This window comes from Lactuca saligna, chromosome 3 (assembly GCF_052625555.1).
Source record: "Lactuca saligna cultivar CGN05327 chromosome 3, ASM5262555v1, whole genome shotgun sequence".
Taxonomy (NCBI): Eukaryota; Viridiplantae; Streptophyta; class Magnoliopsida; order Asterales; family Asteraceae; genus Lactuca; species Lactuca saligna.
In genome coordinates this window covers 53,209,052-53,353,230 of record NC_136419.1, presented here as the reverse complement: position 1 = coordinate 53,353,230, position 144,179 = coordinate 53,209,052, and the positions used below count along the sequence as shown (strand labels likewise).

Below are 144,179 nucleotides of genomic sequence, written 5' to 3'. Positions count from 1 at the left end.
CTGGTGACCACAACGTGGTGACTGTTCAGTGGATTTTTTTTTTTTTTTTTTTTTTTGGGGCCAAGTTTTGGATTAGAATCATTACCGCAATTTTTTTGACTATTAAAAACTTGTTTTTGTTATAAGGTAATGATTTCCATCATCCAAAATTAAAAAGACAATTATCAAATTTTAAGATAATGTTTTGATTATATGATAATATGATTATTTGTATTATTTGATTAGAATTGTCTTGCAATAAAAGTTAAATTAGGTCAAATTGGTAAATGATAAGTTATATGATAATTGTATTAGTTTATATTTTGATCTAAGTGGTTCATGAAGAGATTCATAACTTGTCCTCAAGTTATGAAATATGAAAAGTCTCATTCATGAAACTTTAAACTCTTTAATTAAGTTATGGAATTGCAAATGTCTTGAAGAGTTCATAACTTGTCCTCAAGTTATGGAACTTGGAAAGTCTCATGTATGTAACATAAATTCTAAAACGCAAGAGGTTTTGAAGAGTTTCAAAACTTTCCCTCAGGTTTTGAAATTTAAAGAGTCATATATATATATATATATATATATATATATATATATATATATATATATATATATGTGTGTGTGTGTGTGTGTGTGTGTGTGTGTATAAGACAAATCCGTCTTACTGTTAGTAGGCCTCATTCACGAAGCCGGTCTATAAGATAGGTATAAGGATACTGCCTATAAAATGGTGGTTTAATGGGTGTCCACTCCCACCCCACCGCTTCCTTGACTGGTGGAGGGTCGTTAGCCGAACGGGTAGGATAGGATATTAATCTTCATTAATAAGTATAATGAAATTATAAAGTAACTAAATTTTTATAAATTGCCAATCATAGTTACTTTAGGAAAAATGTGAAATTGGTGCTATTCCATGAAATTTCACTTTGCACATTGCCAAGTCGTTAGTGTAGCGTGTGTGGTTAACCGACACACTAATTTGGGACTGACAAGGGTGGCAAAGGGTAGGTTGATGTTTGTCATAGATCAATGGGGCTTATGTGGTTAACGGGCACATTGATTAGGTGATAAGTGACATCAAGAGTACCAAGCAATTTGCATGGTTATTCACTCCTCGTTTGTAATCCTCGGTATCCTAGTCACAAACTTGAAGGGCATAATCAAGATTTAAACATGCCATTGAAAAGTTCAATGAATCTCAAAGAATCTAGGATTTTCAATTCATTTAAAGCTTAATAATCAATTTTTTTCATGGTGGAAATTGGTAAATCGTCATTTACCTACATTCAAATATTTTGTAATTGGATTACGACATCCTTCTTCCAAATTGTGAAATATTGTGTTAGGTCCTAGCCTTAATATTTCATTTGGGTTATATTAAGGATTCTTATCTAACCTAAACTTTGTTCTTTTTCCTTTCAGTTGTTTATCCCAAACAATGCTTCAGGCTCCAACCCTTCTAGCTCGTTCTCCCTTATGAACTTGGTTGGGAGAACTATCTTCGATGGGTCAAACTTTAACAATTGGATTCGAAACATTCATATGGCCCTTCGCTAAGAGGACAAAGAATATGTCCTCGATAAAGAGATGAAGGAGATTGATGAAAAAACTGCTACTCCCGAGTAAATCGAGGAATACAGGGTTCATGAGAGGGACGCGACAACGATGTCGTGGATTATGATTACTACCATAACTGCTGAGCTTCAAAAGTCCTATGAGGACTTCTGGCCCTTCGAGATGCACCAAGATTTGATGGAGAGATACCATCAAAGTGCTCGGTAGGAAAGGTATGAGATCATTTCCTCCATGATCACAACCAAAATGAAGGATGGAGAGTCCATCACGGCCCACTTGCAAAAGATGCAGAGGTTTGTGGACTGCTTGTTGAAGTTGAATGTGAACTTCGATGAAGAGTTGGCTATTGATATCATCCTACATTCTTTGCCTTTTTGTTATGATCAGTTTAGAATGACTTATCATATGAACAATGAGGAAGTGACTCTGAGCAAGCTTCAAGGCCTACTAAGAACTGCAAAAAGTAATTTGAAAGGCAAGTCTATTGTACCCACTCCTACCACTGCTGCCCCTGTCTTGGCAATTGGACATGGGAAGGGGAAGAAGAGGAAGGCTCCTTCTAAGTGCCACAAAGGAAATTCCCATGATAGATCCTCTTCTAGTGGAACCAAAGGTGGTCTTGCTAAACCCTCTTCCAATCCAAAGGAAGCAGGGTGCTTCCAATTAATGAAAAAGGGCACTGCAAACGAAGTTGCCCCCAAATACTTGTAGGAATTTAAGGATGGGAAGATAAAGCCCACCTTCACAGGCACTTACACTATTCTATCTAATAACTCATCACATGCTAATTCTTAGGTCCTCGATACAGGTTGTGGATTTCACATTTGTTTTGATTTGCAGGGACTAAAAGGAAGTAGGGATGTGGAGCACGGGAAGATAAACTTAATCATGGGGAATAGGAAAGTGTCTCTTGTCACCAAGATTGGAGTTTATTCTTTATTTCTTAATAGTGGGTTAGAATTAGAGTTGAATAATTGTTGTCAGATATGGCGAGAAACATTATTTATTTTCATGGTCTGTATAAACAAGGTTTTAGATTTTCATTTGATAATGAAATTGACTCTATTAATGCTTTCTATAATGGTGTATTTTATTTTAAAGCATAGCCTTGTAACGGTATATATGAAACTTTGATGGTTGTTAATAACTTAGGAAATAATGTGTTGAATATTGATTCGTCCAATGGTTTGGACAAGGCATGCTAGTGGCATTGTCGTCTTGGACATGTCAAAAAGAAGCGCATAGCCCAACTCCAAAAGGATGGAGTATCAGGCATTCTAGGTACTATGTTATCCTAGGGATTTGGTCATTATAACATCTAGGTATTATCCTTTTCTAGATTATCGGGCATCATAACTCTTAGGCATAATATCATAACTTACAACTAGGTATAGTATATATAGCTAAATTATCCTATGGTTTCAAGCTTTATAAAACAATTGATATTTATGGATATAAATATATTTTGATAAATCAATTTGATAAGAATGTATCCCCCCCCCCCCCCCCCATAAAACATTTAAAATAGTGAAATTAGGGTTGTGAACTCACTCTAGTAGCGTAATATGAAGCATCCAAGCTATTGCATCCGAAGCTTCGCGCCATTGGGAGTACTTCTGTAAAAGCTTGAGAGATAAAGAGAGAGTTTTGGGTGTGAGAAAATCAAAAAGTGAGAACCTCTATTTATAGTGGTTGTGGGAGCGGCGCACTTCAAGCATGACGTGCGCTCGCTTCATGGCTCCATCCAAAGTTTGCCACATGTCACACTTCTAGTGGTCCACGTCTCCCTAATCTCTACGAATATGGGTGTCAGACGTGCGCATCGAGCATGGCGCACACTTGGCATGCGCCTTTAAATATTTTATAAAAAATCAGATCTTCCTTATATGAATCTTGTTTTTACCGTCTTTATATATGTGTAGCTCTCTACTAGTACTACAACTTTCCTTAAGATTGTGTTGCCAAATTTTTATTTTTATTTTTAACCTGTATTTTATATTTTTCTAAAATCATATCTCCTTCATATGAACTCCGTTTTTGACATTTTTTCCTTTCAAAGTCCTTATTTCTTGGAGTACTATGATTTTCCTTTTAGTGACGTTAGACGAAACTCAACCGATTTCTTTGTGCCATTTTGACGTTAATAGCATCATTAACGCGATTGATTTTTATCTTTTATAAAATCATAACTCCTCCAACCGGAGTCAGATTTCTACAATGCTTATATCCTTGGGATCACTTTGTTGTGTACTTTCCAAATACACTGACCATTCTAAAAAAGTGATATAACTTTTTGGTCACTCATTTTGATCCTATTATTATTATTATTATTATCTAACCTATGATATTTTTCCTGAAATATGAAAAGCTCTATTATCATCATTTGTCGATGCTAATCTCTAGTGGTCGGTGACGGTAATTTCCCAATTGTCACAGTATTTACGAGATCTTCAACTCTCGTTTCGATTGTTTTTCTTAACAATCGACCGATTTCAATTTCAATTTCTGAGCCGCACTGCTAAGCTGAAACTTTGAAGAATCATAACTTCCTTTCACAAAGTTATATTTAGACGTTCTTTATATACTCTTTCTTGGTTTAATGACTACTATTACTTTCATTTAGATGATTTTCTCTAATAATCTTCTATTCATAATACATTTTTATTGTTGTGACAAATAAGTATCCTATTACTCTTTTATTGGTATCCTATTACTCTTTTATCGTCTAGCCCTATCTTGTGGGTGTTACATATGTACACTAAATATGTTAAGAAGTTTGCACATTATGATTCAGCATACATGATGACATGTAGGTGGGCCCCCTATAAACTTCTAACATGTGGCTTCTTTGAACAATCTTACTACCCAACATATCCATTAGATTAATACTTTACTATTTTTAATTTTATTTCATCAAGAAAACATACTATGAATTCCAGAAAACTTGTTAGCATAATTGCAAAACTTTCATTATATACTGAAAATTTAATGTTTCATCTTTAGATGCTATAATAAACGAATGAATGAAAATACGTTGCTATTTCTTTATGTTACAACAATGTACTTTCATATATTTATGCTGAAACATCCAAATAATACATAGTAAAAATTTCATTTTAAATAAGTCAAAACCGTTCATTCATTATCCCAAAAGACGATCAGAATAAAAGTATTTTCAAAACATCGGAGTAAAATCATAAACAATCAGTGCGGAATAAATCTCCAGGGGATGCGATGTGTTCAAGACGGACTCTTCCTTTTGAAACGGGAAGTACATGAAAATGTTTAAACAAAAAAAAATGTAAGCACAAAGCTTACTGAGTTCCCTAAAAGTACCCCACTCAACATAACATATACAAACATGCACATTGGGTCCACAATCATTAGACTGAATTACCCCTGAACCCACAACATAAGACTAGACTGCCCTCCCGGCCCTCATCTTATGACTGGATTGCTCCCGAGCTCACAATATAAGTATGGATTGCCCTCCCGACCCTCAGCTTATAACTGGATTACTCACGAGTTTGTTGGCTTACAACATAGAGCAGTACAACCTCAACACTACCACACTATGTCGACATACAGATAAACAATAACCAACAAGTACAAGTAATCATACAGATCTACAAATCTAATAGATCACTACAACATAGCAACATCCTATATACCATGATACATAATAAAACCTAGTGGGTTGGCATTGGTGCGTTCGACCCACGAGTAAAGTGAGGAAAACTCAATTGAGCTACTCAATAAAAGCCCAACAGCTAGATAAGGTGTCTAAGTCTGTAACTATATTTAGTATGTACTTGACCCGACCCGACATGGTCCATTTGGGTTACATTTCACTGAAACAAATTAATTATATGGATAATCTTATGATTTATTAATATATTATTAGTAATAGTATATTAATATGAAATCATATTATTTAATTAGTATTGATCAAGAATTAATTTAGAATTGATCAAAAGGAACTAATTAAATACGGATTTTGATATTTATTTTTTTTATTAACTCATATAGCATTTAGTGCATCAAGTTCAGAAGTTAAGTTGACAATCTGTCGCTGAACATAGTTATAGTTCTCACATTTGTTACTATATTCTTCTTGAAGTATTCTAAATCCTTGGTTTTGGCCTCTAATTGTTCTTTTAAGTGGTTTTGGGCCTTCCTAAGAGTATATCCTTCATACCTAAGGTCCTCATTGTCTCTACGTAATATATAAATTTGATCACAATAAAGTTTAATTTTAGCTTCACAGGACTGAGAACATGAAGTTTCATTAACCTCGGTGATTGAAGAACTCATTATTCACCAAAAAGAGTAATTTACCAAAAATAGAATTGATTGTGAAACCAAGAAAAAATTCTCTTTGACTTGAAACCTCGAAAGTCAAACTTGAAAGTCAAACCTAAAAGTCAAAATTGGAAGTCAAACCTAAAAGTCAAAATTGAAAGTCAAACCTAAAAGTCAAAATTGAAGGTCAAATGTGAAAACTTGAAAGTCAAAAGTCAAACTTGAAAGACAAAACTAATATTTGAAAGTCAAACTTTTTGTCCAAAAAAATGACCTTGACCGAAAACAAAAATTTCTAGATTGAAAATGAAATTTCAAGACCAAAAACGAGAGTATTCGACAAAAAAAAATGTGGCTTTTTAACCAAGTATGAGGCCTTAGAACCGAAAATGAAGTTATTTGATCGAAAACGAGACTTTTGGATCGAAAACTAAGTTTCTAGACTGAAAATTAGCCAAAATATTGAAAAATCTAAAATTTTAATCAAATTTGCGAGGCCTCATGACCGAGATGTAGAAGATCCGAGATTACCGCCAAGTTGCGAGGGGCTCCGAAATCTCTCAGACCGAATATGCTGGACCGAACCGAAATCGCAGGCCAAAAACACTGACCGAGAAGCGACACTGAAGTCTTCGGACCGGAAGCTGCGAGACCAAAAACAGATGGTGCACCGAGAACCTTCGCAACCCTAACCGAGATTGCTGCTAGCTGCCAAGATCCGCTGATGCCCTAACCGAGAGTGAGGCCGCTGCCGAGAAGACCGAGGGTATGACCGAGATCTCGCAAATTTTGAACAAAAACACTCAAAACTTGCCAAAAACACGATATTTTCAAATCTTTAATGCCAAACTCGATCAAAACTCCAAAAATATGAAGAACACGAAGAACAAACACCCAAAAATTCATAAATATAAATAAAAAACACCAAGAAACTCCAAGTAAAACCTTTTGCAATGACCCGAAAGATACCGATCGAAGCTCTGATACCAATTGTAAAACCCAAAATGCTACGATGTATCAATCGGATTCACTTGATGATGCAGAATCCCAATCAAGTGAATGAGACAAGACGAAATAAAGAATAAGAACACAATGGTTAATCTTCAATGCACACTATTATTGAATAGTCAGGACATAAGATTCACTATTACACTTGGTTCTCTCTTGATTCTCTCCAAATCATGTTCTTAGCATATGGCAGCCCCCAAAACGTCCCATTCTTTATAAGGCCTAAATAACACTATTTATACCTAGACCTAATAACAAAGCCCAACACCAAAACCCAAACAAAACAATATTAAGCCTAACCGAAATCACATGTGATTTCGCTCCAAACAACACCAAAACATGGTGTTTTCGGTCCTAGACCGAGAACTCTAATAGCTTATGAAAAGCAAAGTATAAACCATAATTTATGACCTAGCAGCCTTTTTATGCATGATCCTCGTGAACCACACATTCTTGCTCTTAAACGCATTCTGCGTTATCTATAGGGTGCCATTGACCACAATCTCTTTATTCGTCCAACCCATATTGATCGTTTGGTGTCTTATACTAATGTTGATTGGGTTGGCTGTCCTACGACTCGCCGGTCCACATATGGATTTTGTGTTTACCTTGGTGATAATCTTGTGTCATGGTCTTCAAAATTTCAAAAGTCATTTCTCAGTCTAGTCCTGAAGCTGAGTATAGGGGCGTAGCTAATGTTGTTGTTGAAGCTGTCTGGCTACGTAATCTGCTTCTTGAACTATTATGCTCTCTTTCTCGTATGGCTGTTATTTTTTGTGACAATGTGTGTGCTATGTACTTAGCATCAAACCTGGTTCAACACCAAAGAACCAAACATGTGGAAATAGATTTATGTTGTGTTAGGGAACGCGTTGCCAATGGTCAGGTTTGTGTGTTACATGTTCCGTATGCTCATTAGTTTGTTGATATCTTTACTAAAGGACTACCTGCACAATTGTTCATTGATTTTCGGAATAGTTTAAACGTTCGTGAACATCCCGCTGAAACTAAGGGGGAGTGTTAATTATTATACTAGGTGTGAGACCCATGTATTACATGAGTTAATAAAAAAATTAAATATCAAAATGTAAACAGTAAGTATTTTTTAAAATTAAATTTTAAAATAAGGAGGGAAAAAACATATTTATTGCAATTTTAAAATAAGGCAACTAGCCTTGCATTATTTCTGATGACTGCACCAGATTCATCTAGCTTGTTCTTGAAAACCCATCTTGTACCAATAATAGTATGGCCTGGTGGAATGGGAACAAGTTGTCATACTTTGTTTCTTTCAAATTCTTCAAGCTCTTCCTGCATCGCGGCTATCCAATCTGGTTCAAGCAATGCTTCTTTGATCGTTCTGGGCTCTACCGAGGACATAAATGTTGCATAGTGGCAGTGATCAGATAAATCCTTGGAAGATCGAGTCTAGTGTCCTGCGGATGGGTTGCCAATGATTTGGCCTGGTGGATTGTCTTTCATCCATACGAAGGCGTGGCAACAGATGATCAGCAGCTGCAGTAGAGGGGATATCTTGAATGTCAGAGGAATCTGCGGTTGGAGATGGTAGTTCCCCCTTGACATGAGAACATCCTGCTAGTCATCTTGAGTAGTTGGGAGAGGTTCCCCCAGGGATGCGGATGGAGGTTCCTCCTAAACTTGAGAAGGTTCCCCCTAGACTGCAGATGGGAGAGTGACAATCCTTGGATCGATTCTAGTGTCAATATTTTCTATGAGTTCATCATCCGAATCCGAAGATGCGTTTGATGGTAATGTTTATCTGTGGGCAGGAATTTGAGCAACCTCAAGTACTGGAACCTCAACGGTTGTGGATCGATTCGAAGTGGAGCTTTCTCCCACAACCGAAGAGGTGGAAGTATTGAGAGATACCACTTCTGATGGAGATGGTCCAGAGACATCGGCATGTTGTTGTAGAGCTACGGGTGACACCAGAACTTCGGATAGTTTCGCCGTTTCAGTGGGATCAAAAAGATCATCATAGTTGACTTCAACTAGAGTCAGAGGACCGGAAGAGGCTGGAATGTCACTTTCCATGATTGCAGTGGTTTTTGTGGATAAAGGGGCATTGCGGATGTGAGAATCATCAAATTTCACATCAAAGCTTTCAATGATCATCCTTGTACGTCTGATGAGCACACGATATGCAACCTTGTTAGTGGAATAACCAAGGAAGATATCTTCGTCAGATTTTGGTGCAAACTTATTGAGATGGTCTCTGTTGTTGATTACGAAGCATCTGCATCCGAAAATGTGAAAGAAGCGTACATTTGGTTTTCGGTTGTTCAACCTTCATAGGGTGTTTTATTGAGACGCTTGCACACTATGCTTCGATTTTGGACAAAGTAGGCGGTTGCTACAGCTTCAGCCCAGAACTATAGAGGAAGGTGGGCGAAGTTAAGCATGGATCTGGCTGCTTCAACGAGTGTGTGGTTCCTTCTTTCTACCACACCATTTTGTTGCGGTGTATAAGGTGCTGAGAAGTTGTGAGAAATGCCTTTGGACACTAGGAAATTGTTGAGAAGATGATTAGTGAATTCAGTTCCATTATCACTGTGGATGCGTCTGACTAGAAGCTTAATCTGAAGTTCGATTTCCTTGATGAAGTTGATGAAGATCTGCGGTGTCTCTGATTTGAGTCTAAGGAAGAAAACCCATGTGAAGTGTGTAAAGTCATTAACAATAACCAGTATATATTTTTTGTGGTGGAGACTGGCTACGGTTGAGGGACCGCAGAGATCAATGTGTAATAACTCCAGTGGTTCAGAAATAGAAGAATCTATTATCAGAGGGTGACTTGCTTTTGATTGTTTGCCGCATTCACAAGATGGACAGAGAGTATCGTTGCTGAATTTGAGAATAGGGAGGCCGCGGACGAGCTCTCCAGTGACTAGATTGTTGATGTATCGGAGGTTGAGATGAGCTAGCTTGCGGTGCCATAGCCAGCTAACTTCAGATACAGCTTTGGAGAGGAAACATAACTGCCGTCTACCAAAGATGAGAGAGATATCCAGAGGATACATGGTGCCTTCAGATCGAGATTTAATCAGACATGAGCTCCTATCACTTGTCATTACATAACATAACTGATCATCAAATTCAACATGATGTCCTGCTTTACATAGTTGGCCAACACTAAAGAGATTGTGTTTAAGGCCTTCTACATAAGCAACCTTCTAAATGGAAAAGTTCCCTGTTGTGAGAACGTTATAACCTCGGATTACACCGTTTGCATTGTTGCCAAACGTGACATTTCCACCATTGCATATGGGCCCGGTCATGTGCAAGGAGCAGGCACTGTCAATTAACCATTCTTCTTCTTGTTCCTCCTTGCACAAGGCCTGAGAACTACATGGTTAGTTTAGGCATCCAAACAATTTTGGAGCCAGGGACAATTGACGTGTTTTTAAATGATGCAAACTCTGAGGTTGCATGGACAGGTCTTTTGTCAGCTTTTAGACCGAGTCTTGGGTGTTTGTTCAGATTTGGATTGTTGTGAGTTTTTTGAAAAGTACAATGTTTCTAACTTCGATTTTACTTGACATGGGATAAAACCTTTTGAAAAATACACTGACATTAACAAAAGGAATTTTTGTCATTGAATCTGATACTTTGCTTGGTTAGCGGTTTATAGAAAGAATTGGACTTGGTACTGGTTCGAGGTGGGTGACTTCTGACATGCGTGCTTTTTGGTTTTTGAAAAGTTTGTTTTAAACGAGGTTTAGCACTTGTAAATCTTTGAGTCCTTTTTTAAAGATTTGGTAAGATACCCTTCCATTTGTTGAAAATTTGACGTGATTTTAAAAGTGTTGGAGTGGGTAAGATTCCTTTCCATTTAGGGTCATTTGATGAATAGACTTGAAAAATGTAGTTTCTAAAGGACTTGACACCTTTTTGAGTGGTGTCAAAAGTATTAGGAGTGACTTTTGAGGCTGGACTTTCCTCTTTGCTTGTAGTCATGAAAGAAGAGTTTTTTGAAGTATTGATTGAGAAAACACAATTTTCTTGACTCTTGGATTTTGAAATTCTGACATGTTTCTTATTTTTTGAAAAACTTTGTTGTTTTATGCTTCGAGATCTAATTTCTTCTTTGAAATCCCTTTTTGCCAAAGATTTTGGTGAACCGCAGTCATTGTTATTCAACTGCGGTCTCTTGGGGTTTTTTTGAAAGATTTTGAAAACGCGGACTTGAATCATCGGAACTTGATGATTCAGGGATTTGAGAGCATTGACCTACTTCAAAATTTTCTATAGGTAATTCATGAAGTATTGGCCGAAGTGTTGTGTTTCCTTGACCTGATGACTGCGGTAGAGATGACTTGACTACCGCAGAGTAGGTCTTCGATAGGACTTCGGTGGGATACTTATGGGACACTTGACTACAGTGTGGAACACTGTGGTCTGAGGACAAGGATGGAAAGTCCTTTGAGACTTCGGGGCCTTCAACAATAACTTCTTCATCAACTACGAATGAAGCTTGAGAATTTGAGTGAGTGGTGCCATAGAAGGGAGTTTGATCACATGTGTGACCAGAATCCTCGGACACAATTTCCTCAATCACACAACTATTGTTCAATTTGTGTAATCTACCGAAGTGAGTTTTGATATCTTCGGGAAAAGTCTTGTCATTGACAGGGAAATGAAATTCTCTATCAGGAGGGACATACACTTTGTCTTTGTTGAACCGGGGTGAGGAATCCATTGCGGTAGGATATCCATTTGACCAACCCCAATTATATGTATTGTCCATGGTATCATTGTTTACCAAATTTTTATAGCCTCACTTTCATTAAACAGTTTTTCAATTAAAAGATTTAAGCATACAATTTCTTTCTGAGCCAAATCTCTCTGATTCAAAGCTATTTCTAATTGGGTTTCGCTTAACATTCTAGGATCCTTTTCTAACTCTAGATCCCTCTCTAACATAGCCATCTTAAGTCTTTTCTTGTCCAGTCGTCCTCTTACGTGGAACATCTCTTGGGATGCAATGTTCTTCTCATCTAAGGCTTTGTTATAGTCTGTAAGGACGACAACACTAATGTCATTAAGTTCGTCTATGTAGGGTTGAAAATCATGCATACTGTAATTTAAATTTCGGATCATGAGTTTTACCTGTTCGACGATGCTTATGGTCCCATCTTTGGCCATGTAACAAAAGTTCTTTTTCAACATTGCTGATCCATCATCATCCGTAGTGGCCAGCATGCATATTTTCCTTTTTTTCTTTAACACTGCTGATGGTCTCTTCTTCATCTTCGGATGACCAAACTTGGTGGTCTCTTTTGACATGGGCCACATATGCCCTTGCTTTTTCTTTCTCTTCGAGCTCTTGAGCCATTCTAAGATAGAATGCTCTGTCTTTGACTATATTGGCCTTACAATCTTTTGTGTAGTGATTTTCTTTGTTGCATTTGTGACAAATAACAACATCAGTCTTGTCTTCTGATTGAGTACCGGAGTTAGTGATCTGAGGAGACTGCGGTACCTCCTTTGATTGATTGGTCTGAGATTGTGGTGGTGAATGAGAGCTTTTGGGATATTTGGGATGGTTGTTTTGAGAACCGAAGTTACGGTTGAATGGAGGTTTGTTGAGCTGTTGATTCTTTCGGAGGGAAGGAGGTGGTATACGATTGAACTTATGGCTAACCAGAGCAATAGCCTTCTGAAATTCTTCTTCATCATCATACTTAGAATCTACTTTGTATGACTGCAGTTGTGTGTCATACGATGAAGAGTAAGGTGACTGCGGTGGAGCTTGTGCTACAAGAGCCAGTGGTCCTCCAAAGTCAGCACAGTCTTTAAGTACGGTGGATTCTTGTGCTTGTAGCTCTCCATAGAGCTTGTAGAGTGACAAAGAGTGAATCTTCCTGTCGCCTTGAACTATCATCTTGGCAATCGTCCAATGTCTTCCTAAACCATTAAGAAACTATAGGTTGGTTTCATGGTTACTGCGGACGGTGCCCGCGTTGGATAACTTAGTGACTATCAGGTTGAATCTCTTGAAAGAGTCTTCCAAACTTTCACCAGTATGAGCTTTAAAGTTATTGAAGTCATTGAGTGTGGTAGTGAGCTTCTTGTCTTGTGCTTGTTCAGAGCCTTCATATAAGTTTTTGAGAACATCCAAGATCTCTTTTGCTGATTTGCAGTTTATGATAATATCGAACTTGTCAGGAGCAACTCCGCAGAAAATTTCATAAAAGGCAACAACATCATTTTCCATTTTATCGAGATAATCCTTGGTGGGACAGCTCATGACTAGTTGACCTCATCCTAGCCTGGTCGCAGTGCCGTCGGTTTGAATTGGTGTAAGAACTGGAACATGTGGTCCTTCTTCTACGGATCGCCATACATCTCTTCCCAGTCTTCTTAAGTACCTCTCCATTCTTTGTGACCAGTGATGATATTCATTTGCTACCAGTATTGGGGCTCGATTAGAACCACCAACACTGTTGGAAACATTCAGAGATAATGATTGTGCCATTTGATTTTTTTTTAAAAAAATGAGCTTTAGTGGTATAGAAAGCTTTTTGAACAAACAGAGTTCCGATCTCCAAAAAGCAACCACTTTGGCTCTGATACCAATTGTTGAGAGAAAAACTTGTAAACACACTTGAACAAAAGTTAGAACAAGTATATAGCGGAATAGTTAATCTCAAGGATCCAAAAGCTTAACAATAATATAGTTAGATAGTTAGAGAGTTAGTTGCGGAAAGTAAAGAAATAGAAATGACAACAATTGTTATATCAAGAATACACTTAAGCAGATTCGTAATAAGTAATGCATTCACTCCGAGTTAATAAGGTAGATCTAGCTTAGTGATTAAGTCTTAAAGACTTTCTCCGAAGAGAGGTTATAATCAGATATGTTTCAGTGATTATTGAGAGTGAGAAGAGTATAGAGAAATGAAGAAGATAACTTAGAGAAATATATTCAGAATATCTCACTAGTTATCAGTGAAAAGGAGTGATGAAAGATAAGAGTTGTATTTAACACTGAAGAAAAAGTCTCTATTTATAGAGACACTGAACTACATTAGATTACAACTCTATAAGTAGCCATGCAAGGCATACTGGATAATAGAGTGTATTACATAAAAGACAGGTAAAATAATCTAGTTAAGCTGACTGTGGTAGGAAAAGCTGATTGCGGTTGCAGATGAGGAATAGACTCCGGGTGCTGGAACGACTGCGGTTGCTGATCCGTTGTGGTAGGGAGATGGTTATGGTAGAAGAGTTCAAGAGGGTCACTTTCATGATTCAACAATACATATTTCTATATATCATAAAACTTAAGAAGATGTAGAACTAAACTCACAAGGTCGTGTTACCTGGTGCGATATAACCAAAGGTGCCTGCAATTGCGGTCCAGTTGGAAGAGTCTAGCTTTAAAAGCTTGGACGTGCCGAAATCAGAAATATGTGGCTCATAATCAGAGTCAAGAAGGATTTTGGCTATGGATATGTCTCTATGAATTATAGGCGGTGAGCAGTCATGATGCATATAAGCCAAACCATTACCTATACCCTTTACAATATTTACTGTTTTCAACCAATCCAAGTCTTTTGCTAAAACATCGCTTCTTAAGATTGATCCAAGGCTTCCATTTTCAAGGTATTCATAAATCAAAAATGAGTGGCGAACGTGGGAGCAATATCCATAGAGTTTCACTATGTTTCGATGCCTTATGTTGGTTAATGCCCATACCTCATTAAGGAATCCATTATTGAAGTTTCTTAACAGCTGCCACATTGTTCGGTTGTAGCTCCGCTTTGTACACAGTCCCATATCCTCCGGTTCCAATGTGGTATGTTTCATTGAAATCATTTGTTGCCTTCAAGATATCAGCATACACTACTTTTCCATCAAAACTTGTAATAGAAAAATAATCACCACTTTCTTCGTCTGATGCTTTTTGTGGAAACTTTTTATTTTGTTGTTGATAAGCAATGAGACCATACGTGAATACACCAAGTAAAACAGCCCCGATAAGAGGGAGCATAATTACAAGGATAGGCTTATGATGAAAGGGATCGTTTTTCTTCTTCATAATTTGATTTGGACAAAGTTTCACTCCCTTAACATTCCCACACAAATCTGGATTGCTTTCCAAAGACGCATTCACAAAGTTGGTATAAAAGGGGACTGGACCAGAGAGCTTATTGAAAGAAAGGTTGATATCAATCCCACGAGACAAATTCGCAAAAGCATCAGGAATAGAACCATATAGTCTATTGTGAGAAAAATCCAATTTTTGCAAACTATGCAAACTTTGAACTTCAGATGGTATCTCTTTTATGAGAAAATTCTATGATAAATCAAGTTCCATAAGATGAACTAATTTACCAATTTCCGATGGGATTTTCTCACTGAACTTGTTATTACTAGGATTCAAGTAGTGGATTTGTGCCCATTGACCAATACTTGTTGGAATCGACCCATTCAATCTATTTTTGGATAGATCGAGTACTTCAAGGAGTTCACAAAATCCAAGCTCTAGAGGTATAACACCTAAAAGTTGGTTGACAGCCAAGTACAGTTCCAACATACTTTTCATCTTCCCAAAGTCCTTTGGGATCTCTCCTACCAAATGATTTGAAGACAGTATAAGTCTTCGTAGTTGAGTTAAATTTCCAAACTCTGGAGGAATAAAACCACTAATTTGATTGTTGTTCACCTGAAAATCAGTGAGAGACTTCAACTTCCCAAATTCACTAGGAATGGGACCAACAAGTTTATTGTGAGACATATAAAGGAGATTTAAAGATGTCAAATCACCAAATGATGAAGGAATGAAACCACTAAGCTGTTTTCTGATCACCGAAAGATGAGTGAGAGACTTCAACTTCCCAAGTTCACTTGGAATGGGACCAGATAAATTATTAACACCGAGGATCAACCATTGTACATTGCTGAGGTTTGCTAGTGATGAAGGATTAGAACCACTAAGTTGATTGTTGCTCACCCCAAGATCAGTTAGAGACTTCAAATTCCCAAGTTCAACGGGAATGGACCAGAGAGTTGATTTTGGTACATATATATATATATATATATATATATATATATATATATATATATATGTTTAAATAATGAAGTTAAGCTATATTATTACGCTGTTAAATCCGACAATAACATATAATACCGCATGTTGTCTTTTTGTAATTATAATACAACCAAGTTTATTGTTCTAAAAAAGGATCAATGTGATGACATATAGATTTGTTTTCTGATAAATGCTAATAGAAGTTTCACTCAAACTATGTTTTATATCATAATCAGGTCTGTAACTAATTTGAAAACCATGTGAATTGGTCAAAAGAGATAGGGACATAAGGGCTCCTTAAAAGAATCTAAAAAACAAATGCACATGGTATGTTCATTGAAGGTGTGAATGAGGGAAAACGGAAACTAAAGAATATAAATATTAAGATAATTAAATAAAAACTAATGGTTTTTGTTGTTCGGTGTGTCTATTTCATCTGTTAAGTCCTTTTATCTCCTAAAGCATCTAACACGTCTCATACTTGCATAGACTTAAAAATGAAGATAATTAAATAAAAAGTAAAATACAATTGTATTATTGTTTGTTTCTCATATTTCCACAAATGATTAGTGTACACAAATCTTTAGAATTCGTCTGCACATCACATTAGGTGATCAATTCTTTCTCTTAGGATCCTTGTCTTCACATCTTAGTGACAGAATTCGCAACAAATTTTTTGATGGAACTAAAAGCCTAATATAACTTCCATTAATTGTTAGACATATTTATTTTTGTTTTCCAAGTAATTTTAACAAACTTTCATTCCAAAAGCAAACATACCTATCAAATTGATCACTTCTTCCAATCTTAACATGAAACACTTGTGGATAATAATTAATATCCATGGCACCAGCTATGAAACTTTGATAAACATCAAGATTTTACTCATCAAAATCACCAAATAAAAAGATTATGAGTTTTTTGTGATGAATTAAACTGATTATTGGCAGTAGAGACTTTGATAAACGCAGTAGAGACTACCCCACCCACAGAAAAAGATGGATAGAATTAAAACAAAAACAAAAAAAATAAAAAAGAAGATGAAGATGATGGAATTGGGAATTTTTGCAACGATGGAGATGTGTATCAGAATTGGCCTGCAGATATTGACAATGGCTCTGTTGAACTTTCTTGGTGGTCGGATGTTGTTGAGTCGATCAAAGCTTGTGGAAGTGAAGCTTTCATGGTAGTTTCTATATAAACTATTTCAAAAATGTTATGAGATATTTGGATCTCTGTTGGGAGGAAGAAGGAATGGATGATGGTATACTTAACACCAACATTTCTTTATTGTTTTTAAGGATTTAGTAATTTCCATTTACACAAATTTCTTATTTGTTAAAAATTTATAGACCGAAGTATTTATCTTGGAAAGAAAAAGGCACATATATTCACAAATAGTGTTGTAAGTTTCTCCCTACTCTTACATTCAAATTGATGAATATAGTGAAATTTCTTTCTTTATAATATAAGGGTAAAATGGTCATTTAGTAATATTCAATCGGTTTATTCGGTCTAGAAAAAACAAACCTTATATGCAGTGCGTTTTATCATAATTAACAGTTTAGCTACTTTACCTAATGAGAGAAAAAAAAGGAAACAACCCCTACAAAATATAAGGTCTATCTCAATTAATGACCCAAAATTCTTTTTTTACCCCTTAGGCTTGTAAGTTGAAAATAGGTGATGCAAAAGGAGCATTGTTGGACACAGAATTTGCTTTGTGTGATGGTGGAAACAATGCAAATGCTTGGTTTCGCCAAGGTCAGGTTGGTCATTTCATAAACTACATTTATCAAAACTAATTTCACTTGATAGAATGATCTTTAATTGTTGTTAAAACAAATAAACAATTAGGCACCACTCTTTTTTTTTTTTATATATATATTTCCATTATTTAGTCAAAATCTAATCTTTATAATATTTTATGATTAAACATGTATATCTAGGTGGAATAAGAAGGGAACTCAATGTTGCATTAAGGAAGTTTGTTTACTTTATATGCAATATTGATTATAAATATTGTTGGATTAGTGTCTAAGTCCATAACTATTTTGGTATGTACTTGACCCGATGGTGCGTTGTCCTTTTGGGTTGCCTTCACCAAAGCAACTTGATAGGATGAATTATGGAGAGAAAGGATTAAATATGATTTACTAATATATTATGGGAATAATATATTAAAGGAGAAATCATATTGTTTAAATAAATTCAGTCAAGAATTAATAAGAATTAAGTTTGTGACTAAAAGAGATTAATTAAACTTAAGGGACTGGAATTCTAATTATAAGATAATTGCAATTGGGCTATGGATTGCCTTATATTATAAGGTTGGACGAATTCTATGGGGAAAGCCATTAGAAATCATCCAAGGCCTTTAGGAAAGGAATCCATGGGCTGCTTAGGGCTTAAGCAATCAGATTAGGGTTTCCTAGTTTAAATCCCTAATAGCCTACATGTATAAATAGTACCCTTAAGCCCCAAAAACGTATGGAACTTTTTCTATAGGGTTTTGGACGGTTTTGGGCAGCCTCCTTCTCTTCTCCTCTTCATCCTCTTGCTCTTGGTGTTTGTGAACCATTAGAGGAGTGACATTTGTGACTCTAAGCTTTCTAAAGTCATTACAAGAAGGAATTATGATTGTTATTGCTACATAACAATTAAGGTAATATCTTAAACCCATTATTATGTTAATGTCGATTATCATATGCTAGAATTAGGGTTTATAGTCTTGGATAAATTGCATGTACAATAGAGAAACCTAGATCCAAGCATTAGGGTTTGTATGAGCACATAGGATGTTCTTATGATCAAAACCCATCAGTGGTATCATAGCCTAGATTGGTTTCTATTGTATTGATGCATTATGTAGCTGAAAATCGTTTTCTGGCCTTCTGTTTGACCTGACTCGGCGATTCAGTACCTGGACTCGGCGAGTCAGCCCTACTCGGCGAGTTCCAGAGTGTGACTCGGCGAGTCGGAGCGTCAGAAAGAGGGATTTTCGGATTTTGTTACTGTTTTGCTTAAGGATAATTACCATATTCGTTTTAAACCTATAAAATACGAATTTTATTGTTTATTAAAGAATATCATTGCAAAAACACAAGATAATTACCAATTGATTAGATAATAACTTCCTTATATGATAAAGATTAGATTATTTGTATTAATTGGGTAACTTATTTTGCAAGAAATTGAAATTAGGTCAAATATAGATAATTATGAAATTAGTTGTTTAATTTATATTATTTGATATTTGATCCTTGTGTTATCAAAAGTTTCAATTTTTCCCCTTTAGGTTTTATAATTTGAATTTGAACTCAAAAGTTTAGTTTTGAAATTTAAATAGTTGAAACCCTAATGTTTTGAAAAAGGTTTCAAAACTTTCCCTCAAGTTTTGGAATTTAAATTTTGATTAAAAGTTTAATTTTGATGTATATTTAAATTCTAAACCCCAAGTTTTGAAATGTTTCAAAACTTGTCCTCAAGTTTTGGAATTTAAATTTGGATTAAAAGTTTAATCTAGGAATGTTAAATTCTAAAACCCTAGTAGTGTTTTGAAAAGTTCATATCACACCCTTATGGTTTTATTAATTAATTAAGGTGTATAATTAAAAGAGGTTTAATAAATCCATAAAAGTTTTGGTTTATATTTGATTGAATTAAAAGTATAATCGTTAAATTTGACCACCTAGTATTTTAAAAGTGTAAAATACACCCTATACTATATATAACATTAAAAGTCTAACATTATATATATGTATAAGTAAAAGTCAGTCTTACCGTTAGTACGCCTCATTCACGAAGCTGGTCTATAAGGGGTGTTTAAGGAAATTCCCTATAAAATGGCGATTGAATGGGTATCCACTCTTACCCACCGCACTCTTGACTAGTGGACGGTCGTTAGCCGAACAGGTAGGATAGGACAAAAGCTTCCATTATAAGTATAATGAAGTACAAAAGTAACTAAATGTTTTACACATTCCCAATCTTAGTTACTTAGGAAAAAGTGAATTGATGCAATTCCATGAAATTACACTTTGTGCCCTTGCGAAGACGTTAGTGGAGCGTGTGTGGTTTACTGGCACACTAAATGGTTCTAAGCAAAGGTTGCAAAGGGTGACTCAATGTTTGTCATAGTTCGGTGGAGCGTGTGTGGTTTACCGGCACATCGAATAGGTGATCGTAACATGTGAGGGCACCATGTAAGTTTGCATGGTTATTCACACCCGCTTTGTGATCCTCGGCATCCCAGTCACAAACAAGAGGGGCATATCGAGATGTAAACATGCCATTGAAATGTTCAACGAATCTCAAAGGATCTAGGAGTTTTCATAGATTTAAAACTTAAATTTCTGTTTCGTTTTTCATGGTGGAAATTAGTGAATCGTCATTCACTTACCTTCAAATATTCTGCAACTAGATTACGACATCTCTTTTCTAGGTTGTAGCGTATTGTGTTGGGTCCTAGCCTTAGTATCTCATTTGGGTGATTTACTTAGGACTCAATCAATCAACTAACTTGAATTTGTTTTCTCCCGTTTTGTAGATGTCAAAGTTCGACAACTATGGTCTTCCCAAATCCCATGGAACAAGCATTCCACATGAAGATGATATTCCACGATTCGATCGAGGAACAAGAAATCATGCTTCACTTCCTCCTCCTCCTCCCGTTGTTCCCCCTAACCCACAAGATTGAAGAATTGAAAGGTTCAATGTCACTAAAGCCCTATTGGAAATGAAACATGAAGATGGTAAACCCGTATGTGCCCACGTTCTAGGAATGAAATCACACATTGATACGTTGAGGATGTTGGGTGTGTCATTCTCGGATAAGTTGGCTGTGAACTGTGTTCTGCAGTCACTTCCCGAATCATATAATGAGTTCAAAAGAAAGTATTATATGATGGATCATGACGAAAGCCTCATTGACCTAACTTACATGCTCATTGCTGCTGAATCAGAAATGATTTGGCAAAGCAATGGAGCGTATTTGTTGGGAAAGACAACCAACCATGCTTCTGAGGATGTTCTAGGAGAACCGACCTACGTTTTCTGCCAAGAGAAAGGGCGTTGGATACAAGTCTGCCCTATTTACCTAAGAGATCTAAGAGATGGGATAGTCAAAACGTATGGCTCTGCTTCAGGTAAAATCCACTATCTAAATCGATCGAGTTCCTATTCGTTGATTCTTAATACATAATGTGCTAAGATTGCATTTGAATGTTTTGTAGGATCAATGAAAAGAGAGGAAGCTTGATGAAATAGAAAGATGAATCTAATCACGAAGACATGGATTCGAAGATTAGATTTTGAGCTTAGATAGAGTTGTTAGGAATATTTATTACATAGTTTTTTAGTTGATTTTGCATTGTAAGGACAAATGTTTTCCGCTGCTTTTATAAATAAAATAAATTTTGTTTGACGTGTTTATTTATTTATTTATCTCCTTGCAATGAAATCGTTATGAAAAATTGATGTTCGTATATTTACAACAAATGGATGTGATTCTTAATTATGTTGTTGTGGAAATGTCGAGAATTTAGAAAATAGGGAATGTTTCTCATCGCCCAAGTTTCTATTGGATAGAGATTTGGAATCGTACAACAAGAATCATATGATGTATGAATAAACCTTCACATTTGGAAATTAGACTAATTTGTTGACAAAGTGTGAAGTGAAGGACTAGGAGATCGAGTACACAAATTTGTGTGTTGATCAAAGTCCACCATAAGAGTAACAATGATATTCGTCATGATTTACTAAAGGTTTAGTAAATATGATTATACTTATAAGATTAAGTGTAATCCTGAATTGATTGAAAAGGTTTAAATCAATAGCAGAACGAATAAGAAGAATAAAGTAGGAAGAAAGATAAAAGTTTCTCCATTCTAAGAAGAAGGGAGAGTACCTTTTACGCTTTATGATAGGTCTTAATGATTAAGAACCATATCTCAATTTATCCTCTAAGTAAGTCTTAGTACAATTGTATGTCTAAGAAGAGGAATCAAGAATTGAAGAAATGGTTAAATCAAGAAGTCAATCATACTTCGTGCCAAAACAAGTCTTAGAGTTAAGATTGTGACATTGAGTAATAAGAAGGTTTATAACATTCATCAAATGTGGAAAGTTGTGATGTCTTGGATAAGATAAAGACCAACTAGGACCAATTTATGAAGTTTTTTTTTTTTTGATAAAAACTACACTAACTCTTAAATATTTGTTTATCAAGAGATGTTTATTGACAAGAGAATCTTATATTTCAAGGAGTCAGTGGGAGTCTTAATGGTCTTGAAAGGTTTCAAGAACAAATCAAAATAGACCTTATTGATCATCACTAGCACACGACTTGAGGTTTACAACCTATCGTGTCGACATTATTTTGTTTCTGTGCCATTCCAATCGAGTTAATTATGCATGTGAGTACTATGAGTTCTCATTTGAATGAATAAAGGCAAGGACCTTGATCAATGAAAAGTACATTAATAGGAAAAGGTTAGCTGCTTAACTACTTAGAAGACATGGTGGGCAGCTGTGCTACCATAAGGCAAGAAATCAAGATTAAGAAAGTTCGGTCCATATGAGTTTGAATTTGTCGTAAACTTTGGTTTTGACAAATTCACATGGATAGGAACACATACACCATTAAAATCGAAGTGTCGTAAGATTTTTTCCTTCATGAAAATGACTGTGAGAAAAATGCTTTCACTAAGAGAGATTTTAAGAAGATAGCAATTGTAAAATTGCTTTCTCAAATTTGATTATGGTTACGGTATCCCTCTCCATGATTCGAATTGTGAGATTTGGCAATTAATCTTAATTGTTTAAGACACATATAAGCTATCTTGGATAAAGGTGTATGAGATTAAGAAGCCTTGATAAAAGATTATCAAAGCATTAAGTATTAGAAACATGAACTTAAGAAATTTAATAAGTATTGTTTTTTCTGGAAGTTAAGTTGTTTTCTGAATACATGTTAAAGCTAGTGGAAGCATAAGTGTTATATTTATAATAATCATTATGATAGTGGGAGCATAAATGTTATGATTGTATGATTATTAAGGCAAGTGTTGCAAGTTAGCAATATTAATTATAGAAAACAAGAGTCAAACTTTGCAAAGTTGTAAGAGTTGTATAGTTGTTTTGCTATAATTAAGGGAGAGAATATTATGCTTCATTTCAAATCTAAAGGTTTGGGTTGTGGAATGTTAATAATATAGTCAAGGATATATAGTGTATTCTCAAAATTTCGATTATGATTGTGGCATCCCTCTTCATAGTTCGAATTGTGAGAACGTAGCACGTTAAATATTATGGCAGAAGATTAATAAAGTATCAAATTTTCATGTAAGACATTATGCATCGTGTCCCATACGCTTCGGGTATAGGATCGATTGCAAATGCTATAATATTTGACCATTATAAAATTTTCCAAATGTCTAGCGCTTTTAGAGGGAAAAAGGACAAGGATTGGTTTTGACTAATATAATTAAACAACTATCAAAGGACAATCCAAAGTTTGCCGAGGATTGGTTGCTTGTGAGAAGTTGGAAGTATAGTATTAGATGGAGTATATCGACATTATTATGAATAGTTAAGATTCTATTAAGAATGAGTTGTCATATGGTAAGTATGGAAAGGTTTCCATATTGGGAGTTAGATATTGAGAATCTATATCTAGATTAGAAACTTTATGCAAAAGGATGTTCAAAGAAATGTACTTTGAGTGAGAGACATCACATCTATGGAATTGTCTTGTAACAATCTCCAATAGAGGACTTTGTAATTTCATTGGCAATAGTCATTGTGACTTTAGTACAGTGACATTACGAAAGGATCATTGCATAAAATATTAGAATCTAACATATTCTATAAGTGGCAAGAATTTGATATTCTATCACTTGTGGAAAGGATTAGGAGTTGTGAAATGAGTATGATTGGAAATGTGTTCATTTGATCTATTTCACAAAGTAAGAACCATAGGTAAACATTGTGTGCATGCTAAGAGCATGGGACAAGTGTAGTAATAATTCAAGTAAGGAGTTGATTACCCGAAACGAAAAATAATGAGTAATCGATATGGTGATAATTAAAAGGTGTTTTATTTATACTGAAGGGTTTGGGGCCATATAGGATTAGTATTATCCTTGTGTTTCACTTTGCATGTTTTGACTTCCTGAATAATTTAATTGGTTAAGAATAGTCAAATTATTCGAACGGGACACAGTCGTTCATATGTTGGAAGTAGGTATGAATGAAGACTATCGTGAATTGGTGTGTGGATTGTCTAAAAAGTATTAGACATAAGCAAATGGTTGCTGCAACGTTCATGAGTGCTTATGAATAAGATTTGAGCATTGGATTAAACCCACGCTCACTTGGATCACCTCATGGATTTTATCACGAGTGATTGGTGAGACGATAACATCTTATATTCTTGAATCCGAGATGTGTGAGTTGTATCTTGCGAGTCGGTTACATATTGATGATATGTAAACGCACCAGTAACTTGGTGTTATAAAACATATTGTTGTGTGTGATTCGGTGAGTGAGTGCAAGCGAACATTGAGTCAAAGTCTATCTGTTCCTTTTATCCAAAGTATGATAAAAAGCGATATCTTTGGGCCCCTCGATGATTTAGTGATGACAAACGTAAATGCTCGGCCGGGCTAGGGCTAATTTGATTTGTTCAATTAGTCAGTCGTCATAAATTGGAAATCGAGAAATAGTACAGAGAGAATGATTTGAAATCATGTCTTATACGATATCTAGAATGGAGGAATATATGATCCCTTATCTAAAGGACACGCGTATCTGATAGGATCAAAGTTGACAGCGGCTTTGGAAAGCTACGATTGTAGATTAGGATCTGAAGTCATACGCGGAATAGTTATTAGACTTATCCAAGTGGGAGACTGTTGGATTAGTGTCTAAGTCCATAACTATTTTGGTATGTACTTGACCCGATGGTGCATGGTCCTTTTGGGTTCCCTTCACCAAAGCAACATGATAGGATGAATTATGGAGAGAAAGGATTAAATATGATTTATTCATATATTATGGGAATAATATATTAAAGGAGAAATCATATTGTTTAATTAATATCAGTCAAGAATTAATAAGAATTAAGTTTGTGACTAAAAGAGATTAATTAAACTTAAGGGACTGGAATTCTAATTATAAGATAATTGCAATTGGGCTATGGATTGCCTTATATTATAAGGTTGGACGAATTCTATGGGGAAACCCATTAGAAATCATCCAAGGCCTTTAGGAAAGGAATCCATGGGCTGCTTAGGGCTTAAGCAATCAGATTAGGGTTTCCTAGTTTAAATCCCTAATAGCCTACATGTATAAATAGTACCCTTAAGCCCCAAAACGTATGGAACTTGTTCTATAGGGTTTTGGACGGTTTTGGGCAGCCTCCTTCTCTTCTCCTCTTCATCCTCTTGCTCTTGGTGTTTGTGAACCATTAGAGGAGTGACATTTGTGACTCTAAGCTTTCTAAAGTCATTACAAGAAGGAATTATGATTGTTATTGCTACATAACAATCAAGGTAATATCTTAAACCCATTATTATGTTAATGTCGATTATCATATGCTAGAATTTGGGTTTATAGTTTTGGATAAATTGCATATACAATAGAGAAACCTAGATCCAAGCATTAGGGTTTGTATGAGCACATAGGATGTTCTTATGATCAAAACCCATCAAATATTTCATTATTTATTAATTCTCATTACCATTTTACATATGTAGGAGGCTGATAGTAGGGACCATTTTGTATTTTACTCTAGATTACATTTCCTTTGAAAATAGAACAAATTTTCATGTGAAAATTTTCAATCTTCATATTTATTTTCGAAGTCAATTTCCAAAGTTAATACATGGGTAATGTAATAGTATTTCAAATTCATAACTTGGATAACTATATATTTTTGTATCTGGTATATTCTAGCGTAGATTCTTTAAAGTCATAAGGATTGAAGAGTGTTGCACATTGGTGAGGGAAACATAGACCGATAATTAGCCTCTGAGATTTAAAGCCTCTCATAACCATTATCATGAAGTAATTTATCAAGGTTTGACCTTTTCCCCTATTCTTATTTGTGATAAATTTACATTTCCATTTCAATGATTTATTTCAATTATTATAAACCAAAAGACATTTAGCCTAATGATATGGTTAGATGGTTGTTGTCTGTGTTTGTGTTTGTATGTGTATGAGTAACTGGTATTTATGTGTTTATCTGTGTTGAATGATTGTTGTGTTTGTTGAGCTGCAACCATATAAGTTTTTTATGTATATTTTATGGCTAATATTCATAAATAGCAAAGTAGTTTAAATTTATATCAAGGGATCTTGAGCTTCGGATTATTTAGGTTATGAGATTTTTATGTCTGAAATTAACCTTAATTTTTTTGAATATTCCTTCTAGCTAAAATTTTAGAAGGTTATGTCGCTATCATTTGGAATGTTTTGGAATAAAAGTTAGTTGTGCAATTGCTAAAATGAAGGGAACTGAAGCCGCATCAAAGTTACAGGGCATAAGCTTAGTAAAACAAATTTTCTTTAAAGAACATAGCCATTGACAATGTTAGATCATGCTTCAACGTATTTTTGAAAAGTAAATGTTAAAATAAAGTAAATTTCCTTTTTCATTATGCAAATGCATTCCATTGATACAATCAAACAAAAAAACAACACCCCTTCTAACCCATGCAAATCATGGGCATCTTCCCTAGTTAACATGAATTTATAGGAAAAAAAACAGAATACTAATAACTTAAATATTTTGGTAGAAAATGTTCAATAAAAAAGTGATGCCTACGATATGGTATCTATAAGTATTTGCTAAAGTTGAGAATTTAAAAACTTAATATCATCCCTTGGAGTAAGAATTTGAGAGTAACTTGCACTATTGGTTTCTACTTTCAAGAACTGTCAATCAAATTTAATTTCCAAACTACCATAAGCCCCCAATCAGACAAGAACAGACATAAGGTCAAATCAAACATTTTCAGGCTATAAGATCTTAGTTATGTATAACTGTGATGCATACACTAAACAACTACAGTAATGATGTTAATATCATATAAAGGAAACCCTAGGCTAGCAAGCATCATGTAATTAGACCAACTATAGGTCACTAAGCATAACCACATCCGATCTACCAGGATACCGATATAACATATCATACTAGCATACAACCATCCTATCTACCAGGATACTAAACTAACATATCACAACAGTAACAATCCAAACACAAATCAAAGGGCCGACCATGGTGCCTTGGACCCTTGAGTACAATGAGGATAACTCACCTCGCAATATAAGCTCAAACTCTTAGGTCACCGCCACAAACTCCACCACCTATATTCCATAGAACCGCACTCATAACTCTTCGATCTCCCAAAATGCCCCAGAAGTCAACTAGTCAACCCTTGGTCAAAGTCCAAGTCAATGGTCAAGGTCAACAATCCATGTTGACCTCAACTCGTCGATTACAACCATCCATTCATCGAGTTCTTTGTATAACTCGCCAACTCGTCGATTCACTTGAGTGACTCATCGAGTTCCTAATGTTTGCGGTCGTAAACTCCTTGGTCAACTCGTCGAGTTTCCCTTGCAACTCGCCAAGTTCATCCGTGCCAAAAAAAACCTGTAAAACCCTAACTGACTCGTCGAGCCCAAGACAATCTTCATCGGACTCGCCGAGTTGACCATGCAACTCGCCGAGTGTCACACGCCAAAACCGGAATGACATAAACATTTTAAGGCGGAGGACATCATGTACAGTATCACAACAATGCATAATAGTAAACAAACAACAACATTATCCATTGCATTAATAATGTAATTTTAATACAAGTGTGTTATGTGTATAGTTTATAAGACACCAAAAATGAATAATCAAAATAGAGACGAGTCTCGAAAGCTTCGTCTTCTCAAATACTGGTCATCGGTACCTGTCTACTGGTGACCTGAGAATACAAGTTATTTTAAAAGAGTAGATCAGCACTAAAGCTAGTGAGTTCATAAGTATTTTAGTGTCATTGTTTGTATGAAATTGTTTGTAAATGTTTGATATAAATGTTTGTAAGTGTTGGTAGTAAATGTTTGTACCTCCTAGAAAATCCTATATTTTCTATTAAAAATGTAACCTTCTACCAAGGCCCGCATGTTCTGTATGTTGTTTGTTTGTAAAAGTGTGTATATTTCCCAACTATGACTATCTTTACCAAAATATAGTTTACATTACCGTTTATGTGAGAAGATCATAATGTGAATGCAATGGGAAAATAAGGATGTACTCTAGTATTGTATGTAAGTAACTACCAATGTACTAACTACCTTAAACTAGTTTGTTAATTAAGGTAAAATGTGAAGAGGTTGTAACCATACTTGATTGACTAGTAAAACACGACGACCATAGACATCGAAATGGTACGATATTCGTCACCCGTAGACCTGCAGGTCCCACTGTAGCTAGCAGCAAGGTGTAGGACGGTCAATCCCGTATAGATCTATACACAAATTCACGTTCTCCCTCCAGGAGACTTTGGTTACAAAAAATGACACAGCAGTAGATTGCCATGCCATGAAGTAGTGGCTCACATTATTGTTATTGTATTCTAGTGTTTATATGATAGGTTCTAGTGTATTGTATGTTTTATTGTTCTAGTGTATAGCATGTTCTCTTTGTATAGTGTAGTGTGTGTTCTCTTAGTTTCTCATCATAGTATGTTCTTTCTGTTTCTCATAATAGTAAGTTTGTATTGACTCGTGAATGAACAGACTCTTGTATGTTTGATTGTACTAGAAATAGTAAGTAGTAAACCTCTAAACTATACCTATTATAGTTTACTAGTAATGTTGTTTGAATGACATAGTATGTTTGTACACCTTTGCTACCCAAAGGTGTTGAACTGATGTAAGAACTTTTATATCTATACATATATACATAATATATAACTAAGATTCAAACGACACTCAGACGAATAACCGAATACCCTAAGTCCACAACCAAACAAGGAGCAGGAAATAAAGTGAGTTATAAGTCTTAAGTCCTTTCAACCTTACTTATATAACTATATCTATATGGACATGATTTTGACAATATATAAGTTTAAAATAGTTAAATAAAGAATTAAGCATAAAAAGGGTTTTAACCATTTGAATGCTTATTGATGACTTGATGTCAATCTATAAAAATATTTCAAAATAGTTTGCTTGATAAAACAGTTTAAAGTATAAGAAATTCACTTGTTTGATATTTATTAATCACATGTGATTGATATAATATCTATAATGTTGTCAACTTGTATTCCCCCCCCCCCCCTAAAAGCATTTAAAATCATTTAAAAGGTAGATTAAGGGGTATGAACTCACCTTTAGTGAGTGATGTGAATGTAAAGTCGCTTCAGGATGCTAAGTGTCAAGTGAAACCTCGAGCACAAACAGATCCTAAGAAGCATATAATGATACATATATGAATATAATTAGTGTATTTACAACTAATCATGCTAGAGATTCACCTTAGGGACTAGGAAACACTTATATTGAAGTGTTACAATCACAAAGGATTGCATCTACGGGGTTTATGATGGGGTTTACGGCCATTGTGTTTACGGCCTAAGGGATTTTTTATGGGTTTTGAGAATTCTAACACTTCCTAAGTGTATATGCAACCCTAATAACCTTGAATCTATGTTTTCTCTATATACATGCAAATTTCTTTTTCAAGGTTATTTCCTAACTAGCATGGCATGGGGAATAAATAAAACATAAAAACTAGTAGAAATACATACCTTGTTGTTGCCTGGATTCCTTCAAGACTTTGTGAGCCTAGCACCCCAAATGTTGTGCCTCAAATGCTTCACACAACACCACAAAACTTGGAATAACTTGAGAGAATACTTCTTACACTCAAAAATCGGTTATGCCCTCTCTAGTAACACTAGGTGCCGATTTTGCTAGCCAAAAGGTCCCTTTTATAGTGGTGTCACAATTAGGGTTTCATCATGAAGACCAATAATTGTCATGACTCTTCATTTCTCATGACCCATGGGTTTGTAAATCCCATGGACTATCCATGGAGCTCCAAATGGTTACATCCATAAACCATAAACCATGGATCATTAATCCACCATAAAAGAATTGATGATTGTCATAATCAACCCTATATATTTAATTAGTCTCACTTTGATCACCAAATTAATACTAGATTAATACTTGATCAATACTAATTAAATAATACTATTATTAATATATTAGAACTTATAATATATTAGTAATTATAAGTTCCTTATTCTCTCATTTAGTCTATCCAAGTGTTGCAATGCCATGCAACCTAAATGGACCATGTCGGGTCGGGTCAAGTACATACCAAATAAAGTTATGGACTTAGACACTATATCCAATAGTTTTCGGCCAATGAGTGTAAGGTCATGGAGTTTATGGTCATACACTCATTGAAGAGCTTGCAAACGAGGTGTTTTATGGATCTAACAAGCATTCCCTAAGTGTTATTGGTCCTAGGTTTGGTCTTGAAGGAGTTTGAAGCTAAAACATACACCAACACAAGAGTTTACGACCATGGAAGGGTTTACGGTCGTAAGCTCTTGATGATCATGTATTTTGTGATGATCCAAGGCTAGAAATCAATTGTTTAACAAGTCTAACTAGGAGATAGAAGAGATACTCATGTTTTTGAAGCTTGGGAGGGGGTTCACGGTCCAAGAACTAGTAGGTGTTCTTGGTGAGAATGTTCAATACTTGAAGATCTACCCAAAAACATGATTTTCATGGATGAAATCAAAGGGTGATACAAGATCAAGAAGGATAACAACTAATAAATTGGAAGGATTGCTTACATTTTGGAAGATCAAGGTGAAAAATTGATGATAGTTGAGAGAAAATCTGAGTTCTTGAGTTGATAGTTGCAAAAAGTGGTGAAAAGTGAAGGAATATCATATTTAAGGAGGTGACTTCACGGCCAAGGAGGTGTTTACGGTCGTAAACTCCTTATGATGGAGTTTTTTGGCTTGTATGTTGCACACTAAACTCTATACGATACTTCTTAACACTTTATCCTTTAAGGCACTAGGCTTAGAAGACTCAAACAGACCTTAAACAATGCTAAAAGACAGCAGAAACGAGTATGAATTTGATTGAATAGAATGATTATACAAGATAGAAATTTCTGGTTGTCACACCAAGTCCCTTCAGTCCTTCATCCATACAGATATTTTTTTAAGCCATGCTATGGTTCCATATTGTAGATCCAGCTTCCCAAGGCATGTTTATCACGTAAAGTTGCAAACTTTATGTGCATGCAAAGCTCTAAAGTCTTAAAATGACAAAAACAAGCTTGTAAAGGAGTCTTACACTTGAGGGGAGGTTCATACTTGCCAAAGCTAACAACTTTATGGATTTAGATACCAAAGAGAGCTCATATTTGAAGTTGCAACTTCAGATCTTAGCTTAAACATAAGAAAAGCTTCCTAAAATCCACCCAAATAAGACCTAGAATGAAATGAGGTCAAGATAACGATTTGATACCTTCAAAAGGATGCCAACTGAGGTAGATTTCAGATCTCACATGTTCCTTGCTGCTTGACACTTTTTCACCAAGCTCTTCTCACCAAGAATCCTCTTCCAAAGCTTAAAAATACACCAATAGAGTATACTCACATGAACTAGGGTTTATGGACTATCAGAAGCTGCAAGGGGAGGTTGAGGATGCCAATGATCCTTTAAATAGGGTGCAAAACCCTGAAATTAGTTTTTCATCTTCCGGCTCCTACTCGTCGAGTCCCTCCTTGGACTCGGCGAGTAGGTCACTTAAACACGTGGACCAACCCGCTGCTACTCGACGAGTCAGGCAACCAACTCGTCGAGTAGACCTTAAAATCATGAGAATTTATATTCATAAATTAATACTCTAGAATCGAGGCATTACAATTTGTCACACCCCAAAACCGAGAACGGCGGAAACGTTCTGGGGCGGAGGACGTCATGTAATGTATCACAACAATGCAAAGTAGTAAACAAGCAACAACATCATCCATTGCTTTAATAGTATAGTTTTAATTACATTTGAGTTCTTTCATAGTATAATTCTACAAAATGAATATTCAAAAATAAAAGACGAGTCTTGATTGCTCCATCTTCACAGAACTTGGTAGTCGTACCTGTCTATCCGTATCCTGGGAATACAAGTTATTTTGAAAGCGAGTATCAGCAATAATGCTGGTGAATTCATAAGTATTTATGTGACTTTGATTTGTAAAGCTGTAATTGAAAGACCTGTAAATGTTTTCGAAGGAAAGTTTGTACCAATGAACATGTTTGTAAATATCTGTAAACGTTTGAAAAACTCTAGAAAATCCCATATTTTCTTCTAGTGTAAAATGTAGCCTTCTACCAAGACCCGACTGTTTTGAATGTTTGCTTCAGAAATCCAATATTTGTTTGTAAGTGAGTGGTAGTTTAAAAGTCCCAAAATGAACTACCATGATGTTTTTCATGTCATAAAATAGTAGATTTGTGTACAATTATAATCGCTAAGATATATGAAAACTCTGTAAATCAACGTGTTTTTAATACTCCATGTGAGTTTTATAATCATACTATTGACACTGATGGCCTGTAACAACATTCTTCAGGCGTTGGAATGTTATGACATTTGTCACCCCAGACCTGCCGGTCTAACTGTAGCTAACAGTTTAGGTGCGGGATTGTCAATCCCGTATAGATCTATACACAAGTATCACGCTCCCCCTCCAAAGGATTATGGTATATAATACAGGACTTAAAATGCATACATAAATGTACGTTGAAGTTTGAATATCTCACAACTTAGTATAAAACAGATTTACGTATGAAAATGTCCATTTGTTTTTATATGAAAATACCTTCTTGATATGGCACTTGTAGTATATAAAATGTTACGAATATCTAGTATACTATCTCATGAAATTGTATTCCTTGAAATGGTATGTCTCGAAGTTGTATGCTTTTGTAATTGTATGTCTTAAGATTGTATGTCTTTTAATTGTATATGATTGTATCTCTTCGCATAGTATGTAATGTATTTGTATAGACTCATGAATATATTGAATCTTGTATGAATCTTGGTACTTGGAATGGTAAATAGTATATCTTAACTATACCTATTATAGTTACTAGTAGTGTGTGTGTATCATCGAAATATGCCTTTGTTACCCAAAGGTACTCAACCAAATGAATAGAAATCTTTTATGTCTATATCTGTATACATGAGATATATATATATATATATATATATATATATATATATATATATATATATACATATATATAACCATGCATGTTTAGGTGTGCATTTGACAAATAAAATATAAAAGAAGTTTTGTATAACTTTTGAGAAGTTTAATAAATAATAAGAAGTGGTGACTTGATATCAGTTTATAAAACGATTTGAAAGTAGTTTGTTTGACAAGAATAATTTTAAGTATAAGAAGACCTTTGTTTGAAATACAATTCTAATGGTGTTTGAAAGGAAATAGAATGTATGTAAAATAGTTTGATAAAGAGTTTTTAACATGTAAAAATGTTTGTCGTAAACTATTATAGTTTTTCCAAAAGTTCGTTTCATTTGTATAGTAAACCTTAGTGTGATGCTCACTTGTATTGTAATGTGTAACTTTTTGTGATGACATAAATGAACACATGTACTCAAGGTACAAATAAACCGTTTGATTCTTATACGTATAACCACCTATTTAATTTCAACGGATAATATGATATCGTGTTATGTTTTCCGTACGAAGGATTTCATACATATGTTTTACTTGATAAAAATGAGTATTTAGTGAATCTTTGAATTACACACGATAATAATCGTGTGTTTACTTGTATTCCCCCCCCCCCCCCCCTTAAAAGTGTATATTAAAACAATAATGATAACACATTTAAAAATGTAGATTATAGGGGTATGAACTCACCGAAGAAAGTGCGTGATTTGAAGAAAACGACATTTTCCCGGGCGGCACCTCGACCAGAGAGTGACGAGATTCTCGGGAATCTCGGGGCTTCGGACTTTCTTCGGGGCTCGAGTGCGGAAATCGAGGTCTTCAAGACAGCTTCTAGTGCTTGGAAGTGTGTGAGAGTAATTGGAGATTTGAGAAAGTGTGTCTAAAACTCGAAGCTTATGCCATCTATTTATAGTGTTGGGGGCGTGAGTACGCGGGGCGTAATTTTGGAGTACGCGGGGCGTACTCACTTACGCAACGCGTACCTCGTTACGCTGGGCGTAAGAATGCGTCATGGCTTACGACTCCTGGCTAGCTAAGCGTAGAGTGGGCGGGCCGATGGGACTCGAATCTGGGTCTAGTACGCGGGGCGTACTCCCAGAGAACGCGGGGCGTAATCCGGCCCGTCCTCTTCTAAATTCCGTAACTTTCACGTACGAGCTCCGTTTTTGACGTTCTTTATATCCACGCGAAGGTGAGAAAATACTCCACAACTTTCATTTAGACTCCATCAGCTAATTTTGACTTTATTTTTAATTATATTTTAATTAATGGGTCGGGACACGATAACTTCGTTAAAAATCCATAACTTCTTTATCCGGAGTCCATTTTCATCAGACTTTTTATGGTTATACTCCTATTGTCGGGCTCTCCAACTTTCATTGAGGTTGTGTCGGCTAAAGATCGCTCGATCTCTGTTTCGAGTTTTTAGCTGTCTACTGCTAGGTTAGAAACTTCGGAAAATCATAACTTCGTCATACGAAGTCAGATTTGGGCGTTCTTTTTATGCATGATCACGGTTTAACGTAATCTACGATTTTTGTTTAGATACCTAAGGCTAAAAATTATTGTATCGAAACTTTGCATTTTACGTCTATCAGCGTTGCCGGCTTTCGGCGTGAATTTTAGATTGGTCATAACTTCTTCGTTATAACTCGGATTTTTGTGTTCTTTATATGTACGAAAACCTTGATACGAGTCCTACCACTTTATTTACCCCAAATATGTTTTTAGGAAAGTTAAATTTTGGCTTAAATTTGACTGGCGTTACATTTTATTGTCTCAAAATATCGGGTTGTCACATCATCCCCCTGTTAAAGGGAATTTCGTCCCGAAATTCGAGTTTTAAGTAGTATTAACAATGATGCTACCGGTAGGAGTTCTATTTGATACTCGTGTTCTTAAGCAAACATTCGTCTTCGCCTGGCATTCCAGTGAATCTTTCACTAATGGGATACGACTTTGCTTCTTTCGTTTGACTTCACTAGTATGATATCCTTTCCCTGTCGAAGTTGTGTTGTGTGTTTCCGTGTTCGGTGAGGGTATTACACCTTGTACCCTACAAGTAGTGTCTCCAGATCTTCAGAGTAATCAACGCTGCTCCTGAATCAAGGTCATGTGCTGAACAATCAAATTCTTGGGTCTTAAACTGTCTTGAGGTATAGGTAGTGATCTTTCCCCTTGCATAATAACACAACCAAGCCCTTGGTTAGATGTATCGCATTACACCATGCAATATTCTATCCCCTTTTTGGGAGGGATAATATTGGTGCGATGCATCAGACTTACTTTAGCGTTTGGAATTCTCTTTCTTGTTTACAGACGAATTCGGTGCTCTTCCAAGTGAGAAACTTGTCCTAAAGAATCCCCTTCTGAGGAGTTTGTTAAGCTCATAGGAAGTTCTTGCACCTCGGTTGGAGCTAGACAATAAGGTGATTTGGCTACTGGAACTAAGTTGATTCTGAGTTTGACTTGACGCCGTGTTGGTAGTCTCGGTTGTCCTCCCGGAAAGGTGTCGGGGAAAGCCGCGTACTTCTTGGATGTTCTGAATGTCCTTCATTTCTTGGCACGTCTTGGCGATGTGTGCAAGGAATACATGATATTCCTTTTGTAAGCATTTCTGAGTATGCATACACGAAAAGATGAGAGGGTTTGTACTGGGTTCGTGGCTGTAAATAACTAGGGCTTCGTTGTTTTGGGGAGGTTGGGACGAACTGCTTTATCAAAGCACCTGATGTTGGCTTGATGTAGACTGAATCAACTACTACTGATTATGATGTCAAAATTTGGGGGTGGATTAGCTGTCGTGAAAAAGAAGTATGACTACTCATGAATTAGGGGAAAAGGATTGGTATTTCTAAGTTTATTCTTACGGATGCACGATCACTTGCAGTCTTGGGCAGTCTCCGTTCTGAAGTTCATAGTAGAACTCATACCTGGTTCATCCATCACAGTCTCGAGTATACGAGTTGTTTATAATTAAGATTGAAAAGGTAGTCGAATAAATGATTCTTCTTTAAGCCCTCATCCCATCGAGGAAAAAAGAAGTTAAAGCGGAATTGTCAATTCCAAATTTGTAGAACCTTGATTATATATCACCCCTATGTATACGTTCATCAGTGAAGTTCAACCGTATGGACTCTTTGGATTTGAACTTGGCGTACTGTACAAGTGGTAATTCAGAGATTCCTTTGGAAAGGAAAAGAACTGTGAGGTATTCTATACATGGGTACTTTGGTGTTTCGGGATGATGGCTTCGCTAGAAAGACGTTTTAGGAGAAGGAGATGTACGTATGAAGCTGTTTTTGTGAGGATCAAATTGAATCAAGTCGTAAGATAATGTTGGAGTCATAAGAAAACTTAAAGACATTTGATTTGAATATGAAACGTTTACAGAAAAACACAACCGTGCAACCATCAACAGAGTCACAGTACTTTAGACTACTACAAGTCTATTGTCGTGAATAAGGTATACTATAAATGGCAAGTATACACAGTATGAGCATCCCTATACCGACGGGATCCCACAAAGGATAAGACTATGATTTGTGCTAGTTTTGGATGGTTTATAAGCCTGTTATAATGAAATGCCTAAATTACATTAACATGGGTTCGTAGTAGGTTCTCCTGCAGCTGTGACCCTGAGAATCCTACCTTCTGCGCCAGAGTTCTTTGTTATAGGAAAATCCTTCTTGAGATGTCCTATCTCCCCGTATTGGTGGCATTACTGGCTAGTACTTAGCCTTGGTGGCGAGAGTGAGGTGTTTAGCCAGAGTTATGTGGACACGAGTGCCTTCCTCATTACACCACCTTGGAAACTGCTTCCTAAAGCGTTCTGCATGAGTTGCCATTTGTTGTTGCGGCATGGCAAATCTTTCGGATCTCTTGCGCTCCTTTAGGGCTTTGACGATATCGCTTCTTCCTCTCGGTCTTACGGCTTCGCGAGTCTATGACTGTTGCCATTTGTTGTTTTCCCGTTTCGGTATTACCATCGGAACTCTCGACTTCTTTGTCGGTCTTGCTTATGTTGCCTGAGTTGATGTGTGTAAGGAAAGTTGTCACCACAGCTGCTACTACAGCTTGAAATGAAGCGGCGTCAATATGGAGGATAGGGTTTTCGTTACTCGGCGGATCGTTTCTGGATGATGACATGATTTTTATAATAGAAAAGATAAAGATTTTTGTGAGCGATTCTGGTTGACTCTAGATGTACTTCGATTGCTTTAAGTAAAGAGTACAAGTATGTTCTCGAAAGTTTGACCTACATCCCTATGATGCAGTCCTAGTACGGATTGGAAGTATGTTCATGACGGTTTGATCTACATCCCTATGATGCAATCATAGTATAGAGTAGAAGTATGTTTGTAAAATGGTCTTTCAAGATGTTTGTCGTTCCAGCTGAGGTATAGCTGGTTGGTGGATAACATGATCCAACTGCTAGAAGAGACATGGAAATGCCTCCGAAGTTAAATTAATATAGTCCAATGACTTGACTAAAACATATTAACGAAGGTATGATGAGGGTTTTTGAACCAAAGGTGACACGGGAGTTAGCCGACTATCAATATCATCGATGCTTTACGATGTAATAAGCTTAGGAAAAATTTGACTTTGAAGAAGGTCTTACATCATATCTAGAGTAGGAAGGTTTTAGCAGCATAAAGGCCCAACTAAAAGTACTTATAGTACAAGATAGTTTCATAGAAAATGTTGCATCGGGCATAGACAGAAAAATAGTCCATTTAAACAAGGTAGGTGTCACACCCCAAAACCACGAACGGCGGAAATGTTCTGGGGCGGAGGACGTCATGTATGCATCACAACAAATGTAAAGTAGTAAACAAGCAACAACATCATCCATTGCATCAATAGTATAATTTTAATTACAAGTGTTTTCTTTCATTGTACAAGATATGATAATAACTTATCAAAATAAAAGACGAGTCTTGAGTGCTCCATCTTCTCTAAACCTTGTATCGACACCTGTTTATTTGTAACCTGAGAATACAAGTTATTTTGAAAGAGTAGATCAGCATTTAAGCTGGTGAGTTCATAAGTATTTAATGTCATTACTTTGATTAGTTGATATGAAAGACTGGTAAATGAATGATGAAACATTTAGTATAAGTATGAAAAGCTCTAGAAAATCCCATATTTCCTACTAGTATAAAAGTAGTCTTCTACCAAGACTCGAATGTTTTGAAAGTAGTCTTTTACCTAGACCTGATTGTTTTGACAGTACGTATCTCTTGAAAATGTGATGGTTTTTCCTTGTTTAACTCTGATTAGTAGCCCCTTAAGTATACCTGAAATAGTATCAACCTAGAACATCCGTAGACTGCTCATTTACCTCTGTTGCTAACAGCCGGGTGTAGGAATAGTTAGTCCCTTATGTATACCCACGATGGTATCAACCTAGAACATTCGCAGATTGTTCATTTACCTCTGTAGCTAGCAGTGGTTGTCGGAATGGTTAGTCCCTCAAAGTATGATGTGGTACTAGGAGATAAAGTCCCAGTCTACCTCGTCGATGATGTGATTGAATCACAAGGTAAAGATAGAAAGGCGAACAATATAACCGTATCTAGACATATAACATGTAATATTAAATTGCCATATAATGTCTATGTAAAAGTATTCATGTATAAGTATTAAGGTAAGAGTATTCCTTCATATAACATGTAGTAGTGATTTGCCATATAATGTTTATGTAAAAGTATTCATGTATAAGTATTCAGGTAAGAGTATTCCTTCATATAACATGTAGTAGTAATTTGCCATATAATGTTTATGTAAAAGTATTCATGTATAAGTATTCATGTAAAAGTATTCCTTCATATAACATGTAGTCTGGACTCATGAATGAACTGACTCTGGTGTAATTTCTTGTAGTAGTGAAAATGTTTTGTTTACTCTAAACTATTCCTATAATAGTTTACTAGAATGTAATTGATGAGTGACCAAGTAGGTTTATACACCATTGATATCTATTTGTATCGGAACTAAATTACTGATGGAACATTTATGACCATATATGTATACATGATATATAACTAATATTTAAACGACTTTTGGACGAATACCCAATATCCCACCAGACCACATCTCAAGGCGCGAAAAGGAAATAGGGTGGATAGCCTTTCTAAGTCTTTTAAACATTTCTTATATAACTGTACATATAGAGGCATGCAATTTATAATATAAAAGCATAAAGAAGTTTTGTAAAACCGTTGAAAAGTCTAATAAAGATTTGTGACTTGATGTCAGTTTATAAAATGATTGAAAGTATTTTGTTTGATAAGACAGTTTAAGTACACGTAAAACCATTGTTTGAAAACACCTTTGTAACCGATTTTGAAAGGAAGCTTACAGTATGTAAGACAGTTTGATAACGAGCTTTAATCATGTAAAAACGTTTAAGAAAGTCATTTAAAGTAATATGTTTAGTGAAACTGTTGAACTTGTAGTGAATCTATTTGTATACTAGTTATAAATCACATATGATTGATTTATTAACAAGAAGTATCCCAAAATATTGATGTTTTTTGTACCAAAATAATCGTATGTTTGTAGTACTAAAATAATCGTATGTTTGTAGTACCAAAGGTGGACACATATACATACAGTATAAGCGGAGTGTTTGATTTATATATAAATAACAACACTTTTCAATTTCCGAAAGATATGATATTATCGTGATGCATTTTGCACACAAAAGTTTCTTTATAATGATTATAAATCACATATGATTCCGTTGATAAAAAGTATAAAACGAAACTTTATATAACATACGATAATCATCGTGTGTTTTACTTGTATTCCCCCCCCCCCCCCTTAAAAGCATATAAAAATATTCATAAAACATTTAAAAGTGTGGATTATAGGGGTATGAACTCACCTGATTGATTGAAGAATGCGTGATGAAAACCGAGCAGAACTTCTACTCGAGAAAGCGGATCTCTCGAGATTCTCGGGAAATCTCGGGAGTGTAAAACTTTCTTCCCACCTTGGATATGAAAGCCGGGCCTTTGGGATGATTCCGAGGGTTGAAACGCAGAGCTTCGGCGCGAGAAAGGAAGGAAATTAGCAATTTTGGTCGGCACCCTCGCATGCTATTTATAGGGGTCTGAGGGGGTTGCGTTACGCGGGGCGTACTTAGAGTACGCGCTGCGTACTCATGCGTCATGCATGAGCGCATCCTCGGTCGAAACATTGGAGCGACGTGGACGAACCGGAGCCTAGCATCCGAGTACGCTGGGCGTACGACGGTACGCTGGGCGTACGAGGGATCGGACCGGTGACTCCTCCTTCGGATAATACCGGGATTTAATTTAATTTATATTTAAATTAATTAACAAACTTCAAAAATTCATATCTTTCTCATACGAACTCCGTTTTCGACGTTCTTTATATCCACGCGAAGGTGAGACTACGATCTACAACTTTTGTTTAGACTCCGTCGGCTAGTTTTGATTTTATTTTTAATATTATATTTTTAATAGGTCGGGACAGGAAAAGTCCGTTAAAGTTCCATAACTTCTTCATCCGACGTCCGTTTTCGTCAGACTTTTTACCGTTGTGCTAGAATTGTTGACCCCTTTGATTCTCATTTGGGTTGTTTTGGCCAAAAGTCTCTCGATCTCTATTTCGAGTTTTTAGCTGTCTACTGCTATATCTGTAACTTAGAAAAATCACAACTTCCTCATACGAAGTCAGATTTGGGCGTTCTTTTTATTGACGCTCTTATCTTAACATATTCTATAACTTTTGTTTAGATTGATAAGGCTAAATCTCGCTCTATCGTAAATTCACTATTTACGCTTCCTGGTGTCGTGCCGGTTTTGCCGTAAAACTTCGACAGGTCATAACTTCTTCGTTATGACTCGGATTTCGGCATTCTTTATATCTTCGGAATCCTTGTTTCGACCACTACAACTTTATTTAACCCAAATAAGATTTTAGGAAAGTTAAATTTTGACCTAAATTTGACTTGCGTCCCAACATATCGTCTTGAAATATCGGGTTGTCACATCATCCCCCCGTTAGAGGGAATTTCGTCCCGAAATTAGAGTTTAAGCAGAATTGATACTACGCTACAGATAGAAATTTTATTTGATCTTTTGTATTCCTAAGTGAATTTAGATCCTCGCATGGCCTTCCAGCGAACCTTTCACTATTGGGGAACGGCTTTGTTTCTTTTGTTGGCCTCACCGGTGTGATAACTCCTCTTGGTCGAACGTATGTTGAATGTTTTTGTGGACTGTGAGGATAGTACATCTTGTATCCTACAAGTAGTGCTTCCAGATCTTCCATACAATTACTGTTGTCCCTGATTCAAGATTATGTGTTGTGTAGTTAACTTCCTGCGTCTTAAGCTGGCTCGAGGTATAGGCAGTGACGTTTCCTCTTGTATAAGAACAAAACCAATTCATACTGATTATGAAGTCAAAACCTTGTGGTTGATTAGGTGACGTGAAGATCTAAACTAAAGTATGATTGCTCATGACTTAAGGAAAAGTGGTAGGTACTTTTGTTCTATCTGACTTTCTTGTCCCAATCGACAGAAAGGGCACGTGTTGGCTTCTAAGTTTATTCGCATGGTAGCATAATCATTTGTATATCTTGGGCAGTCTCCGTCCTGAAGTTCATAGTAGAACCTATACCAGGCTCACCAATTGTAGTCCCGGGTATACGAGTCCTATATAAATAAGCTTGAAACTGTGGGTCTTTGGATTGAACTTGACGTATTGAACGAGTGGTACTTCGGGCGGTTTGCTAAGTTTCTCCTTGGGGAGGATGAGAAACATGAGGTGCTCTATGAACGAGTACTTTATTGTTCCGGAATAACGGTTTTGCTAGAAATACGATTTTGGAGGAATAGATGTACGAATGAAGCTGCTTTTGTGAGGATAGAATTGAATCAAGTAGTATGATAATGTTGTAATCATAAGGAAACTTAAAGACATTAGATTTGAACAAAAGATGTTTACATACAAAACAACCGTGCAAACATTAACAGAGTTTCGGTACTTTAGACTTACCACAAGACTATTGCTGCGAATATGATATACTACAAAAGACAAGTATACGCAGGACGAGAATTCCTATACAGACAGGATCTCGCAAAAGGTAAGACTCTAGTTGCACTAGTTCTAGTTGGTTTATAAAAACATAGATATTACTGACGGTTGGAAGTGAACCTATACTATAGTAGGGTCCTTCGTTGTCTCTTTCCATAATGAGGTCACACTCCTCCGGATTCACCATCATTCTCCTCTGTTGGACAGTCCCTCTTGAAGTGTCCTATTACGCCACATAGATGGCATATTCAAGAGATTTCGACATTGGTGGTTGAAGTAATGTGTTGGATCCGAGTCCAGCAGCAATTTGTAGTATGTCCGTTCTTGTTGCATTTAAAGCAATGTAACGGACGACAACTACCTAGATGATGGAAGCCGCACTTATTGCATTCTGGTAGTGTTTCCGGCATACTGCCTAGCTGGTGTAGGGACAATTGGGATACCAGAAGAGATGGTAGTAGGATGTACAGATGTCGTGGCTGCGAAGGTTGCCACATGTTGTCGTCTTTTGCTCATCCCTTGGGGTGATTTTCCTTTAGACTTAGCCCAGAACTTTCGTTTGCTATTCTTGGGCTTGGGATTCGGGGTGTCGTGGTAGTTTGTTTCTTGTTGAGGTACTTGACTGTTACTTGGATTGGAATTATTGTTAACGATCCCGCTAACATTCGCGTTGTTAGCGTTGAGGAGGGTCAGAACAGCTGACACGGCAGCCGAGACTGCAGCTTGAAAGGTAGCTGCATCAATCTGAAGAGTTGGTGTTTGGTAGATGGGTTGATCGTTTTTCTTCGGCGACATGATTCTGTTATATGAAAAGAAAAATGAATTTATGAGCGAGTATGGTTGAACCTAGACGTACTTCGATCGTTCATGTAAATAATAGAAGTATGTTCTTGAAGGATTGACCTACATCCCTATGATGCAGTCCTAGTGCTGGATGGAAGTGTGTGTATAAAGGGTTGACCCTGATGTACTTAGATTGTTCATGTTAAGAGTACGACGATGTTCTCGAAAGTTTGACCTACATCTCTATGATGCAGTCCTAGTACAGAATGAAAGTATGTTCGCGAAGGTTTGACCTACATCCCTATGATGCAGTCCTAGTAATGAATAGAGGTAAGTTCGTAGAATGTTCTCAAGACGTTTGTTGTACAAGTTGAGGTATCGTGGGTTGGTGAATAACAAAATCCAACCACTGAAAGAGACTTGGAAATGTTTCCGTATTTAACTTGCTATGGTCCAATGACTTAACTAAAGCAGGTTTCAGATAGACTCCAATGAGAGTATGATAAGAGTACTTGAATGAAGGAAATGACACAAAAGTTAGCCGACTATCAATATCTTGGATATTTACGGCGTAAAGGTTCAGGGAAATGACCTTGTAAAGGTTTTACATCATATCCACAGGAGGTAGTTCCTGACAGCATAAAGACCTAACTAAAGTAGTTACGGTACCAGATAATTTCATAGAAAATGCGACATCAGGCATAGACAGAAAATACGATTTCTCTTTTTATAAGGGAAATAAAGTAAAGCGTCTACTACTGGCGACGGTAATTCCTCGGGTGAATTTTTAGTCCAACCAATTGACGTTCCATGTCAAGTAGGTGTCTTTCGCACACCATCTGGTGTACTCGGAGCCCTATGACTTCGGCTCGTGATTCAGTCAGTGCTTGCAGTAGGGTTTCATGGTTTCTCTCTGATCTCTCGTGAGCATCTTCTAGATGAATGGTGTGGAGGGTATGCATTCTCGCATCGGTGACAACTTCGGCAATCTGATGTTGGGCTGACCTGCCTTGAATCTCATTTTGGGCCACTCTGCGGCCCATGATTGGCAAGGTTCTACCTTCTGAGCCCCCATTGCTCAGGTCGTAAAAGTTTCGGTCGCCAATAACTGGCATGGGCTGATCTTGTTATTGGCTCCATGTTCCCAAGCATTCCACCGAATCAGGCGTCGGGCCATGAAGAGCCGGACGAGGGTTAGGAATTGGAAAGGAAGTTGCTCGGGGTAGGTTCTCAACCTCTAGTTCGGAATTAGCATCGTAAGAAAAGCCTTCATCACGGTGATCATCCAAGGGGATAGGATGATCGTTCTATGGTTCTTCTCCAAACCAACCAGCTATAACTTTATTCGAAAGATACTGGTTGTCAAGGGGATGGAGTCCAACTGTGATTTCTATGCGAGAATTTAGGGTAAGTGGATAATTATTAGACGAACTATCTAGATAATTATTTAGAAAACCCTCATTAGTTACATCACTATTTGTGAAGTGCATACCAGCTATGTGTAATCTAAACAGGATAGACCTTCGAATAAGTGACCTTATTTCCAAATTCACATAGAATAGGGGTAAGGCAAAATTACCACTGATTCTAAGTCTATAACATCCTAATTACATGTAGCCTTAGTGTATCCATTTAGCAACTATCAACTTAGTAATGAGGATCCCGTTTTAATTCTCAAGTATAAAGTACTTATAGTAACACCAAATACTCCTATAGTATTTTAATTTTTATGTTATGTTCTATTGTTCTCATTGTGGTAGGGTTGGTAAGATTTTAGCATTGTTGCGACTACACACTTAAACTTAGGCACATGCTAGTCAACCCTCGGATAATATAGGCGATCAGGCTATATCTTCCCAGTTTTGACCATATGTCTCTAAGCCCACTTGTGTTGCCCAACAATCGTAATTCTTTTGTACTGTCCTAGTGACACTGATTTTAGTATGAATGCAACACGTATACTTACTTAAATATCTTATTATTTAAAGTATATACTCTAAATCAGAGTATTTTTAATCCCATTGTATTTATAGTTAGTATATCTTTTATGGGTTGATATACTCAATTCACTATAAACAAAGCTCTGATACCAATCTGTCACACCCCAAAACCACGAACGGCGGAAACGTTCTAAGGCGGAGGACGTCATGTATGCATCACAACAAATGTAAAGTAGTAAACAAGCAACAACATCATCCATTGCATCAATAGTATAATTTTAATTACAAGTGTTTTCTTTCATTGTACAAGATATGATAATAACTTATCAAAATAAAAGACGAGTCTTGAGTGCTCCATCTTCTCTAAACCTTGTATCGACACCTGTTTATTTGTAACCTGAGAATACAAGTTATTTTGAAAGAGTAGATCAGCATTTAAGCTGGTGAGTTCATAAGTATTTAATGTCATTACTTTGATTAGTTGATATGAAAGAATGGTAAATGAATGATGAAACATTTAGTATAAGTATGAAAAGCTCTAGAAAATCCCATATTTCCTGCTAGTATAAAAGTAGTCTTCTACCAAGACTCGAATGTTTTGAAAGTAGTCTTTTACCTAGACCTGACTGTTTTGACAGTACGTATCTCTTGAAAATGTGATGGTTTTTCCTTGTTTAACTCTTATTAGTAGCCCCTTAAGTATACCTGAAATGGTATCAACCTAGAACATCCGTAGACTGCTCATTTACCTCTGTTGCTAACAGCCGGGTGTAGGAATAGTTAGTCCCTTATGTATACCCATGATGGTATCAACCTAGAACATTCGTAGATTGTTCATTTACCTCTGTAGCTAGCAGTGGTTGTCGGAATGGTTAGTCCCTCAAAGTATGATGTGGTACTAGGAGATAAAGTCCCAGTCTACCTCGTCGATGATGTGATTGAATCACAAGGTAAAGATAGAAAGGCGAACAATATAACCGTATCTAGACATATAACATGTAATATTAAATTGCCATATAATGTCTATGTAAAAGTATTCATGTATAAGTATTAAGGTAAGAGTATTCCTTCATATAACATGTAGTAGTGATTTGCCATATAATGTTTATGTAAAAGTATTCATGTATAAGTATTCAGGTAAGAGTATTCCTTCATATAACATGTAGTAGTAATTTGCCATATAATGTTTATGTAAAAGTATTCATGTATAAGTATTCATGTAAAAGTATTCCTTCATATAACATGTAGTCTGGACTCATGAATGAACTGACTCTGGTGTAATTTCTTGTAGTAGTGAAAATGTTTTGTTTACTCTAAACTATTCCTATAATAGTTTACTAGAATGTAATTGATGAGTGACCAAGTAGGTTTATACACCATTGATATCTATTTGTATCGGAACTAAATTACTGATGGAACATTTATGACCATATATGTATACATGATATATAACTAATATTTAAACGACTTTTGGACGAATACCCAATATCCCACCAGACCACATCTCAAGGCGCGAAAAGGAAATAGGGTGGATAGCCTTTCTAAGTCTTTTAAACATTTCTTATATAACTGTACATATAGAGGCATGCAATTTATAATATAAAAGCATAAAGAAGTTTTGTAAAACCGTTGAAAAGTCTAATAAAGATTTGTGACTTGATGTCAGTTTATAAAATGATTGAAAGTATTTTGTTTGATAAGACAGTTTAAGTACACGTAAAACCATTGTTTGAAAACACCTTTGTAACCGATTTTGAAAGGAAGCTTACAGTATGTAAGACAGTTTGATAACGAGCTTTAATCATGTAAAAACGTTTAAGAAAGTCATTTAAAGTAATATGTTTAGTGAAACTGTTGAACTTGTAGTGAATCTATTTGTATACTAGTTATAAATCACATATGATTGATTTATTAACAAGAAGTATCCCAAAATATTGATGTTTTTCGTACCAAAATAATCGTATGTTTGTAGTACTAAAATAATCGTATGTTTGTAGTACCAAAGGTGGACACATATACATACAGTATAAGCGGAGTGTTTGATTTATATATAAATAACAACACTTTTCAATTTCCGAAAGATATGATATTATCGTGATGCATTTTGCACACAAAAGTTTCTTTATAATGATTATAAATCACATATGATTCCGTTGATAAAAAGTATAAAACGAAACTTTATATAACATACGATAATCATCGTGTGTTTTACTTGTATTCCCCCCCCCCCCTTAAAAGCATATAAAAATATTCATAAAACATTTAAAAGTGTGGATTATAGGGGTATGAACTCACCTGATTGATTGAAGAATGCGTGACGAAAACCGAGCAGAACTTCTACTCGAGAAAGCGGATCTCTCGAGATTCTCGGGAAATCTCGGGAGTGTAAAACTTTCTTCCCACCTTGGATATGAAAGCCGGGCCTTTGGGATGATTCCGAGGGTTGAAACGCAGAGCTTCGGCGCGAGAAAGGAAGGAAATTAGCAATTTTGGTCGGCACCCTCGCATGCTATTTATAGGGGTCTGAGGGGGTTGCGTTACGCGGGGCATACTTAGAGTACGCGCTGCGTACTCATGCGTCATGCATGAGCGCATCCTCGGTCGAAACATTGGAGCGACGTGGACGAACCGGAGCCTAGCATCCGAGTACGCTGGGCGTACGAGGGATCGGACCGGTGACTCCTCCTTCGGATAATACCGGGATTTAATTTAATTTATATTTAAATTAATTAACAAACTTCAAAAATTCATATCTTTCTCATACGAACTCCGTTTTCGACGTTCTTTATATCCACGCGAAGGTGAGACTACGATCTACAACTTTCGTTTAGACTCCGTCGGCTAGTTTTGATTTTATTTTTAATATTATATTTTTAATAGGTCGGGACAGGAAAAGTCCGTTAAAGTTCCATAACTTCTTCATCCGATGTCCGTTTTCATCAGACTTTTTACCGTTGTGCTAGAATTGTTGACCCCTTTGATTCTCATTTGGGTTGTTTTGGCCAAAAGTCTCTCGATCTCTATTTCGAGTTTTTAGCTGTCTACTGCTATATCTGTAACTTAGAAAAATCACAACTTCCTCATACGAAGTCAGATTTGGGCGTTCTTTTTATTGACGCTCTTATCTTAACATATTCTATAACTTTTGTTTAGATTGATAAGGCTAAATCTCGCTCTATCGTAAATTCACTATTTACGCTTCCTGGTGCCGTGCCGGTTTTGCCGTAAAACTTCGACAGGTCATAACTTCTTCGTTATGACTCGGATTTCGGAATTCTTTATATCTTCGGAATGCTTGTTTCGACCACTAAAACTTTATTTAACCCGAATAAGATTTTAGGAAAGTTAAATTTTGACATAAATTTGACTTGCGTCCCAACATATCGTCTTGAAATATCGGGTTGTCACAGTAGGGAAACAAGGCCTTTCTTTCTGGCGGAGGTCATCCTTCTGGTGAACTCTCAGTTAGCTAATTAGTGTTCCATTATTATTAAGAAGGTGTCCTTCGTACACCCGTTGGAGTTCTTATGACTTCGGCTTGCGTTTCAGCTAATGCTTGCAGTAGGGTCTCATGGTCTCTCTTAGTTCTCTCATGAGTGTTTTCAAGATGATTGGTGTAGATGGTGTGCATTCTTGCGTTGGTATTTAACTTCTTTGATATAATGGAGTGTCGTTATGCCTTGAATTTCGTTTTGACCCACTCTGCGGATCAGTATTGTTAGAACTTTGTCTGCTGAGCTCCCTTCGCTTAAGTGGTAGTAGCTTCGGTCTCCTTTTGACGACATAGGTTGATCTTGCTCTGCGCTCCATGTTTCTAGGCATACTACCCAAGGAAGTGTCGGGCCATGAAGAGCTAGACGAGGGTTAGGGTTTGAATTGGAAGTTACCGAGGGTAAGTTCTCCTTCTCGAGTTCAGAGTTATCATCGTCCGAAAGATCTTCAGTATGGTGATCATTCAAAAGGGATTGGATGATCATTCTCTGGTTCTTCTCTGAACCATCCAGCACTGCCTTTGTTCGGGAAGTACGAGTTGTCGTGGGGATGGGGTACAGCTATGTTATTTATACGGTAATTTGGGGTATACGAATCTAACACATAAGTAGTTTATAGAATACACAAAATACTCCTATAGTATTTTAGGTTTACGTTCTACTGTTCCCATTGTGGTGTTGTGGGTAAGTTTTTAGATTTGTTGCAACTCACAACCATACTTAGGCACATGCTAGTCAACCCTTGGATAATATAGTTGATCAGGCTATATCATCCCAGTTTTGACCATATGTCTCTAAGTCTACCTGTGCTGCCCAACAATTGTAATACTTTTGTTCTGTCTTAGCGACACTGATTTTAGTGTGAATACAGGCATGTATACTTTCTTAAGTATTTTATTATTTAAAAGTATAGACTTTTTATCAGAGTATTTTAATCCCTATTGTATTTATAGTTTGTATACCTTTTATGGGTTGATATACTAAATTCACTATAAACAATGCTCTGATACCAATCTGTCACACCCCAAAACCGAGAACGGCGGAAACGTTCTGGGGCGGAGGACGTCATGTAATGTATCACAACAATGCAAAGTAGTAAACAAGCAACAACATCATCCATTGCTTTAATAGTATAGTTTTAATTACATTTGAGTTCTCTCATGGTATAATTCTACAAAATTAATATTCAAAAATAAAAGACGAGTCTTGATTGCTCCGTCTTCACAGAACCTGGTAGTCGTACCTGTCTATCCGTATCCTGGGAATACAAGTTATTTTGAAAGCGAGTATCAGCAATAATGCTGGTGAATTCATAAGTTTTTATGTGACTTTGATTTGTAAAGTTGTAATTGAAAGACCTGTAAATGTTTTCGAAGGAAAGTTTGTACCAATGAACATGTTTGTAAATATCTGTAAACGTTTGAAAAACTCTAGAAAATCCCATATTTTCTACTAGTGTAAAATGTAGCCTTATACCAAGACCCGACTGTTTTGAATGTTTGCTTCAGAAATCCAATATTTGTTTGTAAGTGAGTGGTAGTTTAAAAGTCCGAAAATGAACTACCATGATGTTTTTCATGTCATAAAATAGTAGATTTGTGTACAATTATAATCGCTAAGATATATGAAAACTCCGTAAATCAACGTGTTTTTAATACTCCATGTGAGTTTTATAACCATACTATTGACACTGATGGCCTGTAACAACGTTCTTCAGGCGTTGGAATGTTATGACATTTGTCACCCCAGACCTGCCGGTCTAACTGTAGCTAACAGTTTAGGTGCAGGATTGTCAATCCCGTATAGATCTATACACAAGTATCACGCTCCCCCTCCAAGGGATTATGGTATATAATACAGGACTTAAAATGCATACATAAATGTACGTTGAAGTTTGAATATCTCACAACTTAGTATAAAACAGATTTACGTATGAAAATGTCCATTTGTTTTTATATGAAAATACCTTCTTGATATGGCACTTGTAGTATATAAAATGTTACGAATATCTAGTATACTATCTCATGAAATTGTATTCCTTGAAATGGTATGTCTCGAAGTTGTATTCTTTTGTAATTGTATGTCTTAAGATTGTATGTCTTTTAATTGTATATGATTGTATCTCTTCGCATAGTATGTAATGTATTTCTATAGACTCATGAATAGATTGAATCTTGTATGAATCCTGGTACTTGGAATGGTAAATAGTATATCTTAACTATACCTATTATAGTTACTAGTAGTGTGTGTGTATCATCGAAATATGCCTTTGTTACCTAAAGGTACTCAACCAACTGAATAGAAATCTTTTATGTCTATATCTGTATACATGAGATATATATATATATATATATATATATATATATATATATACATATATATAACCATGCGTGTTTAGGTGTGCATTTGACAAATAAAATATAAAAGAAGTTTTGTATAACTTTTGAGAAGTTTAATAAATAATAAGAAGTGGTGACTTGATGTCAGTTTATAAAACGATTTGAAAGTAGTTTGTTTGACAAGAATAATTTTAAGTATAAGAAGACCTTTGTTTGAAATACGATTCTAATGGTGTTTGAAAGGAAATAGAATGTATGTAAGATAGTTTGATAAAGAGTTTTTAACATGTAAAAATGTTTGTCGTAAACTATTATAGTTTTTCCAAAAGTTCGTTTCATTTGTATAGTAAACCTTAGTGTGATGCTCACTTGTATTGTAATGTGTAACTTTTTGTGATGACATAAATGAACACATGTACTCAAGGTACAAATAAACCGTTTGATTCTGCGTGATTTGAAGAAAACGACATTTTCCCGGGCGGCACCTCGACCAGAGAGTGACGAGATTCTCGGGAATCTCGGGGCTTCGGACTTTCTTCGGGGCTTGAGTGCGGAAATCTAGGTCTTCGGGACAGCTTCTAGTGCTTGGAAGTGTGTGAGAGTAATTGGAGATTTGAGAAAGTGTGTCTAAAACTCGAAGCTTATGCAATCTATTTATAGTGCTGGGGGCGTGAGTACGCGGGGCGTACTCACTTACGCAGCGCGTACCTCATTACGCTGGGCGTAAGAATGCGTCATGGCTTACGACTCCTGACTAGCTAAGCGTAGAGTGGGTGGGCCGATGGGACTCGACTCTGGGTCTAGTACGCGGGGCGTAATCCGGCCTGTCCTCTTCTAAATTCCGTAACTTTCGCGTACGAGCTCCGTTTTTGACGTTCTTTATATCCACGCGAAGGTGAGAAAATACTCCACAACTTTCATTTAGACTCCGTCGGCTAATTTTGACTTTATTTTTAATTATATTTTAATTAATGGGTCGGGACACGATAACTTCGTTAAAAATCCATAACTTCTTTATCCGGAGTCCATTTTCATCAGACTTTTTATGGTTATACTCCTATTGTCGGGCTCTCCAACTTTCATTTAGGTTGTGTCGGCTAAAGATCGCTCGATCTCTGTTTCGAGTTTTTAGTTGTCTACTGTTAGGTTAGAAACTTCGGAAAATCATAACTTCCTCATACGAAGTCAGATTTGGGCGTTCTTTTTATGCATGATCACGGTTTAACGTAATCTACGATTTTTGTTTAGATACCTAAGGTTAAAAATTATTGTATCGAAACTTTGCGTTTTACGTCTATCAGCGTTGCCGGCTTTTGCCGTGAATTTTAGATTGGTCATAACTTCTTCGTTATAACTCGGATTTTTGTGTTCTTTATATGTACGAAAACCTTGATACGAGTCCTACCACTTTATTTACCCCAAATATGTTTTTAGGAAAGTTAAATTTTGGCTTAAATTTGACTGGCGTTACATTTTATTGTCTCAAAATATCGGGTTGTCACACAATTCTCCCCCACTTGAACTAGAATTGGTCCTCAAAGTCTGCTACGATGAACATCCTCGGATAGTGCTCCCGCATCTCTTCCTCCGGCTCCCACGTCCACTCAGACCCTCTTTGGTGCTCCCATTGTACCTTCACCAAAGGTACTTTCTTGTTCCGTAGAACCTTCACCCTTCTCTCCAATATGGCCACATGCCTCCCAACAAAATCCAGCCGCTCACCGACCTGAATTCCATCCAACACAACCTTACTCTACCTAAACTTGCAATTTGGAACCTGCATTAGGAGTAGTGTGGATTTGCCGTTCTAAAAAAAAGTAAGTACACATTTTTTTGTTTCAAAAACCAACACAAACACGCCCGTAATTGACAAAAATCATATAAAGGTAGCAAAATTCAAGTTATGGTAGAAAGCATAAGCAAAGATACAATCACAGAGGGTAAAAAAACCAAATGAAAATAATTTTTTTTTCATATCAATTAGTTAATAGAATCTACCATTTCATTCTAATTTTTCATATCACTTAACAAATTTTCACAAATACATAAATATTTTATAAGAAATCAATTAGCAATTAAATAAATAATCTAATACTCATTAGTTATGAATTAATTACGTTCATTTTTTTCTCATTGTATAGAATTCACCTGAAATAAAATCTCTGGGCTTTGGTTTTATATCATTTAGAGTCCTTAGAATTTACTATGAATTTTTTGAAGTTGGAAGTTGGAAGATGCACCAATACCCCTGTAAGTATTTCCATTTTCCTATTAATGTATTGGGAATCAGACTAAACCCCTTGGGTGGGTGAAATTAGACATTGATACCTTTCAACCTTGTAAATATCACATTTTAACTCTTTTTATGGAATTTGTTATGATTTTTAGAAGATCCTGATATATTACCCAAATTTGCAACTCATCTTTTGTTTCTCTGCTTATTTCTTTTCTCTGAAGATAAAAATTCTAGGCTTTGGTTTTATATCATTCAAGGGTAAAACGGGAATGTTTTTGTTTTCTCCTGCTAATACTACCTAATTCCTCTTCCTTTCTTTCATTGAGAAAAGTCGATGATATTTTTAATTTTTTGAATAAGATCTAATCAACTAAAGTTTAATACATTTCTTCACTCGGTGGTTGACCATAAATTCAATATTTTTTTGATTACATGTTATATATATTTTTTTCAAGTAATTGTATAGCTTTTTCTTTTACTTTGAAAGGCTGAGTACGTGTGATATGCATTCACATAACTGTAAAATCCTTAGAAACCTCATTCAGATATCTTTGATTTCAACTGTGATTTCACCTGAAAGTGATGAAGAAGATGACTTTGTGATTGGGTTTCAAGTAGACATGAGAGAATCTCAGACGAGTAGATACCCCTGTTAAAAGTATAAAGGGGTCAAAAGCAGCTATAAATTAAGAAAAAGAAATATATTAATTTTCTTTTGTAAAAAATAGAAATATATCATTAACTTTTAATGAAAATTGAAAAAGAATGGCCAAACCTACTAATGAGAGTTGAGATATGTGTATGGCACCAATTCATATCCATTTACGTGTGTCCTCATCATCTATCCTAATAAATGGAAATGTTATTGCCACTTGTCATTCTTTCATTTAATTGGTCACATGTCATTTTGTCATAATTTTGAAATATATTTATTTTCCATTATTCCAACAGGTCAATTGTTAGAACAAAGTTCTATTAGGATCGTATGATTCTAAGCAAGATATAAAATAAGAACGTAATAAGAACACAAGTATTGCGTTGAATGTGTTGAATGATTAATGCAAATAACACCTCAAAAGAGCTCGATAAAGAACTTCAATCTGTAGAGGCGTTTAGGGTTACAAAAATCCACGTAATGAAAAGCTTATCAATATACGCATACATGCATACATATATATACTATAACCCTAGCAATCAATCTAGATAACTATGTAACTAATCTAGATAGACACGGATGGACAGGCCCAATCCGGATTACAAAATACTTAGCCCAAGACGCAACACAAATATACTCTACAGTCTCCCCCTTTGCGTCCTTGGAGCAGAAACTTCATTCCCTCTTAGCAACAGAAGGTTTCTTCACGGTTTTAAACACCTTCGGTATAATGGCCAGAATATGATGTCGAAACGTAATATACCACCGAAGCATGTCTGTGAAGTTCTTCTTGTCAGCCACTGAGTTCTGCTTGCATCGATGAATGATATTTATAATATGCTCCAAACAATCTGTTGAAAACAGATGCTTATCGACCAAAGCGAACAGAAACTTGTGTCTATCACCTTTAGTGAACATAACTGTTAGATTTGTTGAATCAATTTGTCCCAATTTCATTTTGTTCACATCACTAGGCTTAGACGTCGGCTTCATAGTAGGCTTTCTGTTCATAACCTTAGCTATCTCCTGATCCATGGTTGCTAGCTCATGAATATAGGAGGCCAGCATCTCTTAATGTGTTCAAGAATCGGCTCATACTCCCTGGGATTAGAGAGTAGAATGTTGTATAGCAGAATCCAATCGTGTGGATTAAGGTTGGGAAGATCTGCCAGAGAGATAAAAGACTCCGTGTTTGCTGAACCACGGTTGATCTTGAAATTGACATTGATAAATCTCCCTGTAGATAAAGGTTTCAGTACCTTGACATTAGTAATTTTCTGTGCGCTCCAAGTCAAGTACTGCGGTTGACCATTTTTCAAATAAAAATCTATCAGCTCTCTGTCAACCTTAGAATGTGGATATGGGACCTCAGCAGTTGCCTCAAAGCAATGGAAAGTAAATGCTTTTCTGGTTATGGGCATGTCAAACTGCAAGTCTCTAGAGTTTTCACAGTCAAACGAACCAATTGGCTCCAACCAATAGACTGATGGAAACTCAATCGCCTGATTGATAAGTGTATCTATGTCCCATTTCGGAAAAAGAGCCTTCTTGCACTGCAAGGCCTCTTCTACTTCCTTATTTTTCTTCTCTCTTTCTTCAGCCTCTCTGGCCACTTTCATGGTATTATCCAACTCTCTGTCTCTCTTCAAGTTTCCATAAATTAAACCTAGTATAATAACTATTAATTTCAAATTTGAAATTTGAAATTTGAATTTCAAATAAATTTACACTTTAAACCTTTGGATTTAACATTCTATTATAATAACTCGTTTAGTACATGGGTCTAACAATTAAACACAATATTTTAATTAATTTATTTTTTGCATGTTTTTTTCATAATTTACAGTTATTTCATATTTCAAATTCAAATAAACTTCTCATTTAATCGCTTCTATTTAACATTATGTTTTAACTAACTCATATAATATACGGGTTTCACAACTACTCCTTAATAAATCACAATCTGTTTGCCTTATGTCATTTTCTCCTTTATTTTGATACATGTCATTTTGTAGAATTTTTAAATTTTTTATTTTCCACTTGTCATTTTATTGTATTTTTCATTTTATAAAATTAAAATTTCACATTTAATATGTAAGGTAATATATATGTAGGGTATTAATTAGAAATGGTTTATATATGTAACGTATTCAATGTATTAAAACCTCATTAATTTTAATAATTTAAAATTTTTCTAATTTTATAAATTCAAACTTCTCAAATTGTTAAATTTTATATTTATTTTTTTTCAATAAACCTATGTAATACATGGACTGAAACCTAGTAAGCCAATGAAAATTTAAAGTCCTATTTTTTTTTTTTTTTTTTTTTTTGTCTCCTTCGACACCTTTAAAGTCAATGACATCAATCATATGTCTATTTAGTAAGAAACAACAATATATACATATGTATATAAATCACATAATTAATAAATCAAAACAGAAGTGTATTCTGTGTAAAAACTATAATTCCCAAATGAAATAGTGAATTTTTACCCGAATATCAATACCATAAGCGTACATGAATTTCAGTTAATTACATATAAAATAAATAACTATTATAGGGGGATTTTTCATAGTTGACGAATAAAGTGATTGAGAAGTTAACTTAAAAAAGATGAGAAGTTAACTTAGAAAAGAAGAGAGTTTAGGGAACGATTTATTAGACTATGAAGACTAACCATAATTCTAGTGAGAGAAATTGGGTTTGATAAGGGATCTTGAAGTTGCCATGCATAGCATAGTGACTCAACTTTGAGACTTTCCTTTAATGCTCTTGCAGGACGTTCATCGTCTTTCAATCGAGAATCATCACCTAGACAACAAATTTAAAATAAGTCAACGCTCCATCAGGTTTAAAAATATTAACAAAGGGAACAATTGAATTTATTAAAGGTAAAAAAAGAGTGAAGAGGTACTTCAGAATTCATATGACTTAACAAATACATTCCAAAATGAATTTTGATGCATCAACTTTCTTAGCACACTTTGAAATGAGCTTCGCCTCCCAAAACCTTGAATAACCTCTAGTAGCTACAATGAAGGCTAACCGTATCCCCGTATTGCCACTTTTATTTTTAGTTCTTAATATACTATTTTGTAATTGAACTGGGTGGATCAGACCATCGATTTTCATCTTTGCTATCACTTTTGTTTCTATATGTTTTATGGTTTTGTCAACCATGAGCATGCGTTTCTAAACCTCCTGTTTTGTAGGCAGATAAAAAAAAATTTGTGGATAAAAAAGAGTAACGCCTGCAAAATGGAAAAACTGAGCCGAACCGGTCGATCCGAAACCGAAACTAAAAAAAAACGAAACCGAAAAAACCGGATATCAACGGGTCGGTTTTGGTTTGGATACTTAAGTATCCGTGGATAACCGAACCGAACCGTTATATATATATATATATATATATATATATATATATATATATATATATATATATATATATATATATATATATATATTAAAAAAAATATTATTAATTTCCATTAAACTGTTAGTAATATCCCAAACAAAAATCATGATTGACAATTCTAATTTTACACTTCTACATTATTATTATTTTTTTTTTTTTGTATTTTTATTTTTGTATTTATTATACCAATTATAATGTATGCTATTTGAATTTCATTATGTTTTTATAACTTTGGACTTACTAATTTTTAGAAATAAATCGTTGGAATGGAGTTTGTAATTTTGATTGTATTTGAATTTTTATATTTAACGGGTACCCGTGAACCGAATCGTGGTTACCCGCTTTTATGCGGTTCGTTTTTTTTTTTTTTTTTTTTTTTTTTTTTGCCAATTCGGTTCGGTTTTGGTTAGTGCACATAAGGTACCTGCTCCGTAGTAATGGTTCACAATTTTACCGTTAACACCCCTACCCTTGGTAGAAAATCCATTGTTGTTCTTAATGGAAAAAACCATGTGGTTAAATCACATTTATATAAAAGTTAGGAGTTGTCGAGTTGATGAATTTCTTTATTAAGTTCTGCCATTCCGCATTAAGTGAAAAATAAATACATGTATATGGTATTTATAGTTTATTAACTTCATAATGTTAAAACAAACATTAACCATAATTTTCCTTGAATTTGATTCTCAATGCAAAAAGACCAATTTACCCATTAAATTAAGTCATCAAGTTATCTCCCATTGCCGATTAAGTCAAAGAAATAATAACCTTATTTGTCTTTGATTTTGATATAAAATGCAAAATGACTGTAACACATTAACTTATACCATCCTACTTGTATTTTTTTATATTGTATCACTGTGAACTGCAATTACAGATGTTTGTTATTAAGGCCTTGTACCTTTCACTTAAATAAGATATGATGGCTCTGTCTACTGCAAACAGTCAAATACAAACCCAACCTTGCAAAGCGGAGATCCTTCGCTAGTTATAATTATATATAAACATTGTACATCAAAATAAGGGAATACTCTTTAAAATGAAGTTCAAAATCTGAAATCGAATTATATTATAGACAAAACTGCACAAATGGTCCCTGTGGTTTGCTCAAAATTGTCACTTTGGTCCAAAAAAGTTTTGACTAGCACCACAGGTCCAAAGTTTTCATTTTGTTGCGAGTTTGGTCCAATTTGATTTAAAAATATTTAAAATGACTGATTTATCCTTGTTATTTTCGTTTTCTATTTTTTTATTTATTTAAATGTTTTTTCTTATTAAAAGAAAAATAAAAAAGAATCTCTTTCTCTATTTTTTTCTCTCTCTCTCTCTTTCTCTCTCTCTGTCTCTCTCTCTCTCGTTTTTCTTTCACGCATCGAGAAACCCAAAACAAAGACCGGAGGCTGCTGCCTCCGATCAAGCTATCCAGCCTCTCCCTCGTGTGTCGACTGGCGAACCCAAACACCATTTGATCAGGGTCGATCTCCGCTGAAACAGTCCCGATCACAAGCAGCTATGTTTCTTTATTCACCGGAGAAAAAAAGTAGTCAAGCATCTTCCGCTTTGCCTCCTGTTTCGATTCGCAAACAGCTCCCTCGTCATTTCCTGCTTCATCCATCTAGGGTTCGAATTACCCTCTCTTTGCGGTTTGATTTTACCAGATATTGAAGCTTGCCCCGACAATTTTGATTTAGGTGTGATTAGGGCTCGAATATCCTCAATTGGAGCAACAGTGATAGCATACCTGCAACTCGAAATTCAGATGACATGAGTAACGTACCTCTCCTCCTAAACCTAATATTATCGGCGACTTCAACCTCTCATTGTCATTCTTACGTAGTAGCAGCAGAAGCATAACAGAGGTGGTTGATGGTGGTGACCAAGAGCAGCTCTACGTAGGGATGGCAAAAGAAACCGAACCCGATGGTGAATACCGAAAACCGACATATTAGGGTCGGGTTTGGGGTCAGTTAATTGGGGTCGGGATCGGGTTTGGTATGCTTTTAGAAAATTTTCACGGGTTTGGTTACGGGGACGGTAAACAAAATACCCATCCCGATTACCCGAAACCAAAACCAAAACCGAAACCCGTTACCTGAAACCATTAATATTATTATATATATATATATATATATATATATATATATATTATGTTCTTTGAGTTATCTTCTTTGTTGTGAACGATTTAAAGATAATTTCTTGAGATAGCTTCATGTTTATTTGTAATGTTAGTGTTTTGATATTTTTTTATTCATATTACTTAGAGTAATAGTGATATTATGGTTTATGAATGTTAGTGTCTTTATTGTTTTCGTTGCCACTAGTAACCACTTATGTATCAGAACAAATATGTATGCTCTTAGTAGTTTGGTAAATTATCAAAATTATTTTGGATATGAATTTATGTTTGCATCACTAAGTCTAATGGTTTGTATTCTCATTTCATCAAAATAATTTTTAATTTAAATGTTAAACGGGGATCCCCGTTACCCCGTTGGGATACCCGCAGACCCGATAGTGTTTGGTAAACGGATACCCGTTGGGAATCGAGCCAGTGATGGGATCGATCTTCATATTCGGGGACGGGGGCGGGATTACCAAAACCCGTCCCAAACCCGCCCCGTTGCCATCCCTAGCTCTACGGTGGCAGGAGGCTGCCCAACAGTCTATCGACTGCTTCCTTTTTGCTTATGTCGGCAGTGATTGTCGGAGGGGAAGAGGGAAGAGGTAAGGCAGCAGGTTGGAGGGTTGCTTGGGGGTTGTCGTGTCACCGGTAGAAGGAGGGATAATGGGTTGTGAAATGGTGGTACACGATGGCAGAAGGTGGCAGTGGGGTGACGAGTGGTGGCCGCCATGTTTTTCCTTTGTGTATCTTTGAAGAAAATGGACAAGAAAATGGATGGAAGGGAGTGAAGAAGGTCTGAGGTATGTGGTGGAGTGGTTTTCGATCCAGTGAGGGAGGTATAAGGGTAGTGTGTGGTGTTGGAAGAGAGAGAGAGAGAGAGAGAGAGAGAGAGAGAGAAAGAGAGAAAAAGAGAGAGAGATTTCATTTTTATTTTTTTATTTTGTTATAAAAAATTATAAAAATAAAATAGAAAATGAAAATTTTCTTTTTTATGTTTTCTTTTAATCAAAATAAATATTTAAATAATAAAAAAACTGAAAAAGAAAAATATAAGGGCAAAATAGTCATTATGAAAAGGTTTATAGAAAACTGGACCAAACTCGCAACAAAATGAAAACTTTGGACCTGTAGTGCTAGTCAAAACTTTTTTGGACCAAAGTGGCAATTTTGAGCAAACCACAGGGACCATTTGTGCAGTTTTGTCTCTCTCTCTCTCTCTCTTTCTCTCTCTCTCTCTCTCTCTCTCTATATATATATATATATATATATATATATATATATATATATATATATATATATATAAAAGAAAAGAGGTGCATATCCATATTTCGATCATATAATTAAAGAAAACAAAGAATAATCAATATCAATAAGCATTCTATATGAAGAAGAAGCATTCTCCTAAACTATGAAACATCATACCAAAAAGAAGAACATAACATTGGCATGTGGCTAGAGAAAAACGTACACAAACAAAATAGATGAAGGTAAAGAGGGCCTAGAGCAGACCAGTAAATACGAACAAATGCCCAAATGATAAATACATATATTAGCAAAACATATGAAAATAGATGTTAAAGAAGAACAACCGCATAATACATGTATAACATACATGTTATGTAACAAATATAACTAAAAAGTTAAACGTAGTAAGTTGTATATTATAAAGTCTAAATAAAATTGATTTTCATCAATTCTACAAGCTCACATCAACTAGCCTCAAAAGTTAGGCCGGACGATATCATAGCGGGGAAGAGGTGCGGGAGCCTTCCCACATGATGGAACACCGGACAATCGTTGTGGGCGGCGGAGGTACAGGAACGGGGGAGGGGACGATACCCCGCGTGTCACACCCCAAAACCAGAACGGCGGAAACATTCGGGGGTGGAGGACGTCATGTACAATATCACAACAATTGTAAAATATTAAAAACAAGAAACAACATCCATTGCATTAATATTAAAGTGTTTACATTGCATTCATATTTACACATGGTAGACTCCAAAAGTAAATAACAAAACAAGGACTAAACGCTACTATGCTCCGTCTTCACAAAATCTGTGCATATACTTGTCTATTAGATTCCTGAGAATACAAGTTATTTTGAAATAGAGAAGATCAACATTTAAATTGATGAGTTCATAAGCATTGTTGTGTTCAAAAGGGTACATTCTTTATTCTTTGAAAGTGTTGCAGTGTTTCTCCAGAAAATCATATTTTTTCTTGTTAGTTGAATGGAATGTAGTCTTACAACCTTAAGACAAAAATAATATAAGTTCTTTCACTTAAAGAATGAGGTCTTGAAATAAATAATATTATTTGTTCCCAGAAAATAATGTTGTAAATCGTTTATTAGTAAAATGATGATGTTTATCCCAGAAAATCCTATATTTTCCTCAATGTGAGAAGTAGTCTTAAATGAACCAAGACCAAAAAAAATGTAAGTAAATATGTCATACTTAAACTGAAAATATATAGTTTTATCAGTAAATAAAACTATAGGAAGCTAGAAATTGTACGTAAAAGTAACTGTAATATTACTTTTCCCCGTAAAACTGAATACCATAATAGTTGTCTATCCTGTGAGTTTTCATAACCATACTAAGATAAATTTGCCTGTCGCGACGTTCTTCAGGCATCGGAATGTTACGATAATTGTCACCCCTTGGACTGTAGCTAATAGTCAGGGTGCGGGATCATCAGTCCCGTATGGATCTATACACATTTATCACGTTCTCCGGGTGGAGATTCTGGTTATAAATCAAGGCTTTCTTGTATACCTTGATAGGTACGGGGAAGACGAAATGTCTCACATATTCTCAACTAAGTCACGTATTGTAAAAATATATATGAATGATTTCTGAAAAGATTACCCTTTCTATAGTGTTGATAAAGGCATAATAATGATATGTATTTTTTTTTTTGTATAAACGTAATGTTATAGTTGAAATGGGTACCCTTGGTATGATGTAGAATGCAAACATATAAATAAACATATTTATATTTAGAAAAAATATTGTATCCCATGAGGGTAAAGTTGTGATGTGTGATGTTTTGCATGTTAATAACTTCATATGATAATTAATACGATGATATGAAAGTATAGCAAAAGATTCATGTTTTCACATGAGTCTAACCGTGTGTTTACTTGTATCCCCCCCCCCCCCCTAAAAGTGTTTAAAAGCATTTGAAAGTGTGGTGATAGGGGTATGAACTCACTTGATAACTGGTGATTTGGATAGCGTTTCGTTTCTAGGAATGATCTTTCTCGACGTATCCCCGAGTTTCTGGTGAAGAACCGGGCTTCGTGCGGGCAGTACTTCGACTGAAAGAAGGTTTTCTTGAGAATCTCGGGAATTCGAACTTCCGTCAGACATTGGATATGAAACAGGGGCATCGGGGTAGTCCCGAGGGGTTAAACATAGAGCAAATGTAGGAGAGAGGATAGAAATGAGTAGCCAAACTCGGAACCCTCGACTTCTATTTATAGGCTGTGATTTTGGAGCTCACGTCGTGAGCATGGAGTGGCTCACGTCGTGAGGTCATCAACCTTAACACCTCGTCGGTTGTCGACCCACTTACACTTGAATAAGGGCACTACAATGGAGGAATCATATTTCAATTCCCAAATTTCTTGAACAACACCATAATACAAGTCTTTAGCTATAATTGACCTTCCTTCATGATTCGCACTAGAGTAGTCAATCGATGTGGCTATTAACGTGACTCCACTATTCTGTACCGTACTCTTTTTATCACGTTCTTCAGTGTAAAATGTATATCCATTAATATCATAACTTTGGTATGTTGACACCGCATTTAGTGGACCATACCCCAATATTTTCACTAATGGATCAACATTGGTTGTGCCTAAACTTTCTTTCACCTTGTTTTCAAACCATTGTGGAAATGTTCCCATATGCTTGTTTGCCAACCATTTTTGTGTCCTTCTATTGCGGGTTGTTCTTAAGGTTCCCATGTGCTCATTTATGTATGGAGCAACAACTTTCATGTGTTGTAAGACTGTAAAATGTGCTAGATGGAATTCATTTCGATCGAGAATAACCACTTTCAACCCACTTATACCAACCCCTTCAAGTCTACCTTCATGTCGTGATTGTGGTATTCCAATACTTGGCACGCCTTCTAGATAATTTGTACAAAATTCAATAACCTCCTCTGTAGCATATCCTTTGTGACAATCGTCAATCTTGAGTCAAGTCAAATCATCAAGTCAAGACCGGTCAACTCGATTAAACCTTGTGTATTAGGGTTTGTGTTATGTTCATACTGTATAACTTGCTATATTAATGGGAAAACATCACTTGAGAAAAGTCTTGTGTTAAATTTTTTTTCCCTAAACCCTAGTTCTAATCAATGAACTAGAACGATAAAACAATGTTGCATACTCATCGGGAGTGTGTAAGATCCTTAAACAAGGCTTAACAGGGTTCACGAACCATACATTTCGATGCCGGACACTCACAACTATCCCACATGGAACCTCTCTCAATCGTTTCCACACTATCTCTCTCTATGTCAAACCTCTTCCAAATCCCTCTAAGTATGTGAAAACTCTTGCAAATATCTCTTTGTATGAGAAATCTCTCCAAGAATGTCAAATCTCTCCCAAATCTCTCTAAGTATGCGAAATCTCTCTCAAATATCTCTCTGTATTAGAAATCTCTCCAAGAATGTCAAATCTCTCCCAAATCCCTCTAAGTATGTGAAAACTCTCGCAAATATCTCTTTGTATGAGAAATCTCTCCAAGAATGTCAAATCTCTCCCAAATCTCTCTAAGTATGCGAAATCTCTCTCAAATATCTCTCTGTATTAGAAATCTCTCCAAGAATGTCAAATCTCTCCCAAATCCCTCTAAGTATGTGAAAACTCTCGCAAATATCTCTTTGTATGAGAAATCTCTCCGAGAATGTCAAATCTCTCCCAAATCTCTCCAAGTATGCGAAATCTCTCCCGAATCTCTCTCAAATAGTTCCCGTCACTTTTTAGAATCATTCGGGTCATTCCGACGCTTAACCGTGTCAAAAACAGCTTAAAACGGGGTAAAAACGAGAAAAATAGACATTAGGAACCGAAACCAAGAGAGAAGCCTCTTAGGACCCGAAGGTCCTCTTAGGGACTGAGAGCAAGAGGAGCCAAACCGAACCCTCCTGATGCCGAACCGAACCCTCCTGATGCCGAACCGAACCCTCCTGAGCCGAACCGAACCCTCCTGAGCCGAACCCAAAGGTACTATTCACCACTAACCGAAACCGAACCCTCCTGATGCCGAACCGAACCCTCTTGATGCCGAACCGAACCCTCCTAAGCCGAACCGAACCCTCCTGAGCCGAACCCGAAGGTACTGTTCACCACTAACCGAAACCGAACCCTGCTCAAGAGGAACCGAACCGAAGGCACTGTTCACCAACCGAACCGAAGGTACTGTTCACTACAGTACGTTCGGTTCTGACATTCTCGCCTCTTATTCCCGAACCGAACCCCACTGACCCTTCGGACCGAACCCTCGCCCATCGCTTCTCGCGTCTGACTTGCCCCTTTCGTTTCCGGCTACAGTCCTCAGCATGGACCGGGTCTCGGCCTAGGGACCGAACCTCGGCCTAGGACCGAGAGGTCTCGCTGGGAACTCATTTTCTCCCGGTTTTCGCGTAGTTTTGCGTTTAAGGTCCGTTTTTAATTATTTTAACGTGGGAATTTCATCCAAAATCATATTTTAACATAATAAACCCTAAATATTCACAATTTAATCATATTTTCATAAAAATCTTTATTTAAATAATGAAAGCAAGTGGGTAAAGTACAAAGAGGTGGAGTTTTGACTTTGCTTTACCTTATAACACAAGCAACCACTCCCACACCCACTCTATGACCAGCCACACCTCCCCACCTTACCTAGGTCACATCAATGTCTTTTCCACTCAATTATCCCTCTTTCCCACGTTTTTGAGTGCTGAATATTCATCCTCTCTCCTCACTTCTCTCATTTGCTCTCATTTCACAAGAAGATCAAACTCTTTCCTCTCTCACTTTCTCTCTCTAGAAATTCGAGATTCAAGGGCTGATCTTGAGTTTTTCCTCCACATTTGATAAGCATAATCCATTCTCTTTATGATTATCTCAATTATTTCCACTCAAATCATGGATATCTTAGACAAACTCTCTCATAATTGTGTTAGATCTTCGAATCTTCAAGTGATTCTTCAAGTGTTCTTGGGTTGAACACTTATCTTCTTCAACACTTACCTACTGAAATCACTTAAGGTGAGTCCATACCCCTACATTTTCATGTTTTCTCAATTTTTCAGGGGGGGAATACAAGTTAAAACACTAAGAACATAATTAAATTTTTCTAACAGCCTTCATCAGAAAAGTTCAACTTCATTCACGGACTGTTTTGGGCATCTTAAACATTTTTGTTTTCAAAACTGTACAAGGTGCGAATAGTTCAAGTTTGTAGCTTTAAAATGACTACTTGCACATCTCCATACGATTTTTCTACAATTTATGGTGATTTTTACAAAACTGCCTATCATTTTACACAACAATCCGGACCAGTCTGTGATTATGGACATTTTCACCCAAGTTGGAGGTCATTAAAAATCGTGATAAAAATTATGAGTAAACTAGACACATTTTTTGAACTCTCAAAATTTACGGATCTAGTTTTCGACTTCGTATGATTTTTCTGTGATTTTTACAAAACTGGGCAGAATTGCTAAAGTTAGCCAACAGCATGTAAATATCATAACACTTTGTAATATGTTGAGCAAAGTGTATAATCATAAGTTCTAATATTTGATGTGTTTCCTTGTTAGTTTATCATTGTGAACTGAAACTAAGTTATTCATATTAAATATTATTCATTCATTTAGAACACGTATTATGTAACTATAAAAAGTATAGTTGGATAAATTCACAACACTAATACATTTTCATAAAAAGAATTCATACATATTATATACATTTTAGATAAACTATAATAGGTATAGTTTATGATACATCACGCAACACACTCGTACAAAAAGGGTACATTCATACAAGAAAGATTTATACCCACACACATTTCACGTAAACTTGTTAACCTATGTTGTGAGACTCTCTCTCCCCGTACGTCCGAGTGCGGGATATAATTCCTGGTAGTTATAATCAAAATCTCCTTGAGGGAGAACGTGATGCTTGTATATAGATCTATATTGGGTTTGACACCCCACACCTTGCTGCTAGCTACAGTGGGACCTGCAGGTCTACGGGTGACAAATGTCATTTCATTTTCGCAACGCCTGAGAAGCGTTGTGGCAGGTTCACATAGTCACAGTATGATTATAGCGACTCACCTAGGGAGATAACAATTTATAAAGTTTACGGGGTTTCATAAAACCAAAGTAGGTTTTAGGTTGATAAAGAAATTTACTTCCCATATCATTTTAAACTCACGACATTTCTACTAAGAAATGATGATTTCTTATACATTTTAGTCTTTGGTTATAAGACTACATTTTTTTTTCGGAGTTCAAGGAAAATATCGGATTTTTCTGACACAAACGCGACATTTACACGTGATAGACTTCTACTAAGTTTATTAATAAAAGCTTATGAACTCACCAACCTTTGTGTTGACACTTTTCAAACAACTCGTATTCTCAGGAAAACACTAAACAGGTAATCAAGTGCTTTTGAGGATGGGACGTTAAGACGTCAAACTTTTCATATTTTGTCAACATATTGTAATTGATTTTGAAACATGTAATTCATACAAGTGATGTAACTTTTTCAATTATATATATGTTGGTTGTGTTTGCTTAAATTACTATTGAAATTGTGGTTATGATACTGTACATGAAGTCCTCCACCCCCGGACGTTTCCGCCATCCTTGGTTTGGGGGTGTGACATCCTTCAACAATACTGGCTTCGGGTTGATGTCGATTCCTTACATACCCCTTAAGAAAACCCATATATCTCTCAAATGGGTACATGTAACGTAGAAATATCGGACCACAAATCTTTATTTCTCTTATAATATGGGATACAAGGTGAACCATGATGTCAAAAAATGAAGGAGGAAAGTACATCTCAAGCTGGCAGAGAGTGATGATGATATCATTTTGCCATGAATCTAAAATCTCAGGATCAATTACTTTTAAATGAATCATGTTAAAAATAAGCAAAGTTTTATGATTGTGTGCCTAATATGGTCCGGTAGTATACCACGAATTACAATGGGGACCATATGTGTAAGTAAAACATGATAATCATGCGACTTCATACACTCAATTTCAAGTCTTTCAATGATACTAACCTCTTGATGTTTGAAAAATAGCCGGATGGAACCTTCACACCATGCAAGCATTCGCAAAATGATTGTTTCTCAACTTTAGACATGGTATAACAAGCTGGTGGTAAATACGCGCGTTTTTCGTCTTTCGGAATAGGATCAAGCTCGGGTCGAATTCCCATTTTAATCATGTCCCTTCGAACCTTAATTCAATCCTTTGATCTTCCACTAATGTTCAACAACAATCCTATCAAGCTTTCACCAAAAATTTTCACTATATGCATAGGATCAATACAATGTCGAACATCTAACTTTTCCCAATATGGTAATTCCCAAAAAATTGACCTCTTTTTCCAATTATCCGGACAATTGTTTTTAACACCTTTTCCAAACACAATGTTTAGATTTTCAACCCAAGAAAACGTAGTTCTTCCGTTCATTGGTTGAGGCGCTTTACCATTTTCTGTTTTACCATCAAACAAATTTCCTTGTTTACGATATTCGTGATCCATTGGAAGCGATCTTCGATGTCCCATATACACATTTTTTTACAATTTTCCAACCATAACATGTAGCACCTGGTTCCTGGTATGTAAATCTTGATTGAGTATTTTTCCTTTTTAAGCCTTGGACTTGGCGAGTCATAGGTCCGACTCGCCGAGTAGGGATGGGACCCGGGACACGTTTAAGTTGGCGACTCGACGAGTCACTACTGTTGGATGAAACCCTAAGTTTCAGGTGTTTGCACCCTATTTAATCCCCCTTTCCGCCCCCAAGCCAGCCCCCATTCACCCTAAGATCCATATACCTCGTTCTAAGCCTTGTTTTGTGGATTTGAAGCCATTTGGTGTGTCCTCTTGGAGATTAGAGTGAGTAGGGAAGGAGATCAAGAAGAAGAAGAGGAGGTCAAGCACTTGGGAGCAATTTCAGAGTGATATCTAAGGTATGGATTGTTTTCCCCCTTGTCTCCATGCTTATGGCCCCATTAAAGTCCATCATGGCTCATTTCCAAGCTTGTATGTGCATAATATTTCAAAATAAGTTGATTGGTCTCTAGATCCAAGCATAGTTGAGCTCCAGGAGCTCAGATCCACTACCTTTATGAGCCCATATTGCATATAAACCTTAGATCTACTCTTTTGGTGCATTTTGAACCCGAAAAACCCCATAGATGGATATTTACACGTAAAGTTGGAAACTTTACGTGCTATTCACGCTCTAGGAGCCCAGATCTACGAATGACATGGATTGGATTCGAGCAAAATCGCATTTTTAGCTCTTGCATGGAGCGGACTCGGCGAGTCGTTCATCTGACTCGGCGAGTCCAGTCGCGAGTCTCCAGGTTTGTCCCCTTTTGTTATGTCGAGTCGTGTGGTGAGTCCAGGATGGACTCGGTGAGTTGGAAGCCAAAACTCACCCATAGTGGAACTCGGCGAGTCGATGCCCAGACTCGATGAGTTCAAGGCAATCTCCTTAGATCATGATCAGACTCGGCGAGTTGTTCATACAACTCGGCGAGTCACAATATAACTTGTTCATCGGATGAAGATGAACTCGGCGAGTTGTTCATACAACTCGGCGAGTAGGATGAAGGACTTGAACATCAGTTTGGAAGGAGAACTCGTGGAGTAGACACCTAACTCGACGAGTAGAAACAGAATTCAGGTCAGTCGTTTGGACATGGACTCGGCGAGTTGGCGAGCCAACTCGGTGAGTCGGGTCAACTGGAAGTTGACTCTGACTTTGACTTAGGGCATGATCAGGGGTAAAATGGTCATTTTACCCAAAGGTCAGTTAGCAGTTTTTGACTAAGTGTTTGGTGGGAATACAGCCAGAGGATTTCTAGAACAGCAGTAGCAGCAGTCAGACTATTCCCACGAAGATCAGCAGCTACTCCGAGGTGAGTTACCTTCCAGTAGCGGTGGGTCTAAGGCCACAATGTCGGCCCACCAGTAGGAGATGTATGATTAGATGATTGTCTCTTTGATATTCATCTAGGGCTTCTACTACCTGTGATATGTTTATGTGTTTGTATGATATGGTGCTATGTGCTAGTGATAGCAAAGGAGATAGTCCCCTAGGTTACCGGTCGATAGGGCCGAAGGGGCAGTTATGCCCAGCCATACTAGATAGACTATGTGATATATGTGTTATGTGGTAGTAGTAGGGGGTGAAATAGTCCCCGGTACCCGGTCGAGAGGGCCGAAGGGGAGGCCAGCACCCAGATATGCTAGGCAGTATCTGGTCGAGAGGACCGAAGGGGTAGGTCGGGCACCCAGATATGCCTGACAATTTATGTATGTTATGTGATTATATGGTTTGTGGTACAATGGGGAAACTCACTAAGCTTTGTGCTTACAGTTTACAGTTTTGGTTTCAGGTAACTCTTCATCGAAGGGGAAGGAGCTGGCTCGGTAGCGGCACATCATGCACACACATTGGTTTCCGCATTTACTAGATTTCCCTGGGATTTATACTCTGATGTTTCGATTGGTTGTATGACTTGACTTTTGAACATGGTTTATGTTGTGATGTAGTTTGGTCAAACAATGTTTTTAATTATTAACATTTTCTAAAGTAATGTTTTAAAACGAAATTTTTGGACGTGAAAAATTGGGTCGTTACATAACCGGTGTGTATCATTTTCACAGATTGGACATGCCTTATTTCCTTTCGTACTATACCCTGATAAATTTGCATAAGCTGGAAAATCACTTATAGTGCAAAAAATCATGGCTCGTAGTTGGAAATGCTCCTTCTTATATGCATCATACACTTCAACGCCTAAATTCCACAATTTTTTCATGTCCTCAACTAACGGAGACAAATACACATCAATATCGTTGCCAGGTTGTTTCGGGCTTTGAATTAGCAATGACATCATGATGTATTTTCGCTTCATGCATAGCCAAGGTGGAAGATTATATATACATAGTAGCACTAGCCATACACTACGTTGACTACTCATGTTTCCGAATGGATTAATTCCATCTGAACTAAGTCCGAATCGGATATTTCTAATCTCAGCAGCAAATTCCTTAAATTCATAATCAATATTTCTCCATTGAGGAGAATCAACCACGTGTCTCATTTTTCCGTCTGTGCTACGCTTCTCGAAATGCCAACGCAACAACTTTGCATCTTTGGCGTTTGCAAATAATCGTTTTAGTCTTGATATGATGGGAAAATACCACAATACTTTAGCAGGGGCTGCATTCCTTTTCACATTGTCGTCTTCTTCCATATGATTCTTCTGTTTATATCACGATTTACCACATGTAATACATTTATCTAGACCAGCATATTGATCTCTATAAATCATGCAATCATTTGGACATACATTAATTCTCTCGATTTCCAAACCCATTGGACACACCAATTTTTTCGCTTGATATAATGAAACAGGTAGCTCGTTATCTTCAGGAAGCATTTCATGCAAAATCTCTAGCAAGTTTGTAAAACTTTTATCACTCCAAACATTATTCACTTTTAAGTTAAATAATTTCAGCACAACAGAAAGTTTGGTAAATTTTGTGCACCCAACATATAACGGTTTTTCCGCATCAACAAATAGTTGTTGAAAATTTTCAAAATCTTTATTAGGAATGTCATCTTGAATATCATGTAACATGTCATCTATTTGATCATAATTATCATTGTCAAAATCGTCAGTCTCGTCGTCGTTAGTTTCGGTATCAAATTATGATCAATTAATAGCTCACCATGTCGTGACCAACGAGTATACCCATTCATATATTCATCACATATAAGGTGTTTTTCAATTAACTTTAAATCGGTAAACATTTTACAATTGTGACACTTTTTACAAGGACACCAAATTTGACTCTCTCCTTTCTTTACTCGATGATCCTCAGCAGCTTTAAGGAAATCTTTCAGCCTAATCAGGTATTCTTTGTCATGACGTTGTAATCCATACATCCAAGTATCACGATCCATCTATAATTCAAGAAATTTAGTTATTATCAAAATACATACACGATAAATATACAACAAATGTGGTTGTAAGTTATCACTCCTAATCACTTTTTAAATAACTTGTCTCATATGTTAACATATATTAATAAATTAAGTATTTAAAGTTATACCAACGATATTTCTTTAACCATATGGAAGTAACTATATCTTATAACCGGAGAAAAGAACCTGAAGAAGATCCTTCTAAAATTTGTTGATGGGTAACTACCCTACATGATAAAAACAAAACATGAATAAATTATAACCAAATTCAATTAACAAAACTAAGAACAAATATGCAATTTAATCTATAATAAAAAAATTTGGGATGATATAAGATGTATTTTGTAGGATTTTTAACAGAAAATATAACACCTAATATTTTTAATTATATTAATAATAATTATTATTTATATAATGAAATTATAATTTTAACAAAATGAATAAATAATGGCTTTACATATAAAACCTGATTTCATTCATGAATGCTTAATTTAGCTGCTATCATTTTTTTTTAATAAACAAAAAAAAAAAAATTGTAACCGACAAGTATTAATTATCAACTAATGCATGATGTCATATTTGATGGGCATAACCCGTCACCCTTTATGTTCGTAACCTAAACCCAAGCGACCATTTTCCAGCCGGCACCTTATCTCTCCTATCTTCAACCGCCGCCCCTATCGTTGAAACACCACCGTTGTGCTCCTGCTACCGGCGACAACGAGGACTACCGGGAATGAGCTATTGAAGACCACCGACGTAGTTGTGTACGTCCGCTGCCACCATCCCTTCGTGTCTTCTTCTACTTCTGCCTTCATCCATAGACGCATCACGACAGCCATTGGTGCTTCTCCGACCACCTTTCTCCATCTGTTAACGTCAAAGCTTACATCCTGTGAGATTTCGCGTTGTGATCTTTTACAAGAAACCCTAAATTAAATCTTACCAGACGATCGGGATTAAAGAACATATTGGTAACACATGATGTAGAAGATAGACAACAACCACGATTCAGCGTCCATGATTGACAGTGGAAGATGTTGAATCCAAATTGAGGGCAAATTGAAATCTCAGATGAAGCTTAGGAATTGGCGATGCGGGGAATGGATGGGGACGAGAGCGATTGGGGGTGGTTTTATGTGTATTGTAATAAGCGAAGGCGGCAGGTGCTATGTCAATTGTTTTGTTTTTTGTTTTTTGTTTTTTTTTTTTTTTTTTCAATTTTGCTATGAATGGCATGCCCCTAAAAAGGTTCAGCCGATGGTAATCAAGAGATTGAAGGTGGAGGATGGAGGAGGTAACTGTTGAAATTGGTACTCCTACCGATCAAAAATAGTCTTACATACTTTATTGAAAGCTAGTTGCTATATTTATTGAGCTGAACAAAAGCTAAAAATCACGTACCAGTAAAAGGTAATCCTAATCCTCCTTTTCCGGAAGATTTATTCAATAACTAATGAAACGTGAATCAGTCAGCTGTATATTTGTAACAGTAACAAGGGGATTAAAGACGGTGCTACATGGAATTGTGATCTGGAGGTTTGTTTTTTTACGGATAGAAGAAAGCAAGATGCAGAAACAGAGTATAGTTGCTTAAAACATACCTTGGAAGAAATCAAGACAAACGTGTATTCAGATGCAGATCATCACCATGTATGGTTCAGAAATCAGAATAAATACCACCTTCCATATGAAAAACTATGAACTTACGTTTTTTTTTAATGAAAGATGGATTGGCAGGTGAATACGTATATATATATATATATATATATATATATATATATATATATATATATATATATATACAGGAATCTGTATAGAATAAGGTTATGGACCTAGTATAAGGGTGCCTAATTTTTAGGTATTATGGTTTAAATCATGTATAAAATACAGCTGTATATGGATAAGTGTATTCCAGCGTATTTTATTCTCTTTTACTTCGACTACACCAAATAGAATACAGATGTTTCTTAATAAAACCGTATTTAACATTATATAACACGAATTACTCTATAACCCGTATTCTATATGCTGTAATCTATTTATGATTCTGTAGTAGTGAAATGTGGCAATATAAACGGCGCAATGATGATGCAACAAGTTAACCAAAATCAATAATAAGTTTTCACGGGATATAATAATTTCTAATAGGCTTTGATATTTTTCTACACAAGTCCCCAGGTAGAAATCTATGAGATATAACCACATGAAAAATATATTTTAGTAAAGAACAATGATGATCTTATTAATCTGTAATTGAAGAAGCACCCAACCTTGATGGAGAAGACAAATAAGGTTTTGGAGGAATTTCCAATGATGACAAGTCCCCTTCTAACATTTCTAACGCTTTCGTGATTGTTGGTCGGTTCAAGGGATTGGTTTGTATGCACCACAAACCCACTATAATCATTTTTCTTGTAATCTCATTTTCTTCATTGCTCATACTCCTATGTAGTCCAAGTTCGTCATCTAATTCAAGCTTTTTGTAGATCCAATTAGGAAAGTATATTTCACTTGTATGATCAACTTCTACCTCAATATTTTTCCTCCCTCCAGCCATTTCCAAAATCATCATCCCATAACTATAAACATCTGATTTATGGGATACCTGCCCGAAACTTCTAGAATATACTTCAGGAGCAATATATCCAGGTGTTCCTCTGATCATATGGGACATTGATATCATGCTTCTTTTCTCGGGGAATAGCTTGGCAAGGCCGAAGTCAGATATCTTGGGAGAAAAATCTTGATCCAAAAGAATATTATGGGGCTTTATGTCGAAATGCAAGATGCGGGTGTTACAACCAATATGCAAGTATTCTAAGCCACGAGCAATCCCAATAGCAATCTCATGTAACTTTTTCCACCCAAGTTGGCTATTACTCGATGAAGCCTGGTTATATATGAACTTCTCAAGTGATCCATTAGGCATGAACTCATAGATCAATGCTCTTTGATGGCCCTCAAAGCAAAATCCCAGAAGACTTACGACATTTACATGGGAAGTCTTACCAATACTTGCAACTTCATTTATGAAATCTTCACCATTACCTTTTGATTCGCTTAAAACCTTCACGGCCACCAGATTTCCATCGCTTAGAACTCCTCTATACACAGAACCAAAGCCTCCTTGACCTAGTTTGACTTCGAAGGAGTTTGTCATCTTTTTTACTTGCAAATAAGAGTACCTTTTCGCGAGTAATTCATGATTTTTTAGAAAGTTTTCAACATTGTTACAGTTCTTTGTCTTAGTTGGCCATTTGAGTTTTCTTTTGAAACATAAGATAAGCAAAAACAAAGTTGTCACAAATCCCACACTAAGCGCTGCACCAAACAGTGAATGGATAGTCTTAAATTATCTGTCGTTGAAACTGAAAAGGTTAGTTTAATAAACAAAAACTTACCCATGACAAGAATCCATAGATTTTTGTGTTTCCCTGCAGCATGCAAAACAAAGCAAGTCAACTATCATGTTACAGATTTTAACTGATGAATTACTTGTTTCCATCGTTAGTGTCAATAAGTATTGTAACTTGAGAGAGAGAGAGAGAGAGAGAGAGAGAGAGAGAGAGAGAGAGAGAGAGAAAGCACAAAAATGTTCAAATATATCGGTTTCCAAGTTGTTTCCAAGTTACACATATAGCATTTTACGTGGGTGTTGACATTTTTTTTTTGATGTTGTAAGTCATATCACTATATCAGTGCCTCAATGTAAAAAAAAAAAAAATAGAAAAAACTACAAAACGGTCAATGTGGAATTTGTTTTTTTTGTTTTGGTCAAAAAAATTAACTTATCCAAAATCAGGTACTTTATTGAATATTTGGTTTTGTTATATTTGAAAAGACTAATATAGCATTCTATATATATATATATATATATATATATATATATATATATATATATATATATACACACACACACTAGCCGTTTACCCGCGCAAAACGACGGGTGCGGATCAACAAAATGACATAAAAAATTTGTTAAACAAAATGACGAACAGATAGAGATTTCTTATACTTGGGCTAGGATTAAACATAATATATTTTTGGGCTTATTCGATTTTTATAGAAAGAAAAACAAAGGAGGAAGTAGCAAGCATTAGAGGGAACCAAGGTTTTGCGGTCAATGGCAAGACATTCATGATAAACGAATGCTAGATCAATGCGCCTCTTCCAGTTTATATGAAATGTTTTATAATGTGTACATCGTATTAGACAGATTCAAATGGATATGAAGAACACTTGATCAAACTTTGACCTATTCAAAATCTTATCATCATCTTATTTGACATTTTCATTATTATTGACAGATTCAGTATTTTGCGATTCAATTGGATATGAGGAACACTTGATCAAAGTTTGACTCATTCAAAATCTTATCATCATCATCATCTTATTTGACTTTTTCATAAATGTTGATCGGATAAGATTTAGTATTTACCGAATCAATTGGATATGAGGAACATTTGGTCAAACTTTGATCCATTCAATATCTTATCATCATCATCTTATTTGACTTTTTCATAAATGTTGACCGGATAAGATTTAGTATTTACCGATTCAATTGGATATGAGGAACATTTGGTCAAACTTTGACCCATTCAAAATCTTATCATCATCATCTTATTTGACTTTTTTATATTTAACTCATTCAATTTGAAGATAAGCCTAGAAGACCTATTCAAAATCTGTCTTTGACCAGATAAGATTTGTTATTCTCCGATGCATAAAATTATTGTATATGATGCTTAAAAGCTTTTACCTTTTAAAATTCAGCAAAATCTTGTAAATGCTTTTTAAGGTGTGTGTATATATATATAAAGTTAGGTTATTGTGTTCTAATTATCTATTATGTGCATGTAGTATTGATTGTGTATCAATCATTTTTGTTATTTTAAAAAAGTAATTAATATATATTACATGTTGAATATATAATAAGTATTAATTAAATCTTCAACATTTAATATGTATTAATTACTTTATTAAAATAACAAAAATGATTGCTTCACAATCAATCATATTTCATAGTAAATGTATTTAAATAAATTTATGTATAAAAACATGTTTGTATAAATACATGTTATATAATATATATATATATATATATATATATATATATATATATATATATATATATATATATATATATCCACACAAAATATTTTTATGTACTTAATAAATACCTATTTTATAAAAGCTTTTAAGATATATATGAGTATAATAACGTATTTTACATGAGTGTATTTCACGTATTTTCAGATAACTACATTTATATATATATATATATATATATATATATATATATATATATATATATATATATATATATATAAACGTATTTAAATACATTTAGGTATAAAAACATGTTTGTTTAAATACATGTTTCATACATCAATATATACATACATACATACATATATATATATATATATATATATATATATATATATATATATATACACAAAATATTTTTATGTACTTGATAAATACCTATTTTATAAAAGTTTTTAAGGTATATATGAGTATAATAACGTATTTTACATGAGTGTATTTCACATATTTTAAGATAACTACATTTTTATAAATAAGTATTTAAAATAAAAAAATGTTTTTATAAGCCGCTATTTTGCATACAAAAATGTGTTTAAAAAAATGTTTTTGTATAGGTATCTTACATACAAAGATGTTGTTTAAAAAAAAAGGTTTTTATATAGAAAAAATAAGGTTTCTTTATGTGAATATAGGCTTCTTTTTTTTTTTTTTTTGTATAAATATGATTTTATACAGCAAGAAAACATATTCAATTTTTTTTTTGAAAATAAAGATGTAAAAAACTAAATTTAAACTGAATTCCTAACAAAATTTTGAAATTTTGGCAAAAAGTGTAAATTTTTTACCAAAGTTGTAAAAACTTAAAAGTTGGTCAAAAGTGTAACTTTTCAAAGTGTGATGACTTGTTGAGCAGGTAAGAAGATCAAAATGAATACCATTTTCAGTTTTTGGGACTTAATTGAGTAAAAAAAATATAAGCACTAAAACGATTATGAGGCTAAAATCTCTAACGAATATGCAATCTAAGTGTCCATATTGTATATGTTGGATAAGATGTGTTTTAGTAAATACTGATGAAACATTGCATGATGAATGTAATATAATGAGATAGTACATGATGAATACATTGCATCTGTGCCTCATTTGGACTAATTCAACTGTTATCATGTAATTTACCAATTTATTTATACTTATGAGTTTGCATTGAATTAAATTTTTATGTATTTTGATAATTTTTTGTGATACGTATTCCCTTGTGGGAAAAGTAGTATGAGATTATACTTATAAGCAGATGTCTACTTTGATTGATAAAATCGAGGAGAAGTTTCACCCCTATCGAAGAACCGTGTAACACTCGATCCTTAGGTACATTTCCTTATGATTTTAAAGTTTATATTTTTGGGAGTTGTGGGTCTATACAGGGCGTGGATACCTAACTATGTAGGGCGTAGTTCATTAAACAAGGCATGGGGGTTTTATACCTTACGCAGGGCGTAACCACGTAGGGTGCAAACCCTAATTGCGGGGTTTTGAGCCCTATTTAAGGACTTAAACTTTTGGAGGGCTTTCTTATAACCAACCTTCATCCCCTTTAGCCCCCATCTCGAAACCCTAACCCTTAAGAGAGAATTTTGGAGCTTGTAAGTGATTCTTGGTATATCTTGGTAGTGAAGGAGGCCAAAGTTGAAGTTGTGGTGCACTCAAGCTTATGGATCCAGATCTTTCATTCTTTTGTCCATCTTTTGAAGGTATAAAGTTTAAACCTTGATGCAAGTATTGTTAGATCTTGCTAGATTATGAGTTTATGTCCTTTTGTCCCATATTCTTGGTCCATTTAGGTATGAACTACTCCAGACCTTGTAGTTGTATTTTATTGTTGTTTATGAGGCTAATGAGTCATAAAACTGGGATATTGGTTGTCTTCTTTCAACAATGCAAGAGTTTTGGATCATTAGTGAATGTTATGGGGCTAGGGTTTGATTTTGAGCTCCATATAGCCATGCAAAGGCATAAAGTTGGAGACTTTATGATTTAGAATGTTCATTAGGGTCATATCTGAGCTTTGAATGAAAGGTCTTAATGTATTAAGTGCTTAGCATAAATATTGACAAATGAAACCGTATGTAGGGCATAATCTAGACTACGCCCAACATAGCCTTGGTTTCACTTATTTTATGGTTAAGGCTTTACGCCCTGCGTAGAGTTAAGGGTACGTCGTACATAAGTCAATTGAAGGTTAACCGTTGAATTTTTGACCACTTTAACTTTTGGTCAACTATGAGAGGTTGAGAACCTAGAAGGGCACAATTGATATTTGCCCAATTGAGGATTAGTCTTTTTAGACTTTCTGGGTTGGGGTATTTACCTTAATTGTTAACTAGGTTTTGGTTTTGGATTCATTGAGTAAGAGGGACTTCACATCGGTAGCTCGTTTATGTGAGATCTATTCGTTTATCGATCAGGGTGAGTCTTCTTACTGTACTCGTGGGTCAAAGGCACCAATATCGCCCTACTATTGTATATTTGGGTTGAAATATACCCTAGGTTTAGTCCTATTGACATGTATTGGATTGAAATATACCATGGGGTGGGCCCATTGATATTTATTGGGTTGAAATATACCCTAGGACTGGGCCTATTGATATGTATTGGGTTGAAATATACCCTACAGCTAGGCCTATTGATATGTATAGGGTTGAAACATACCCTAGGACTAGGCCCACTAATTTTACGGTATGTGATATTTGGGGAACTCACTAAGATTTGTGGTTACGATTTTATGGTTTAATGTTTTCAGGTACTTTTGGTTAGAAAGGGAAGGTCCCGACATGATCGCAGAACATCCACCAGGGTTCTGTATTCTATGATTTGTTTTGTACTCTGATAACTATCTGATACATTTTATACTATGTTGGGTTATTGGAATGAATGAATGGATGTTTTGAGTTGACTAAAATAATTTTTTTACTTAGTATTTTTAAGATGTTTCAAGTTGGTATCAGAGCCTTGGTTTGAGGGATTCAGATACACTCTCGGGTGTGTCTGGACTCAAACTGAGGAATTGGTGAACTTTTTAAAAGAAAACAACTTCTCAAAAAAATTCTACAAAGAAAATAGGTGTGATGCGTGCTATCGTTCGAGCTCAAGTAAGTGATTCCCAAAATACCCATACCTAAGTATTATGATTATTATGTTTTTTAAGTAAATTTCATGTTAGAGCAGGGCTAAGGATACCTTAAGGAATTGTATGCTAGAACTGTTTGATTTGTGTGATGATATATAGCCTAGGGAAACTGAATGTTATGTATTACTGAAGATTTATATCAGCTCAATTACTAGTTGAATGTATGCCTTAAAAATTATATACAATTACGATCATATAGCCCTAGAATGACTAGTTTAGCCTTATTTCATGCTCCTTGTTTAGTTGTGGACATAAGGTCGAATCATTTATTCAACAGTCTTTGTGATCATAATTTCTGTATCATTTTCATGTATAAGGCAACCAACAATGTTGGTAGAAGTTCCTGGTAGTGTGGGAGCAAGTGACTTAAGGAATCCTAAGAGAGTTTAGGAATTATAGTGGCTTGCTGTGTGAGCTGTTAGCGAGGTATTCAAGAAGTGTAACAATCGTCAAATTTCGGTCAAGTCAAAATCAACTAAAGTCAGCAAGTCAAACCATTTGACTCAATTTGCCCATGAGTACTAAGATTCACACTAAGAAACTTCTACATAACTTCTATTCTAGTGAGAAATCATAAAACAAAAAGTGCGAACATCTAGATCTCCTTAACCTAAAACTGTAGTACGTGGCGAGCCAAACCGATAAAGCAATGATGCATACTCATCGGGAGTGTGTAAGATCCTTAAACAAGGCTTAACACGGTTTACAAACCATGCATTGCGATGCCGGACACTCACAATTGTCACACATGGATCCTCTCTCAATCGTTTTCACTCTATCTCTCTCTATGTCAAATCTCTCCAAGAATGTCGAATCCCTCCCAAATCCCTCTAAGTATGTGAAATCTCTCTCAAATATCTCTCTGTATTAGAAATCTCTCCAAGAATGTCAAATCTCTCCCAAATCCCTCTAAGTATGTGAAATCTCTCTCAAATATCTCTCTGTATGAGAAATCTCTCCAAGAATGTCAAATCTCTCCCAAATCCCTCTAAGTATGTGAAATCTCTCTCAAATATCTCTCTGTATGAGAAATCTCTCCAAGAATGTCAAATCTCTCCCAAATCCCTCTAAGTATGTGAAATCTCTCTCAAATATCTCTCTGTATTAGAAATCTCTCCAAGAATGTCAAATCTCTCCCAAATCCCTCTAAGTATGTGAAATCTCTCTCAAATATCTCTCTGTATGAGAAATCTCTCCAAGAATGTTAAATCTCTCCCAAATCCCTCTAAGTATGTGAAATCTCTCTCAAATATCTCTCTGTATGAGAAATCTCTCCAAGAATGTCAAATCTCTCCCAAATCTCTCTCAAAAGTTTCCCGTAACTGGTTGGAATCATTCGGGTCATTCCGACCCTTAACCGGGTCAAAAACGGCTTAAAATGGGGTAAAAACGAGAAAAATGGACATTAGGAACCGAAACCTCTCGAGAAGAGAGAAGCCTCTTAGGACCCGAAGGTCCTCTCAGGGCCGAACCTCGCCCAGGAGGAACCGAACCCGAGAGCAAGGAACCGAACCCGAGAGCAAGGAACCGAAACCGAACCGAAGGTACTGTTCACTAACCGAACCGAAGGTACTGTTAACTACTGTTCACTACAGTCCGTTCGGTTCTGACTTCTCGCCTTTCATCGCCGGACCGAACCCTCGCCTAGCCTCTCACTTCCGGTTCGCGCCTTCTCGTTTCTCACCTCCTCGCCCCTTCGTTTCCCTCTGTTCGTTTCCGACTACAAACCTCAGCATGGACCGAGTCTCGGCCTAGGGACCGAACCTCGGCCTAGGACCGAGAGGTCTCGCTGGGAACTCATTTTCTCCCGGTTTTCGCATAGTTTTGCGTTTAAGGCCCGTTTTTAATTATTTTAACGCGGGATTTTCACCCAAAATTATATTTTAACATAATAAACCCTAAATATTCACAATTTAATCATATTTTCATAAAAATCTTTATTTAAATAATGAAAGCAAGTGGGTAAAGTACAAAGAGGTGGAGTGTTGACTTTGCTTTACCTTATGACACAAGCAACCACTCCCACACCCACTCTATGACCAGCCACACCTCCCCACCTTACCTAGGTCACATCAATGTCCTTTCCACTCAATTATCACTCTTTCCCACATTTTTGAGTGCTGAATATTCATCCTCTCTCCTCACTTCTCTCATTTGCTCTCATTTCACAAGAAGATCAAACTCTTTCCTCTCTCACTTTCTCTCTCTAGAAATTCGAGATTCAAGGGCTGATCTTGAATTTTTCCTCCACATTTGGTAAGCATAATCCATTCTCTTTATGATTATCTCACTTATTTCCACTCAAATCATGGATATCTTACACAAACTCCATTATATTTATGTTAGAGCTTCGAATCTTCAAGTGATTCTTCAAGTGTTCTTGGGTTGAACACTTCTCTTCTTCAACACTTATCTACTGAAATCACTCAAGGTGAGTTCATACCCCTACATTTTCATGTTTTCTCAAGTTTTCAGGGGGGAATACAAGTTAAAACACTAAGAACATAACTAAATTTTTCTAACAGCCTTCATCAGAAAAGTTCAACTCCATTCACGGACTGTTTTGGGCATCTTAAACATTTTTATTTTCAAAACTGTACAAGGTGCAAATAGTTCAAGTTTTTAGCTTTAAAATGGCTACTTGCACATCTCCATACGATTTTTCTACAATTTATGGTGATTTTTACAAAACTGCCTATCATTTCAAACAACAATCCGGACCAGTCTGTGATTTTGGACTTTTTCACCCAAGTTGGAGGTCATTAAAAATCGTGATAAAAATTATGAGTAAATTAGACACGTTTTGTGAACTCTCAGAATTTACGGATCTAGTTTTTGACTTCGTATGATTTTTCTATGATTTTTCCAAAAACAGGGCAGAATGGATAAAGTTAGCCAACAACATGTAAATATCATAACACTTTGTATTATGTTGAGCAAAGTGTATAATCATAAGTTTTAATATTTGAATGTGTTTCCTTGTTAGTTTATCATTATGAACTGAAACTAAGACATTCATATTAAATATTATTCATTCATTTTGGAACACGTATTATTTAACTATAAAAAGTATAGTTTGAATATATTTATAACACTAATACATTTCCATGAAAGGGTTCATACATATTACATACATTTTAGATAAACTATAATAGGTATAGTTTATGATACATCACTCAACGCACTCGTACAAGAAGGGTACATTCATACACGAAATATTTATATTCACACACATTTCACGTAAACTTGTTAACCTATATTGTGAGACTCTCTCTCTCTCTCTCCTCGTACGTCCGAGTGCGGAATATAATTCCTGGTAGTTATAATCAGAATCTCCTTGAGGGAGAACGTGATACTTGTATATAGATCTATATTGGGTTTGACACCCCACACCTTGCTGCTAGCTACAGTTGGACCTGCAGGTCTACGGGTGACAAATGTCATTTTATTTTTCGCGACATTTAGAACGTCGTGGCAGGTTCACATAGTCATAGTATGATTATAGCGACTCACATAGGGATATAACAATCCATAAGTTTACGGGATTTTATTTTTAAAACCTAAACGAGTTTTATGTCGATTTAAAAATCACCTTTTTATCTCTATGAGTACAGATATTACTGTAAACTTTTGGTTTTGGTAGTTACGACTACACATCATTTGAAATCACATTTATACTTTTAAGTATGGTCAATACTTGTTATTTCTCGGTCCTCTAATTTAGGACTACATATATATAAAGTATTAACGAACATGAGAACATACAGAAATTTCATTTAATTCAAACGCGTCCATGTCCATTTAAGTGCATAATATTTTCTATTAATAAGAAAGGTTACTTATACATTTTGGTCTTCAGTCACAAGACTACATTACGTAGATTTTAAAGAAAATATCGGAATTTCTGGATACATATTCTAACGCTTTTACAAGGAAAACGATTTACTTTTCCAACGAAATCTCTTATGAATTCACCAACCTTTGTGTTGACACTTTTCAAAACTACTTGTATTCTCAGGAATTCAGTGAAAACAGGAAATCAACAACGTTTTGAGGATGGGACGATAAATCGTCAAACAGTTCATTTTGTATTATAATGTAATTGATGTGAATCATGTAAACATGTGCTTTGATGTAACGTTTTCAATTATATTTGTGTCGGTTGTATTTACTTTGAGCACTATTATACTCATTGTTGTGATACTCTACATGAAGTCCTCCACCCCCGGACGTTTCCGCCATCCTTGGTTTGGGGGTGTGACAAGAAGTGTTTAAGGGGTGGCTTAGAGGATCCAAAATAATTCTTGAGGAATATACATATAGGTGTAGAAGGTAGTAGTGGGCCCATACTACTGAAAGCACAAGATTTATACTTGAGTCAAGGAAAGTCATGACAATTCTAATAAAATCATAAAGTGTGAGCTTCTTCGCATGTATACTAATTGTTTGCGTCTTGTATTTCAGTATGGTGATGACACGTGGCGAAGCAGGAGGTTCAGGATCTGGTTCCGGTTTGGGCTCTGATACCGAACCAATTGATGAGGTTTTATGTGAGTTCATTACATTGGATATTACGTGAGGTATCCTTGACGCGACCCATGTGATGTTCAAGACGATCAAGGAAAGGATTGTTGAGATAATGGAGGAATTCTTTCGGACCTTTCAGGATGAGATGTCCCTTAGGAAGTAAAGATTCAGTTCCCTCATGTTTAAGGATTTCCAGGGATGTATGGAATCGAAGTTCTTCGGGGTGTAAGACCCCATTATCACCAGGCAATGGATAGCTGACATGGAGTGTGCCCAAATGACGAGCTTCTGCCCTGAGGGGTCGAAGGTGAGGTTCAGTGCATGGTGTCCAAGGGAGAAAGCTCGTGATTGGTGGGAGGAGGTTGGTTATGCACTAGGAGCACCAACTATTAAGGCTATGTCCTAACCTGATTTTGTAACCAAATTTTGAGCAGAGTTTGCACTGCCTGTCAAGGTGCAACAAATGGTGAAGGAGTTCCAGGAACTGTGCCAAATAACTAAGCCTATGGCGGAGATCGCTACCAAGTTTCAAGAGAGAGATTTACTGGTTCCACAGTATTCCATAAATGAGGAGATGAAGAAGACTCGATACCACGACATGCTGAGAGTGGATATCCATGAGTTTGTTAGCTTTTTAGCTTGTCGGTCATTAGAGGATATGATAGCCAAAGCCGAGAGCGGGAGATTGACTTGGAGCACCTCAGGAAAAGGAAGGAAGAGCAGGTGGAGACTGTAGTGGGCCAGGAAAAAAGGCCCAAGACTGATGATTTACACCCTAGAGGCAATTAGGGTTGAATTCGTTGTCATAAGTGCGGAAACCTGCACAATGGAGCATGTCGAGCGGCGGGATCGGGTTGTTTTAGATGCAGACAAACTGGTCATATGAGTAGGGATTACCTTTGTGGTGCACTAATTTTCTTCCATTGTAATCAAATAGGTCATAAGAATGTCGATTTCCCGATAATGATAGGAGGAATAGTGGTGGCGCCTTCACCAACCACATTGAGGATCATCAATGGCTGCTAAGGCAAGGCGAAGACAACTGGGGTGAAGAGAACATCATTCTAGTTAACGACCGATGAGGCGAGAGTAACACCTGATGTGGTTACTGGTATGTCTCTTTACCTTATCCTTTACTACCTTCTTTGTTTATGCTTATGTTTTATCTGATCATGTATATGGACTTTCTTAATCAATGGTACGACTACTCATCTTCTGTTCTATTCGGGTGCTACCCGATCTTTTATGTCTCTTGTGCTCAGCAAGAAGTTTAGTTATGCACCTGTGGTTTTGGATTATCCATTGGATGCAGATATTGCGAATGATCGTTCAGTGAGTGCTTCGAGGGTTCATCGAGGATGTGTTCTGAACATGTTCAACAAGAGATATCATATTGATGTGGTTTTGATTTCTCTGTCAGGGCCGAATGTTATTATAGGGATGGATTGGTTGGGCCCTAATGGGGTTATGATTGATTATGAGCACCGGTTACTAAGAGTTCGAACCCCAAGTAGGGGAGAACTGGTTATCCGGGGTGAGGGTGCTCAGCGTGGATCTGCTTTCTGTTCAGCTTCGAAGGATATGAGATATCTTCAGTGGAGTTGTTTTAGATTTTTAATTAATGTAGTGGATACTCCAGTTAGGGGTATGCCGACCGTGAATGATGTGCCCATTATTCGATATTTTTCGGATGTGTTTCCTACGGAATTTCCTGGAGAGCCTTCTGAGAGGCAGTTTGAGTTTTGGATTGATTTAGTTCCCGATGCGGCTCCAATAGCCAAGGCACCATATCGATTAACACCTTTGAAGATGCAGGAGTTGTCTACACAGCTTCAGGAGCTGTTAAACAAGGGATTTATCAGGACGAGTAGTTCGCCATGAGGAGCACCGATTTTGTTCCCAAAAGAAGGACAGTTCGCACATGATGTGTATCGACTACCAGGAGTTAAATAAGTTAATGGTGAAAAACCGTTATCCTCTCCCAAGGATCGATGACTTGTTTGACCAGTTTCAAGGTGTATCTTGGTTCTCCAAGACTGATTTATGGTCGGGTTACCACCAGATGATGGGTCAGAGATGACGATGTGCACAAGACACCCTTTAGGACTCGTTATGGTCATTACGAGTTCATGGTGATGCCATTTAGGCTCACCAACACACCAGCATCGTTCATGAATCTCATGAACCAGGTATGCAAGCTAATGTTGGATCGGCTGGTGATTGTGCTTATTGATGATATTCTGGTCTACTCTATGACCAAGGAGCAGCACGAGGAGCATTTATAGAAGGTATTAGAGACCCTGGAGAGAGAGAGAGAGAGAGAGAGAGGAGAGAGAGAGAGGCTTTATGTCAAGTTCTCCAAATGCAAGTTCTGGTTGCGCGAGGTGAAATTATTATGGCACATCATCAACTAGAATGGTGTATTAGTCGATCCAACCAAGATTAAGGCGGTGATGCGGTGGGAGGTTCCAAGGACGCCATCTGAAATTTGGAGTTTTCTTGGTCTAGCGGGTTATTATCGGAGTTTCATTAACGATTTCTCCAATATTGTTGTACCTTTGACCCGCTTGACGAAGAAGAAAGATACTTTCCAATTGGGGCCTGATCAGTAGGAAACTTTTGAGACACTGAGACAGAGATTGTGCGGGTCTCCGATTCTCACTCTTCTCAAGGGTATGTAAGATTTTTTAGTTTATTGTGATGCGTCGATCTCAAGATTGGGAGCATTACTCATGCAGAGAGGTCACGTGATTGCTTATGTTTTGAGGCAGCTAAAGTCTCATGAGTCGAATTATCCTACATACGATTTGGAGTTAGGGGATGTCGTTTTCGGCCTCAAGATTTGGAGACATTAATAGTATAGGATTAGGTGCACCAGTTATACTGACCACAAGAGTCTGAGGTTTTTGATGGACCAGCTGTAACAGCCCGGAATCTCCAGGTATTTATTTTGGACTTATTAATGCAATTGTGAGTGGAATCGGCGAGTTGGAGCCCAGACTCGCCGAGTAGGACCGCGGATTTGGGCACGAGTTCGCGTCCGGACTCAACGAGTCCAAGAGTGGACTCGGCGAGTCCACACTGTGTGATGAAACCCTAATTTCCGAGGTTTAAGGCCTATTTAAAGGGCCTTATGGCCGTCATTTGTGCTCACCTAACCCTTAGAGAGAAACCCTTGAGTGCTTGAACGTTTTGAGAGAGTAAGGAAGCATTCTTGACCTTGTGTGTGTCATTTAGCAAAGAAGGAGAAGATTCTAGGCAAGAGGAAGCAAAGGAGGTTGCTATTTCGTGGATTTGAAGCTTAGATCATCAATCTAGAGGTATGATTTCGGTTTATATTCTGTTTTGTGAAGTATTATGGGATCTAGGGTTTCTTATGGACATTTATGGGATGATTTGATGCCCAATGGTTCCCTCCTTGTGTTGAGGTTTTGGATCTGGATCCATAGAGGTCCAGAGAGCCTCACTCATCAAGCTTTACGTATAGCAATGGAGTTTATGACCTTGTGTTGTAGTATTTGAGTCAAAAACATCATATATGGTCATATAGAGATTGTATGTGCATCAAGATTGTAACTTTGCGTGCTAAATAAGCTTGGAAGGAATGGATCTATGGGTTAATGGACTGGATCTGACCTTATGAGCAAGTTTGAGTCATTGCATGGCACGGACTCACCGAGTCCGAAGAATAGACTCGGCGAGTCGTATGAATGTTGTCCGACCATACAATGAGTGGTCTTGCCGAGTTGGGGAGGGTTGACTCAGTGAGTCATGGGGAAATCAGAGTGGACAGGTGGACTGAGTCAAGCTGGACTCGCCGAGTTGTTCTTGAGACTCGGTGAGTTGATTCATGGTGGTCCTACAACTCATGCCAGGTGGAACTCGTCGAGTTAGAGAGAATGCTCGACGTGTCAAGGGAGGATTTCGGGGAAATCAGTGTATACGCTCAGACTCGCCGAGTTGCCCTAATGCACTCGCCGAGTCTGGTCAAAGTTGACCGTTGACCGTTGACCTAAGTTAACTTGTTAAAGTGTAGTCAACCTTAGTAGGGAAAGTGTTAATTAGAGATGTATTGTGATTTAGGAGGACTTTAGCTCGGGGGATCGAGCACTAGTGATTTCAAGAATTCACGACTTACCGAGATGCGAGGTGAGTCTTCTCACTATACTTTACCTTGAGTAGGTAACCAGAGTTATGTGATAGAGTATTTGTATGCTATGTATGTGATGTGTTGTACTGCATTATTTCTATGTGATTTATGTTGTGCATGTTTACAGAGTTAGAACCTAAGGGTTCACAAAGTTTGGGTGCACGGACCCATGGAGTTATAGCCTCGAGTGGCTAATATGTGTTTTATGTGGTATTTTGGGGAACTCGCTAAGCTTTGTGCTTACAGTGTTTGGTGTTATTGTTTCAGGTACTAGTGACGACAGCGGGAAGGCGCCGGCTTGATCCGTACACACACTTGGAGTTTATACATTTGGGATCTTGGGATTTTGTATTTACTTGAATTGGATAATTAACTATGGATGTTTTATGAATATTAAATGAATTATGTTTTATGAAAATTTGAAAATTTTGTTTTGAAATTTACGGTGTTACAATTTGGTATCAGAGCCTTGGTTTGAGGGATTCGGGTACACCTTCGGGAGTATTTGAACTCAAACTGAGGATTTGGAAAATATTTTCAAAAGAAAATTTAACTTTTCTAAGAGTAAAAGATTTTTAAAGAAATTCAAGGAGAAACGTGTGTACGATCAGTCAGCGCGCGAACGTTGATTTCCCAAAATACCCTTATATTATATGTTTATGATGTATTCTCTTGCTAGAGTAGGCTAGGTATTATTATTAGGACTAGAGTGCCCTGATTTGTGATGCCTTAGCCTAGGGAGTTGTGAGCTGCTATGAGATGCTTGAGAGCGGATAGGTAGCAGCGAGGAGTTTATGAGAGATCTGTTAGAGAGTGATAGAGTACTTGGGATTTGGGATCCAAAGAAGAGGATTTGGGGTGTGTACTCAGACGGTGTGGACGGTAGTATTGGGCCCGTACTACTGAAAGCACCGGGGCGGTGCACGATCCAAATAAGAATCTTCGGAATACCAAGAATCAAGGAGGGATGGGTTGTCGAGTGTGAGTATACTCGAGCGGATTCTAATTTATTGTATGTTGTATTTCAGAGGTTGATCATGGTGAGGACACGTCATATACCGGAGGGTGTCGGGGCTAGTGATGAGGAGATCCGACAGATCATTCATGAGGAGGTGGTTGCGGTCATCAGGGCAGAGATACCAGAGATGTTCGGGTCTATTAAGACCGCGCTGATCGAGACCTTCGACGAGCGTTATGCCGCTCTTTCTGAGGCTGCGGTTGCGGCGGCCACTGCAGCTGTTGTTGCTGCTAGGCCACAGGGTGGTGATGCGTTGCTGTTCCGGGAGTTCAGTAACACGAAACCGCCGGAGTTTGATGGGACCCAGGACCCGGTGGCGGCTATGAGATGGATTTCTGAAATAGAGGGGTGTTTTTTCACTTGCTCATCTCCTGAGCATTTGAGAGTACGGTTCGCGCTGAACCAGCTTCGCTTGGGAGCGAAGGACTGGTGGAAGTTTGTCACAACACACTTTTCGCCTGCTGAGCTTGCGGCAGTGACCTGGGGGAGGTTCACTGCCATGTTCCGAGATGAGTACGTTCCCCAGGTGGAGAGGGAGCGTTTGGCCCAGGAGTTTCTGACCCTCAAGCAGGGCACTGAGTCTGTTACAGTGATCACCAGGATGTTTCACGAGAGGGCGATGTTCTGCCCTGAGCACGTGTCCACTGAGCAGGCACGTATGAGTCGATATTTGAGTATTTTGAGATGGGACATTCGGGAGTTCGTGGCGAAATCCTCATACCGAACATTTTCCGAGCTTCAGGCAAATGCCCGGAAGAGGGAGATTGAGCTGGAGACCCAGGCAGGCTAGGGAGTAGGCTGAGTCTCATGTGAGGGATCGGCGACCGGTACATTTCCAGCCGGCAGCCAAGCGGGCCAAGCCCGTTGATCCTAAATCAGGGAGCCAGAAGGGCCGCACTTGTGGAAAGTGTGGCAAGGGTCATGATGAAGTGTGTAGAGTGGGATCTTGCTACAAATGTGGCAAGGAGGTGCATATGGCCAAGGACTACCCCAAGGGGTTTGCAATATGTTTTCACTGCAACCAGACCGGACACCGAAAGGCGGAGTGTCCGCAGTTACGGGGATCAGCTCAGGGAGCACCTCAGGGATCTGCCCCTGCCGCCATCAGAGCTACCGGGAGTGGGCCAGTGAAGGCCGAGGCGCCGAGGGCACGTGGAAGAGCATTTCAGGTGACCGTGGAGGAGGTCCGCGCAACGCCCGATGTCGTGGCTGGTATGTATTCTTTCGTGTATTTATTTTAATGTTGAAATATTATGCTTATATCATGTTATGCGTAGGTACTTTTCTTGTGAATTCTGTACCTGCCTTGATATTATTTGACTCGAGTGCGAGTCGGTCCTTTGTATCTTTGGCCTTTAGTCAGCACATCAGTGTTAGTCGCGAGGCGCTGAGTCGACCTCTGAGAGTTTCTATAGCTGACGAGAAGGCGATATATGCCACGGAGGTGATCTGTGGGTGCGTACTCGAGATTTTTGGTGTTGAGTTCCCGATTGATTTTGTTCCTATTTCCATGGGGGATGTTTGTGTCATCGTGGGCATGGACTGGTTGAGCAAGTTCGGTGCGGTTATCGACTGCGAGCGGCAGCTAGTGACCATATGAGACCCTAGTGGGGGAGTTCTTACAGTGTACGGTGAGGGTACCCGTTCTGGATCAGCATTTTGTTCGGCCGCTAGGGTGAGGCAGTGTTTACAGTAGGGCTGTAAGGGTTTTGTGGCGTACGTGTCAGATACGCGGGTTGATTCCAGGAGGCCGAGGTTGGTGGAGGAGGTTCCTATAGTGCGTGAGTTTCCGGATGTCTTTCCAGAGGAGTTGCCGGGGGTGCCTCCCGTGAGGCAACAAGAGTTCGGTATTGATTTGGTCCCGGGGGCCGCGCCTATCGCTAAGGTGCCTTATCGTCTTGCACCTCCAGAGATGCAAGAGCTATCCTCGCAGCTTAAGGAGCTGCTGGGGAAGGGGTTTATTCGGCCGAGTAGCTCGCCGTGGGGAGCGCCCATTCTGTTTGTAAAGAAGAAGGATGGTTCACACCGGATGTGTATTGATTACCGGGAGTTGAACAAGCTGATGGTCAAGAACCGTTACCCGTTGCCGAGGATCGATGATTTGTTCGACCAGTTGCAGGGAGCATCTTGGTTCTCCAAGGTCGATTTGAGGTCCGGATACCATCAGGTGAGGGTACGAGATGAGGACGTCCAGAAGATAGCGTTTAGGACGCGTTATGGGCATTATGAGTTTGTGGTGATGCCTTTTGGGCTCACCAATGCTCCGGCAGTATTCATGGATCTGATGAATCGGGTATGCAGGCCGATGTTGGATCGGTCGGTGATCGTATTTATTGATGACATTTTGGTATATTCGAGATCTAGGGAGCAGCATGAGGAGAATTTGAGGGAGATCCTCGGAGTTCTGAGATCGGAGAGGCTTTATGCCAAATTCTCCAAGTGTGACTTCTAGTTGCGAGAGGTCCAGTTCCTTGGACATCTTGTTAACCAGGATGGGATATTGGTCGATCCAACCAAAGTGGAGGCAGTTATGAGTTGGGAAGTGCCGAGGTCACCCTCCGAGATCAGGAGTTTTCTAGGGTTGGCCGGTTATTATCGGAGATTTATCAGGGATTTCTCTAAGATCGCAATGCCACTCACTAGGTTGACCCGGAAGGGTGTTGCTTTTTCATGGGGCCCCGAGCAGCATGCCTCCTTTGAGACGCTTCACCAAAGGTTATGCGAGGCCCCGGTGTTAGCCCTCCCAGAGGGAATGGAGGATTTTTTTGTATACTGCGATGCATCGATTTTGGGATTGGGAGCGGTACTGATGCAGAGAGGGCATGTGATAGCGTATGCATCGAGGCAGTTGAAGCCTCATGAGTCGAGGTATCCCACCCATGACCTGGTGTTGGGGGCTGTCATGTTCGCCCTCAAGATTTGGCACCATTATTTGTATGGGGTTCGGTGTATGATATACACGGACCATAAGAGTCTGAAGTATTTGATGGATCAGCCCAACCTAAATATGCGGCAGAGGAGGTGGTTGGATGTGGTTAAGGATTATGATTGTGAGATCCTGTACCATCCGGGCAAGGCTAATGTGGTAGCCGACGCCCTGAGTCGCCAGGCGTAGAATGCCCCGTTGCGAGATGTATGTTTGCGTTTGACCGTGATGACTCCGGTGTTGGATACCATTCGAGGAGCACATGCTGAGGCAGCGAGGTCGGAAAATCATAAGAGAGAGCGAGTTGTTGGACTGGTATCGGAGTTCGTTACCGATGGTCGGGGGCTTATGACTTTTCAGGGGCGTATTTGGGTACCGTTCATTGGAGGTGCGCATGCCATTTTGATGGAAGAGGCTCATCGGTCGAAATTCTCGATCCATCCCGGGGCCACTAAGATGTATTTGGATTTGAGGAGGGAATATTGGTGGCCCTGTATGAAGAGAGATGTTGTGTGGTTCGTTGAGAGGTGCTTAACCTGCCGTAAGGTTAAGGCCGAACATCAGAGGCCGCATGGTAAGTTGCAGCCATTGGAGGTTCCCGAATGGAAATGGGAATAGATCACCATGGATTTCATCACCAAATTGCCAAGGACTGCTCGGGGAGTTGATGCAATTTGGGTGATTGTGGATAGGTTGACGAAGAGCGCTCACTTCCTTGCCATCAGTGAGAGTTCTTCCGCAGAGAAGTTAGCAGAGATATATGTGAGGGAAGTGGTATCGCGACATGGAGTGCCGATCTCGATTGTCTCCGACCAGGACATGCGTTTCACTTCCAGGTTCTGGAAGAAGTTCCATGAGGAGTTGGGTACTAGGCTACATTTTAGTACCCCATATCACCCCCAGACAGACGGACAGAGTGAGCGGACGATTCAGACCCTCGAGGACACGCTCCGAGCATGTGTATTGGATTTCGGGGGAAGTTGGCATACGTATCTGCCGTTGGCCGAGTTTTCTTACAACAACAGCCATCATTCGAGCATCGGTATGCCACCCTTTGAGCTGTTGTACGGGAGGAAGTGTCGAACCCCCATTTGTTGGGGAGAAGTCGGACAGCATGTTATGGGCAACACGGAGATAGTGCTTCAGATGACAGAGCAGATCCAGCAGGTCAGATAGAGGTTACTGACTGCTCAGAGTCGACAGAAGAGTTATGCAAATAGACGCCGATCCGAACTTGAGTTCCAGGTCGGTGATTTTGTACTCCTGAAGGTCTCTCCTTGGAAAGGAGTGATCCGATTCAGGAAGAGGGGCAAGTTAGGGCCCTGATACATCGGACCATTTCGGGTAGTCGCAAGGGTAGGCAGGTAGCCTATCACTTGGATTTTCCAGTAGAGTTGGGGCAGATTCACGACACTTTCCATGTGTCGCAATTACGGAAGTCTATAGCCGATGAGTCGACAGTGGTTCCATTAGATGATATTCAGGTAGATGCGAGCCTGAATTATGCTGAGAGACCAGTGGCCATCAGAGATCGGAAAACAAAGTTCTGAGGAACAAGGAGGTACCTTTGGTCTTGGTTCAGTGGCAGCATCGGAAGGGGTCCGAGATGACGTGGGAATCGGAGCGTGAGATGCGAGAGCAGCATCCAGAGTTATTTTCAGAGTGAGACTTCGAGGGCGAAGTCTAGTTCTAGTGGGGGAGAATTGTAACAGCCCGGAATCTCCAAGTATTTATTTTGGACTTGTTTATGGAATTGTGAGTGGACTCAGCGAGTTGGAGCCCAGACTCGCCGAGTAGGACCGTGGATTTGGGCATGGGTTTGCGTCCGGACTCGACGAGTCCAAGAGTGGACTCGGCGAGTCCACGCTGTGTGATGAAACCCTAATTTTCGAGGTTTGAGGCCTATTTAAAGGGCCTCACTACTAGAAAAATGACCTTTAATGACGCGCTTTTTACGACACGCACTGATTAATGATACGGAAAAGGACGTGCCCTTAAAATAGTGTCATCTCTCCAAAAAATTAAGGATTTACGCCACGCATTATTGAGTGCCTTTAATTTAGTGTCTCAAGAAAAAAAATTAAAAACACGGAGGGCACTTTATCTTAAACGCGCGTCGTCTGTAGCTGTTGCTTTATAATTTTAATGAAACGCGCTTTTAGTAGACAAGGGGGGAAACGGAATCTCCAAAATTTTGAAAACCCGCCTCGTTTTTTCTTTCTTCTATCTATCTTTCATCCTTGCAATCCACTCTCCCCTCTCTGATACTCTCTCCTCTAGTTCTCCTTTCATTCTCTACCTCCCGTCTCTCTGTAAACCCTAAGCCATCGCCACCTCCCTTCTCTCTAGCACGTGCTAGGGTTTTATTTTCTTCCAAGCTTCCGCTTCTCTCGTTTTCTCTCAACCCAGTACATGCGAGGGTTATGAAATAAAGAAAAACCCTGATGCTCCACAAAGACTCCTTTCTAAAAAATATCATGTAAAGTCGTAGAGACGGAGTCTGAAATCATCAAGAGGAGAACAAGAAGATAAAGCGAAGGTGAATCGTAATTGATATGTGAGGTCTCCTCATTAATGGCGTCGACCAAATCTAAAACCTCGTGTTCAAAAAAATTAGAAAAGTTGAAGACCCCGCCATTACAGGGACCATTATCTAGGGCTTTTTCAAGGAGTGCTCTCTGTAATGTTCGCTCCCTCACCTCACCTCCTATCGGCGACCTCGGCTCATCTCTTTCCACCGGCGACCTCGGCTCATCTCTTTCCACCAGCGACCTCGGCTCATCTCTTTCCACTGGCGACCTCGGCTCATCTCTTTCCACCAGCGACCTCGGGCTCACCTCACGTCACCAGAGACTACAACGACTGCTCAAATTTGCAAGCCCTAAGTACGATTAAGGTATGTTTTTGTTTACATGACCGACCTTATCTTTATCTCGACACTTCTCAACAACAGTCGTCGACTTGCTCGGCCGACCGATGTCCTCCACATCTCCAAATTCTTGCCTTCCCATGGTCTATCAGTTAGATCTAATTTGCCAAAGGTATGTTTTAGGACCTAGAGATGTGTGCTCTGCGTTGTGGCCTGTTAATAACAGAGAATCAACTAATCAGAGGAGACAAAAGGGTCTCCTTTGTTATCAGCTTACCCTTGACTGTCTGTGTGTTGTTTTCTAGGTTCGTATCACAACCCTTAATCATGTTTTTTCAATCATTCCATCGATTCTTCAACTGGATTTCCATTTTTAGTTTCTGTAGTTTATACCCTTAATTGTTCGTGTGAAAGAAATGATAGATTTGATTTGAAGTTGGTTGGATTTTGCAATCCCATTCAGATCTATGGTTTTAATAAATTCCCTTTAGCTAGATCGTTTTCGGATATCGATTATTGGTTCGGGATTGCAAAATTGGGCTTAATCCACAAGAATATGTGAAAAGCAAATGTTTGAATATCATCGATTTTCGATTCCCATTTTAGAAAAACTATATTATCTTCTATTATTGTGGTCTACCCACTTCAATCGGGTAGACGATTCAAATGTTTTTTTGGTTTATCGTTTTACCAAAAGCGGAAATTAAATCTGTACATTTATTTGTTGTTTTTATTTCGTAATCGATTAATTCGTACATAAAAACACTATCATTACTGTTTAAAGCTTGACGATTCCAAAAAAAACACGACCAAAACACTACGATTTCGTACATAAAACACCATCATCACTGTTTCGATTTTGTGTGAAATTTCAAAGTCTGAAAAACTAACAAACCACTGAACAGATAATCAAGGAAGAAAGCTTTCGATTTTCATGGGTGGTTTTGACGATCATGGTGGGATAATTGGCGATTGGATGCCTCCGAGCCCTAGCCCTAGGTCTTTTTTTGCAGCTGTGTTGGGGGATGATCCTGGTTCAAGATCAGTACTCGACCCTCCAAAAAACGATACCAATAAAGACATCGGGTTCACTTTCCCTGGACCAAATCCCCAAATCGGGTCTGAAAATGGCGATGCGACAAAATCAAGTGAGTTTGGTGATCAAAAAACGAGCTCAAGGGTACCTCTTGTTGAAAGAATGGCAGCTAGAGCTGGTCATATTGCTCCTAGGTTGAATACAGAGATTATAAAATCTTCTGTTAATTCACAAACTCAACAATCTCCGTATTTATTTTCACCTGGTGTTAGCCCAACTTCTTTTCTGGAATCACCTGTTTTCCTTTCCAACTCATTGGTAAGCTCACTAGATAAACTAGGGGTATATTAGTAATTTACTATACTAAATGATCCTTTCTGTTGTAGGTTCAACCATCTCCAACTACTGGAAAGTTCCAATTTGTTCCAAATGGTAATGGTAGAAGCTCCATGATGTTCTTGGATTCCTCTAATAGGGTTAAAGAAAATTTCTTTGAGGACACTAATAACACTTGTTTTGCCTTTAAGCCTCACCATCTACAATGAAATCCTAGGTCAATGATCTGTATTGATATGAAATGGGTTGTTTACAGGTATTCCTTTTCCCCAACATGAAAAATCCAAATAAAAAGATTCTAGACTTGGAGCTATGGACTAAATGTATGTAGGTTTGACTGATTTGTTTCTGAATTGTGTGTATATATGCTTCAACAGAAAGTGATTGGTTGTTGATCTTGAATAATTATATTTTCTTGATGCAACAGATACTTGTCTGATTGAATCGTTTTTATGCTGGTCGATCTTATGTTGCTCTGCTGGAATTTTCATCTTGAGATAAAACATCCTAGTTGAATTCATTTTGCTGCCTTTAATTTTTTGTGTTGAAATGTTTACTAATGAACTGTTGAAACAAACATACTTTCTGAAATATATTTGCTAAAATCTCATGCTGAAATCTGATGTTGGGATATGATTTGAATCTTTTTTTTTAAATCTATTTGCTTGAAATCTTTGTTCTATGTTAAATGTAAGTACTCCACCGGTAAGCTCTCTCTTTATGCTAATTGGTTTGTTTTGAATTATAACTTATCGAATTATATGTTCACAGTAAAGAGAATCAGGGGCATTTGGGAAATCATCAAGTAAAGAGAATCAGGAGCATTTGGGAAATCATCAAGCTCTCTCTCATGCCTAAAATTCCCCTGTCCCATGCCATATAATTTTCAACTTTTTTTTTGAAACATTTTTCTCGGTCTTGTTGCTTACTTGTTTTGTAATCATTTGAAGTATAATAAAAGTTTAGTTAAAGTTAAATAATTGTTATAGTTAATTAATTTTTGATTACATTCAAGAATTCCCCTTCTTATCATGCAGGTTTGAGAAACAAGATGGGGAAAAATACTTCAAATAGCTGCAAAAGAAACCATGGACCCTGAACTCATTGACTTTGTTGACTGGCAGAAGGTATAAGAAACTCACGTTCAATGACATCATTCTTTTTTCTTCTAATACCACACTACCTTTTGTGTTCAGGTGGCTGAAAAAATTGCTTTCTTACATCCTGTTGAAGTCAAACTTGTTCCCATGTGTGCTGTCATTTTTATTTTTTCCTTCTTCTTCCGTAAGTGTGCTGTCATTTTTTTCAAATATTTTTGAACATCTTTATCCAGATAGCACTTGATGCGAAAAAAAAAACAGGGCTTAAGTGAATGAACTAATATTAGCTAACAGAAGTCCCGTGGATATATATATTATTGTTCACATCCTAAGTTTTAATTATTATTTAATAATAATAATTACAGGTAAAAAGAAAGATAATAAACATAGTTAGTTAATTTCTAAGACAGTATTAACTTTTGTTTTTGGATTTACAAGTACTAAGAACATAATTGATGCTTGTACTAAACTTAATGTGAAGAGGCTTATCTATACAAGTTCTCCTAGTGTGGTTTTTGATGGGATACATGGAATACATAATGGAGAAGAATCATTGCCATACAAGTCCAGATGTGAGTTTGATGATTTGTATTCCCATATTTTATTAAACTTAAAATTGCTTAGTTTTGTAAACTGGCATTTTTTATTTTTTTAAAAACTTGAAGTCTTGAAAGTGAAATGATATATATATATATATATATATATATATATATATATATATATATATATATAGAGAGAGAGAGAGAGAGAGAGAGAGAGAATCTGAATGGAAAATAATATGATATTTTATTAGTTTTACTTTGTTTCTTTTTTTATCTTAATAGGCTTAATGGGTTAAGTACTTAATCCAGAAAGCTACATATAGTTGTTTCCTTTTGACTTAATTTGGACATAATTACTTGATGAGTTAACCAAAAAAGCTTGCCACATATTTTAGATAAGGGTATTATGGGAAAATCCTACGAATAAAGGGCTTATTAATGGGAGGGGCATTTTGGGTAATTCTTTATATATTTTGTTTGTTGCAATAGAGTATATAAGTGGGTAGAAGGATTGGGGGATGGTTATCTGTCATGATAAATGAAGATTTTCACTGTCACTGCCTTCTCTGCTATCAGGAATATACATATTTCATGGTCTTTTTCCTTTTTTAATGGTAAACATCCATCAATTTTGAATTAACTCTCTTTTATCAAATATCATGTTCTTCATTTTAGAGAACATTAATCTCTGTTAGTTTTTATTTATTTACTTATCCTGTTATGTGTTGGATTACAGCAGTGAAAGGAGCATTAAAAATAAACAACGAAAACAAAAATATAATTCTCTCCTTATTATCATATGCCTAATATATTTTGTACTTCAATTTGCAGAAAGATCATCAAGCAATAGATATCCTTTTAGCAGAGATCAATATATATGAGCTTTTTGCTTTGAAACATTATTGGGGAAGAAGGTTGAAACTTGCTCTTTGTGAGTAATTTTTTTTTCTTAATGTATTATCCTCTATATTCTTGAGATTTTCCCACTTTTTAAATCTTTTATCAAATTCTCACTTTTGGATACAGAGCTTGATGAGAGAATGTGTGACCTAAATCTTTTATCAAATTCTCACTTTTGGAGGTGGCCATAAGAAAAGGTAAGCAAAGGGTAATTTGGTATTTGTTGCTGTTATTGTGTATTACAATACTTCCATGTATATATGTATAAAGTTTGTTCTTATTCAGATTTGCCTTTTACCATTGATTTCCTTATTGAGGCATTGTACTTTGAAAATGTTAATTCTTACCTTTTGTCCATGTAGGATCCACCAGGAACAGGAAAAACACAAACAATTCTTGGGATTCTTAGTGCCATATTACATACCAACTAAGTCTCTTAACTTTGTAAGACATTGATTACTTGAGGGTATTTTTAGTAACATTGTAAGAGATTGATTACTTGAGGGTACTTATGGTATATAATGTTATATTCTTTTGTTAACATGGTCCTTAGTGCAATGAATTATCTTTATTGTTTATGGTATTTTATTTTGTATTATGAGACTTTTAATGTGTTATTTAATTTGAAAATTAGTAAATCTATCAAAAAAAGTAATTTATTTCTATTATGAGAAATTAAATGCAAATTTAATTTAAAAATTAATAAATATATAATTTTTTTTAAACATTTAAATTTACGATACGCAAAAATGTGTGTCATCTTCATTTATGACATGGCCTTTCTTGACAGGGGCTTTCTTGATACGCATTGCGTCTCATTAACACGCGCGTCATAAGGTTACGACACGCGAATGCGAGTCGTCTTCCTTTATGACAGGGCCTTCCTTGATACGCATTGCGTGTCGTAAACGCGCGTCGTAATTGCGCATCGTAAATGAGCGTCGTAAATGCGCGTCGTCTATAGACGACGCGCAAAAGCGCGTCGTCTCTCTTTATGACAGGGCCTTCCTTGACGCGCATTTGCGCATCGTCTGAGCCTTTTACGACGCGCAATGAGCGTCGTAAAAGGCTGTTTTTCTAGTAGTGCCTTATGGCCGTCATTTGTGCTCACCTAACCCTTAGAGAGAAACCCTTGAGTGCTTGAACGTTTTGAGAGAGTAAGGAAGCATTCTTGACCTTGTGTGTGTCATTTAGCAAAGAAGGAGAAGATTCTAGGCAAGAGGAAGCAAAGGAGGTTGCTATTTCGTGGATTTGAAGCTTAGATCATCAATCTAGAGGTATGATTTCGGTTTATATTCTGTTTTGTGAAGTATTATGGGATCTAGGGTTTCTTATGGACATTTATGGGATGATTTGATGCCCAATGGTTTTCTCCTTGTGTTGAGGTTTTGGATCTAGATCCATAGAGGTCCAGAGAGCCTTACTCATCAAGCTTTATGTATAGCAATGGAGTTTATGACCTTGTGTTGTAGTATTTGAGTCAAAAACATCATATATGGTCATATAGAGATTGTATGTGCATCAAGATTGTAACTTTACGTGCTAAATAAGCTTGGAAGGACTGGATCTATGGGTTAATCGACTGGATCTGACCTTATGAGAAAGTTTGAGTCATTGCATGGCACAGACTCGCTGAGTCTGAAGAACAGACTCGGCAAGTCGTATGAATGTTGTCCGACCACACAGCGAGTGGTCTTGCTGAGGCTCCTAAGGAATCACTCACTGACTCCCACCAATCTCAAGCTCGATCTCGTAAACACCTTGCTGCATACCTCACCTTCAACCCATCAGGGCAGAAGCTAGTCAACTGCGCAGACTCGATGTCTGCAATCCACCGCCTGGCAACAATGGGTTCCTTCACCCTGTGGAAATCCGGTGCACCGCTGCCCCTAAAGTCCTTAAAGGACAGCGTGCGAGGTCCCGACTGGCCAGATGCCATGTCGCTCCTGAACGCCCTGAGGCGATCCTCCATCATCTCGATGATCCCTTCCTTGATCGACCCGAAGATAATGGGGGTCGACTTAAGGATACCTCTGGTGATCTCTGACGCGATGAACTCGCGTAGTCTCTCATCTACTGGCTCGGAACCTGATCCCGAACCTGATCCCGAACCCGATCCCTCTCATGAACTGCCAACTGCTGGTCTCGGGCGTAGTACCACCATTCTGAAATACAAAGAAATAACAACTGTTAGCGATACTGATACCCCTGGAGGGATCCCACCCACTACTAGTTCCCTAATCTTATCTTAGCCTTCCTCGGTTCGGGTACGGATCCTCTGCTTTCAGTAGTACAGGCCCATACTACCTTCCACATCTATCCGTACCTTCCCCAAAGACTGCCTCGACTCGACCAGGTCCCTTCCCCTACTGCTGATCACCGCTACTCATTATCCTAGGCTTACCTTAGGAAACCTCTAACTCCACCTAGCCCAGCCCTCAGCTGCTGAAGGCCTCTTGGTGATGCCAATTAACTATTACCTGAATACAATCACATGCGCTGAGGCTCGAATAATCCTTCGAGTAAAGGACTCATCTCTACAACGATTAAGACTCAAACAAGAGCTACGCAATAGAGTCAAATCCAACACTCTGAGATTATTTAACCCTAATCACATGTGACTTAAACGTATTCACATAACAGTTAACTCCCATCACTTCAAGGCCCACATAGCACAAAGCAAGCAGCACTTGGACGTAAGAAAACAACCTCAAGCAACTCTATCCTCGAAGAGATAACTGAACTAGCATACAATGCTAAACTCATACTATCAGGAATAACCTAAACAGGCTACCCTACTGCTGTCTACTCAGCTCTAGCATGCAGCTCTTTCATATACAGAAGCACCTAAAGCAGGCACATAAAGCATCACTCCTAGATCCTTAGTCCTATTCTAGCATGTTGTTCTACAGAAACTGATATACATAAATAAACTTGTATGGGTACACTGGGGAATACTTACTTGAGCTTGGCCGGTTGCGTACATCACACACATTATACATTCTTAAAACCCTTTACTTAACCCTTTTTGAAACATTTTCTCTTTCCAAAATCTTTTAATCCCTCGATTTGAGTTCGAGCACCCCCGAAGGTGTGTCCGAATCCCTCAAACCAGGGCTCTGATTTATCAGGGATTTCTCTAAGATCGCAGTGCCACTCACTAGGTTGACCCGGAAGGGTGTTGCTTTTTCATGGGGCCCCGAGCAGCAGGCCTCCTTTGAGACGCTTCACCAAAGGTTATGAGAGGCCCCGATGTTAGCCCTCCCGGAGGGAATGGAGGATTTTGTTATATACTGCGATGCATCGATTTTGGGATTGGTAGCGGTAATGATGTAGAGAAGGCATGTGATAGCGTATGCATCGAGGCAGTTGAAGCCTCATGAGTCGAGGTATCCTACCCATGACCTGGAGTTGGGGGCTGTCGTGTTCGCCCTCAAGATTTGGTGCCATTATTTGTATAGGGTTCGGTGTACGATATACACCGACCATAAGAGTCTGAAGTATTTGATGAATCAGCCCAACCTAAATATGCGGCAGAGGAGGTGGTTGGATGCGGTTAAGGATTATGATTGTGAGATCCTGTACCATCCGGGCAAGGCTAATATAGTAGCCGACGCCCTGAGTCGCCGGGCGGAGAATGCCTCATTGCGAGATGTATGTTTGCGTTTGACCGTGATGACTCCGGTGTTGGATACCATTCGAGGAGCACAGGCTGAGGCAGCGAGGTCGGAAAATCAGAAGAGAGAGCAAGTTGTTGGACTGGTATCGGAGTTCGTTACGGATGGTCGGGGGCTTATGACTTTTCAGGGGCGTATTTGGGCACCATTCGTGGGAGGTGCGCGTGCCATTTTGATGGAAGAGGCTCATCGGTCGAAATTCTCGATCCATCCCGGGGCCACTAAGATGTATTTGGATTTGAGGAGGGAATATTAGTGGCCCTGTATGAAGAGAGATGTTGTGTGGTTCATTGAGAGGTGCTTAACCTGCCGTAAGGTTAAGGCCGAACATCAGAGGCCGCATGGTAAGTTGCAGCCATTGGAGGTTCCCGAATGGAAATGGGAACAGATCACCATGGATTTCATCACCAAATTGCCAAGGACTTCTCGGGGAGTTGATGCAATTTGGGTGATTGTGGATAGGTTGACGAAGAACGCTCACTTCCTTGCCATCAGTGAGAGTTCTTCCGCAGAGAAGTTAGCATAGATATATGTGAGGGAAGTGGTATCGCGGCATGGAGTGCCGATCTCGATTGTCTCCGACCGGGACGTGCGTTTCACTTCCAGGTTCTGGAAGAAGTTCCATGAGGAGTTGGGTACTAGGCTACATTTTAGTACCACATATCACCCCCAGACAGACGGACAAAGTGAGCGGATGATTCAGACCCTCGAGGACATGCTCCGAGCATGTGTATTGGATTTCGGGGGAAGTTGGCATACGTATATGCCGTTGGCCGAGTTATCTTACAACAACAACCATCATTCGAGCATCGGTATGCCACCCTTTGAGCTGTTGTACGGGAGGAAGTGTCGAACTCCCATTTGTTGGGGAGAAGTCGGACAGCGTGTTATGGGCAACACGGTGATAGTGCTTCAAACGACAGAGCAGATCCAGCAGGTCAGACATAGGTTACTGACTGCTCAGAGTCGACAGAAGAGTTATGCAGACAGACGCCGGTCCGAACTTGAGTTCCAGGTCGGTGATTTTGTACTCCTGAAGGTCTCTCCTTGGAAAGGAGTGATCCGATTCAGGAAGAGGGGCAAGTTGGGGCCCCGATACATGGGACCATTTCGGGTAGTCGCAAGGGTAGGCAGGGTAGCCTATCGCTTGGATTTTCCAGAAGAGTTGGGGTAGATTCACGACACTTTCCATGTGTCGCAATTACGGAAGTCTATAGCCGATGAGTCGACAGTGGTTCCATTAGATGATATTCAGGTAGATGCGAGCCTGAATAATGCTGAGAGACCAGTGGCCATCAGAGATCGGAAAATCAAAGTTCTGAGGAACAAGGAGGTACCTTTGGTCTTGGTTCAGTGGCAGCATCGGAAGGGGTCCGAGATGACGTGGGAATCGGAGCGTGAGATGCGAGAGCAGCATCCAGAGTTATTTTCAGAGTGAGACTTCGAGGGCGAAGTCTAGTTCTAGTGGGGGAGAATTATAACAGCCCGGAATCTCCAAGTATTTATTTTGGACTTATTTATGGAATTGTGAGTGGACTCGGTGAGTTGGAGCCCAGAATCGCCGACTTGGACCGCGGATTTGGGCACGGGTTCGTGTCCGGACTCGACGAGTCCAAGAGTGGACTCGGCGAGTCCATGCTGTGTGATGAAACCCTAATTTCCGAGGTTTGAGGCCTATTTAAAGGGCCTTATGGCCGTCATTTGTGCTCACCCAACCCTTGAGTGCTTGAACGTTTTGAGAGAGTAAGGAAGCATTCTTGACCTTGTGTGTGTCATTTAGCAAAGAAGGAGAAGATTCTAGGCAAGAGGAAGCAAAGGAGGTTGCTATTTCGTGGATTTGAAGCTTAGATCATCAATCTAGAGGTATGATTTCGGTTTATATTCTGTTTTGTGAAGTATTATGGGATCTAGGGTTTCTTATGGACATTTATGGGATGATTTGATGCCCAATGGTTCCCTCCTTGTGTTGAGGTTTTGGATCTGGATCCATAGAGGTCCAGAGAGCCTCACTCATCAAGCTTTATGTATAGCAATGGAGTTTATGACCTTGTGTTGTAGTATTTGAGTCAAAAACATCATATATGGTCATATAGAGATTGTATGTGCATCAAGATTGTAACTTTACATGCTAGATAAGCTTGGAAGGACTGGATCTATGGGTTAATGGACTGGATCTGACCTTATGAGCAAGTTTGAGTCATTGCATGGCACGGACTCACCGAGTCCGAAGAATAGACTCGGCGAGTCGTATGAATGTTGTCCGACCACACAGCGAGTGGTCTTGCCGAGTTGGGGAGGGTTGACTCAGTGAGTCATGGGGAAATCAGAGTGGACAGGTGGACTGAGTCAAGCTGGACTCGCCGAGTTGTTCTTGAGACTCGGCGAGTTGAGTCGTGGTGGTCCTACAACTCATGCCAGGTGGAACTCGTCGAGTTAGAGAGAATGCTCGACGTGTCAAGGGAGGATTTCGGGGAAATCAGTGTATACGCTCAGACTCGCCGAGTCGCCCTAATGCACTCGCCGAGTCCGGTCAAAGTTGATCGTTGACCGTTGACCAACGTTGACCTAAGTTAACTTGTTAAAGTGTAGTCAACCTTAGTAGGGAAAGTGTTAATTAGAGATGTATTGTGATTTAGGAGGACTTTAGCTCGGGGGATCGAGCACTAGTGATTTCAGGAATTCACGACTTACCGAGACGCGAGGTGAGTCTTCTCACTATACTTTACCTTGAGTAGGTGACCAGAGTTATGTGATAGAGTATTTGTATGCTATGTATGTGATGTGTTGTACTGCATTATTTCTATGTGATTTATGTTGTGCATGTTTACAAAGTTAGAACCTGAGGGTTCACAGAGTTTGGGTGCACGGACCCACGGAGTTATAGCCTCGAGTGGCTAATATGTGTTTTATGTGGTATTTTGGGGAACTCGCTAAGCTTTGTGCTTACAGTGTTTGGTGTTATCGTTTCAGGTACTAGTGACGACCGCGGGAAGGCGCCGGCTTGATCCGTACACACACTTGGAGTTTATACATTTAGGATCTTGGGATTTTGTATTTACTTGCATTGGATAATTAACTATGGATGTTTTATGAATATTAAATGAATTATGTTTTACGAAAATTTGAATTTTTTTTTTTGAAATTTACGGTGTTACACCAGCCAAATCTAAATATGAGACAGTAGAAGTGGTTGTATGTGGTGAAGGATTATGATTGTAAGATTCTATATCACCCGATGAAGGTCAATGTCGTGGCTAATGCCTTGAGTCGCAAGTCTACGAGTACACCTATCAGAGATTTGTTTTTAAGGATGGTTATTGTTTCTCCGTTATTTGATATGATCAAAGAGGCACAAGTGGAAGGGTTGAAAAAGGAAAACGGGAAGGAGGAAAGGATCAAGGGTTAGATTCTGCTATTTGTCAGGGACAGTTGAGCTTTATTAACTCAGTGTGGTAGGGTTTGGTTCCCGGTTATTGGTAGGGTTAGACAGACACTACTAGAGGAGTCTCACAAATCGAATTTTTTAATCCACCCAGGGGCCATGAAGATATATAGGGATTTGAGGTTGTTGAGTATTTGAGATATTGAAACAGATTTGATATGTTTGGTTATTTAGGGAAGCGTTTTTAGGTTTAATCGTTTTATGATTTCCTATGGTGCCTTTACAGTAGAAGTTCTTCATCGAGCTCTACTATGACATTGATTTTATATTAAGGCATTGGTTTTATATTTATGGTAAATATTTTATGTTCGCTATAAATAATCATTAGGTTAGTTTTTTATGTAAGCTTTTTCCATATTAGGGTTTTCTTTATGCGTTCATATCATAATCAATATACACAAAACCGTTATCAGATTACTTGCATATTATGGTGATTGATTCTTGATTGTTCTTGATATTTCGCATTCACCATCTCGGATTTATTCCTAACAAGTGGTATCAGAGCGGGTTCTTGTAGATCTCAACGATTATTGCAATAATCGATCTTGTTCATGGTGATATTTTTTCATGAATCTCACATTGTTCTTCAAGTTTTGTAAACTTTCTGGAAAGAAAAAGTCTAATACCTCGTTTTATTGCAAAATCTTATTCATATCTGTTATCTTATACTCATTTTTTCCATCTGATTTGTTCTTGAATTGTGTTTTGGAGGAAAAAGAAAAAGAATTTCGCGTTTTGTCAAAGTATTTGGGTTCAGATCTACTTTATCTCTCTAAAAACCGTCTAAAATCTGTTTTCTCTCTAGAATTGTTATCAGATCTACTTTCTCTCTCTTCAAGTTTTCTTTCTTGTTGAAGATTTAATGGCGGATTATATTGTGTTAAAAGGCATTAAAAGACTAGGATTAAAAGTTACAGATCCAAAGTTTCTTCTTAAAGAAGGATATTTTTGTAGGATGTTCCTAAGCAATATATGTTGAAGAATGCCATTGAGATGTATAATCTCTATGTTGATGAGAAAATTGGTGATTTCACACAGATTTCTTGTGGTGGATTTAAAAGTAATCGTGTAGAGGAAGATAAAGATTTGTTAAAACAATTTATCATTATCAAAGAATATTTACTTTTGAAGCGAATTCAACAGAAATTAAAGAAAGAAAGAACAAGAAGAACAAGAAAAACAAGAGTAAAATAAAGAAGGGTTGGATGGCTAAGGTACAAGTACCTAATGCATGTGAAAAGGTTCAGGAAGCTAAAGTCAAGAATCTTCAAAGAAACTTCAATTCTTATTTTTCTTCAAATAAAGATGTTATAAGTTGGAGGAAAGAGAAAAGAATATTTGATTGGTTTAATGAAGTTTTTGGAAAATTTTGTTTTCCAACTAAAAAGCGGATATTACTTTCAAAGGATGATCAATTTTCTTCAAATAAGTGGATGTGCAAGAAACCAACTTCAATATTAAATGAGTACCAAATGTGTCTTAAGAGTTTTGACCTTTATAAAAAATAAAAATAAAAAATGGTGACAAAATTTGATGAAATCTGGTGATAATTTATTCAAAGATATGAAATTGTGTGGAAGAAATCAATTCTTATTGATTTTTAATGGTTGGTAATGATAAAAATGTGAAAAGTTGAAAAAGTGGGTGGAAAAAGACATTTTCTGCAAAAAAAAAAAAAAAAAAATGGCGCTGTCATCTGACATATTTTAGCAAAAGGGGTGAAGTTGTCAGTATACTACAATTAGGAGAGTCAGATTCGGAACTATTGAAAAATGGGAGTTACATTCGGAATTTATTGAAACTTTGGTCATAATTTGTTAGTTTCGGATTTATGGGCAAAATCTATCATTTTACTAAAAATACGAGGGTTGTTTTCGAGCCTTTAGCCAACCAGTCGTGGTTGTGTTCATTCCTGTAAATCGGAGTTGTATAACCAAAGTCACAATCGGAATCTGAGCCTTTGTTTGGAATTAACTCTCACGAACGTCAAATGCGAACCTGTGCTCTCGAAACCGACTGACTCACTTTGGGGATGTTCGGAGGTTACAATTGAATTCGGAGTTTTGGATTCGGCGTCGGAGTTCTAATCTCACAGTTGAATTCGAAGTACCCGGTTTTGGATTTTACCGTCCGTCTCCGAATACCTCCGAATGTTCGGAGGCATTCGCAGTACTAGGTTCGGATGTTGCAACCGATTCGCTATCGGACTTTCAGTCTCAATATTGAAATCGATTCGGAAGTACATAGGCGATCTTCGTATACGAAAACTGCAATCAATATTCGGAGCTTCAGTAGTCTGCTCGGAAACTGCTTTCGTAATTTTTAGAATAAAGATTAGCAATCGGCATCAACTGTAAACGAACATTCGGAATTTAGAAACCACAATTGGAACTTCACAACATGGATTCGGACTCTTAATTGATAACTCAACGTCTCATCATCGGAAGTTTAAATCAGAAATCAAAATCAGAATTGAAGAACGCGACATCGGAAATTGTTGACTGCATCATGATCGGAATTACTAAAGAAATTTAACATCAGAATCAATTGATGTTTCGGAATTGTCTATTTGAAAGAACGAATTTGTTTCGTATCTGTTTTGACTTTTTAAAGTCATAGAAAGCGTCGTCTGTTCAATTATTGAAGATGATTCAATTTACGAATTCAGTCCTCAGAGGTTACACATTTTGGTAAAAATAAACCCCATTTCTAAATCCATTAAAAATCCATGCGTTTTATCATTAGAATTTTCAAAACTTGACAAATTATACCCAATTTCTTTATTCTTCACAAATTATTGGATTTTACCATTTTTACCTATTCTTACCAAAATATTTTCAGTTCTTATCATTTTCTTTGGTCTTATTCTTTATAATCCCTTCTAAATAATTGCTTATTATTCTATTTTTATCTAATATTTAAAAATCGAAAAATAAAAATTTAATTTTTGTTATTTTTCCGGTTTTAATTTTTGTGAATTAAGTATATTCTAAAAAGATTTATTTCATCTAATCTGACGGGTTTTGAAGAGTGTTGATGATTCTTCTTAACTTTTCGGATTCTCTCCATGATATTTGTTGAAGATTCAAGGGGGAGTGATGATTATTCAAGGGGGAGTTCGTATTTGGAAAATGATATTTGTTTCTCTCGCTTTGAAAACCCCATGTGTTGATGAGTCTCATAATTTAGGGGGAGAAATGCCAAGAAGATCGAAAATCGTGATCTTCATTGGTTTCAGGATCTAGGGGGAGATTGTTGAGTATTTGAGATGTTGAAACTGATTTGGCATGTTTGGTTATTTAGGGAAACCTTTTTAGGGTTAATCGTTTTATGATTCCCTACGGTGCCTTTACAATAGAAGTTCTTCATCGAGCTATTCTAAGACATTATTTTTATATTAAGGCATTGGTTTATATTTATGGTAAATATTTTATGTTCCCTATAAATAATCATTTGGTTAGCTTTTGATGTAAACTTTTTCTAGATTATGGTTTTCTTTGTACGTTCAAATCATAATCAATATACACAAAACCTTTATCTGATTGCTTGCATATTATGGTGATTGAATCTTGATTGTTCTTGATATTCCGCATTCGTCATCTCGTATTTATTCGTAATAAGAAGGATAGCTTGGTTTGTAGAGCGGTGCTTGACTTCCCAGAAAGTTAAGGTCGAACATTAGATACCCCACGACAAGATGCATCTGTTACCCATTCCCATGTGGAAATGGGAGGAGATCACCATGGACTTCATTACGAACTTATTGCAGACAGTGCGAGGGTTGGATTTGATTTGGGTCATTGTGGATCGATTGAACAAGAGTATGCATTTTATCCCCATATTTGAGAGCATTTCTACAAAGAAATTAGTAGATATTTATATATGAGAGATTATTGCACTTCATGGGGTTCCCATATCAGTGGTCTCTAATAGGGATGTTTGTTTTACTTTCAGATTCTTGAAGAGATTCCATAAGGAGTTGGGCACTCAGTTGCATTTCGGCACATCTTATCATCCCCAGACTGAAGGGCAGAGCGAGTGAACGATTTAGACACTTGAGGATATGCTACGAGCATGTGTGTTGGATTTTGGTGGGAGTTGGGATTCGTATCTACTCTTACTCAAGTTCTTCTACAATAACAGTTAGCATGACAGTGTTGACCGACCTCCTTCAAGATGCTTTATGGGAGGAAATGTCGGACCTCAGTTTGTTGGGGCGATGTTAGACGTCGGGTTATGGGGAGTACTGAGGTAGTTCTCAATACCACTGAGTCGATTCAGCAGGTGCGCAGAAGGCTTCAGACTGCATAGAGCCATCAGAAGATCACGCAGACCGATGACATTCCAATCTTGAGTTCCAGGTTAGTGACACGGTGCTTCTAAAGGTGTCATCTAATTTAGGAGGTGGTGCAAGTTGGGCCCTAAGTATATTGGTCCTTTCAGGGTTGTTGCTTGAGTGGGCAGGGATGTGTACCATTTGGATTCACCTGACGAGCCTAGTCAGATCCACAACACTTTCCATGTTTCTCAGCTGCTAAAGTGTTTGGTTGATGATTTTGCAGTAGTTCCATTGGAGGATATTTAAGTGAACGAGCGTTTGAACTATGTGGAGAGACCAATGATGATTCTTGACAGGAAGACCAAGACCTTGCACAACAAGGTAGTGAAGCTGATGAAGGTGCAATGGCAGCACCGAGAGGGTTCTAAATGGACATGGGAACCCGATAAGGAGATAAGAGAACATTACCCAAAGTTTCTTGCAGCAGTAGACTTCAAGGACGAAGTCTGATTCAAGTGGGGAAAGTTGTAACACCCGTTCCTCAAGTACATTTCCTTATGATTTTAAAGTTTATATTTTTTTTTGGAGTTATGGATCTACACAGGGTGTAGATGACTAAGTATACAGGGTGTAGTTCATTAAACAAGGCACATGGGGTTTTATACCCTAAGTAGTGCGTAACGCAGGTCACACATGGTGTAACCGTGCAGGGTGCAAACCCTAATTGTGGGGTTTTGAGCCTTATTTAAGGACTTAAACTTATGCAGGACCTTCTTATGACCAACCTCCATCCCCTTTAGCCCCCATCTAGTAACCCTAACCCTTTGGAGAGAATTTTTGAGCTTATAAGTGATTCTTGGTGTATCTTCGTAGTGAAGGAAGGCCAAAGTTGATTATTGTTGTTATTATTATAGTTTTTTTTATTAATGGACTAGTTGTTAGACCCATATATTACATAAGTTAATTTAAAAAAAAAAAGTTAAATATAAAGGTCAAAATATTTGAAATTTGAAATTTATAAGAAAATAAGAAAAATAAACTATTTTATTAAATGAAGGGTTTTTTTGTCACATGTCACTCTCATTTAATTTATCAAATGTCATTTTGTGGTTATTTTGAATTAATTTCTTTTCCACATGTTATTTTATGAGTTTTTTCTATTTTAATAAATTTCACATAATATTTTAATGTAATAATTACAATAAATGAATATCAATTTATTAATGGGCTTACCTTATTATTTTGAAACTTCCAAAATAAAATTCATTAGTTTATTTATTTAAATTTAAAAGAAAAATCAATTTTAATAATTCATTTTCTTATTTTCTTATAAATCCAAAGTTCTTAAATATTTAGACTTTTATATTTAATTTTTTAATTAGCCCATGTAATATATGGATCTTACACCTAGTGAATTATTATAATGAAAATGTGTTTTATCTTTTAAATTTAAACAAATTAAATAAATAAAGAAAAGAAATTAATTAGTTTTAATTTTAAGAAATTTAAAATTAAAAAGTAAGGTTATTAATGAAACTATATCCATTTATTACTATATTTATTGTAAATATTATATTAAAATATTATGTAAAATTTAATAAAATAGACAACCTCATAAAATGACATGTAAAAAAAATATTAATTTAAAATAACTATAAAATAACATTTGCCAATTTGAATGAGATTATAACAAGTGTTAAAAAAAATCTTCATTTATTAAAGAAGATTTACTAAGAAAGATTATTATTGTTATTATATTAGATTGTTATTGTTATTTTTATTGAAAAAAAAAATTCTTAATAATTCTAAGAGATATTAATGTCCTCGTTATAATTGTAATAACTTTATTGTAGATTGAATATTTGAATTATATTCCGTCACGAGTTGGTAATGTCGTCATCTTGTTTTTTACTCGGAATATCCTATAAAGACGAAGCTTGAATGATATCGGTCTCACTACTAAACGGTTTAATATAATAAAATAATATAATTGATATCAAAAGAAAAAATCTAAGACAATGACAATATAATTTTTTTCGTATATAACATATTAGTTAATATAATTTATAAAAAATCATGTTCAATTAAAAAAAATCTTTAACAAAGTTAATGTAACATATAATCAATAAAAAATATTATTATTATTATTATTACTACATAATAATAATAATAATAATAATAATAATAATAATAATAATAATAATAATAATAATCAAAAAAAAAAATGAAAGTATTTTGGTCTGGCAATAGCCTGCAGTAAAATAGTCATTTTTGCATCCCCAATTCCCAATTGCATGAAGGAAGAGACCTTACCATTTGGGCAACTCGCCGGCTGGATTGATTGAGGGCAAAAACACAGGAACTGGAATGGAAACCATTTATATCCACACCTCCCACCACTTCGCTCACAGTCGACACATTCTTGTGCAGACCAGAACAATGTAAAGCCTCTCTTCACTACCTCCGCATAATTTCCTCCGTCCACCACCACTTTCCTCCGCCTTTCTCCATCCTGCTCTTCCACTAGCGCCACAACCACCTGAGTACAAACTTCTTTTGCGCTCCCCAAATTTGAGTCATCACTAAGCATAACCAACTGGACGGCTGGGTCACAAGACCCAATCATATACCTCGTCAGATTCTTGGGCACTTCCTTAGTACAATCCGTAAGAAAAACAAGTTCCGAAGTTGAGCTGCGATCCATCCAAAACAGGTTTCCACCAAGTGTTACGTTTGTGATTGAGGAGTTGCAAGTGATGGTCGGGTAATTCAGCAAGCGCATAGACCCTGCTTTATAGTCGATATTTTCAAATGAGTAGTAATTTCCAGATATATTAAGAACCGGGAGGCCATCGTCGTTGCAAACCAGCTCGAAACCCGGGTACCCACAATGCGGTTCATGTAAACCTCTAATGAAAAATGGAAATCTTATGCTCATACCATCGCCACAATGTTTCGGGACACAATCTTCATAGAATGGGTCCAAACAAAACGACCCATTGAAAATCACCAACAAGGTGAACAGTAATATCTGTTGTTTGAGTACTTGTTTCATCTGGAACCTTGATGAAAATAATCATGGGGGATTCGAAAAATGAAGATATGAGGGAGATAAAGGTAAAAAGAGATACATGTAGCTGATTAGAACGCACTATGTGCATGCTTTTAAAACACCGGACCATCGTTGGAATTATTGCAATACAAGTCTTGGTCGTTGATTTGTCTAGTGTTTTCTATGCCTTACTTTTACTTTTCTTTCAACTGTTTTGTTTTCTGTCCGTTTCGTCTTTTATCTTATTAGTTGATGAAACGACACGGTAAAAATACATGATACGAAATTAAGACGAAATTGAAATCTAAATTCATGTTCATGTTGTAGTCGTGTCAAGTTTAAAAAACACGATATCGTATCGTGTTTTGTTCGTGTTCAATTTTTGACACAAAATTAACACGATTTAGCATTTGTTTTTCGTGTTTCTTGTGTTTGTCATGTTATGTATTGTTAAATATTAATTAAATAAAATAATTGTAATTTTATGTTATCTTTGCCGTGTCCTGTCCTGATTGTCATTTTTTAATTTGTTCGTATTCGTGTTAATTAAAAAAAAACACGACATTGTTCGTATTACATAAAACATTAAAACATTGTTGTGTTACATTATTCATGAAGCCACGGTTGTAATTTTTATTTACTTCAACTATTTCGATCAACATAACCTCCAAAATTATGTGTTTAATGTTACAAGAATTTACTTGTATTGGAGTTATGTCTCATCTTAAAATAAATACACGAAAAAAAAAAACAAAAGAAACTTGATGCATTTGGTACAATATGGAATGCGATAATCACTTTGGTACAACCCTATATATATATATATATATATATATATATATATATATATATATATATATATATATATATATATATATATATATATATATATATATATATATATATATATATATATATATATATATATATATATATATATATATATATATATGAAAAATTTAGTGTAAGAATGTGATAAGACTTAGGATCCAACACTTAAGATTGAATGGGATAGTGTTGGTTAGGATTTGTTGCATGGTTGAGATTGATGGCAAGTTAAAAGCCTCAATGTAGCTCCAAATCGACATACAGTTGGCGATGCTTTTGTGTGCTTTTTCCCACCATGTGAAAAACGTGTGGCGAAGTTTCAGATTTGTAGGGACAGACAATTAGTGAACATTTCAATAATGTATTCAATGTTATTCTATTGGAAAAAGAATTGTTTAAGAAACTTGATCTCGAAAACTTCAACAGATGCAAGATAAAAATGGTTCAGGTTAGTATTCAAACTCCCGTGCAGATTTAATTTTGGTTATAGAGATGCTTAGGAGCAATAGATTGGGCAAATTTTGATTATAGGGATGTTTAGGAGCAATAAATGGAACATACATAAGTGTCCATGTATTAAAGTAAAACAAACCTAGATTAAAAAAAAAAAAAAAAAAAAAAAAAAAAAAAAAAAAGGTGATATAACAATGAATGTATTTGTTGCTTGCACTCGTGATATGCAATTCATTTGTGTATTACTAAGCTGGAATTGTGGGCCTCATCCATCAAAATCTGTCGCACTCCGCCCCAGTACGGCACCCAGACCCTCCCGTGCAAGGTCAGCAACCCGCGGCTATCATAGTTAAACGAGGCCACCTGGCCTATGATCCGCTCGCATTTCCGGCGCTTCTCCTTCAAACCCTCGACCCACATCTCTCGGATCCGCTCCAACAGCGGAGTCACTACCGTCATCCTCAAACAAATATCCCTGATCGGAGCTGCCTTGCAACTGAGCGCGTCGGCCACAACGTTAGCTTTCCCCGGGTGATAAAGGATCTCACAATCGTAATGCTTTACCACATCTAACCACCGACGATGCCTCATGTTCAAATTCGGCTGATCCATGGGGTACCTCAAACTCTTGTGGTTTGTGTAAATGGTACATTAGACCCCATAGAGGTAGTGTCGTCAAATCTTGATGGCGAAGACAACCGCCCCCAACTCCAAATCATGCGTCGGGTAATTCTCCTCGTGAGGCTTTAGTTGCCTTGAGGCGTAGGAAATGACATGTCATTTCTACTTCAATAATGCGCCCAAACCCGAAATGGACGCATCGCAGTATATTACAAAATTCTCCACGCCCTCTGGAAGGGCTAGAATCGGCGCCTCGCATATTCTCCACCTCAAAGTCTCAAATGTTGCGTGCTGCTCAGGCCCCCAGCGAAATACAACGGCTTTCTTCGTCAGCCGGGTCAAGGGCACGACTATCTTGGAGAAGTCCTGAATGAACCTTCGGTAATAGTCTGCCAATCCTAGGAAACTCCGAATCTCAGATGGAGACTTCGGAACCTCCCATCTCATCATGGCCTCCACTTTGGCCAGGTCGACCAAAATACCGTTCCGATTGACAAGGTGCCTGAGAAACTGCACCTCGAGCAACTAGAACTCACACTTGGAGAACTTGGCATACAAGCTCTCCCTCCGCAGGGTATCCAAAACCTCTCGCAGATGCTCTTCATGTTGCTCCTGTGTCTTGGAGTAAACCAAGATGTCATCGATGAAAACTATCACAGACCGATCCAACATCATCCTGCATACGCGGTTTATGAGGTCCATGAACGCGGCCGGAGCATTAGTGAGCCCGAAGGGCATCACCACGAACTAGTGGCCATAGCGAGTCTGGAAAGCAGTCTTATGTACGTCCTCATCTCTGACCCTCATCTAATGGTAGCCTGCCCGCAAATCTATCTTGGAAAACCAAGATCCCCCCTGAAGCTGGTAGAAGAGGTCATCAATACTCGGGAGTGGGTAACGGTTCTTCACTGTTACCTTGTTCAGGATTTGACGCAGACCATTGAGACTGTGGCGGAGATCACCGCCAAGTTCATGGAGAGATCCCTTCTTGTTCCGCAGTATGTCGTGGATGAGGAGATGAAGAAGGCCCGATATCACGAGATGCTGATGGATGACATCAGGGAGTTCGTGAGCAGGTCTGGTTGTAAAACGCTGGAAGATATGATTTCTCGGTCCAGGGAGAGGGAAATTGATTTGGAGCAGATCCAGAAGAGGAAGCCGGATGAGGTTCAGGTAGCCGCGAGTTCGGGCAAAAGGCCCAAGGGATCGGATTCGAGATCGAGGGATTATCAGGACCGCAGTCGATGCGGAAAGTGTGGCAGGGCGCACGGGGGCGCATGCAGGAGTGATAGTGGTGGTGAGTCTGACTACTTCAGGTGCAGTCAGACTGGTCATTTTAGCATAGATTGTACTGTTACCATCACTCAGGGATCAGACTTGATATGTTTTCACTGCAATCAGTGGGGCCACAAGAAGGCCCAGTGCCCCAGTTTGTTTTCAGCAGGACGAGTGATGGCACCTGCCCCTGCAACCTTGAGGATCACAGACGGCTGTCAGGGCCATGCAGAGGCGCCTGCGGTAGGAGGCCGGGATTTTCAGATGGTTACCTTGGAGACGCGAGCAGCGCCGGACGTTGCAGGTATGCGATTTCCGTTTCAGTTCTTTTGTTTGTGCGTGATGTTATAGTGTTATGGTTCTGCATCATTATCGGTATGAGTATTTTATTTTTTTGAGTGGTTTGATTGTGATCGAGTTATATGCCATCTGCATACCTTGGATATTTGGTTAGTAGTTAACGGATGGGTTCTATCGAAGAAGGTAACTTAGGGTGCAGTAACTGTAGCATGCCTTGGAGGGACTCGGTATGTCTCGCTAGTTCGGAGCCGTATAAGTTTTAGAAGTGGACTGGTTAGATCCCTAGCTATGGTAAACATGGGATTCCTCAGCAGATTAATTATGGAATGGTAGCAAGGATTGGGATTTCTATTCATTAAGCAGCGAGGTGTGAGCAGGATCGAAGTGGGGGAGAACCCTCCGAATGTACAAGGGTAAGAGCACGCAAATCCAAAATGAGTACGTGATTTCTGAGAAGGAAAAGAAGTAGTTCAGCGTTTGATGGATTGAGTAGTTCAGGGTTGGGAGTTTGAGAAACTCCCCATTAGTTCGAGTGTGTAAAAGGTGATGTAAGACTGCGGGTAAGCCGTAGCATTCTGTACTAGCTTCGTTGGCGGAGTCGGGGCGAGGCCCTTATCTCCTAGCATTCAGATAGGGATCGGGAATGGGTAATAGATGAGAATGGTAAGGAGTTGCCTGTATAGCCCTTGAGAGGTGAGACCTTGGGAGAGGCCGCTCTAGGATCTAGTCGGGTGAGACCCATGGGCGAGGCCCGTATGAGAATAGTAGTATAGGTGAGACCTAGAGCAGGGTTGCTTAGTAGTATGGTTGGGTGAGACCCGTGGGCGAGGCCCGTGAGTTTTAGCAGCACAGGTGGGACCTGGTAAGGATCATAGTGTCTAGATAAGGGGATCGGGGATCCCAGGAAATTGTAGTGCAAGCATGGTAGAATAGATTGCGCAGTATAGGTGGTTGAAGTTTCTTCGAATGTCGCTGGGAGCGACTAGTGGTTGTGTTGAGTCAGCGATCGGTGGGAGCCGGTAATGCAGATATTGATAGGTTGGTAGGGACCAGGGTGGTCTCAATTTATCTGGAAGCCAGATAAGGAATAGCAGGATTTCCAGTTAGTAGCAGTGCGAGTATGCAGCGTATGGTGGAATTCAGTTAGTCGATCGTGGAGTGCTCGACACCAAATGATAGTAGAAAGAATGCCCAGTGGATACTGGCGATGATGACCCGTACTGGGAGTAGCGGGAGTAATACATTTGGTGGAGATAGGGTCTTCACAGTGGCAGAGGAGATAGATGGTTATGGAGCATCGCCTTGGGAAGGCAAGGAAATCGTGCAAGGAAAGAAGGGGTGAACCCCTACGGGGTCAGTGCAGTATTTGGAGATTACCAGAAAGATTGTCGGTTGAGTAAGTTGTGTTTCCAGAATGTTTAGGGTCAGGATGGACCCGAGATTATTATCTATAAGGATTGACATTAGTATGAATGACTGAGCGGAAGGCCAGCGAAGGTAGGCAGCTGGTGTTAGAATGAATGGTGGGGTATTGGAGGCAGATCGCAGGCGGTGGATCATAGTAAACTTCGAGGACGAAGTTTAGTTTAAGTGGGGGAGAGTTGTAACACCCAAAGTTTCAAAGGCCAAGAAAAGAAAGAAAACCCTAATTTTAAGGGTGACTCGGCGAGTCCAAGGATGAACTCGGCGAGTCCGAGCGGGATCCGGGTCGAGGAGTAAGTGACCGACTCGGCGAGTCGGCCAAGGTGACTCGGCGAATCTGGTTTGAACGAGGAAAACCCTAAAATCGAGACTTGGAGACTATTTAAACGCCTCATTCTTTCACTTAAGGTTCCTTTACTGTCTCTTTCACCCAGGACATCAAACCCTAGCTGCCACATCCATTGATTGAGCCATTTGTTGCCTTGGAAGGTGCATTGAAGCTTGAAGAAGGAAGAAGGAACTTGGAGGAGCAAGAAAGGACTATACATATGGGAATGTGAGTTCATTCTGAGAAATTGGAGGTAATAAACTAGTTCTTGGACCCCTCTTTGTACCTAGATCTATGTGTTGTTGTTGGGATTTTTAGCCATGATGTTATTCTTTCAAGTTAGAAGCTAGATCTGAAGTTGCTACTTCAGATCTAAGCATATGATGGTCTTGAGAAGCACAAAGTATCAGCCCTTGAGCGGATCATGGAGCCTCTTTGCCTTAAACCCTAGTTCATGGTGTATTTTGCCTAGATCTCCTTCTCTACACGTAAAGTTTGCAACTTTACGTGAGGAATAGGCTTGGGAAGGGTAGATCTACAGTTTGGAGTCCATGCATGACTCAAAAGTTCTCTGCTTGTAAAGGGATTTGAATAGACTTGGCGAGTCCTTTGAGTGGACTCGGCGAGTAGCATGAAGTTGTGGAGCAACTCGATGAGTGGGATGAACAACTCGTCGAGTCAGATGAAGATTGCCTTGTACTCGGCGAGTCTGTTCTTGGACTCGGCGAGTCAGGTTGCAAAACCCTAAACCCTTCGAGTTGAGACTCGAATCAGTGAGTCGGGTGGAGACTCAGTGAGTTGGACAGGTCAGGACTCAGAAATCGGTAGACTCGGCGAGTCATGGACTGACTCGGCGAGTCGAGACGCGAATGGAAGGAATCTGAACATTTTGAACTCGGCGAGTCAGTAGGGTGACTCGGCGAGTAGGGTTGACCTGGAAAGTTGACTTTGACCAGGGTTGACTTGGTTGTCTTTCGGGGTCAGTTAGACTCAGTATTGCTTTGATATTGGTAGTTCGGGGAGCAAGGGGAGCAGGAGTTCAGTGAGTTATCGGGCAGCAGCTAGTGAGATCATTAGCAAGTTCAACCAGTGCAGGTGAGTTTCCCTTTGTGTGAATGGGTCTAAGGCCACAATGCCGGCCCATGTAGTTACAATTAGAAGACCCGGGGGTTAGCCCTAGGCACAGTATGCTAGTATATACTCCGTACGGGGTCCAGTAATAGCGGGCGGGTGCCCAAGGATTTGTTTATATGATAGTTTATACTTGTGGTCTGTGTGATACATGTATGTTCCTGGTAGGGAGGTGAGTGTGGGCGAGATCCCGTATCTCACTAATAGCAGAGTGTGGATGGGGTTCCACATCTCACTAGTAGCAGAGCAGGGGCGAGGCCCAAGTTAGGGAAGGAGTGAGGGTGGATTGGGCCCGTATCTCACTACCATTAGGAGCGTGGACGGGATTCCATGACTCATCAGTAGCAGGACATAGGCGAGGCCTAGGATAGACGAGGCCTTAGGACAGAACCAGTTGTATGTGTTTAGTTACGTGTTGTGATATGTTTATGTGTTATTATTTGTTAGCGGGCGAGGCCCTGTGACAGGCGAGGCCTAAGTAAAACAGATCTGTATCCGAGCGGGGCTTGAAGCTAGGCGGGGCCTAGAGCGGCGGGGCCGTTGTAATGGGCGAGGCCCGAGGTAGGGGGCGAGGCCCAAGATAGCGGGCGTGGCCTAGTATGTGCAGTATGTGGTTATGCATGGTATGTGGTAGGGTGGGGAACTGACTAAGCTTTGTGCTTACGGTTTTCAGTTTTGGTTTCAGGTACTTCCGGTAGCGGAGGGAAGAGCTCGGGGTGATCGCATGGCACACAACATAGATTAGACAACCTGGGAATGTTTACTCTGATAATGAACATGTGTTTTGAGAACTTATACTTAGATTATGTTTTGGAAGGATATCTTTGCTTAAAGTAATGTTTTATTAAAAGAAATTTTTGGTCTTAAATTTTGGGTCGTTACATGATGTATATGGGATATAAGTTATATGTGATATGTTATGTGATATGTTATGTGATATGAGCATGATGTGGGCCGGAAGGTCAAGATGATACGGATCGGAAGGTCAATAGAGTTTGGGATGGAAATCCCCTGAGACACTTGGATCGGAAGGTCCTATGGCCTGGAAAGGCGTATGTGCTATATGTGGTATTTTGGGGAACTCACTAAGCATTTATGCGTATAGTGTTATGTGTGATGTGTTTCTGGTACTAGCGATGATCGCAGGAAGGCACCGGCATGACTTGTACACACGCACAGTGGAGTTAAACATTTTGTTCTTGGGGTTTTGTACTGATACAATGTTGATACAATGTTTTTTTATTTATGAATGCAAACTATATTTCATGGTTTTTCAAAAGTGAAAAATTGTTCAAATTTTTTTACGGTGTTACACCTGAAGTCCTTGAAGTACAATGTGCATGATCCTGACTGGCTGGGTGCCATGTCACTCCTAAACGCCCTGAGGCGATCCTCCATCAGCTCTATGATCCCTTCCTTGATCGACCCAAAGATAACCGGGGTCGCCTCAAGGATATCTCTCATGATCTCTGACGTGATGAACTCGCGTAGTCTCTCAACCACTGGCTCGAAACCTGAACCCGAACCTAATCCTAATCTTGACCCTGATCTCGATCCTCCTGCTCTGTGATGCGTAATCATCATCATTCTGAAACAAAATATGTAAATTTCAGGGTCATACATAATTTCGAGAGACCTTACCCACTTTACAAGTTCCCTGGTTCTATCTCGGACCTCCTTGACTCGAGTACGGATCTTCTACTTTCAGTAGTACATGCCCATACTACCTTCCACATCTATCCGTACTTTCCTCAAGGACTGCTTCGACTTCACCAAGTCCCTTCTACTACTATTGCACCCCTTGCTAATCTCTTCCTAGGCTTACCCTAAGGTAACTCTCCAACACATTTTCTGCCATTAGTTGCATGAGAAGTTCCTGCCACCTTTATTTAACTACCATGCGAATACCATTACATATCACTAAGACCAGATAATTCTTCAAATGAGAGGTTCTGCCCTACAATGGTTGGACTCAAACAAGAGCTGCGAAATAGGTCTAAACCTAACCTTCTGAAACTATTCAGTCCTCGCAATATGTAACGTGATGTATTCATTTATTAGTCAGTTAAAGGTAGCTAGAACTCCTATTAGCACGAAGCAAGCAGCATTCGGGCATTAAGTAACCCAAACCAAACATATCCTATCCAGGTTATCATGCAATTCAACAAGCATATACAACAGGCATAGTAGGCATCTATCTAGATCCTTAGCCCTATTCTAGCATGCAATTCTCATAGACATACAGTAGGCATAAAAGGCATCCTTCCTAGATCTTTAACCCTAATCTAGCATGTGATTCTCATAATCATATCATAACATAACATAACTTGTATGGGTATCTTAGGGAAAACTTACTAGAGCTTGGTCGGTGATAGCCTCATTTTATTTACTTCTTTTTATAGTTTTTTTAGAACACTCCATTCGCATTTAGTTAATTTCCATGCATATTTTCCTTTTTTTTATTTTTATGACCATTTCAGGTACTTTCTAGTTTCTTGAGCATTATTGCAGATTTTAAGGAAACTAGAGGAGCGGGAGTGTGCGGGATCTTTTGGAAGGCGATTGGACTTGAAGAGCAGTGGGGATGTCGTGCTTGATAGCTTTGGAGGTGATCCAGGGAGTAGGATTGTCGATTACTTGAAGGTGCAGAAGTGTTAAACTTTAAATTTGAAAGGGCGCGAGAGAATTCTTGAGTGTGCTAGATCGATGTTTAAGAGTTTACGGAAGTTTTGAGTGATGTGGAAAGACAAATTGGGCTTTAATTGAATAAATATTGAAGAAAAATGGACTAGGAACTAATTGGATCCGAACTGGGCCAATGGATTAGCTTTGGGGGCCCAAGACTTGAAGAAGCCCAAAAATCCCGTCGAAACCCGCAGCCCGCGTAAGATTACCTGCGGCCCGCGTGGATTCCTGACAAGGGCAATTTCGGGATTTTGTTAAGAGCTCTATATTGGGAAGGTTGGTGTGCCTCTTTAGCCTTATCTTGGAGGTCCGAGTTTGACTTGTTCTCTCTAGAGTTTGGAGTACTTGTGAAGGTCAAGAACATCTTGATTTCACCTCTTGATTATTGTGAAATGTTTGGTACAATCTCATCTAACTTTGTTCCTTTGAGTTTAGCCATGCTTGGCTAAACAAATCTTGGTTGATTTCTTGTTGAATCCTTTGAACTTTTGTTGAATGTTGAAGAATCCATGAACTTGTTCTTAAATCTTTATGGAAATGTTTTGTATTTTATCATGTTATCACTACTAGTATGTTTTTATTCATGAGTTTAAATGTGTTTGTGGTGATTAGTTGGCTAATTTCTTGATTAAGTAAAGGATCCTCAAATTAGCAAGCAACAAGTGATTTTTGTGTTGTTTTTGCTTCACACAATCATAAAAACATTTCCTCCAACATGGTAGTGAAAGTAATTGACTCCTCTTGGATTTGGTGACTTTTTGGTTCTTAATGCTAGTTGACTTTCACTAATTACATGCTATTTGGAATTAGTGACTTTGACTAAGGAAATTGTTATGAGCTTCTCTAGCCATTTCAACAATTAAGAAAAGTCTAGGTAATCTCAAGCTCCTTGAATTACTATAGCCAAATTAAGGATTTAAATCAAAGTATTGCACCATTGGATTCTAATGATATGTTCATCAAAAGTCAAAGTGAGGAAACTTTAAGTCAACCATCTCTCCCTTCTTGATTTTACATCAAACCCTTATTTTTGTTGAAATTATCTATTTAAATCATAGTTAATTCTAGTTTGTTTCAAGTATTTCAAAACACCAAACCCCCCCCCCCCCCCCCCATTTTATTTTTATTGTTATGTCACAAGTATTTTTACAAAGAGATTTTTCATAGAGTTATAAATTGAACCAATCTCCGTGGATTCGACCCCTTTACCACTATACACTATTTTAGTGTGTAATATTTAGGGTTATTATTTGTGTTGGCCTCGACAACCACCAAATTTTTGGCGCCGTTGTCAGGGATTGGTTTTCATTTAATCAGTCTGTTTCTCTATGCCTAGATCTCATTATGCAAGTACTCTGATTTAAAACCCCAAAATATATATATATATATATATATATATATATATATATATATATATATATATATATATATATATATATATATATATGGTTAAAAAATGAACACTCATTGCACTGAAGACCAACTTTCTGAGCTAGCTCAGTTAGTTAGGATGATTGAAAGTGACCAAAGTGTGCATCCTACACCTCTTCTTTGTGATTTTTGTGCCCAAAATGGACATCATTCCAATATGTGTCCATATTTACAAGGAGAATATGAAGAAGTGCAAGATAAGGGAAGCTACTACTGGTCAAACCAATGGAGTTATGATCAACCTCAACATGATCAATGGTGGGACAACAACCAAGCTTAGGGATACAACCAATACCAAAGCTCGTACCAAGCTTGGAGTAACGACCAATACCAACAACCTCGACAGTTCCAACATCCATATCCTTCACCTCCTCAACAACCTGAAACGCCAAGCATGTCCTTAGAGGACATTGTGAAGAGCATTGCCACATCTACCCAAAATTTCCAGGAAACAACGCAAGCTAGCCTCAAAAGCTTAGAGCAACAAATAACACAACTTGTTCAAACAATAAGTATATTGGAAGATCAAGAAAAACTACCATCTGAAGATAGCCCATGTGCCATTCCTTTGAAAGATGAGAAAAGTTTTGATGGCCCAAGAGTGTTATATGGAGAAGAGGAAGAAGGCATAGAAATGGAAGAGGCTATCAAGGAGGAAGAAAAAATTGAGAAAGAGGTCAATGAAACTATAGAGGAAGTGCTTGATGTTAACAAAAGAGAGGTTGAGCCACCCACTACCATTGAGAAACTAACTCCAGTGGTAGATGAACCACAAGATCCGGGAATGATAAATATGTCGGGCCTTTTAATTGATACATATCCTGAGAAGCAAGACACCCAACCGGTCACCAACTCGACCACCATGTAAACGAGGGAAGAGTTGGTCACCTTACTGAAAAAGTGAAAGGAAGAATATGGTTGGATGATTGCTATTATCAAAGGTCTAAGTCTGGAATGGTTCTCCCATAAAAAGAAAGTTAAATACAAGAAAAGAGTCCCAATGGAGGTTTGGAAATTAAAAAATGTTGACACGGGGCAAGTTTTCAAGGTTAATGGACATCGTTTGAAGTCATTCTATGAAGGTTTTGATTCAAATGTCCAAGATGTCGTCCATTTGGACGCCCCAATGTGTTAAAGTGAAGTTTAGAGGCGTCTCGCCAAAGACGTTAAAGAAGGGCATTTTTGGGAAGCATTGTGCTTTCGTCTTTTATAAACCAAACAAAATGATTTTGAATTTTTTTTTTTTTGAAAATGTTCATTTTTGAAAAATTTCAAGCTTTATTCTCACCTTTGGTCCAAACTTTTTGTTGTGTTTTTGAAACCCGGACTTTACGATAATCGTTTTGGCCAAAAATCAAGTTTTTAGAAAATTTTCAAATTTTGAGGTGCAGGAAGTCACACGGCCCGCATGAAAATCCACGCGGCCCGTGTAAGATCATGTGCGGCTTATGTGTGGCCCATTCCTTACCCGCGTAAAACAATCACCTCTAGACCTGTTCAGCACACGCAACCAGGGTGCGGGTTCCACGCGGCCCGCGAGGCTGGTTTTAACGCTTAGTATTTTTTGAGCTTCTGTTCATGCGGCCATTATGCGGCCCGCGTGTTTCAACCCAAAATTCTTCTGAACCTTCTGTGAACTCAAGAGGAAATCAAGAATGTTACACGCAGCCTTTACGCGGCCCGCATCCCGCCCGCGCTCCACACAAATACTCGATTTCCCGGAGATCTACCAGTCGGAATCCAGCGAGACCACCACCATTATTAACCATTTTTCCTCCTCTACAAACCCTTATGCTCTACCCAACCCTCCGATTTAGGTCATTTCCACCCTTTCCTTTAGCATTGAGGACAATGCTTGTTCTTAAGCTTGGGGTGGGGTATTTCCCTTTCTTTTTAATTTTTCATGCATTTTTCTTTAGTTAGGTTGAATAACATATTAGTTTAAGTTAATTTGCATTCATTTTTTATTTTATAAAATTTCAAAAAGATTTTATTTTCTTCTTTACAACTTTTTATTTTTGCATAACATTGAGCTTAAGGCATTAACATTCTTGCATTTTTGTTGTCTGTTTATTCTCACCTCTCTTGGATGCCATGGAACAGGTTCACAGTTATTGTATCATTATTGGTCCAGGATCTTGTTGCTACCTCACCCATCGAACCGGGACCACTAGCTGCAGTTTGGGATTTCATACTTCGGATCAGATGCTGGTAGCTTAAAGGGGTAAATGATCATGGCTAGGTAGTTTCATGAAGAATTATGCATACAATACTAACAATTGTAGGATATACTATAGCAATAGACGTTCTTAGCCTTGCGGTCACTACCGATGAGAGGATCACACTTGATCATGTTTGAACTGTTAGGATGAAGCATTGTTGCTTGTCCCCGAGTAAAATCAATATCCGGTCTCTTTACATCACCATATCTTTTTGCGATTTTCTTATAATTTTAGAGAGTCTTTTAGTCCACATTTGGACATTTTCATTATCTTTGAAAAACCACGAGTTTGAAAAGGAGCTTATATTACATCTTTATGCACCATACATAGTCATTTTCACACTTAGGCCATTCGGATTATATCATTACCCTTTCGGTTCCACTTACACACTTTTGAGAACCAAATTTTGAGTCAAAGGGTTTTCTTGTTAAAAATTTCGATTGTTAATACATTACCTTCAAGTGTCAAAAAAAAAACAAAAAAAACAAAAAACAAAAACAAAAAAAATGGCATGCAAAATTTTCAGCTGCAATTATCTTAGATAGGTGGCCGGTTCGATTATTGAACAAATTTTCCAACATCTTGGTCACCCGGCGTTTGGTATTCATTTGTATAGGCCTGTTTTATTGTATATAGATCGAGTTGTTTTTTTTCGCAAATTTGTGATGTTAGGGAGACTGTCGAGTCGGATACTACGGGAGGTTTGGGCCACCACCATGTGAGCTGATTCCTACAATGGTGCCCGAGCACTTAAACATAGTCACACATGAGAGAAACCGGCAGACGTGAGATCAGAGTGTGCACTTAAAGAAGAGCTCCACCCGAGCCCATCCAGTAGCTTTCTCCCTACTACAGATGTTCTTCATTGTATGCATGTTCCATTAAGACTGTGACTGACCATCCCTCCTTATTCACCTAGAGGAGTTGTCATGCCTGTGGTTTATGGTCCCATTGTCATCGGATGAAAAATTTATGAGATAGCAGCGAGATCAATTTTGACCATGTTGACTAACGTCGAACAGATTCCATGATTCTATCCATTCTTTTTATTTCTAGGGTAGTTCGTCCCAAGTTCATTTTAGTCTTGTCTTACTTGAGGACAAGTAAGGTTTAAGCTTGGGGTGATTTGATAGCCTCATTTTATTTACTTCTTTTTATAGTTTTTTTAGCACATTCCATTCGCATTTTAGTTCATTTCTGTGACATCCCCAAAATCTCGGCCAGAAAAAGACTGGTTTCATTTATGCTTTTTAAACAATTTCAGAGTAAATCCTTTTGATTTTTAAAAGAGATACGGAATTTGTTCCCAAAAACAAAACATGATAAAATAGATTTTTATCAAAACATTTCATAAAGAAATATAATTTCATTTCATAATCAAAAATCGGGATGTCATGTTCCGATACAGACCATAAAGCATAAACGATATCATTACAAGTCATTCAACAAATATATACATATACAGACTTGTAAACAAAACAACTTGATGATTCGTCCATCTTATACCCTTGCACCACTTCCTGTAATACAAATAAACTGAGTGGGTCACGCTGGGGAGCCTGGTGAGCATATAGAGTTTTCAACCCACAATAAATAATTATATTTAATTCAACAATCAACAATAAACCCGATTACCCATTCCCGTTATCCTCACTTTACGTCCCTAAAAATAACATCTATTATAAGGAACCTAATTCAGGATTTTCATTGGGACGGACATTACTGCAGAGGGGCTTACTCAACAATAAGTGTCCTAAAGGCAACCATGTGGGGGATAAAGTACACCGGTGAACACATCGTTCACAACACCTACATGTTATGATCCTGCTAGTGTTCCACAGGATAGTCTAGAATAGTCTGTGGTCATCATCCATACTCTGCTGAATGACTACAATAACACCAACAACACCGAGGCCTCTCATCTGTTTATTACACACCAACTATCTACCCATGTTCTACCCAACATATTAGTAGATAAAAATATACATTTTTACACATAGTTTAAAAACCTGTATAGCATGCTTTAATCAATACATATTCCACATAACAGATGAGACACACACACACACATAACACGTATTTCATAGAGAATAAATCAGATCTATGAGATAGAAGAGAGTGAATATACACTCACACGTATAATAACAAAATATATACACATAACACGTATTTTATATAAAATACTTCATAATATTGCGTTGGAAGAAAATGACTACACACTCACTTGATCAGAAGATGATCGGGCAGCACTACGGCTTGCAGAAGAGGTGTTTCTCCGTAGATCTGGAAGATCTTCACAAAAACCTGGCTCCTCGCGGCTTCAGATCTTCCTTCGGGGCACGGGAATATTACCGGGGCTTCAAGGTATAAATGGCACGCTAAATGAGGTAAAAGATGAGAGAAAATGGAAGGGTTTGTAAAAGGAAGAAGCTGGCTTCGCATCCCCTTTTATAGGGCTGAGCTTCGGGGTTACGTTGGGCGTGACTTTGGAGTATGCGGGGCGTAATTCCTCGGTTGCCGTCATCGCTTGCGTCATCGGCCCTCTACGTCATTGCATACGAACTCCGAACACTCGAGTGGTACGGTGGGCGTACACCGGTACGTTGGGCGTACTTTGGATGAGTCCGGTTACTCCCCTTCGAATAATATCGAAATTTTGAATTTAAATTTATATTTTAATTATTTAAAAACTTCAAAAATTCATATCTTCTCCATACGAACTCCGTTTTCGATGTTCTTTATATCCTCACGTAAGTGAGACTACGCTTTACAACTTTCGTTTAGACTCCATCGGCTAATTTTGACTTTATTTTTAATATTTATTTTTAGGAGGCCGGGATAGAAAAACTTCTTTATAAATTCATAACTTCTTCGTCCGGCGTCCGTTCTCACCTAACTTTTCATCGTTTCGCTACTAACAACAAGATCTTCGATTCTCGTTTAGATTGTTTTGGCTAAATGAAGAGAATTGTTATCGAGATTTAAGTAAACAAAGTATGATTTGAGTAATCTAGAGTTGGAACACGAAGAGTAAATATTAATCAGATCTCATATTGATGAAGACTGATTACAGAAATAAGCAGAAGGATATTTGAGTTTACAAAAGTTATCTTCTACTTCTAACCTCAGTCCCTATTTATAGGGAACATGAGTGTACAAAAAATATACTAAGTCTAAATATTATACTTCGCAGAAATATGACTTAGTAAAATAACATAAAATGCGAAACAATACAAAACACTATATTCGACTTTTACAATTTTACATCTACAATCTCCCCCTTTGTAAATAGTCGAAGCTATTCAGTTTAAAAGCTTTTGAACAGCTGAGTGAATTGTCTTTCGCACTTCTCCATACCAGGAGATCACCTTCTTAAGATCCTTCTTGTCTCCTTCATTTTTCTTCTTACAATTGCTCATACGAACAATAAAATGCGTATATTGCGAAGAATTATATCTTTCTATCTCTAAGACTTTAAACAAAATTTTCTTAGGATTCCTTTTTGTATCTCTCCCTGAAAACACCATACCAAAAGGTTTGAGACATATTTCACCAACAACATATTTCGACAATGCTGACTGGGATAAAGTATCTTCCAAAGGAACTTTCACTTCTCCTCCCAAAACATTCGCCAATTCATCATCTGTAAGAGCCAAACAATCGAAATAATTGTCAATGAATGTCTTAACATGTGCGAAGCCTGTCTTGAATACTTCAGTCTCAGAGCCTTTAAGCTTATTTTCTTCCATATGCTTCAAAATCAGAGCCACTTGAATCAAATCGTTGCAGTTCATCAGAGGAAAATCTGCTATAGTGAAGTCATACTGCTTGTTGTCTGCTCTGATAACAAAATAACGAAAATTTTGAAGCATGTCTTCAAACAATACATCTTTCTTGATTGTTAGCACCTTTTTGATCTTCAATAATGACCAAACTTCATCTGGATTCTTCCCTAAAACAGCATGAAATCTGATTTTCCTGTTTGTAAAATCATTAGGATTATCAAACTTCTCACTAATTTTGTACTGAGCATTGATGAAGAGCATTTCATTGATTGGAAAATCTAGCTGGCAATTATCTGAATTCGAAATATCATAACTTTTATTTGGCTTCTTCTTGAATTCATACATTTCCCTCCCCACAACCTTTGACTCTATAGTTTCGTAAGAGTAAAGCTTCGCTGGATCTCCTTTGTTCATTGTGGGAGGATCACTTGCCCTTTGTCTCATGATACTTTGAAACTGCCTCATTCTTTCCATCTCTGCTTCAGCCTCAACTTTCTTCTCTTCTTTTGATTTTTCGTATAATATTCCCTTTCCTTTTCCCTCCATATCTACTTGAGATTTTGAACTTGAACCTCCTGCTTTTGCTCCAATAACAATTCCTTTGACAATAGGTCTTGTGCTTATTGTAGTTGATGAAATTGGCTTCGTAAACACGGGAAGAGTAGTTTTCAGCTGGGTAGATATAACTTTTCCCACTGTCTTTGCATCCTCCTCTTTACTTGATCTTTTCTCTCCCCCTTGCACCCCTGTGAAAGTAGGTGGGGCACCCCTTGGAAGTAAAGAGGTGAAATTGGCAAGTGGAGCAAGAGCTTTGTGAATTGCTTGTTCTAAAGTATTAATCTTTAGAGACAAGAACTCAGGAGTAAGAATGTGTGTGGAGGAAGATTGCGAAACCACCGTTTTAAGCTCTGTCACCAACTGGATCAGCTGATCAAACCTCTCCGTTGTTGGTTTGTTTGTTTTAAGCTCCTCAATCTGCTTTTGAACATCAACATTTTGAGTATGAATATCCTGGAGCTCCTTCGCAAGTTCATTGTTCAACTCTTGAATTTTATAGTTGACATCCTCCCTAACTTTCTTCACATCTTGTACAAAAAGAACATGACGTTCTTTTGTAACTGTTTTCAAATCCTGAACCACTGAAGAAAAGCTATTACCTTGAGCTTGAATGCGAAGCTCATTGTTCTTATCAGATTGATCAACTTTTTCCATTATACGTTTCTCAGCACCCTTAATCATTACATCAACTTCCATGGCTGAGATAGAAGACATCCTGCCAGAATCAGCTTGCGACTGAATAATAGCATTCAACTTCTGATTCAGGATTTTAAATTGTTTTCCTGTCATAAGCATATGATCAGGAATATCCTCCTCCTCTGAATCAAAATGAATATCTTCAAAGACTCCTCCAAAGGCTCCTCCTTCAGCTTCATTATCAGATAAAGATTGCGAAGGTTGAGGATTTTCTGGTGATTGTGATGGAAAAAGTGTTGTAAATGGATTTTGAAGAGGATGATCAAAAATTGATGAGGTGGTGGATAGAATTGTGGATGGAATTGAAACGATTGGTAAGGAAATGGGTAAAGTGATTGGAATTGTGGTTTCAACACTCAAGATAGGTGCCCCCGTATCAGATACGTTGACAACCATATCAGAAATAGGTACCTCCTCAGAAACTGATTTAGTAGTGACTATTTCAAGTGATTTGGTGAGTGGTATTGTGGTAGAAATTTGTGAAGTTGGGATAATAGGTAAGGAAACATTTACCAGAGACGGCACTGGTGGAGTTTCTGGGACTATCTCTTCATCAGATGATTCATTTCGAATCACCAATTTCCTTCTTTTTGTGAGAGTATGTTGCATGTTTTTCGCAACATATTCAGCTCTTTGCCTTTTCTTTCCTGGTGAAACCGGAGCTGGAATACTGCGAATAGTAACTCCTTTACTGCTCACCTCAGCCTTGCGAATTTTCTTCAATACCCCAGACTTGGAAGGTATTATTTCTTGATTTGATTTAGATGAGGTTTCTTCAATCTGAACATCTTCATTTTGAGCTTGTTGTGAAGATGAACCTTTCGCATTCTTCTTTGTGGACTTCTTCTTCTTTGACGAAGTAGCAACTTCTAGTATACTCCAGTCTGCACAGATTGATTAACTGTTCGCAAATATCTCACTAAGACCTTGTGAGTTTGAGATACTTTGCGAAGCATCGCATCTGGAATGCGAGCCACGTGAGTAAAAATAGCCTCATCATCTTCTACAACCTTTGGAAACTGATATAAATAAAATTCAGCAACTTCAACATCCTCCAGTACTTGAATCCCTTCTTTTTCATAGACTTTCTCCAGAATTAAGCTCCAATATCTTGCACACGAAATCCCTTTTTCATAATTTGTGTTTTTGAGACTCTGAACAAATTCCTTCCATAACTGGGTTGCATAATCAACATTGATGTCATAGTATAGACCCATAACCATGGCATATACTTCCATTCGTCCTCTATCTAGTCCAATTGTTCATCCTGTTAGACATCTGAGAAAAATACCTAATAAGAAATTCCACATGCACGACAACCCAGACTTTCGAAACTCACTAATCTTCTCAAGTTGTGGTTGATGACCCATCTCATTGAACATGTGAATGACTTGAGAGTTAACAGGTTTGAAAAATGGAGGATTGTTTGGAATCTGCAAGAATTCAACAAACATCTTCTTGGAAAGTTTTACCCGTTTGTTGTTGATCAAGTTGAATGTTATCACATCATTTGTATTGTTTTGTGATGCCGTTGAAACTGCCAACGATAACCATGTCATTGGAACAGAGAAGGAGCTAAACATGGCAGTGGACAAAGGTGATCATTTAGAGCAACGATAAGCATCTTCAAGTCTTCAGGATAAGAAGATACTTTTGGATCAACTTGATAATTTGTGCTTTGGATTTTCATCAGAGATTGAGAAAGAACTTCATCAGTGTTAGATTGAGTGGCTGCCATTGTTAGGGTTTGAAAGAGAGAAGGTTTGATCAAGTTTGAGACTTTGGAGGTTTGTGAGAGTTCTGTTTGCGTAACCGTATATAGTGTTCTTGATCCCCCTTTTATAGGTTACCCAAATTAATTTGAAATTAAAGCGGGATGCATTTAATGTTATCCGACGTGGCACCTTGAAAATCGGATCATGATGACAAAAGATAACCACGCTTCAAAAAGTAACTGTCACTTCTCCTTGAAAACCAGATAGAATACCAACCATCTTGAGTACACAGTCTGTCAAGTTTCCCGTTATTGAATTTGAACCGTTAAAACCCTTCGCATGGAGTCAAGGCTCTTTCACTTTTGGGATATAAAGTGAAGTCATATGCCAGATTTGCGAAATCATCAGTCTGAGTTGGTTTTACTCAGAACCTCAAGGATTTCGTGTGTGCATTGTGTTAACAGAATAAGATGAGAAACAAAAAAAAATTTGGAATTCTCTGATGTCAAAAATTAAATTTGACATAAATGTAGTTAAACCCCAGGCAAAGGTTGCTTCGTTAATCATCAAGAGAGATAATCAACAGCTTGTGTAGTTTCTCGTGAATTACAGTCGAATACTTATAGAGAAGTATCGAAGGGCTTCTTTTAAAAGACATTTGGGATTGGATTTAAAATTTCATTACATATCATCCTTAACAAAAGATGAGAAATTGTAAATGAAATTACTTGTTTGCCCAGTGTATTCAGTAACAAGTTGGCTTTTGAAAATATTTATCATGACTAGGATTTGCGAATAAAACTCACACTGAAATCATATTCAAAAGAAAATTTTGTTCTGGATCTTGTTGGGTAACAAACATTGTTGGTTGCAAATATTTGATCAAGACCACGCATGCAAATTGAATATGATTTGGAGTTTCGAAATTTTTGATACATGAAACAAAGGTTTCGTAAAAATCTGGAACAAAGTTCCCCGTCAATTCCTTAAAGGTTATGATGTTTGGGTTTCACTTTCATCACGGACTCATGATGTTAGATCATAAACACAGACTTGTGATTTGTCTAGGTTTTGATTGGTTTTATCAAAGACCTCAAGGTAAAATCTCTTCAGACATTTGGATTGAAAGAATTGTTTGGTTTAAAAAGATTGGATAAGAATCGAAGTGTACCTCTGTTATAATGGACAAAACAGAAAACTGTTAACTCATTTGAGAAGAGTAAGGTAGCTCGTTTGACTTATGCGAATATAAGCCTTTTTGGGAAGAAATTTTCATGTGATAATTTCATTAAGGCTTTCTTTGCACACATAGAGTCTTGTTGAGGCTTTTGGTCTACATACAGCAGCATGCTTCTAGGGACATCCTAACTAGGTTAAAAAAAATTAATACCTTCCAGTAGAAACACCTAACTATGACTTCTTCGCATTAAGCCCTATACAAAATTCTCAGCACACAATTTTTAAAGAACAAAGAAAACAAAAATATTTTTGTGATTTTTGAATTTTTCAAAATAAAAACATAACCAAACAAAATCTTTTTGGATTTTTAATTTTTCAAAAGTTAAAAACTACAAAATGAATCAAAAACCTAACCTTAGTTGTTATGATCGCAAATGCGAAAAGATGTGGATGCGAAGCCATGCGAAGCCTATGGATGAACAGTAACATTTGAACAAGTTTGACTCATAACTGCGGAACCAGACTTTCATTCTTGAGTTTTTGAAATTGAATTCGCATCAATCATCCCCAAACCTGCTAAAATTCTAACAAATGATTTTTCATCAAGAGGTTTTGTAAAAATATCAGCAAGTTGTTCAGTTGTTTTAACAAAATGAATTTCAATATTCCCATCTTCCACATGATCTTTGATAAAATGATATCGAAGAGCAATGTGTTTTGTCTTTGAATGTTGTACTGGATTATGACAAATGCGAATTGCACTTTGCGAATCACAATACAAAGGAATCTTTTTCATGTTTATTGCATAGTCACGAAGTTGACTTTGAATCCAAATAATTTGTGAAGTGCAAGCAGCAGCAGCAATGTATTCAGCCTCAGCAGCTGATATAGCCACACAAGTTTGTTTCTTTGATTGCCAACTCACCAACTTCCCATCCAATAGTTGAAATCCACCACTCGTACTTTTCCTATCCAAAGTACATCCTCGTAGATCAGAATCTAAAAAAGCTTGAATGAAAAACCCTGTTTTTGAAGGATACCAAAGTCCTAATGAAACTGTTCCCTTAAGATAGCGAAAAATATTTTTCACTGCAGTCAAATGAGGTTCTCTGGGATTAGCTTGATATCTAGCACAATTGCAAACCGAAAACATAATATCAGGTCTACTTGCAGTTAAGTACAATAAAGACCCTATCATGCTTCGATAAAGTGTTAAATCAACAGCTGGAGTGTCTAACGAAGGAGTTAGTCTTGTTCCTACTGCCATTGGTACTCTTAGTTTCGTGCTATTAGTCATTCCAAACTTTTCAAGCAAGTTCTTCGTATACTTTTCTTGATTAATTAAGATTCCATCCCTGTTCTGTCTTATATGTAAACCAAGAAAATTATTAATTTTTCCCATCATGCTCATTTCAAACTAACTTTTCATTAGATTTTCAAATTTAATTGACAATGCTGGATCAGTTGAGCCAAAGATAATATCATCAACATAAATTTGAACAAGCATTAGATGACTTCCAACTTTCTTGCGAAATAATGTGGGGTTAACTGATCCTTGTTTAAATTTAGATTGTTTCAAGAAATTTGTAAATGTTGCGTACCAGGCTCTTGGTGCTTGTTTTAATTCATACACAACCTTATCTAGGATGTAAACATGATCAGGATGTTCATTGTTTATAAATCCTAGTGGTTGTTCAACATATACTGTTTCTTCAACTTCTCCATTTAAGAATGCACACTTAACATCCATTTGATAAACATCAAAGTCTTTGTGAGCTGCATAAGCTAAAAATATGCGAACTGCTTCAAGTCTTGCAACAGGTGCAAATGTTTCTTCATAGTCTATTCCTTCTTGTTGCGAATAACCTTTAACCACTAGTCTAGCTTTATTTCGAATAATATTGCCATCTTTGTCGGTTTTATTTTTAAAAATCCATTTTAAACCGACAATTGAAACATCAAAAGGTTTAGAAATTAATCTCCAAACCTTATTTCGTTCAAATTCAGCCAGTTCAGATTGCATAGCAACAACCCAATCTGAGTGTTCCATAGCATCCTTTACTATCTTTGGCTATATTTTCGAAATAAAGACATTAAACATACACAGTTCTTGGTTCGCATTCAGTACCTCATTTTTCGCATGAATTTGAGCTCTTGTTAACACACTATCTTGTGTATTACCAATTACCTGTTCTTTTGGATGATTTCTTGTCCATTTCGCAAGTGGTGGAAAATTAGGATCAAATTCTAATGGTGCATCTTCATACATACCTTCATTTCCAGATCCTGCAACAGAAAAATTATCATTTAGTTCATGAAACTCATCATTTTCATCAAGATTAATTGTCTCTGTTTCATCATGCTCCCTCTCAACATGATCTTCATCTTGACGCTCCCCCTCAAAATGATGTTCCTGTTGATTCTCCGAATGCCCCCCCTCAACTTGATGATTCATATTTTCATTCTCCCCCTCGAAAGTTGGTTGCCAATCTTCATGAATACTCGTATGCTCCTCCTCCATACAAGCATCAGACATACTTTCGCAAGTGCTTGACCTTGTTGGTATTGTTGAATCATCAGTATGTTTTAAGGATTCTGATGTTTGATTATCAGGAGCATTATTTTCCGCTTCAATTGCCCTGTCAGGAACTCCGAAAATTAAGTCATAATCAAAATCATTTATTTCAGAATTATCAATTTGAGTATTTGAATCCACAAGTATTGATTTATTTTCAAACTTAGTATCCATTGGTTTAAGATAGTAATCATCAAACGTTAAATTGAAAGTTTCTTCAACTTTTCTAGTTCTTTTATTAAGCACTTTTTATGCAACTGAATTATGTGAATATCCTAAAAATATGCCTTCATCAGCTTTAGCTTGGAACTTGGACAAATTATCTTTGAGATTCATGATAAAACACCTGCAACCAAAAACATGAAAGAATTTTACATTAGGTTTCCTATTATTGATTATTTCATATGGAGTAACATTGAATCTTCGATGAATAAATGATCTATTCTGTGTAAAACATGCAGTGGAAACTGCTTCTGCCCAAAGATATTGAGGTAGATTCGCATATGTTAACATGGTTCTAGCTGCTTTGCATAGAGATCGATTTCTTCTTTCAACAACACCATTTTGTTGCGGATTATATGGTGATGAAAAATTATGCGAAATGCCTTTGTTTGTGAGAAAAGAATCAAGAATTTGATTTTTAAACTCAGAACCATTATCACTTTTAATTTTGCGAACATTCATTTTCAGACTAAGCTCAATCTTTTTGATAAAATCAATCATCGTCTGAGCAACTTCAGATTTTAACCTGAGAAAAAACACCCATGTGAATCGAGAAAAATCATCTACAATAACTAAAATGTACCGATTTTTATTGATTGTAGCAATAGTCGACGATTCACATAAGTCAATGTGAAGAAGTTCCAATGGTTCTACAATTTTTGTATCTATAACAATCGGATGACCTTTTCTATGTTGTTTTCCTTGTTCGCAAGCTGCACACAGAGAATCATTATCAAATTTTAATATAGGTAGCCCTCGAACTAAATCTTCAGTGACAAGTTTGTTAATATTTCGAAAGTTCAAGTGTGATAATCTTCTATGCCAAAGCCAGCTGACATCATTGGATGCTTTTGATAGTAAACACACAGCAAGTTTTCCCACAATTGGTTTGATGTCCAGTGTAAACATATCATCATATCTTTTGGATTTGAGAAGTATTTCATTTGTCTTCGCATTTGATATGATACTTCCTTCTTCATTAAATACAACTTGATTTCCTGTACCAACAACAAGTTGTGACACACTTATCAAATTATGTTGAAGTCCTTCAACATAAGAAACTCTGTTCACAGTAAATTGTCCATTTGTGACTTTCCCATAGCCTTTCACTTGACACTTGTGATTATTCCCAAACTTGACTACTCCTGCATTTTCCAAGCTTTTATAATCTCGCAAGTTTTCCTTTCTTCTAGTCATATGACGAGAGCAACCACTATCAATATACCATTTCGTATCATATTGCTCGTCACACATCACCAGCATTTATTGGAAAATTTTAGGAACCCAAGACTTATTGGGTCCATCATTAGTAGAATAAAACAAGTTCTTTGAATTTAAAAACCATGTTTTCACTTTGTTTGTGACAGAATCCATTATATCAACATCATCATATCTAGATATTGAAATATAGTCATTCAATAGTTTTGGATTTCCATTGATTGTAATCTTATCCTTCACAATATTCGCATTTTTGATAACTGGTTTCCATTTTTGAACTGGAACTTGCGAATGATGAGATGATGAACTATCAGTGGAAGAATTATTTGCGAACTTGTCAAATGCATTCTTGATTTGTTGTTCTGTAAATTTCCCACTTTGATATTTTCTTCCTTTCCCTTCAAACCAACGATTGAATGTACTTACATCAGATTTTTCTTTTGTATATGAAACTTTGGTTTGTTTTGAAACTGAAGGATTTGGAAAATTTGGTTGTTTTGGTGAAAATTTTACTTTTGCTTGAATTGAATCTGTCAAACTTGATGAAGTATTCGTGAATTTGCCAACGTTTTGAAACTTTTGATTATTTGCAAATTTTTGCGAATTCTCAAGTTTTCGATTGTTGTCATATTTGTGAACATATGGAATTTTATCAACAAAATTTATTTGTTTATTAAAACTTGAATCTGTTTGTTTATTTTGCTTTGAAATTTTGATGATTTTGTTTTTGAAATTTGTTCTTTTTCATCTCTTGGTTGGTCATTTGACACAACTTGCCAGAAAATTACTTTTCTTGCTTTTCTTTTTGAAACTTTATTTTCTGTTGAATAATTTCCAACCATCAATTTGAATTCATGAGAATTTAATTTCACTCCAGCCTTTGGTTTTTCACCTTTAACCACCCATTTTTGTAATGATTTTTGTTTTTGAAACACATAAGAATTTTGAGTTAAATTGTTTTCTTCTGTGTTTTGATTTGCGAAAAAACCTTCTGTGGTTGATTTTAGATTATCTTTTTCAATCATTTTGTTGAATTCAGGATGAACTTTCTCAGCATTTCCTGTAGTGACAAAAACTTGATTTGGAAAAATGGTTTTATCAGTACATACAAAATTTGGATATACCACAGTGTTGGTTTCCAAATAATGTGCGCCTTTGTCATTTAAAATCTTGTCAAACTCTTTTGTATTTTCAAACACTTGATCAACCACAACTCGTTGAGGTATTTCAAGTGAATCTTTCATTTCTCCTATGTTTTCTTCATTCTCATCAGATTTCCAGCTTTCAACTTCCACATTATCAAACTCACAATGTTGCGAAGTTAAAGGTTTATCAATTTCATCCATTGCTATCGAATCAACAAGAATTTCTTTACCTTTAACCTTAGATGTGATATTAATGATTGACAATTGAGAACAATCAACCTCTTCTTCCTCTTCTATCTCACTGATTTCACTCACATTATCTGAATTTTCATCAATATCAGCATAATTGAATTGAGATGCAAGAGTTGAAGTTTCGGTTTTCTTTAATATTTTCACTTGTTCATTCTTTGTCAAACTTTCATTGACAATGTTAACCAACTCATCAGCATTCAGAAATTCATCAATTTTAACAATACCGTATGTATATCTATCATCAGGTATTTTGTCAAATTGAGCAATTGTACTTTCGCAATCATAAGAAACATCATCAACTTTTTCACATTCAAATTCAAGAAAGGTAAAAGTTTCCTATGTTGTTCTTTGCTAATGTCAGGAGAATGATGTAAAGCAATTAATTTTGCATATAACTGTTTGGCAGAATTACAATATATGTTCCTTTGTGCTAGAACCAACCTAAGATCATTTGTAAGATTATTCCTATCACAATCTACATTTTTGATCTGCATTTCAAGTTTTTCTATTCTGCTCCTCTTTATTTCTAATTCTTTCTGTGTCTCACTAAGTTGCATATTTAATTTTTGAGCTTCAGTACTAGCAGACACAATCACAAAATCAAAATAAGCCACAGTTTCATCAAATGAAACAATTTCAGCATCATAAGCAGATAAAGGAATATTAAAAGATTCAAGTATAGCACGTACCTTGGTGTTCATGGGTGATTTGTCTGTGGATTTGGATACGAAGCACCTTCCTGAAATTTCCTCTTCGCAATCTTCAAAACTTGCGTACATTGCCCCATGTGTAGGATGCCTCATTTCCTCATCATCAGATCCTGAAGACCAGATCTGATACGTACCACTTTCTTCATTATCAGTTTCACCTTTCGCAACCAAAGACACTCCTTTGGTCTTAGCACGTATCTCTTCAAGCTTTTCAGAGTAGTATGCTTCATCTTTAACTTTTTCCTTCTTCTCTTCTTTCTTTCGCAACATGCAATCGACTGCAAAATGATTCGCACCATTGCAGTAGTGACAGTAAATTCCTGAGTCACCTTTCAGCTTCTTCACTTCTTTCGCATCTTTTTGTTTCTCATCAGCTCTCTCCAATTTCTTCCTCTCCTCTCCTCCAGTTTTTGTGACTGCACTCTTCGCATCACTAGCCTTTCCTTTTGGATTAAAAGGCTTTTTGAAAAACTTCTTAATTCTGTTGTTTGAATAGAATGCCACAGCCTCATCATCAGAGTTCATCAAAAATCCTTCATCATCTGAACCATCTTTTTCATTAACATCAGCTTTCGTTACCTTTGAAACAAGAGCCAAAGGACCTCCAATACTTTGTTTTGATTCTTCATATATTTCAGAAACTTCACATTCATGTGTTTTCAGCTGATTGTAGAGATCATTCAGACGAGTTGAATCAAAACTCTATTGATTCTTAATCATCATGCTCACACTTCGCCATTCTTTGCGAAGACCCATAATGAATGTCAAATTGAACTCCATGAGAGACCTAGTGATTCCATATCTATTGCAGCGAAATATAAGCTCATTCAGACGATCATAGTAATTTTCAAGAGTTTCATCATCCTTTTGTCTGAATCCTTTCAGTTCAACTAGACATTGCTTCACAAAATTGATCTTCGTCTTTTCGCTACCCTGATACTTCTCTTTTTAGAGTGTTCTAGATTTCCTTTGCTATTTTACAACTATGAATGTAATTATAAACCACAGGAGGAAGAGCACCTCTTAGTTCCCTCATGCACCTCTTTTCATTATTCTTCAACCGTTTTTGTTGATCAGCAACTTCAGTAGATGTAGCAGATGGACCAATTGGTTGAACATTAACAGGAGCTTGCACTGTCCATTGATACAATTCAAAAGTTCTTTATCAATTCCATTTAAGTAATCTTCCATTCTATCAGCCCACTGATCATAGTATTCTGGAATTAACATCGGAATTTTAGTTGAAGAACCAAGCAAGTAAGAGAAGGAAGTCATTGTATTCATGTTGAAGTTTGCCATTGATGAACACAGAAATTTTCAGAAAGCTTGAAAAACTTGATGAAATTGAGAATTTGATCAATTAAATTGATCACAAATCACTGATCGATTACTCGACTAAACAATTCAAAGACAAGATCAATTCAAAGATCAAATGAGATTTTCAAAACCAAAATGCGCGGAAAATTTTGAGTAAAGTTGCAACTCAAAAAGCAAATGATTCTAACACGAAAATCAGATCGATGCAGTTTGAATCCTGCTCTGATACCAATTGAAGAGAATTGTTATCGAGATTTAAGTAAACAAAGTATGATTTGAGTAATCTAGAGTTAGATCACACAAAGAGTAAATATTAATCAGATCTCATATTGATGAAGACTGATTACAGAAATAAGCAGAAGGATATTTGAGTTTACAAAAGTTATCTTCTACTTCTAACCTCAGTCCCTATTTATAGGGAACATGAGTGTACAAAAAATATACTAAGTCTAAACATTATACTTCGCAGAAATATGACTTAGTAAAATAACATAAAATGCGAAACAATACAAAACACTATATTCGACTTTTACAATTTTACATCTACACTAAAAACTGCTCGATCTCAAATCAAATATATATTCGGGCTGCATATCACTAAGTCGAAACTTCAGAAAATCATAACTTCCTCATACGAAGTCAGATTTGCGCGTTCTAGATATATTCGGAAACCTCGTTTCAACTACTACAACATTATCTAAAGATATCGAGTTTATTTTACACTTAAATTTTTACGCTCATTTTATTCTTAATTAATCATATCACATAATTAAGCAATTAAGTACGAAACACATAATGCTCAAATAATACGTTCTTATTATTTCAAATTGAGTTACAAAGGTTAACCGGGACTATTATATTGCTAAGGATGGAAAGCCCAGAAACACAGGCATTAAAATTCTCCCCACCTTAGGATGATTCCGTCCCCGGAATCACACATCAGCAAACAAATGCGGATAGCGACTCATCATGTCACTCTCCGTCTCACAGGTAAGATTTGGCCCATTCGTGTGTTTCCATCGGACAAGCACTAACTCAACCATCTTACGTCGCAACTTCTTAGTCTTTCGGTCAACGATTGCCTCTGGTTCTTCAATCAACCTTTTGTTCTCATCGATTCTTAACTCCGAAAGTGGAATCATGTCAGGAACTTCTCCCGTGAACTTCCTCAAATAACACACATGAAAAGTGTTATGAATTCCATTCAGTTCTTCTAGTAGTTCGAGCTTGTAAGCTTGGTTCCCAATTCTCTGAAGAACTTTAAACGGTCCAATAAACCTTGGACTTAATTTTCCCCTTTTACCAAATCTTATAAGTCCCTTCCACGGCGAGACTTTAAGCAAAACCGAATCTCCAATTTCAAAAGTCATCGGTCTTCGCTTTTTGTCAGCATAGCTCTTTTGACGATCCTAAGCTGCTAACATTCTTTCCCTAATTATTTTCAACTTTTCAGCAGTTTGATGGATTATCTCCGGTCCCATAAACTACCTTTCCCCAGCCTCAAGCCAACAAGACGACGTACAACACTTATGTACGTACAAAGCTTGATAAGGTGTCATCTTTATGCTCGAGTGGAAACTATTGTTGTAGAAAAATTCTACTAATGGTAAATGTTCATCCCAATTTCCTAGGAATTCCAAGGTACATGCTCTTAGCATATCTTCAAGTGTTTGTATCGTCTGTTTGCTCTGACCATCAGTCTGCGGATGGTAAGCTGTACTTAAACACAACTTGGTACCCAATTCCTCTTGTAGACTTTTCCAAAATCTTGAGGTGAAACGACTATCACGATCCGACACAATCGTTAGCGGAACACCGTGAAGCCTCACAATTTCCTTCATGTAAGAACTCGCAAGCTTTTCCATAGATCATTTCTCCGTGGCTGCTATGAAATGCGCACTCTTAGTGAATCGATCAACGACCACCCAAATCATGTCGTAACCATTCTTTGTTCTGGGTAGTTTAGTGAGAAAATCCATAACAATGTCTTCCCACTTACCCATAGGCACAGGCAATGGTTCTAAACTCCCCTACAATTTCTGATGTTGTGTCTTGACTCTCGCACAAGTCACATACTCAGCCACATACTTTGCAACATCAAGTTTTATCATCGGCCACCAGTAGTAGGGTTTCAGGTCCTCATACATTTTAGTGCTACCGGGATGAATCGACTACATGGCCTTGTGAGCTTCTTCCATCAGAAGATCTCTGACTCCTCCTGTCTTAGGTATCCAAATCCGATCTTGGAACACCTTCAGTCCATGACTGTTTATACCGAACACCAACGTTTTTCCCAAATGTTCCTCCTTTCGGTCATTCTTCTCAGAAGTTTCCTCTTGAGTTTTCTTTATACTTTCCACAATGGTCGAGACAACTTCAATTCTCAACGCTCTTGGCCTTTTTCTTTCAAGATTAACTTTCCGACTGAGAGCATCAGCAACAACATTAGCTTTACC

The 144,179-nt window shown here is 37.4% G+C and overlaps 1 protein-coding gene and 3 long non-coding RNA genes across 5 annotated transcripts; 3 read left to right on the top strand and 1 right to left on the bottom strand.

Annotated features, from left to right (window-relative positions):
• Positions 1-71,347: 71,347 nt before the first annotated feature.
• Positions 71,348-113,726, bottom strand: LOC145036566 (LEAF RUST 10 DISEASE-RESISTANCE LOCUS RECEPTOR-LIKE PROTEIN KINASE-like 2.5). Of its 2 annotated transcripts, none has more exons than XM_078985029.1 (5): positions 112,917-113,726; positions 74,970-75,002; positions 73,839-74,889; positions 71,694-71,792; positions 71,348-71,544 (listed from the first exon to the last, which is right to left on the bottom strand). In XM_078985029.1, the coding sequence occupies exons 1-4, from the start codon at positions 113,656-113,658 to the stop codon at positions 71,732-71,734; spliced, it is 1,887 nt and encodes a 628-aa protein (XP_078841155.1). In that variant the 5' UTR covers positions 113,659-113,726; the 3' UTR covers positions 71,348-71,544; positions 71,694-71,731. The 2 variants fall into 2 exon arrangements, with proteins under 2 accessions (XP_078841155.1, XP_078841156.1); XM_078985030.1 differs by having other exon boundaries at positions 71,752-71,792.
• On the top strand, positions 72,839-73,502 carry LOC145036573 (uncharacterized). Its single transcript, XR_013678475.1, has 2 exons — positions 72,839-72,978; positions 73,059-73,502. It is a non-coding gene; the product is annotated as an uncharacterized LOC145036573 (long non-coding RNA).
• On the top strand, positions 96,578-97,852 carry LOC145036576 (uncharacterized). The gene is made up of 3 exons (XR_013678478.1): positions 96,578-96,645; positions 96,714-96,919; positions 97,701-97,852. It is a non-coding gene; the product is annotated as an uncharacterized LOC145036576 (long non-coding RNA).
• Positions 98,199-99,705, top strand: LOC145036575 (uncharacterized). The gene is made up of 4 exons (XR_013678477.1): positions 98,199-98,335; positions 99,137-99,219; positions 99,332-99,402; positions 99,568-99,705. It is a non-coding gene; the product is annotated as an uncharacterized LOC145036575 (long non-coding RNA).
• Positions 113,727-144,179: the final 30,453 nt, after the last annotated feature.

Coding starts and splice junctions, on each gene's coding strand:
- LOC145036566 (XM_078985029.1), bottom strand. CDS start 113,658: ATGAAACAAGTACTCAAACAACAGATATTACTGTTCACCTTGTTGGTG. Junction 74,890..74,969: donor TCTATGGATTCTTGTCATGG/GTAAGTTTTTGT, acceptor TGTTTGGTGCAG/CGCTTAGTGTGGGATTTGTG. Junction 71,793..73,838: donor TATTTGTCTTCTCCATCAAG/GTTGGGTGCTTC, acceptor TTTATCATGTAG/GGTAGTTACCCATCAACAAA.